Source organism: Pristiophorus japonicus, chromosome 7 (genome assembly GCF_044704955.1).
Source record: "Pristiophorus japonicus isolate sPriJap1 chromosome 7, sPriJap1.hap1, whole genome shotgun sequence".
Taxonomy (NCBI): domain Eukaryota; kingdom Metazoa; phylum Chordata; class Chondrichthyes; family Pristiophoridae; genus Pristiophorus; species Pristiophorus japonicus.
The window spans coordinates 146,353,766-146,497,944 of NC_091983.1; the positions used below are offsets into that span (position 1 = coordinate 146,353,766).

General features: G+C 45.3%; 1 protein-coding gene and 1 long non-coding RNA gene across 4 annotated transcripts; one reads left to right on the plus strand and one right to left on the minus strand.

Annotated features, from left to right (window-relative positions):
* The first annotated feature begins 56,971 nt into the window (after positions 1 to 56,971).
* On the plus strand, positions 56,972 to 116,124 carry LOC139267302 (glycoprotein endo-alpha-1,2-mannosidase-like). Of its 3 annotated transcripts, none has more exons than XM_070885391.1 (5): positions 56,972 to 57,044; positions 59,161 to 60,306; positions 68,617 to 68,726; positions 99,478 to 99,551; positions 114,372 to 116,124. In XM_070885391.1, exons 2-5 carry the CDS (start codon positions 59,754 to 59,756, stop codon positions 115,006 to 115,008), a joined length of 1,374 nt encoding a protein of 457 aa, XP_070741492.1. In that variant the 5' UTR covers positions 56,972 to 57,044; positions 59,161 to 59,753; the 3' UTR covers positions 115,009 to 116,124. The 3 variants fall into 3 exon arrangements, with proteins under 3 accessions (XP_070741492.1, XP_070741491.1, XP_070741494.1); XM_070885390.1 differs by lacking the exon at positions 56,972 to 57,044 and adding an exon at positions 57,196 to 57,266; XM_070885393.1 differs by lacking the exon at positions 56,972 to 57,044 and adding an exon at positions 58,518 to 58,746.
* Positions 84,809 to 90,785, minus strand: LOC139267301 (uncharacterized). The gene is made up of 2 exons (XR_011593880.1): positions 90,571 to 90,785; positions 84,809 to 86,615 (listed from the first exon to the last, which is right to left on the minus strand). It is a non-coding gene; the product is annotated as an uncharacterized lncRNA (long non-coding RNA).
* Positions 116,125 to 144,179: the final 28,055 nt, after the last annotated feature.

A 144,179-nucleotide genomic window follows, 5' to 3' on the forward strand; every position in this document is an offset into this window, starting at 1 on the left:
GCAAAGTCTCATGTCGCACGAGTGTTACCGCCTCCAAACGTGGTGGTCACCAATTTCTAGGCCTTTGACAATATTATTACTTCTTCCTCTATCAAGATACAAACTCAGCTGAAATTGGTATAGAAACTGGGCTGGATTTTCGACACTTTGGAGGCGCAGTTGCTCCTTAACAATCAATAGAAGCACACAAATGGACCTTATTGTTTGACTGGCATTTTTTTCGACAATAATTCGGGGGCAGATTTTTTACAGTGGATTTGAGGTGGCAGCCTCTACGACGCCATTTTAATCTATTTACTACCCAAAATCTTGTGCAATTCAGTTATAACTATACTAAAATTCACCTGTTTTGATATGAACTACATGTCAACATACCCTGACTAGCCATCGATGGATTTTTAAACATCACCTGTGAAGGCAAACAGGAAAAATTATTATAATCCTTAATAGATTTGTAAATTATCTTATTTAATGTAGACTATTAAATCATATGATTTTGCCTTTAGTTTTTTATCTTTGTAAGTCATTAAATTATATTTACATTTTAAATACATACCAATTGATATCACTGAATTATTGCAAATTATTCACATGAGATCATTTGCATTTTAACACTTGATTTATTAACATACACCAGAGAGAAAGTATATTCAGAAGCATTTTTATTTAACAAGAATCATCATTATCATAGGCTGTCCCTCAGGGTCGAGGATGACTTGCTTCCACAGTAAAAATGAGTACTCAGGTGACTGATAAACTCATTTTAAACGGTGGAAGATGCCTGCGCGTGAATTCTTTTAATGTGGGGTGGCCGCTGCACACCAGCCACCACACGGGCCTGACGGAGCAAGGTCTTGGTCCAGTGGCAAGGGGATCCAAGACGACTGGAGACCAGGCTCTGCCGCATGTACCAATACATACACACAAACTCAAACATACTCCTACTGTCCTCCTTACTTCCTCCTTCCCACAGGACCTCTCTTTACATAGAATTCATCATACGCAATGTTAACCTCATGACCTCACAGCCTCGCTATTGGCCCGTGCTGCACCTTCCCTTGGTCTTGTCCACACTGCTCCACCTCTGGGCTCCTCCGTGCCTGATCCATCCTCTCCTCTCCGCTTCCTGGCACTAATATAAAACAAATGTTACCTGCCATTTGTTAGCCTAAGTCTAGATGTTGCCCAGGTCCTGCTGTAGGCTGGCATGGATTGCTTCAATTTGGAGTTGTGAACGGAGCTGAGCGCATTCCTGCAAATACCATTCGTTGATGAAATTTGTTTAAATATGGAAATTAACATACAAATTGTTCAAACAGATGTTTAAAAAGGATGAAAACATTTTATGGGATTTTATTCCTCACTATGAAAAAGTGTGTATGATCTATTTAATCCTTACAGCACAAACAAAGCAATAATGTAAGATATAAATTGTAACTCTGGCTCCCGATTCTCTATCCTGCTCTATTATCTGATGCATTCAAATAGATTATTTTTTTTTTAAAACATCTTTATCATGAACTTTAATGCATAAGCTCAACTTTAGATTATTAATGTTTTATTTATAGCATGAATTGTTTAACAGTTACATTTTAGTGGTCCAGGTTGTTGGAGGAGGGATAAATGTGTGCATTGTTACTTATAATTTGCCTTTCAAATCAATAGGGTTTGTAACATTGAATGTCAGATGTCATAGATTTATTAAGCATACAATAATTAAATATACATTCAACAGCATTAATTACAACCAAACCTTGCGAGTTTTAGCTAGTGAATTCAAATATTTTACAGTCCAGAGCGGATTACAGGTTGATCAGACCTGAATTAAATTCTAAAGTAGCTGTTCCAACATCCACTTGTTATACCTTTTTCTCACCCCTTCTATGTGACAATTTGCATGTTTGGAGGAGGGTTTTTTAGCACTGATTTAAGGCCCTGAAATCCCGGTTTCTTCTTCCCGCGGGCGTTCGACTAAAAATAGAACAAAAGATGCGCACTTTCCTTTTGGTCGAATGCTCACCAGAGGCCACCTCTTCTTGCGCAATGGGGCGCGTACACGTTGGGACGTCTGTAGGAGTCACGTGAGCCTGGACACTCAATCACGGTAAAGTATTTTCTCATTCATAGTAATAGGTGTTTCGTAAGTCCAAAACGCCTATTGCTATGAATGCGAAATACCCCCAAACACCTAAACACTACATTAAAAGAAACACCTCACATAAATACATTTTAAAAATTAAAGTTGCTAGAAATGCTTTTGAAAAAAAAATTTGCGATTTAAAAAAATGTTTTAATTATGGTTTAAAATAAAATGATCTGAGTGGGCAGAGTTTTTAATATAAATATGTATTTTAAAATTTTATTTTGATATGTTTTTGATATGTTTTAAAACTCTTATGCTGGTAAAAGTAGGCTATGCACCTGCTTTTACCAGGCACAAGAGTTTTAAGGACATTCGCAGGGCAAGAGATGGGCAAATAGCCCAATCTCTGCAGTGTGTTGGATCTGTCAAGCCAGAAACTTGACAGATCGGAAAAGCTGGTTTTCGGCGCATTGCACATTGCGCGCTAAAAAACGGCTTTTGCGATGCGTGCCTGGGTCCGTACCCACTCCATACGGACCCGGGGAGCCAGGATTTCAGACTGATTATGTTCTGTCCTTGCAGCTGCAGATCTGTGTTACAATGATTGGCACGAGTGAAAGCAGCAGCCTTCGAAACATCTCTGTTTCCACCTCCTTTTACTTTCCAGGCTATAGGCTGTGATCTTTCTCAGGCAGATGCTTATCCAAAGTAAGGCTTCAAGGCCTCCCTTCTAATGAATGGACAAAGGGAGATTTTCTGCCCGTCCAGTGTTGGTGCTGCTGAAGCTTGTAACCCTTTCTTCCCATGTCTCGTATTAACTTATCTCATTAAGCAGGTAGTTACAACATTGGAATTGTTGTATACTTCTAACCATTTTAAGCTATTACAGTTTAAGGATCATGGCTTCCCTACTTAGCAAACAAAGGCTAAAAGCTAACGTTACTACAATATAAAGAAAAGTCTATAGCAGTATTACATCAGCACACTTTAAGTCAGTCTGATTAATCCTTTCCTTACACTGGCATAGAGCTTTGCATGATGGAGATAAAGTTCGTGAAGGTCCGTTTCCCTCTAACCCAAACAAAGCAACTCACACTGAGGGAGTTGAGGCTAAGAATTGCGGATCCCTACGCTGGAGGTTTCTGTGTTCTCATCCTCAAAATGACCAGTGTATGTTACGAGGCTGCTACTCTGAGTGCGATGATGCCTAACAGTTTCCTAAAGGTTGGAGATGGACCCCACTGTAAGATACAAGCCTCGGCCAGAGTCTGGACCCACAAAGATCAGTGAGGGGGAAATTAAAATTAAATTAAAACAGGCAGGAGGCCATGATCCACCTCTGTTTCTGGACAGAAAGGAACCCAACAGTCCCCCTCCCGGGACAGACCACTTCCACCCACATCTCCAGGATCTTTGGTTGGAGGGCACCACAGATGCATCCCCCCCATCATAGGCACAATAGCAGTATAACTGTCAAGATTACACCTTGTCGATTTTTAAGGCCGATATAATTATATAATATGAGCAACATGACAGGTTAAGGAATACATTGTCTGCTTTGCCTGTCTGTGGCACCTTCGTACTGCTGAGCATGTCTCCCCTTTGTTTTCACATTTTCTCTATTTCAGTCATTTTGTTGCACTTTAGTGGTCTTTTACTTCTGTGCACCTGTCTGCTATTTTAGGCTTCTGTCTGTGACATCTGGTTTGTTCTCTGTTGTTTTTGTCCAGCCAGTTTCACCTGTTTGGCGCTTCCTCCTCTTGTGCCCCCATGTGCATCTTCCCGCCAGTGCCTACCTGTGCACCCCTTTATCTCTTCCATTCTCTTGCTGGCAAGTCCTGCTCCCATTTCCTTCTGTTTCTCTGGTGTCTGCCTTTCTCACTGTTCCTGTAGTTGTCATGCTTGCCTCAGTGGAAGCACTCTTTCCTCTGAGTCAGAAGGTTGCGGGTTCAAGCATCATTCCTGTGACTTGAGCACATGATATACACTGGCACTTCAGTGCAATACTGATCGAGTCCTACATTGTTGGAGACGCAGGGGTGGAAATTCAGTGTCGCCTATTTAGTGGCGGTGACACCACCTGGTTGGGGATTTTACCGCCCGGCAGTAATTACCGCCGCTAACCGTGAAATTCAGTTTTGCCGCCTGAGGAGGGGATTGGAGCGGCAAATCAGATATTACACACCACTCTTGAGGCGCTAAATGGCGGTAAGTGGAGCGATAAAATCCGAGCGGTAATCAGTATTTGTAGCTGCGCAACAGACATACTAATGCCATTTGGATTCAATTGAGGTGGTAATATGACGTGGCACCATCTCATGCTTATCTACGCTGCCTGCGCACTCTTACTGAGAGGGGGAAGATGGCAGAGGCGACAGCATGTCAGCGTGCGCGCCGGTTCTCCGCCGCCGTGGATGCACTCCTGGATGCTGCGGAGAGGAGATGTGAATTGGTGCGGTCAGAGACTGGCAGGAGGCCGCAGACGTTCCGCAGATTGTGGAGGGAAGTTGCACAGAGTGGGCCCAAGTTTCGGGCCGCGCCTAGAACGGCGCAGCCCTGAACTGGACGGCCGTTTTTCGCGCCACAAAGTGTGCCTAAAAAAAACTTACAGATTCTCTGGCTCCCTGCTGGTCCTCTGGAGTCGGGCGCAGCGCAGCACAAGCTGTAGGGGCCTACAGTGGGCGCGCATGTGCAGTAGCTCCAGGCACCTAAAACTGTGTGGGAGGGGCCCGAAGCACGCAGCCCCTAGCCCTGGCCGAATGGCCTCACTGGGGCTGCGTGCATAAGGCTGCCTCCCACGCCCAACTCCTGCTTCCTCCCGACTCGACTCGACTCCCGCTTCCCCGCCCCCGGACTGGACCGGACCCGCGTTCCCCCACCCTCCCACCCAACCTGACCTCCCTCTCCCTCCCTCCCGTCCCACCCCCACCCGAACCGACCTCCCTCCCACCACCCCCCCGACCCGACCCGCGCTCCCGACAACCCCCCCCACCCCCCGGACCCGACCCGACCCAACCTGACCTCCCACCCTCCGCCCCCGACACGAACTGAACCGACCCGATCACGCTCCGGACCCCGGACCCCAGACCCGACCCGACCCAACGCCACCTACCTGTAAATCTGGTGCTGGGGACGGGCCCTGCCCGAAATCTTGGGCCCGGCCGGGCCCGGTGTTCAGCCTCCCTCCCCCTTCTCCTTTCCCCCCCTCTCCTTTCCACCCCCTTCCCCCCTTCTCCCCTTCTCCCTTCCCCCCTTCTCCCTTCCCCCCTTCTCCTTTCCCCCCTTCACCTTTCCACCCCTCTCCTTCCCCTTCTCCCCTTCTCTTTCCCCTTCTCCCCCCTTCCCTTTCCCCTTCTCCCCCCCTTTCCCCTTCTCCCCCCCTTTCCCCTTCCCCTTCTCCCCCTTCCCCTTCTCCTCCTCCCCTTCCCCTTCTCCTCCCCCCCTTCTCTCCCCTTCCCTCACCCTTCTCCCTCATCCCTCCCCTTTCTCCACCATCCCTCCCCCTTCCCTCCCTCCCTCCCCTCCCCCTGCCTCCCACCTCTCTCCCTCTACCTCCCTCCTCCCCCTCCCCTCGCTGTCAGAAACACAGACACTGACAGACAGAGAATGAGAGACACACACAGACAGACAGAGAGATAGAGACACTGACAGAGACACACTGAGGGGGGCATCCCAGCACACTGTTGGAGGGCTCCCGGTGCTGCAGTCGGTAAGTAGAAAATGTTTTATTTATTGATTTTTTTAGAAATTATTTCTTATTAATTTTTTTTGATTGATTTATTGGTTGGTTTATTGATGTTTTTATCATTTATTATTGATGGTGGCTCTTTATTTGTAAAATTGAAGTGTTTAATGTTTGTAAACTTCCCTTTAAACCCCCCCCCCACCATTCCCTACGCCTGATTTGTAACCTACGCCTGATTTTCTAAAGTGTCGACAAGGTTTTTTTCGAGCGTACAAAAATCTTCACTTACTCCATTCTAAGTTAGTTTGGAGTAAGTTTTCACTGCCGAAACTTTGAAAACAGGCGTAAGTGGCCGGACACGCCCCCTTTTGAAAACAATATTCTGTTCCAAAGTGAAATTGTTCTAACTGACTAGAACTGGAGCAAACTAAATGCCGAGAATTTGAATTTCTAAGATACTCCATTCGACACTAGTTGCTCCAAAAAATCAGGAGCAACTGAGGCCGAAACTAGGGCCCAGTGTGTCTGCAAGGAACATGATGCCCAGGCCAGCCACTCAGTGCAGGAAAAAGATCAACCACCTGACGCGGACCGTCAGGGTGATATCTTTTACATGAACCTTAGCGTGCCATGCTCTGAGCACAATGAATAGTGTGTGCAGTCTCTCCTCAATCAGTATGTGTAGGATCCCATGCTCTTCGTGGATGAGCACAGATGCAAAGTTTGTGTTTGCAGCCTCAGCCACACCCTGGCCTGCATGCGTAGTTAGACTTCCTGCTCCATTGTTAAGCCCCACCCCTGTTCTTGTTACCTCCTCAGTCTCCCGATGCGTGTGGAAGATGATAGCCTCACCTTAACTGTGAGGTGCTGGCCCCCAAATTTCAGCATTGCCACGCCTAATGCGCACAGCGATTCCGAGTGAAATTGACAGGTGAAGACTCCTATACAATAATATCTCAAGAACATAAGAACATAAAAATAGCAGCAGGAGTAGGCCATTTGGCCCCGCGAGTCTGCTCGCCATTTAATAAAATCATGGCTAATCTGATCTTGGGCTCAGCTCCACTTCCCTGCCTGCTCCCCATAACCCTTGACTCCATTATCACTCAAAAATGTGTTTATTTCCACCTTAAATATATTCAATGACCTAGCCTCTACAACTCTCTGGGGCAGAGAATTCCACAGATTTATGACCCTCTGAGAGAAGAAATTCCTCCGCATCTCAGTTCTAAATGGGCGACCATTTATTCTGAAACTATGCCCCCAGTTCTAGATTTCCCCGCGAGGGGAAACATCCTCTCTTCATCTACCTTGTTGAGCCCCCTCAGAATCTTATACGTTTCAATAAGATCACCTTTCATTCTTCTAAACTCTAATGAGTATAGGCCCAACCTGCTCAACCTTTCTTCATAAGTCAACCCCTTCATCTCAGGAATCAACCTAGTGAACCTTCTCTGAACTGTCTCCAATGCAAATATATCCTCCATAAATAAGGAGACCAAAACTGTACACAGTATTCCAGGTGTGGTCTCACTAATACCCTGTACAGTTGTAGCGGGACTTCCCTGCTTTTATATTCCATCCCGTTTGCAAGAAAGGCCGACATTCCATTTGCCTTCCTGATTACTTGTTGTACCTGCATACTAACATTTTGTGTTTCATGTACATCATCATCATAGGCAGTCCCTCGGAATCGAGAAAGACTTGCTTCCACTTTTAACAAGAGTTTTTAGGTGGCTGTACAGTCCAATACAAGAACCATAGTCTCTGTCACAGGTGGGCCAGATAGTCGTTGAGGGAAGGGGTGGGTGGGACTGGTTTGCCGCACGCCCTTTCCACAGGCTGCACTTGATTTCTGCATGCTCTCGGCGACAAGACTGGAGGTGCTCAGCGCCCTCCCGGATGCACTTCCTCCACTTAGAGCGGTCCCTGGCCAGGGACTCCCAGGTGTCAGTGGGGATGTTGCACTTTATCAGGGAGGCTTTGAGGGTGTCCTTGTAACGTTTCCACTGCCCACCTTTGGCTCGTTTGCCGTGAAGGAGTTCTGAGTAGAGCGCTTGCTTTGGGAGTCTCGTGTCTGGCATGCGAACTATGTGGCCTGCCCCAGTGGAGCTGATCAAGTGTGGTCAGTCCTTCAATGCTGGGGATGTTGGCCTGGTCGAGGACACTAACGTTGGTGCGTCTGTCCTCCCAGGGGATTTGTAGGATCTTGCAGAGACATCGTTGGTGGTATTTCTCCAGCGACTTGAGGTGTCTACTATACATGGTCCATGTTTCTGAGCCATACAGGAGGCCGCGTATTCCTACAGCCCTGTAGACCATGAGCTTGGTGACAGTTTTGAGGGCCTGGGGCTAGAACCTCCACTTTTGTGGTTATCGCCCAAGAATGGCTGATATTTCCGGCGTGGGCATTAAAAACGGGTTTTCAGATCGCCGGCTTCTCGCCCATTTTTAAAGAACCTAGTCTCCATTTTTTAAAATGGGCGTTACCGCGAATGATATAAAATGGGTGGTAGCGTTACATTTCTTTGACCTTCTGCCGGAAAGTGTGGCCGTCCTTAGCAACGGCATGGCAACACTCGATTCCCGCGATTCAGGAGGTCAAGGGTCATCATGACAGGCGCAGAAGAGGAGACAGAGAGAGAGGGAGCTCAGAGGGACTGAAGGTGTGGCTGGGTGTGGTGTGGCTGCTTTGGGAGGAAGCAGGGAGACTTTAGAGCTTCACAGCAAGCAGGCAAACAAAAATTAGCTGTTACCAGCCACATATTTGCCCGAATTTGGCCTATATTGGAGAGAGAGGAGGAGGCATCACAGCACGCTGTGGAGACTGATGCTGGAGAGAGCAGTGAGGTGGGAGAGGAGCACATTGGAAGTCGCAAAAGTGCCAGGAGGTTCATGGACAAGGCAAATGCCTCCCTCCTGCAGGAGGTCGAGTCACGCTGGGGTGATTTGACACAAGTAGGGCGTGGGAAGCCCACCCCAAAGGCTTACCAGCGGATATGGACTGAGATAGCAGAGGTGGTCTCGTTGGCGACCAACAAGGTTCGTGAGGGAAACCAATGCCACAAAGGATGGAATAACCTTGTGGGATCCGCAAGGATAAGTATTAAATAGATTTATATGTAATTATGTATTTATATAATTTGATTTGTAACAGTCATGAGTGACTATCATCAGATGTGAAGTCTTTCACTTTTACCGGGAATGTTTTACTCAAAGCCCGCGGTCACGGTGCACATCCTCAGGTAAAGAGTGATCATTTTTATAATAATCATGATTACATCTGTCGGTTATGTGTTGTATCAGTGTCTGTGACAGTACCGAGCAATGATATCACGCAATGATCTCATGCCATGTCGTCCTGTCACCTTTTACAGAAGAAGCTATCGACGATGAGGTCCGTGCAGAGGCGAACAGGTGGGGGGGGCCACCAGTCCCCAGCGACATCACTGAGATGGAGGAGCGGGTGCTCACACTCGTGGGGAAGCACCCCTGGACAGATACGGACACATCTGCAGACCCTGAAGTGATGCCACGTGAGTAAAGCTTACACCATTGTGTGATGTAAAGTCAATAGATGCCACACCCACTCATATCCAAACGATCATATGTAATAGATGATTTCTAAAATTGTCATAGAAATAATGATGGCCTAATGAAAATCATTGGAATGCAAATGAGTTGATGGTCATGAAATGTGATGTCCGCGATGATTTTGAGAGCGGTGGTGCTTTTATCATGCATATGCTGTGTGTAGTGCTGGACTCACCTTGTGACCCTAGCACCCCCTTCTCCTCTAATAACCTCATTTGTGTTTTGCAGCTCAGCCAGCAGCATGGTCCCAGGCAAGACCACAGAGGTCAGAAGGTGGGGGCGCAGGGCCCGACTCTCCGGATGATCTTACATCTGGTGCTGAGGAGCTCCAATTCTCGCACGTCAATCCGCTGGGTCTGTTCTCCACGGATGAGAACACGGACTTTGAGGAATCTGCATCGTCACGCTCCAGAAGCCATTCCACCCCAAGGCCATCGAGTGGTCTTCCGGTCATTCCTGCCACCACTCTGGAGGTACCGGCCCCAATCACCTCACCACAGGGCACCCCATTTGTCCCTATGATGGTGCCGACCCCACGGAGGCCTCGTGGACGCGGCAGGTCTGTTCCACGAGCGCCACATGACCAGCTCATCGAAGCATTGGGGGGCATATTCCGACAGCTGGCCACCATGACCGAGTACATTCCATGCATGGCGGAGTCCATGGATGCGATAGCCAGGAACACTGCTGCCCTAGGCCTGCTTCTGCATGAGAGAATGTTGCCCCCTCAGCAACCCCTGCTCCCATACCCATGCAACGACTGCATCTGCCTTCATCCCCTCAAATGAGCCACCGCCTGAGGAGCTCCTCGGCCAGGCGCCATAGAGCGAGGAGGGGAAGGGGTAGAGGTGGGGAGAAGAAGGGGAGGTGGGTAGGAAAGTGAGGTGCATGTCCGCAGGTGATGGCTGTGTTATATCTCCATCTGGGTGTATGCAATTTGTTATAATGTATGGGGGCTCTTGACCACCCTCCTGCTTTGCCTTTGTATTCTGTGTTGCTGGACATGTTGAACATCGAAACATAGAAACATAGAAAATAGGTGCAGGAGGAGGCCATTCGGCCCTTGGAGCCTGCACCACCATTCAATAAGATCATGGCTGATCATGCATTTCAAGTACTCCATTCCTGCTTTCTCTCCATACCCCTTGATCCCTTTAGCTGTAAGGGCCACAGCTAACTCCTTTTTGAATATATCTAACGAACTGGCCTCAACAACTTTCTGTGGTAGAAAATTCCACAGGTTCACAATTCTCTGAGTGAACAAGTTTTTTCTCATCTCATAGAAACATAGAAACCTAGAAAATAGGTGCAGGAGTAGGCCATTCGGCCCTTCGAGCCTGCACCGCCATTCAATGAGTTCATGGCTGAACATGCAACTTCAGTACCCCATTCCTGCTTTCTCGCCATATCCTTTGATCCCCCTAGTAGTAAGGACTTCATCTAACTCCTTTTTGAATATATTTAATGAATTGGCCTCAACAACTTTCTGTGGTAGAGAATTCCACAGGTTCACCACTCTCTGGGTCCTCATCTCGGTCCTAAATGGCTTACCCCTTATCCTTAGGCTCTGACCCCTGGTTCTGGACTTCCCCAACATTGGGAACATTCTTCCTGCATCTAACCTGTCTAAACCCATCAGAATTTTAAACGTTTCTATGAGGTCCCCTCTCATTCTTCTGAACTCCAGTGAATACAAGCCCAGTTGACCCAGTCTTTCTTGATATGTCAGTTCCGCCATCCCGGGAATCAGTCTGCTGAACCTTCGCTGCACTCCCTCAATAGCAAGAATGTCCTTCCTCAAGTTAGGAGACCAAAACTGTACACAATACTCCAGGTGTGGCCTCACCAAGGCCCTGTACAACTGCAGCAAGATCTCCCTGCTCCTATATTCAAATCCTCTCGCTATGAAGGCCAACATGCCATTTGCCTTCTTCACCACCTGCTGTACCTGCATGCCAACTTTCAATGACTGATGTACCATGACATCCAGGTCTTGTTCCACCTCCCCTTTTCCTAATATGTCACCATTCAGATAATATTCCACCTTCCTGTTTTTGTCACCAAAGTGGACAACCTCACATTTATCTACATTATACTGCATCTGTCATGCATTTGCCCACTCACCTAACCTATCCAAGTCACCCTGCAGCCTCTTAGCATCCTCCTCACAGCTCACACCGCCACCCAGCTTAGTGCCATCTGCAAACTTGGAGATATTACATTCTATTCCTTCGTCTAAATCATTCATGTATATTGTAAATAGCTGGGGTCCCAGCTCTGAACCTTGTGATACCCCACTAGTCACTGCCTGCCATTATGAAAAGGACCCGTTTATTCCTACTCTTTGCTTTCTGTCTGCCAACCATTTCTCTATCCACGTCAGTGCATTACCCCCAGTACCATGTGCTTTAATTTTGCACACTAATTTCTTGTGTGGGACCTTGTCAAAAGCCTATTGAAAGTCCAAATACACCACATCCACTGGTTCTCCTTTATCCACTCTACTAGTTACATCCTCAAAAAATTATAGAAGATTTGTCAAGCATGATTTCCCTTTCATAAATCCATGCTGACTTGGATCGATCCTGTCACTGCTTTCCAAATGCGTTGCTATTACATCTTTAATAATTGATTCCAACATTTTCCCCACCACCGATGTCAGGCTAACCAATCTATAATTCCCTGTTTTCTCTCTCCCCACTTTTTTAAAAAGTCTATAGAATGTTGGAAAATTCATCCACTATTTCTAGGGCCGTTTCCTTAAATACTCTGGGATGCAGACTATCAAGCCCTGGGGACTTATCGGCCATCAATCCCATCAATTTCCCAAACACAATTTCCTGACTAATAAGGATTTCCTTCAGTTCCTCCTTCTCGCTAGACGCTCGGTCCCCTAATATTTCCGGGAAGTTATTTGTGTCTTCCTTAGTGAAGACAGCACCAAAGTATTTGTTATATTGGTCTGCCATTTCTTTGTACCCCATCATAAATTCGCCTGATTCTGACTGCAAGGGTCCTACATTTGTCTTCACTAATCTTTTTCTCGGTCACATTTCTATCGCTTTTGCAGTCAGTTTTTATGTTCCCTGCAAGCTTACTCTCATACTGTAATTTTCCCCCTCCTAATTAAACCCTTTGTCCTTCTCTGCTGAATTCTAAATTTCTGCCAGTCCTCAGGTTTGCTGCTTTTTCTGGCCATTTGATTGATGCCAATGGTGGAAAAAGTCGGGTGTGGGTGGGGGTTGAGTGTTATTGGCTGTGATAGTTATGATTTCAGACCAATGTTGGTGTAAAAGTTTTGTTCTTGAACTTAACCTTGTTGCGCATTGTCTCAGATAGATGGACTGTAACACACTGGTGATTCCTTAACATGAAAGGGTTAAATACAATTTAATATCAATCAACGTAAACCTTTACTGGCACCAAGGTGATGGGCACTTTTGATGTCTGAGCTGCACACATGTAAGTGTTGTCACTCACATCAACACTCTTTCAGGAAAATCGTTCAGATATCAGCTCCTCACGTAAGAGTGCGATATTAAAAATGCCGGCCACACCACTGGCGTTCGTTCCGAACAGTTCCACTTTTTCTGGGTGTTTTTTTGGGCGAGCGATATTGTGGGCGATATGTGCGAGGTGGTGAAAGTGACAGTGGGTGATCTCCTGGACATTAGTTTCACCAGATGTGCTCTTCATGACAAAAAAAGTGGGCAGCGGTATTATTGAATCTTGGCATTAATTCTGTGCAGAAAGTAACGCTGGGCGATGTTACGGGCCATTCTGATGATTCCGCCCCAAAAAAGTGGGTGGCAGTAACACTTTTTCCCAGCGTTACGCACATAGGGAAGATAACGCTTGCAATAAGTTTCCTAAAAATGCCCGTTAGTTTCTATTTTGTGCCAAAAATGAGCGCCATATGGGCGTTATACGTCATTTCAGCGGTGAAATGGGCATTAAGTGGGCATTAAGTGGGCGTTAAGCATGTAAAAAATGTGGAGGTTCCAGCCCCATGTCTTTAAACACTTTTTCTGAGGCAGCTAAAGGCTGCACTGGCGCACTGGAGGCGGTGTTGGATCCCCATGTACAAGGACCCCCAGGTCCCTCTATACTACAGCATTTTGTAATCTCTCCCCGTTTTAATAATAATTTGTTTTTTTATTCTTCCTACCAAAGTGGATAACCTCACACTTTTTCACATTATACTCCATCTGCCAAATGTTGCCCATTCACTTAGCGTATCTATATCCCTTTGCAGATTCTTTGTGTCTTCCTTACAACTTGCTTTCCCACCCATCTTTGTATCAACAGAAAGCTTGGCTACCTTACACTCAGTCCCTTCATCCAAGTCATTAATATATATTGTAAATAGTTGAGGACCCAGCACCGATCCCTGTGGCACCTCACTAGTTACTGTTTGCCAACCGGAAAATGACCCATTTATCCCGCCTCTCTATTTTCTGTTAGTTAGCCAATCCGCTATCCATGCTAATATATTACCTCCAACCCCATGAGCTTTTATCTTGTGTAGTAACCTTTTATGTGGCACCTTATTGAATGCCTACTGGAAATCCAAATACACCACATTCACTGGTTTCCCTCTTATCCACCCTGCTTGTTACATCCTCAAAGAACTCCAGCAAATTTGTCAAACGTGATTTCCCTTTCATAAAACCATGCTGACTCTGCTTAACTGAATTATGCTTTTTCAAATGTCCTGCTACTGCTTCCTTAATAACAGACTCCAGCATTTTCCCAAAGACAGATGTTAGGCTAACTGGTCGATAGTTTCCTGCTTTTTGTCTGCCTCCTTTTTTAAATAGGGGCATTACATTTGCAGTTTTCCAATCTGCTGGGACCTCTCCAGAATCCAGGAAATGTTGGTAGATTACAACCAATGCATCGACAATCTTTGCAGCCACTTCTTTAAGACCCTAGGATGCAAGCTATCAGGTCCAGGGGACTTGTCCACCTTTAGTCCCATTAGTTTGCCGAGTACTTTTTCTTGAATGATAGTTTGAAGTTCCTCAGTCCCTGTTCTGTATGTAACTATGTAATACTTGCCACCAGAGGGCACGACTGTTGGAGTCCAAATGGTCACCGGCACACACGTGCAGGGCCAATATAAAAGGTTGGCTGCCATGTTGTTTAGGCACTCTGGAGTTGTAATAAAGAAGACTAAGATCACACTAAGTTTAGCTCACAGTACTCAGCATCCTGGAGTTCTTCTATACATAACAATTGGCGACGAGTAACAGAATACGAACCTTCACGCAACCATGGCTGCCGTTGGAATATTAGAGAGATTTGTAGAGGGTGATGATTGGGAAGCCTTAGTTGAGCGTCTCGACCAGTACTTCATGGCCAATGAGCTGGAAGGAGTCACTAACGCGGTCAAGCGCAGGGCAGTTCTTCTCACTGTCTGTGGCCCTAAAATATACGGCCTCATCAAGAATCTGTTTGCACCGACAAAACCAATGGAGAAGGAATACACAGAGTTGTGCACACTGGTTCGGGACCATCTCAAGCTGAAGGAGAGTATCCTCATAGCCGGGTATCGTTTTTACACGCACCATCACTCCGGGGGCCAGGACGCGGCGGACTATGTCGCCAACCTGAGACACCTCGTGGGACCTTGCGAGTTTGGAGCTGCGTTGGGGGAAATGCTGCGGAACTTTTTCATGCTCGGCATCAGCAACGAGATCATTCTTCGAAAGCTGCTGGCTGCTGAAAGCTTAAACCTGAGCAGGGCCATCGAGATCGCCCAGGCATGCATGGCCACAGACAATAACACCAAACAGATATCTTCTCAACATCAAAGCTCACCGGCAAGTACTGTGCATAAAATGAGACCTCTAGCAGGCCAAACTGCATATGTCAGGGCCTATATGTCTGCGGCTGCAAGACCTGTGATTTCTCAGAATCCGCCATCTGGGGTGAATGTGAATCCATTAGCACCGTGTTGGCGCTGCGGGGGTAATCATCGGGCCTATCAATGTCGATTCAAGCACTACATGTGCAAAGGCTGCACAACAATGGGGCACCTCCAGCAAATGTGCAAACATGCTGCGACACACCACGTGGCAGAGGATGATTGATCCAGCGTGGATCACACAGCACAGGCAACTCAACCCGAGGAAGAAGTATATGGGGTACATACCTTCACCTCCTATAATGCTGAAAGTCAAATTAAATGGCGTTCCAGTATCCATGGAGTTGGACACTGGTGCGAGTCAGTCAATAATGAGCCAGCTGGCTTCCGAAAAACTGTGGGGCAATAAGGCATAAAGGACCAAATTGAGCCCGATTAATGCAAAGCTGCGTACCTACACCAAAGAGCTCATACCAGTCATTGGAAGTGCGGCAGTGAAGGTATCATATGATGGAGCTGTGCATGACTTATCATTGTGGATCTTTCCAGGCAATGGCCTAGCGCTGTTCAGCAGAAGCTGGCTAGAAAAGATAAGATGGAATTGGAATGACATCAAAGCACTATCTTCAGTGGATGACGCCTCGTGTGCCCAAGTGCTGAGCAGGTTTCCCTCGCTATTCGAACCAAGCATCGGCAACTTCACAGGTGCCAAGGTACAGATCCATCTAGGCCCCGATGCATGGCCCATCCATCACAAGACTCGGGCAGTTCCGTACATGATGAGGGAGAAAGTCGAGATCGAACTGGACAGACTCCAACGCGAAGGAATCATATCGCCAGTCGAGTTCAACGAGTGGGCCAGTCCAATTGTTCCAGTGTTGAAAAGCGATGGCAAGGTCAGAATCTGCGGAGACTACAAGGCAACGATTAACCGAGTCTCACTACAGGACCAGTACCCGCTGCCCAAGGGGGATGAACTGTTCGCAACATTAGCCCGGGGGAAGTCGTTCACCAAGTTGGACCAAACCTCCGCCTACATGACACAGGAGCTGGCTGATTCTTCAAAAAGATTGACGTGCATCAACACACACAAAGGACTGTTTATATATCACAGATGCCCTATTGGAATTCGCTCGGCTGCAGCCATTTTCCAGAGAAACTTCGAGAGTTTGCTAAAATCTGTTCCGCGGACCGTTGTGTTTCAAGACGACATCCTGATCACCAGTCATGACACCATCGAACACCTACATAACCTGGAAGAGGTTCTCAGTCGCCTAGACAGAATGGGACTTAGGCTGAAATGCTGCAAGTGTGTTTTCCTGGTACCAGAATTTGGATTTTTGGGGCGAAACATTGCAGCAGACAACATCAGGCCCACGGACTCAAATACAGAGGCCATCAAGAATGCACCTAGACCACAGAATGTGACGGAGCTGCTTTCGTTCCTGGGACTGTAGGGGAGGACGAAAACTCCTCATTTTACCCAGATGGAAAAGAGCTGTGGGATCTGTCTGTGCTACAGCAGGAAAGTGTCCTGGAAGGAACAGGGAACCCAAAACCAGATGTGGATTGAAACCGAGATGGTGTGGCCTTGGCAGGGCAGTGATTGGACGGGGGAGGACACCGGAGAGCCAATGGTGGGACAGAGTCAGCCCGAAGCAAGGGACTCCAAGCCAATGGGAGTGCCCTTGCTCGAAAACTCGGGACTGACTCATCACCAATACCGGGCTATTGTCTCCCCCACGTTTACACTATGGAGGGATATTATGCAGGCCTGAAGAAATCTAGGGAACCCAAAACAAACCGAGGGCCTACACAATGGCTACAGGAGGCCCACACCCTGCCAACCCAATTAACACCTACTCAACCCTTGATTAGGTTAACATCAGGGATGGCCAGTGGAAAAACCCTGCAAAATCCAACAGCTGCATTTTTCAAAAATCACCAATGGGAAGGATTTATTTCAGCACAAAAGTCTGGCTGGATAACTGGATATAAGAAGGGGTTTCTGCCCCGACAAGTTGTTCCGTTCTCGTGTTCCAGCAAGCAGTCAGCCTTTCAACACAGAAGGAAGACCAGTGTCCGAAGACATCGAAGACAGAAGCAGCAAACCACCATCCCGAGACGGCATCAGTTCAGCCTCCTTTTGCTCCTGGAAACTGAACCTTTTCTTTTTTCCACAAGGATCTTCCCGAGAGCTGGACTTAGGTAAATCCACAGCAACAACAAGATGCAACAACAACCAAGTTTCCAAGAAAATCACAACCAAAAAAGTAACTTCAAGATCCTGAAGATAACAAAAAGAGAACCCCGAAACCGCGTTTTGACCTGGAAAGACTGTAAAGGCTGTGTGAGTATAATCTCTGGTCCCCAGAACTCCCAACTCAGTTAGGTCAGGCAGGTGGGAGGCTGGGCATTGCACTGCTGTTAAATTTGTGTAAAAATTTTCGTTGTGTCTGTTTAGGGGGATTGTTTTGATGATGTATTGCTGTTTGTTGAGATATACCTTGTCAAATAAATTGGAAGGTTAAAGTTCCTCTTGGAATCGCCTCGTCTCAGTTCTGTTGTATTACATCTCCTGATCGTGAGTCTTGTGTCAGAACAATGTAAGGGAAGCTAGGAGCGCCTCAAACACTCAACTGTGTGCCACAGGCTAGGGAAGAAAGGGGTTAGGAGTGTTTGACACTCACAGATGCCTCACAGGCTAGTCATAAGCTGTGGGGATGCACAAGTCTCAAAACCCCCTTCATAAGTTGTGGATACAGTTTCTCCAGGAGTGCTCTTGCAGCACTCAGGGTACCTCACAGGCCAGGCATAAGCTGTGAGGGCAGAAGCCCAGAGAGAGACACCCAAGGCACAACACTCCCCAGAACCCCTTACAGAACATGGTGACCGCAGCAGGACACAAGCAAACAGGGGATATTAATATAACAGATGAGGTGATAAGAGAGGAAACTAAAATGGAGGAGAGAATTTCTTCATACATTTTTGGCAAGGTGACCCTTACCAAACCTTGGGTGCAATTCCTCACACGGGCAGAGTGCCCAGTGGATATTGCTGCTCAGTGGACAGCAGGGATGGACCACAACCAGAAGGTGGAAAAGGTCATCTGGCTTATCTGCCTCACCCACCAAGTCCAAAAGCTCGACCAGTGGGTGAAGGACTTGGAACAGAGTCTTCAGAAATCAGAGGAGCACTCTGCTATCCGGGCTGTGGTTGGGGACAACCTGCTGGCCGAATTAGCTGAGGAGCAGCAAAGGAAGAGGCAGTTGGAGGAGACCTTCTGAAATAGCCGGGACTATCTTCCGTGTCCGATCACTGAGGCCAAGGGTAGTGAGGGGTCCCTCCAGGAACGGAACTCTCAGTACGCCTAGAAAATTAGGGAACTGGAGAATAAATTAAAAGACTTGCAGGCAGGTTATAAGGTTGCCAGTCGCAGTGAGTTTCAAAAGGCAGATCACGGTCCCTGCCAGGAGAGGATTAAAACTCTTACCCACGCTCTATCCCAGGCAAAGGGGATGGTTGCCCTGATAGGACCTGGAGGATCCACAGGGGACAAAGGAGAGTATTGGGGGGTAGAGGAGAATCCAAAGGCAAGGGACGCCCGACCACCTCCTGAGGCACCGGTGGTTTGTCCGGTGGGGTACCAGGAGGAGCGGGGCGCATAGGTAGTAGCATACCCAGGGCTGGGGCCAGGACCAATCTGTCCCGTTTGGCAGCAGGGATGTGGGGCGCCCGCCGAGGGTCAGTTAAGGGCGGGATCAGGCGACCAGGCAGTGTCTGCTGCACCGGTTATGGTGGGACAGCCGGAGGTGGAGGGACCAGCGCAGATAGATCCTAAACCGGGGCAGATGTGTCCGGTCAGGCAGCGCAAGTACGGTCCTCCACAGGTAGGTGGCCAAGGTCGGGGAGTGCTGGAGAGCGACTTTATTATTCCCCATGGAGTTCAATACCTCAGGGCCATGGTGGTCCCATTCGGCCAAACTCACTCGCACCGGGGACCCGTCTATCCCCTTCATGGAGGTGGTGCAGGCTGGGGAAATTAATGGGTGCGATGAGGAAGAGACAGCCAAGCTGCTGCTCTTCTCTCTGGACAGCAAATTGTACCAGGCCCTCCCGGCAGAATGCCGGAGAGGGCAGCGCACATTTGCTGAGGTCCAGAGGGCCGTCCTTGAGGCTATGGGCTTCGATGACAGCAGTCCTTTTGAACGGGTCGAAAGGACAAGGCAGTTTGCAGGGGAAACCCCGCAGGCATTTGTGGACAGGCTGTGGGTGGTATACCACGCAGCCTGTGGGGAGCTCCTTGACCGAGCGAATCTTTCTGTGGTGCAGACCGGCCGCTGGCTGAGGATGCTGGTGGCGAAATGCTTGCCCCGGCTCAAGGCCAGGGCAGAGCTGTGGTTTGATTCCCGGGACCCCAACCTCACCGAGGAAGCAGTGGTCAGGCAACTGGCACTGATCCAACGGAATGGAGGAGGGGAGGAGGGGAAAACCTCCAAAGGTCGGGTAAATGAAGTAAAACCCAACTTGATTCCCAAAAGGGAATGGCACCAGGAGGGTGGCTGCTCGTCTGATAAGGAGGGAGTGTGCTACGGGTGCGGGAAAGCTGGGCATTTTAAAAGGGATTGCAGAAGCCCAGCAAAGAAATATGGGGAGGGGAACTCCTTCAGGAGCCGCCCAGAGTGGGGGAGGTGGAGGGAGCTTCTCACCATCCCTTGACCAGATAGTAGCTGCAGTGAGGACAGCACTGGAGGGGACTGGGAAGGTAGCCACGGCAACAGGCAGGGAAGCACTAGAAACCCTCCCAGTACAGAGGCCATGACTAGTCCAGACACAGCCTGCATACCTGCTTCCAGCACCATAGTCCATTCGGAGGACCCTTCAACCTCACCTCTATCAAACGGGGTGCCGTATCAACTAGTTGGGTTCACAGGAAATGAGAAGGCTGGGTTTTTCTCAGTCCCGCTCGCAGTTTATTTAGGAGCACTCCAAACACAATGGAAGTGCGTCCTGAGCAGGTGGGAAAAGGGATTTTGGGGGCTGATTTCATCATCGCTCGCCAGATCCTAGTAGACTTGAGGAATCACGGCCTATGGGACACAGTGGACACGGGAGTAGAGGGAGAAGTCATGGTTATTGATAAGAAACAGAGAAAGGGGACTCTGTGTACCATGAAGCCAAAAGAGGGTTATGACCTGGAGGTTCTGGTCGGTAACACCCCGGCAGAGTACCGGGCCTATGTGCAAGCAAATCTTGCAGCATTTGCCACCCATAAAACACGATTGTGGGAGAGTCACAGGAGTGGAGGTTAGAATAGATGGGGATCCCATGTCCCGCCCGCAAAACATAGAAACATAGAAAATAGGTGCAGGAGTAGGCCATTCGGCCCTTCTAGCCTGCACCGCCATTCAATGAGTTCATGGCTGAACATTCAACTTCAGTACCCCATTCCTGCTTTCTCGCCATACCCCTTGATCCCCCGAGTAGTAAGGACCTCATCTAACTCCTTTTTGAATATATTTAGTGAATTGGCCTCAACAACTTTCTGTGGTAGAGAATTCCACAGGTTCACCACTCTCTAGGTGAAGAAGTTCCTCCGCATCTCGGTCCTAAATGGCTTACCCCTTATCCTTAGACTGTGACCTCTGGTTCTGGACTTCCCCAACATTGGGAACATTCTTCCTGCATCTAACCTGTCTAACCCCGTCAGAATTTTAAATGTTTCTATGAGGTCCCCTCTCATTCTCCTGAACTCCAGTGAATACAAGCCCAGTTGATCCAGTCTTTCTTGATAGGTCAGTCCCGCCATCCCGGGAATCAGTCTGGTGAACCTTTGCTGCACTCCCTCAATAGCAAGAATGTCCTTCCTCAGGTTAGGAGACCAAAAGCAGTATGGCTTTCCCCGAGAGGCAGAAGCAGAGTTGGAGACAGCTTTAAGCTCGCTTGTCAAGCAGGGTGTTTTGAGACCCATAGCCACCCATGTCAACTCCCCGCTTTGGCCGGTTAGGAAATCGGACAATTCTTGGAGGGCTACAGGGCTACTGTGGATTGCAGGGTGCTCAATAAAAACATCCCAGCTTGTGCAACCACGGTAGCGGCGGTTGCGGATCTGATAGGGGAAATCCCTGCATCCGCAACCACGTTCACAGTGTTGGACATATCCAATGGGTTCTGGTCAATCCCTGTACGGAGGGAAGACCAGTACAAGTTTGCCTTCACCTTCCGGGAACAGCAGTATAGATGGAGCTGCCTACCACAGGGCTTTCATAAAAGTCCCAGCATTTTTCACCAATGCATGGCGAACTGCTTAAAAGGCTTCAGCCAACCACACCAGCTGGTCCAGTATGTGGACGACCTGCTGCTGTTCACAGACAGCAGTGAGGAACACGGTCCACTGCTGGCCAAGCTGCTGGTCTTACTAAAGGAAGGGGATTTTAAAGTTAACCCCAAGAAAGCCCAGATCGGTCTTGGGGAAGTAAAATTCCTGGGCCTGACGATAAGGGCAGGAGAAAGGGCCATTGATGAGGCGAGAAGAAAGGCAGTGCAGGAACTCCCTGCCCCTACGAATGTGTCGAGGATAAGGTCTTTCCTGGGAATCACTGGCTACTGTAGGGACTTCATCGAAGACTATGCAGCCACTGCTGCCCCTCTGCTCAGACTCCTACACAAGTGGGTTGAGTGGGAGTGGGACGAGGGCTGTGAGGCAGCATTTGTCCATCTGAAGAGAGACCTGCAGGTAGCACCAGCCCTAGGGGCAATTGATGGGGGAGAGGAATTCTTCCTGGAGGTGGCAGCCAGTGGCGACAGCTTAAATGCAGTGTTGCTCCAGGAGCTAAACGGCCAACTGAGACCGTTGGTGTACTCCTCCAGAGTCCTCACGGAGGTAGAAAAGGGATACTCCAATTGTAAGAGGCACTTGCTTGCCACTCACTGGGCAGTAAAGAGAGCTCAGATCTTTACTGGAGTATCCCCCATTACACTCCTCACCCATCATACCCCGACGCAGATGTTGTTGGACAGGAGGATTAAGGACAGGACAGTGAGCAGTGCTAGGATCACTCGCTGGACCCTCCTCCTCTCCCAAATGGCATTAAAAGTCAAGGACCTCTGCGAGACCAGGCTCGCAGCAAATCTAATCTATCCAGGGCAGCCGCAAAGATGCTCTGTGGAGGGAGTATGGGACATCAGCTTTGGATTTTGGGCAGGGATATACCGCACAGGCCGCGAGATCTATGTTGGTGGTTCCAGTTCAGTGTCCGCGGGTACAAGACTCACGGGCTGCGGAGTTCAGGATCCCAAGGCAGGGATTGCCTTGGCTCTTAAACTCCCATGCACCCTGAGCGCCCAGCAGGCGGAACTCTCGGAAGTGATGTATGCGGTCGCACACCCCGAGGAATTCCCTACCCCATACATGATTTGCTCGGACAGCATGTTCACTGGCAATTCATGTACAGAATATCTGGTGATTTGGTCACGCTGGGGGTACACCTCTGCGGATGGGAAACCCCTTGTGACCAAACCCCTGCTAGAAAAGATCGTGGCTGCAGTGGGAGAAACCGGGGATGCGTATATCCATAAGGTGAAGGCCCACTCCAAAACTGAGCCACGGGGGGAAGATAACCCAGCAGACAGACCTGCTGGAAAAGGAAGGTGCTCGTACAGGTCACCTATGGGACCCATATGAGGCAGGCAGGATAGCAGCAGCAAGAAGCAAGCCAGGGACACAAGGGAGCGTAGGGGTGGCGGTGGCCCCGGACCTTAAAGTAGTCCAGATGCAGGATCCGGTCCTGAAGGCTGCCTTGGCTGCTATCAAAAAGGGGGAAAAGGCTGAGGGCCCATACAGTGCTGCAGATATTGCTGTGCGGGAAGGCGTCTTGTTTAAAGGGGACAAATGGGCAGTGCTGCCACAACACCGGAGGGAATTCCTTCAGCTGGCCCATGAGGGTCCAGGTGCAGGACACCCCAGGCCGGAGTCTACCTGGCAACGGGTAGAAAAGACAGGGTGGTGGCCAGGCCTCCGGGAAGACGTCCGCAATTTCTGTGTGGGCTGTCTGGTTTGCGCTGCAAACAACCCGGACCCCCAAAAAAGGAAGGTGTCCATGGGACACATCAGGTGGGTGGAGGGACCATGGCAGTCAATCCAGATCGACTACATTGGACCCCTACCAGCTGCCCAGGGAGGTTATAAATACTGCCTCGTCCTGGTGGATGTGTTTTCCAAGTGGGTGGAAGCCTTCCCTTGCCGAACAGCTACCGCAGTGGGGACTGCAAAAATCCTGGTGAGGGAGGTGTTCTCTCGGTGGGGTCTACCTCAAATCATGGAGTCCAACCGGGGAAACCACTTCACCAGCCAGGTAATGCAGGCCACCCTAAAGGTGCTGGGGATAAGAGCCAAATGGCATGTCGCCTTCAACCCTCAGTCCTCAGGCCCCATAGAACGCCTGAACCGGACCATAAAGGAAAGGCTGCGCAAAGAGATGGGAGACTCACCTAACAAGTGGGTGGAGTGTAGAGAGTCAGTGCGAGTGTCCTAATGTAGAGTCAGTGCGAGTGTCCTAATGTAGAGAGTCAGTGCGAGTGTCCTAATGCAGATTCAGTGCGAGTGACCTAATGTAGAGTCAGTGCGAGTGTCCTAATGTAGAGTCAGTGCGAGTGACCTAATGTAGAGTCAGTGCGAGTGTCCTAATGTAGAGTCAGTGCGAGTGTCCTAATGTAGAGTCAGTGCGAGTGTCCTAATGCAGATTCAGTGCGAGTGACCTAATGTAGAGTCAGTGCGAGTGTCCTAATGTAGAGTCAGTGCGAGTGACCTAATGTAGAGTCAGTGCGAGTGTCCTAATGTAGAGTCAGTGCGAGTGTCCTAATGTAGAGTCAGTGCGAGTGTCCTAATGTAGAGTCAGTGCGAGTGTCCTAATGGAGAGTCAGTGCGAGTATCCTAATGGAGAGTCAGTGCGAGTGTCCTAATGTGGAGAGTCTGTGCGAGTGTCCTAATGTAGAATCAATGTGGAGGTCTTACCGTTGGTCCTCATGGGAATCCGGGCCAGTCAGTCAAAGAGCACAGGGTACTCACCCCATGAGCTGATGACTGGCTGGATTATGAGAACCCCAGTGCATGTGTTGGCGCCGGTTCTCACCGAAGGGCAGCTTCGAGAGGTAAACCGGGACCGCTTCGTCAGGAATCTGTTCGAACAGCTTCAACAGATTCACTGGCATGCGGCCAACAACATGGGAAAACAGCACCCTAGCAATCGGCTGCTGCTGGAACCCCGCAGTCACCATGACTGGGAGGTGGGCGACCAGGTGATGGTGAGAAGCTTCGCCCGGGTCGGGGTATTTGAACCACTGTATATGGGACCATACAGCATAGTCGACAAGGCTAGCTCTATGGTCTATGCGGTTCAATTGTCTCCCCGAGTGAAGTGGTATCACATTAACCAGTGTAAGTTGTTTGACCCCAAAAGGGGTAACAAACAGAGAGGATGAGAAAGGGAAGGGAACCAGGCACTGGAGGAAGAACAGGCCCCAGTGGATGTGGAGGCTCCAGAGGAGGCAGCGGGCCCCGAAGCTCTACGGCCGGGGATGGTACACTGCTCCAGTAAGGCTATTCCACCACTGGGTAGGGGTTCCCAGCCCACAAACAGAAGTGGGGAGAAAGGCTCTACCACTAGCAAGGTCCAAAGGGAAGCTGAACCTCCCATGGTGGATCAGCTGGGGTTAGCCCAAGAGGTGGAGGAGATAGCGTTGCAGCCCATAACGTGGGACTCTGCACCGACTGTAAGAAGGAGTGCTAGAATGCCACGGCCCAGGGCGCTGTGGTCCCCTGTTTACTTAGCTCGCCGCCCCAGGCCGAGAAGGCAAAAGACAACAGGAAGGGTGCTCTGTTGCACCAGCAAGGGTCTCCCACCGATTATCCGGGGCTCGGGAGGGCCTTAGAGGGCAGCACCAGATCCATTAAGGTGGACTATACGAGCCCCTCAGCGGAGGGCATCATGGTCCCCAGGGTACGGTCAGCTGAGTGGTCGACGACGCCGGTACAGTGACAGGATGTAGCCTGGTCACCCGGAGACGGGTGGCAGTGTATATATTTTCCCTTCCTGTTTTGTTACTTTGTGTTGTGTGCATATGTGTTTAGGTAAGGCAGTGACTGTTGGGTACAGCATTTTTGTGTTTGGAACATGTTACACTGGCCGGGCCTGGAGAAGTCTCTTAAGGCAAGGCCATGTTCTTCTTGTCTTTCAGGTTTCAACACCTCCCTACTGGACGTTAGTGATGCTGGTATCGCTAAGGATCTGCACCGGGCACTGAGGGCACACCGAGCACTCCCTGGTTTTCGGATTCTCCGGGGGCAGAGTGCTGACAGTGACCAAAGGAGAAGGGACTCCAGCGGCGGATGGCCGGGTCACCTACTCCCACGAGGGGAGATGGCCTGGGTGATTGGGATCGAACTCCACCAAGTACGCCAACCACGAGGGCTTCACCTACGGAGAGGCGTCCATCCCCAGCCAGGAGATCACTGTGGTCACTTCCAGAGTGAGAGTGACAGAAGGCAGGAAGGTATGCCTAACTTGCCAAGGGGACATACCTCTGGGACGGTGGTGGTGGCTCAGAAAGCTCAAGAGGGACGTTTGATACCGACACTCAGACTGGGAACGTCTGGATAATGATACCTACCGAACCATCACGGGGTCATCTGGCGGGGTCACGGTGCGCTGGGAGAAATGGTGGGCGTATGACCAAGGGATTTAGTTGTGCATGTGGGGATCCACTCACGCGTGTTCACCGGGGGTCTCCATTGCTTTCTATTGGTGGTGGCAGGATGTCGGGGATGGGGTGGTATGGGATCGCAGCGGGGAGGCGTGTGTGACCCCCAATCCCCGGATACCAGTAAACGCCACCGAACTAGTCGTTCAGGAAAGGAAGCCCCCACCCACGGCCAAGCCCACCGTCCCACACGGGTGCCCAACAACAACCAGGGGGCCGGGGAATGGTTTAGTGTTGGTCCCCACCGAGAAACTACTTTATCAGGGGGTACACTACGCGGTGGCATCAATGGTGCTAAATCTGACAGAAGTCCGCCTACCTACGTGGTGTCTCCGGGAAACCGAGCTGTTGTACCAGGCTCTGCTGCGGGAGATGTTCCAGAAGTTCTACGAACTGGACTTCGGGGATGTCAGTGTGGCAGACCTGTATAAACAGTGGGATAGGGCCGAACCGGGCAGGCAGAGGCGAGGGACTTTAAATGACATTTTCACAGGCTTTAACACCGGGGGGTCTGCCATAAACAGTTTGGATAACGTATAGCTGGCCCTCCAGATGAATGGGTTGAAGAACCAGCTGCGCAAAATCCTGGGGGACGAGAATACCGTAGTGGGATCCGCACTCCACGAAGAGGTGGCAATGACGGTTCACTTAAAGGAGATTATTTCTCAATTGGAGGCACAGACCAGGGCTGTAAATGCTTTGATTCGGGAGGATAGAAACGCCTCCGATCAAGTCACCCAAAATGAGGTGTGTGTGCTCTATGGGGCCTGGTTGCTGGGAGAGGGATGGAGTAACCTCGAGGATCTGAGACAAGGACAGGTTCCCTCCTGGATCAGCAACCAGCACTTAGCAGCATTGCACCCTTATGATAATGTTTTGAGTCCTTGCCAACTTCGTGTTACGTCGGAAGCCTAACCGGTACCGGTGGACTGTGGAAAGTCAAATCATACCACCATGGGTGTGGGGTCAGGATGCCCGTGACGGGGGCATCCCCACGACCAGCACCCCTGTACCGAGTGGAGAATGTGGGAGTCACTCGTGGAGGGGTGCATGTTCAATTCCAAGAGGTCCCACCTTATATCACAATGTGGGAGCACACTGTGACAGGTACAGACCTCTCGGGTTGTCGGAGCAGGGGAGCACAGGTAATCCTGTGCCCTCAGCACTCGAACATTTTTGCAAGGCCTCAGTGCGGGTTCAGCCCTGCTGGGGCAGAGCCTATCAATTGCACAATGGAGGCAATGGCCCCTAACTACATGCCTCCACAGTTTGCATATGTAGAAGGTGGGACATATTGTGTCACCACAAGTGCCCAACAGTATGAACACGGACCGGGAAGGTGGTGTCCAATACCGTACAGCAGCTTTTGCTTTAATCCCAGGGCAGAGGTTCAAGTGGCACACACCAGAATCACACCCATCCCAAAACCTTCCACGATTCACCTCACGGTACAAAACAACCTCAGCCACCAACAACAATATGTCGCCCATTTTGGCTATCCCATTGCCTCGCTACCTGAGAAACTTACAGCCCTCCTCCAGGCAGTGGATTTGTCTCAAAAACATCTTTACACCATGGAGCAGAAAACTGAAATTCTAGCAGGGGAGCTTGCCCAGATTAAACCCCTAGCATGGTAGGATTTGGGGATACGGGCAGACATACCTGCGTGGATCTAGGTGGGATCGTACGCCTTGGTGATCAGCCAACTCCTGATTGTAGCATATCTGCTAGCTACAAGCTGTAAGCTCAGGAGAAAAGGAAAAAGAAATCAGTTCCTAAGGCTACCACACAGAGAGGAGAGCTGCTGCTAAACACTCAAGGCGTGTAAACAAAGCTTGACCGCAACACTCAGGCTGCCTGTTATTCCAAGGGATTACCGTGTTTTCATACATGGCCCCGGGGGAGTTTATAGGGCAGGTTTGTTTGTTTTGCGGTTAAGACTGAAATGACAATGTCTGGTTCATCAGAATGAGGCTCAATGGACAAATACTGCTGTAATCTTAGGCACATGTATATATTGCTGCTGTAAATATTGTAACCTGTTGGATTCTGTGTTCCGCACTGTGTTAAACAGGGATTACGATATATATGGACTGGGACAAGTTTAGAGTTAAACTGGGGAAAGTTGGGCAATTTGGGAGACCAGGGGTTTTCTGACCACTCTGAACTTTGACACACTCGAGTGGTGTCTGACTGTGTCAGATGGAGGATTATGTAGGGGAGGACGAAAACCCCTCATTTTACCCAGGTGGAAAAGAGCTGTGGGATCGGTCTGTGCTGCAATAATACAGCAGGCCAGTGTCCTGGAAGGAACAGAGAACCGAGAACCAGATGTGGATTGAAACCGAGATGGTGTGGCCTTGGCAGGGCAGTGATTGGATGGGGGAGGACACCGGAGGGCCAATGGTGGGACAGAGTCAGCCCGAAGCAAGGGACTCCAAGCCAATGGGAGTGCCCTTGTTCGAAAACTCGGGATTGACTCATCACCGATACCGGGCTATTGTCTCCCCCACGTTTACACTATGGAGGGATATTATGCAGGCCTTAAGAAAACTAGGAAACCCAAAACAAACCGAGGGCCTACACAATGGCTACAGGAGGCCCACACCCTGCCAACCCAATTAACACCTACTCAACCCTTGATTAGATTAATCTCAGGGATGGCCAGTGGAAAAACCCTGCAAAATCCAACAGCTGCATTTTTCAAAAATCACAAGCCCACCAATGGGAAGGATTTATTTCAGCACGAAAGTCTGGCTGGATAACTGGATATAAGAAGGGGTTTCTGCCCCGACAAGTTGTTCTGTTCTCGTGTTCCAGCAAGCAGTCAGCCTTTCAACACAGAAGGAAGACCAGTGTCCGAAGACACCGAAGACAGAAGAAGCAAACCACCATCCCGAGACGGCATCAGTTCAGCCTCCTTTCACTACTGGAGACTGAACCTTTTCTTTTTTCCACAAGGATCTTCCCGAGAGCTGGACTCAGGTAGATCCACAGCAACAACAAGATGCAACAACAACCAAGTTTCCAAGAAAATCACAACCGAAAAAGTAACTTCAAGATCCTGAAGATAACAAAAAGAGAACCCCGAAACCGTGTTTTGACCTGGAAAGACTGTAAAGGCTGTGTGAGTATAATCTCTGGTCCCAGAACTCCCAACTCAGTTAGGTCAGGCAGGTGGGAGGTTGGGCATTGCACTGCTGTTAAACTTGTGTAAAAATTTTCATTGTGTCTGTTTAGTGGGATTTAGGGAGATTGTTTTGTTGGTGTATTGCTGTTTGTTGAGATACACCTTGTCAAATAAATTGGAAGCTTAAAGTTCCTCTTGGAATCGTCTCGTCTCAGTTCTGTTGTATTACATCTCCTGATCGTGAGTCTTGTGTCAGAACAATGTAAGGGAAGCCAGGGGCGCCTCGAAAACGCTCAACTGTGTGCCACAGGCTAGGGAAGAAAGGGGTTAGGAGTGTTTGACACTCACAGGTGCCTCACAGGCTAGTCATAAGCTGTGGGGACGCACGAGTCTCAAAACCCGTTTCGTAAGCTGTGGACACAGTCTCTCCAGGAGTGCTCTAGCAGCAGTCAGGGTACATCACAGGCCGGGCATAAGCTTTGAGGGCAGAAGCCCAGAGTGAGACACCCAAGGCACAACACTCCCCAGAACCCCTTACAGGACTCCTCAACTATTTTGGTAACTTTCTACCCAGGTTAAGCATGTTGTTAGAGCCTTTGCACATGTTGCTACATAAGGGTGATGACTGGGTTTGGGGCAAATCTCAAGACACAGCCTTTGAGAAGGCCATGAACCTGCTATGTTCAAATAAGTTACTTGTACACTATGACCCATGTAAATGTTTAGTGCTAGCTTGTGACGCTTCATCGTACATGGTCGGCTGTGTGTTACAACAAACCGGTTGCATCCGCATCTAGAAGTCTGTCTAAGACTGAGAGAGCCTATAGTATGGTCGAGAAAGAGGCATTAGCATGTGTATACGGGGTTAAGAAAGTGCACCAATACCTATTTGAACTTCGGTTTGAGCTCGACACTGACCACAAGCCGCTCATTTCACTGTTTTCAGAGAGCAAAGGTATAAACACCAATGCTTTGTCCTGCATCCAAAGATGGACACTAACATTATCCGCTTATGACTATGTTATCCGCCACAGACCAGGCATTGAAAACTGTGCCAGTGCTCTCAGCCGGCTACCATTACCCACCACCGGGGTTGAAATGGCGCAGCCCACAGACTTGCTACTAGTCATGGATGCTTTTGAGAGCAAGGGGTCACCTGTCACGGCTCACGAGATCAGGACCTGGACCAGACAGGATCCTTAATCATTAATAAAGAGTTGCATCCTAAATGGGAACTGGTCGGGCGTTCCCAGGGAAATGCAAGATGAAATTAAACTGTTTCACCGACGCAAAGATGAAATGTCCATCCAGTCGGATTGTCTCTTACAGGGTAATCACGTGGTTTAGCCAAAAAGAGGCAGAGAAACATTTATACGCGACCTACACAGTACCCACCCAGGCATTGTCATGAAGAAGGCAATTGTCAGGTCGCATGTTTGGTGGCCCGGCATTGACTCGGACTTGGAGTCATGCGTGCATCAGTGCAACACTTGCTCGCAACTGAGCAATGCACCAAAGGAGTCTCCACTGAGTCTGTGGTCATGACCCTCCAAACCGTGGTACAGAATCCACGTAGATTTTGCCAGCTCCTTTCCAGGAAAGATGTTAGTAGTAGTCGTGGACACTTACTCCAAATGGATTGAGTGCATAATCATGTCATCCAGCACGTCCACAGCCACCATTGAAAGCCTCTGGGCCATGTTCGCCACCCATGGCTTGCCCGACGTCCTTGTCAGCGACAATGAACCGTGTTTCACCAGCTTGGAATACAACGAGTTTATGACCTGCAATGACATCAAGCATGTCAGGTCTGCTCCATTTAAGCCCGCATCTAATAGTCAAGCGGAGGGGGCAGTCCAAACAATCAAGCAGAGCATGAAATGCATGACGGACGGCTCCCTGAAGACCCGCTTGTCTCACTTTCTGCTCAGTTACCGGACGCGGCCCCACTCGCTCAACAGGGTTCCTCCGGCAGAATAGTTAATGAAGAGAGCCCTCAAAACCAGGCTCTCCTAGTCCACCCGGATCTTAATGATCACGTGGAAACCCGGCGACACCGGCAGAACATGTACCATGTTCGAGCGGCTTTGTCACATGACATTAATGTTAATGAACTTGTGTTTGTCCTGAATTACGGTCATGGTCCCAAGTGGGTTGCTGGCACTGTTTTAGAAAGATAGAAACATAGAAAATAGGTGCAGGAGTAGGCCATTCAGCCCTTCGAGCCTGCACCGCCATTCAATAAGATCATGGCTGATCATTTCCTCAGTACCCCTTTCCTGCTTCCTCTCCATACCCCTTGATCCCCTTAACCGTAAGGGCCATATCTAGCTCCCTCTTGAATATATCCAATGAACTGGCATCAACAACTCTCTGCGGCAGGGAATTCCACAGGTTAACAACTCTCTGAGTGAAGAAGTTTCTCCTCATCTCAGTCCTAAATGGCCTACCCCTTATCCTAAGCCTATGTCCCCTGGTTCTGGACTTTCCCAACATCAGGAACATTCTTCCCCCATCTAACCCGTCCAGTCCCGACAGAATCTTATACGTTTCTATGAGATCCCCTCTCATCCTTCTAAACTCCAGTGAATAAAGGCCCAGTTGATCCAGTCTCTCCTCATATGACAGCCCAGCCATCCCTGGAATCAGTCTGGTGAACCTTCGCTGCACTCCCTCAATAGCAAGAACGTCCTTCCTCAGATTAGGAGACCAAAACTGAACACAATATTCCAGGTGAGGCCTCACTAAGGCCCTGTACAACTGCAGTAAGATGTCACTGCTTCTATATTCAATTTCCCTAGCTATGAAGGCCAACATACCATTTGCCTTCTTCACCACATGCTGTACCTGCATGCCCACTTTCAGTGACTGATGAACCATGACACCCAGGTCTCGTTGCACCTCCCCTTTTCCTAATCTGCCACCATCCAGATAATATTCTGCCTTCGTGTTTTTGCCCCCAAAATGGATAACCTCACATTTATCCACATTATATTGCATCTGCCATGCATTTGCCCACTCACCTAACCTGTCCAAGTCACCCTGCAGCCTCTTAGCATTCTCCTCACAGCTCACACCGCCACCTAGTTTAGTATCATCCGCAAACTTGGAGATATTACACTCAATGCCTTTATCTAAATCGGTAATGTATATTGTAAAGAGCTGAGGTCCCAGCACTGAGCCCTGCGGCACTCCATTAGTCACTGCCTGCCATTCTGAAAATGACCCGCTTATCCCGACTCTCTGCTTCCTGTCTCCAACCAGTTCTCTATCCACGTCAGTACATTACCCTCAATACCATGCGCTTTGATTTTGCACACCAATCTCTTGTGCGGGACCTTGTCAAAACCCTTTTGAAAGTCCAAATACACAACACCACTGATTCTCCCTTGTCTACTCTACTAGTTACATCCTCAAAAAATTCCAGAAGGTTCGTCAAGCATGATTTCCCTTTCATAAATCCATGCTGACTTGGTCCAATCCTGTCACTGCTTTCCAAATGCGCTGCTATTTCATCCTTAATGATTGATTCCAACATTTTCCCCACTACTGATGTCAGGCTAACCAGTCTATAATTACCCATTTTCTCTCTCCCTCCTTTTTTAAAAAGTGGTGTTACATTAGCTACCCTCCAGTCCATAGTAACTGATCCAGAGTCAATAGACTGTTGGAAAATGATCACCAATGCATCCACTATTTCTAGGGCCACTTCCTTCAGCACTCTGGGATGCAGACTATCGGGCCCGGGGATTTATCGGCCTTCAATCCCATCAATTTCCCTAACACAATTTCCCGCCTCATAAGGATATCCTTCAGTTCCTCCTTCTCACTAGACCTACTGTCCCGTAGTACATTCGGAAGGTTATTTGTGTCTTCCTTCGTGAAGACAGAACCGAAGTATTTGTTCAATTGGTCTGCCATTTCTTTGTTCCCCATTATAAATTCATCTGAATTCGACTGCAAGGGACCTACGTTTGTCTTCATTAATCTTTTTCTCTTCACATATTTATAGAAGCTTTTGCAGTCAGTTTTTATGTTCCCTGCAAGATTCCTTTTGTACTCTATTTTCCCCCTCTTAATTAAACCCTTAGTCTTCCTCTCTTGAATTCTAAATTTCTCCCAGTCCTCAGGTTTGTTGTTTTTTTCTAGCCAAATTATATCCCTCTTCCTTGGCTTTAACACTATCCTTAATTTCCCTTGTTAGCCATGGTTGAGCCACCTTCCCCGTTTTATTTTTACTCCAGACAGGGATGTACAATTGCTGAAGTTCATCCATGTGATCTTTAAATGTTTGCCATTGCTTATCCACCGTCCTTTGCCAGTCTATTCTAGCCAATTCACGCCTCATACCGTCGAAGTTACCTTTCTTTAAGTTCAGGACCCTAGTTTCCGAATTAACTGTGTCACTCTCCATCTTAATAAAGAATTCTACAATATTATGGTCACTCTTCCCCAAGGGGCCTCGCACAACTAGATTGCTAATTAGTCCTTTCTCATTACACATCACCCAGTCTATGACGGCCAGCTCTCTAGTTGGTTCCTCGACATATTGGTCTAGAAAACCATCCCGAATACACTCCAGGAAATCCTCCTCCACCGCATTGCTGCCAGTTTGGTTGGCCCAATCAATATGTAGATTAAAGTCACCCATGATAACTGCTGTACCTTTATTGCACACATCCTTTATTTCTTGTTTGATGCTGTCCCCAACCTCACTTCTACTGTTTGGTGGTCTGTACACAACTCCCACTAGCGTTTTCTGTCCTTTGGAATTCCGCAGCTCCACTCATACCGATTCCACATCGTCCAGGCTAATGTCTCTCCTTACTATTGCATTAATTTCCTCTTTAACCAGCAACACCACCCCACCTCCTTTCCCTTTCAGTCTATCCTTCCTAAATGCTGAATACCCTTGGATGTTGAGTTCCCAGCCTTGGTCAACCTGGAGCCATGTCTCCGTGATGCCAATTACATCATACCCGTTAACTGCTATCTGCGCAGTTAATTCATAGAAACATAGAAACATAGAAAATAGGTGCAGGAGCAGGCCATTCAGCCCTTCTAGGCTGCACCGCCATTCAATGAGTTCATGGCTGAACATGAAACTTCAGTACCCACTTCCTGCTTTCACGCCATACCCCTTGATCCCCCGAGTAGTAAGGACTTCATCTAACTCCCTTTTGAATATATTTAGTGAATTGGCCTCAACTACTTCCTGTGGTAGAGAATTCCACAGGTTCACCACTCTCTGGGTGAAGAAGTTTCTCCTTATCTCGGTCCTAAATGGCTTACCCCTTATCCTTAGACTGTGACCCCTGGTTCTGGACTTCCCCAACATTGGGAACATTCTTCCTGCATCCAACCTGTCCAAACCCGTCAGAATTTTAAACGTTTCTATGAGGTCCCCTCTCATTCTTCTGAACTCCAGTGAATACAAGCCCAGTTGATCCAGTCTTTCTTGATAGGTCAGTCGCACCATCCCGGGAATCAGTCTGGTGAATCTTCGCTGCACTCCCTCAATAGCAAGTATGTCCTTCCTCAAGTTAGGAGACCAAAACTGTACACAATACTCCAGGTGTGGCCTCACCAAGGCCCTGTACAACTGTAGCAACACCTCCCTGCCCCTGTACTCAAATCCCCTCGCTATGAAGGCCAACATGCCATTTGCTTTCTTAACCGCCTGCTGTACCTGCATGCCAACCTTCAATGACTGATGTACCATGACACCCAGGTCTCGTTGCACCTTCCCTTTTCCTAATCTGTCACCATTCAGATAATAGTCTGTCTCTCTGTTTTTACCACCAAAATGGATAACCTCACATTTATCCACATTATACTTCATCTGCCACACATTTGCCCACTCACCTAACCTATCCAAGTCACTCTGTAGCCTTATAGCATCCTCCTCGCAGCTCACACTGCCACCCAACTTAGTGTCATCCGCAAATTTGGAGATACTACATTTAATCCCCTCGTCTAAATCATTAATGTACAATGTAAACAGCTGGGGCCCCAGCACAGAACCCTGCGGTACCCCACTAGTCACTGCCTGCCATTCCGAAAAGTACCCATTTACTCCTACTCTTTGCTTCCTGTCTGACAACCAGTTCTCAATCCACGTCAGCACACTACCCCCAATCCCATGTGCTTTAACTTTGCACATTAATCTCCTGTGTGGGACCTTGTCGAAAGCCTTCTGAAAGTCCAAATATACCACATCAACTGGTACTCCTTTGTCCACTTTATTGGAAACATCCTCAAAAAATTCCAGAAGATTTGTCAAGCATGATCTCCCTTTCACAAATCCATGCTGACTTGGACCTATCATGTCACCATTTTCCAAATGCGCTGCTATGACATCCTTAATAATTGATTCCATCATTTTACCCACTACTGAGGTCAGGCTGACCGGTCTATAATTCCCTGCTTTCTCTCTCCCTCCTTTTTTAAAAAGTGGGGTTACATTGGCTACCCTCCACTCGATAGGAACTGATCCAGAGTCAATGGAATGTTGGAAAATGACTGTCAATGCATCCGCTATTTCCAAGGCCACCTCCTTAAGTACTCTGGGATGCAGTCCATCAGGCCCTGGGGATTTATCGGCCTTCAATCCCATCAATTTCCCCAACACAATTTCCCGACTAATAAAGATTTCCCTCAGTTCCTCCTCCTTAATAGACCCTCTGACCACTTTTATATCCGGAAGGTTGTTTGTGTCCTCCTTAGTGAATACTGAACCAAAGTACTTGTTCAATTGGTCTGCCATTTCTTTGTTCCCCGTTATGACTTCCCCTGATTCTGACTGCAGGGGACCTACGTTTGTCTTTACTAACCTTTTTCTCTTTACATACCTATAGAAACTTTTGCAATCCGCCTTAATGTTCCCTGCAAGCTTCTTCTCGTACTCCATTTTCCCTGCCCTAATCAAACCCTTTGTCCTCCTCTGCTGAGTTCTAAATTTCTCCCAGTCCCCAGGTTCGCTGCTATTTCTGGCCAATTTGTATGCCATTTCCTTGGCTTTAATACTATCCCTGATTTCCCTAGATAGCCACGGTTGAGCCACCTTCCCTTTTTTATTTTTACGCCAGACAGGAATGTACAATTGTTGTAATTCATCCATGCGGTCTCTAAATGTCTGCCATTGCCCATCCACAGTCAACCCCTTAAGTATCATTAGCCAATCTATCTTAGCCAATTCATGCCTCATACCTTCAAAGTTACCCTTCTTTAAGTTCTGGACCATGGTCTCTGAATTAACTGTTTCATTCTCCATCCTAATGCAGAATTCCACCATATTATGGTCACTCTTCCCCAAGGGGCCTCGCACAATGAGATTGCTAATTAATCCTCTCTCATTACACAACACCCAGTCTAAGATGGCCTCCCCCCTAGTTGGTTCCTCGACATATTGGTCTAGAAAACCATCCCTTATGCATTCCAGGAAATCCTCCTCCACCGTATTGCTTCCAGTTTGGCTAGCCCAATCTATGTGCATATTAAAGTCACCCATTATAACTGCTGCACCTTTATTGCATGCACTCCTAATTTCCTGTTTGATGCCCTCCCCAACATCACTACTACTGTTTGGAGGTCTGTACACAACTCCCACTAACGATTTTTGCCTTTTAGTGTTCTGCAGCTCTACCCATATAGATTCCACATCATCCAAGCTAATGTCTTTCCTAACTATTGCATTAATCTCCTCTTTAACCAGCAATGCTACCCCACCTCCTTTTCCTTTTATTCTATCCTTCCTGAATGTTGAATACCCCTGGATGTTGAGTTCCCAGCCCTGATCATCCTGGAGCCACGTCTCCGTAATCCCAATCACATCATATTTATTAACATCTATTTGCACAGTTAATTCATCCACCTTATTGCGGATACTCCTTGCATTAAGACACAAAGCCTTCAGGCTTGCTTTTTTAACACCCTTTGTCCTTTTAGAATTTTGCTGTACAGTGGCCCTTTTTGTTCTTTGCCTTGGGTTTCTCTGCCCTCCACTTTTCCTCATCTCCTTTCTGTCTTTTGCTTTTGCCTCATTTTTGTCTCCCTCTGTCTCCCTGTATAGGTTCCCATCCCCCTGCAATTCGTCCACCTTATTCCGAATACTCCTCGCCTTGAGGCTGTTCACCCTCCCTTTTCATAATGTCCTGCACCCGCTCCGAGACATCCTTGACCCTTGCACCAGAGAGGCAACATACCATCCTGGAGTCTCGGTTGCGGCCGCAGAATCGTCTATCTATTCCCCTTACAATTGAATCCCCTATCACTATCGCTCTCCCACTCTTTTTCCTGCCCTCCTGTGCAGCAGAGCCAGCCACGGTGTCACGAATTTGGTTGCTGCTACTTCCCCCTGATGAGTCATCCCCTTAACAGTACTCAAAGTGGTGTATCTGTTTTGCAGGGGGATGACCGCAGTGGATCCCTGCACTACCTTCCTTGCACTACTCTTCCTGTTGGTCTTCCATTCCCTACCTGGCTGTGGACCCTTTACCTGCGGTAAGACCAACTCACTAAATGTGCTATTCACATCATTCTCAGCATCATGCATGCTCCAGAGTGAATCCACCCGCAGCTCCAGTTCCGCAACGCGGTCCGTCATGAGCTCGAGGCGGATACACTTCCAGCACATGTAGTCGGGCCAAGGAAAGGAATCGGGTGTTTATCATCAAACTGTTAAATGGCCAAATGTGCAGAAAGCATTTAGATCAGACCAAATTGCGATTTACTGACAACCAGGAACGACTTGAAGAGGACATCACCATCGACGATCCACCAACACACACCCAACCAGCAATCGACCTTGCTGTCAATCACGAGGATGAACCCACCATTCCTGACAGTCCGGTCAGACCAGCCGCTGTGCAGTGCAGCAATGGTCCGACCAACTCACGGATGCCAGGGTTTGAACTTAGATGATCAACCAGGGAACGAAGGGCTCCGGATCGCCTCAACTTGTAAATAATTGTACCGAAGACTTTGGATGGGAGTGATGTTATGTATGTAACTATGTAATACTTGCCACCAGAGGGCGCGACTGTTGGAGTCCTAATGGTCACCTGCACACACATGCAGGGCCAGTATAAAAGATTGGCTGCCATGTTGGTTAGGCACTCTGGAGTTGTAATAAAGAAGACTAAGGTCAAACTAAGTTTAGTTCACAGTACTCAGCCTCGTGTAGTTCTTCTAACATAACACTCCATATAGCTCCTTGATTATCCATTATTGGGATGTTTTTAGTGTCTTCTACCGTGAAGCCCAATACAAAATATTTGTTCAAAGTCTCCGCCATTTCCCTGTTCACCATTATTAATTCCCTCGTCTGATCCTCTAAGGGACCAAAGTTTACTTTAGCTACTCTCTTCCTTTTTAATTACCTGTAGAACCTCTGACTATCTGTTTTTATATTTCTTGCTAGTTGACTTTCATACTCTATCTTCCCTCTCTTTATTTTTTTTAAATCTATACAAGGCATGTCAGACAGACGGATGGAAGCACACCAACTCGGACGTTCTCTTTCTTCTTGCAGGTGAAGCTCATGCTGAAATGTCCCTCCAGAGCAGTCAAGGCATCGAAAATGCTGCTTCAGAACCCCAATGGTTTACTCTGTTATGGTTCTAGTTGCAGTGTGGCTGTGTTTATAGTACTGCTCAGCAGGGGTGGTGGGATTGCGGAGGGGAGTCATCAGCCAGGTGGTAGACCATATCCTTTGTCACTGATCAGCCAGCCACACCCTTCATGCGGTGGCTGGAACAGTCGTGACATACTGCTCTCCCACAGGATGAAGGAATCGTGGCAGCTGCCAGGATAGTGGGCAGTCACAGCGAGGATCATCTGCCTGTGGTTGCACACTAACCGGACATTGAGGGAGTGGTAGCCCTTGCGATTGTGAAACACCTCTCCATTTTGGAATGGAGCCTGCAATACCACATGCATGGAATCAATGGGTCAAGGAACCATGGGGAAGGCCACCATCCTGGCGAAGCGACAGGAACGCTGATCCTGTTTCTCCCTCGACATGCTGATCTTTATGTAGACCATTCATCAGTTGTAGAGAGTGTCCGTCACCTGGCGAAAGCAGCAATGTACTGAAAACTGCGAGATATTGCATGTATCGCCTACAGGAGCCTGGAATGACACGGTAGCATAGAAGTTGAGCGCGACTGTCACTTTCACTGGCACTGACAATAAGGTCCTGGTGCTGATATCAGCTTCGAGTTCTGTGTGCAGGATATGGCAGAGCTCCGTGACCACCTCCTTGCGGAACCGTAGCCTTCTTATGCACTGTTCCTCGGACATATCAAGGTACGAAGAATGCGAATGGTAAACCCTCAGCGGGGTAAGGCCTCATGTCCCAATGTCAGTGGTTTCTCCTCATGCATGACCCACATTGGCCATATCCAGTCTGTGTAACCGGCGCCTTCGAAGTAGTCGCCGCAGCATGACATGGTGTGCAAACACTGCCCCCATTAAGTTGCCAAAGGTAAGAGCGAGATGCTACTCGGCAATGGATCCGAAATGGAACTCTTCAATGGTGCCGAAATGTTAGTCATCAAGGTAAGTACTCACCAGCCACAGCACGGCAACACTTAAGCGCTCTGCTAGGAGAATACGTAGCACACACCACAACCTGTGTCCCGGTTGCTACTCTCTTTATATACCGTCCCGGCATCGCAAATGTGAGTTTTCAACGGCAACTTTTTGTGGTGAGTTCCCCGCCACCCCGTAAGTGAGATGCAAAAACCGAAGATCACGTTACCGGCGCTAGCTAGACGTTGCATGCGTATGGATGCCATGATTTCCCTGGCAGTAGTAGGCGAGGTGGTACTTCTTTGCGCTACTGCAAAAACTCAACTGAAGTTTCCGGCAGGCGGTGACACCGGCAAGCACTGGCGCGAAGCCGTTTGCACCGAGGTTCCACTTCACTGGGGTGCTATCAGCTGGTGGTAACCACTGAATTTCGGCCCCACAGTCTTTCGATTGAGACATTAAACCGAGGCCCCATTTACCCTCTCAGGTGGAGGGATTTAAGCCATACTTCTTGAAGAATGTAATGATTATAGTGGTTTTAAAGGAGATGGGAGTGGTGACAGGTGAGACACTAAGCATGGTCGGGAGAAAGTGGTTGCAAATGGATTCGGATTTGCGTGGAGATTAGGGCGTTCTAGTGCATGGATCTCTAAAGGTTTATGAGCAATGCTGTAAAGCAAAGTCAATAGTCATCATAGGCAGTCCCTCGAAATCGAGGAAGACTTACTTCCACACTAAAAGTGAATTCTTAGGTGACTGAACAGTCCAATATGGGAATTACAGTCTCTGTCACAGGTGGGACAGACAGTCGTTGAAGGAAAGGGTGGGTGGGGAGTCTGGTTTACCGCACACTCCTACCACTGCCTTCGCTTGCTTTCTGCATGCTCTCGGCGACGAGACTTGAGGTGCTCAGTGTCTTCCCGTATGCTCTTCCTCCACTTAGAGTGGTCTTTGGCAAGAGACTCCCAGGTGCCTGTGGGGTTGTTGTATTTTATCAAGGAGGCTTTGACGTGTCCTTGAAACATTTCCTCTGCCCACCTGGAGCTCACTTGCCATGTAGGAGTTCCGAGTAGAGCGCTTGCTTTGGGAGTCTTGTGTCAGGCATGCGAACAATGTGGCCCGCCCAAAGGAGCTGGTCGAGTGCTTCGATGCTGGGAATGTTTCCATATTTAAACAAATTTCATCAACGAATGGTATTTGCAGGAATGCGCTCAGCTGCATCCACAACTTCAAATTGAAGCAGTCCATTCCAGCCTACAGCAAGACCTGGGCAACATCTAGACTTAGGCTAACAAATGGCAGGTAACATTTGTTTTATATTAGTGCCAGGAAGCGGAGAGGAGAGGACGGATGAGGCACGGAGGAGCCCAGAGGTGGAGCAGTGTGGACAAGACCAAGGGAAGGTGCAGCACAGGTCAATAGCGAGGCTGTGAGGTTGTGAGGTTAACATTGCGTACTATGAATTCCACGTAGAGAGAGGTCCTGTGGGAAGGAGGAAGGAAGGAGGACAGTAGGAGTATGTTTGAGTTTGTGTGTATGTATTGGTACATGCGGCAGAGCCTGGTCACCAGCCGTCTTGGACCCTCTTGCCACTGGACCAAGACCTTGCTCCGTCAGGCCGTGTGGTGGCTGGTGTGCAGCGGCCACCCCACATTAAAAGAATTCACGCACACGCATCTTCCATCATTTAAAATGAGTTTATCAGTCACCTGAGTACTCATTTTTACTGTGGAAGCAAGTCATCCTCGACCCCGAGGGACTGCCTATGATAATGATGATGTTGGTCTGATCGAGGATGGTGCGTCTGTCCTCCCAGGGGATTTGCAAGATCTTGCGGAGACATCGTTGGTGGTATTTCTCCAGCGATTTGAGGTATCTACTGTATATGGTCCATGTCTCTGAGCCATACAGGAGGGCAGGTATCACTACAGTCCTGTAGACCATAAGCTTGGTGCCAGATTTGAGGGCCTGATCTTCAAACATTCTCTTCCTCGGGCAGCCGAAGGCTGCGCTAGCGCACTGGTGGCGGTGTTGAACCTCGTCGTCAGATGTCTGCCCTTGCTGATAATTGGCTCCCGAGGTATGGAAAGTGGTCCACATTGTCCAAGGCCGTGCCGTGGATCTTGATGACTGGGAGGCAGTGCTGTGTGGCGGGGTCAGGTTGGTGGAGGACCTTTGTCTTATGGATGTTTAGTGTAAGGCCCATGCTTTCGTGCGCCTCGATGAAGATGTTGACTATGACTTGGAGATCAGCCTCTGAATGTGCTCAGACAGCTGCAAGGGTGTATTTATAGGACAATTTACCATACGACTCAGTTTGAGTGCTATGTCCTGTTTTGGTAGACAGAGAATCACCTGCAACGGTTTCTCTTCCTGCTCCTGCACTGTTATCTGGTGCCCCCCAAGGATCTATCCTTGGCCCCCTTCTATTTCTCATTTACATGCTGCCCCTCAGCAACATCATCCGAAAACACAGTGTCAGTTTCCACATGTACGCTGACAATACCCAGCTCTGCCTCACCACCACCTCCCTCGATGCCGCCACTGTATCTAAATTGTCAGACTGCTTGTCCAACATCCAATACCGGATGAACAGAAATTTCCTCTAACGAACTATTGGGAAAATCAAAGTCAGTGGGGGAGAAATTCGGTCATGCCTCATTTGGGGCAGTAACCCAGGCGGAGCGGTAATCTTAGCACCTTGAAAATGTTTACGACTCCACCCAGAAATTTATCAGAATCGGTCGAAGATCTGACAGATGTAAATCAGCCGTTACGCACTACAGCTGGAGGGGACATAACAAAAGTTTGGTCAGTAAATTTGTCGGACCCATTGCGCATGTGCTGAACTGAGATTCAGATCCTGGGAAAAGCCGAGTCTTAAAAGCGCAGCATGGTAATGCACCCATTAAAGTTTTTGATACGTCCTTACTACACAGTATAAATGCACACAAGGCCCATGCTTGAGAGAAGGTCAGTCTGTGACCTGTCCTTTATTCCTTAGCACTCAAGTGATGAAGGTGGGTGGAGCTTCCCCTTTTATACCTGAAGGTCCAGGTTAGGAGTGTCTCCCACCTAGTGGTCAGTGTTCTCACGGTGTACAACTTAGGTCAGTTTATACATGGGTTACAATGCTGGTTGAATACATGACATCACCTCCCTCCCCAAAGTCTTATTGGGATCACAGGTTGAGCCTCTCTGGTGGTTTACGCTCCCTTGTAGAGCGCCTGAGTTGGGGCTCCGGTTGTTGGGCGCTGGCCTGAGTGTTTGCTGTTTGCAGTGCCTCAGGCCTGTCCGGACTGCCCACAGTGACTGGGCTCTCCTCCCTTTGGTTCCGGTGTTCGGTCACCTGTGGTGGAGTGAACTCTATATCGTGTTCTTCCTCTGCTTCTTCTATGGGGTTGCTGAACCTCCTTTTTGTTTGATCCACATGTTTGCGGCAGATTTGTCCATTGGTAAGTTTAACTACCAGAATCCTATTTCCCTCTTTGGCAACCACAGTGCCTGCGAGCCATTTGGGCCCTGCAGCGTAGTTGAGGACAAAAACAGGATCATTTACATCAATACATCGCGCCCTCGCATTCCTGTCATGGTAGTAAAATTGTAACTGGCGCCTGCTCTCGACAATTTCTTTCATGGTGGGGTGTATAAGGGATAATCGGGTTTTGAGCGTCCTTTTCATTAGTAGCTCTGCGGGTGGAACCCCTGTGAGCGAGTGTGGTCGGGATCTATAGGCCAACAGGAGGCGTGATAAGCGGGTTTGTAGGGAACCCCCTTGGAATCTGAGCATCCCCTGTTTGATTATCTGCACTGCTCGTTCTGCCTGGCCGTTTGAGGCCGGCTTGAACGGTGCCGTTCTAACATGGTTAATTCCATTGCCTGCCATGAAGTCCTGGAATTCAGTGCTTGTGAAGCACGGGCCATTGTCGCTGACCAAGATGTGCGGTAGACCGTGGGCGGCGAACATTGCCCGTAGACTTTCTACCGTGGCAGAGGATGTGCTTGAATTTAAAATGTCACACTCGATCCATTTGGAGTAGGCGTCTACCATAACCAAAAACATTTTCCCCATGAAAGCACCTGCGTAGTCCACATGGATGCGTGACCAAGGCTTGGCGGGCCATGGCCAGGGGCTAAGGGGGGCTTCCCTGGGCGCATGGCCCAGCTAGGCACACGTGTTGCACCTGCGAACACAAAGTTCCAGATCTGCATCTATCCCTGGCCACCAACCGTGTGACCTGGCAATTGTCTTCATCGTGACAATGCCCGGGTGCCCATTGTGGAGTTCTCTGATGAACACCTCTCTGCCCATCTGGGGCATGACTACGCGGTTTCCCCACAGTAGGCAATCGGCCTGAATCGAGAGTTCATCCTTGTGCCTGTGAAATGGTTTAAATTTCTCAGGGCATGCCCTGTACGTGGCTGCCCAGTCCCCATTCAGGACACATTTCTTGACTAGAGACAATAGCGGGTCTCTATTTGTCCAGACTTTAATCTGACGGGCTGTCACGGGTGAGCCTTCGCTTCCGAAAGCTTCAACAGCCATGACCATCTCAGCAGCATGCTCGGTAGCCCCCACAGTGGTGGCTAGTTGGAGCCTGCTGAGTGCATCGGCGCAGTTTTCGGTGCCCGGTCTGTGCCGAATTGTGTAGTCATAGGCAGCTAACGTGAGTGCCCACCTCTGTATGTGGGCCGATGCGTTTGCATTTATGGCCTTGTTGTCAGCCAAAAGGGACGTTAGGGGTTTGTGATCTGTCTCCAGCTCAAATTTCCTGCCAAACAGGTACTGGTGCATTTTTTTTACCGCATATACACATGCGAGCGCCTCCTTTTCTACCATTCCGTAGCCCCTTTCTGCCTGGGACAGACTCCTTGAGGCATAAGCTACCGGCTGTAACTGACCCTTGGCATTGACATGCTGCAACACACACCCGACACCATAGGACGATGCATCGCACGTTAACACAAGTTTCTTACATGGGTCATATAGCGTTAACAGATTGTTGGAACATAACAAATTACGTGCTCTATTAAAAGCCCTTTCCTGGCTGTCCCCCCAGACCCATTCGCGACCTTTGCGTAAGAGCACATGTAGCGGCTCTAGCAGCGTGCTCAATTTGGGAAGAAAGTTACCAAAATAGTTCAGGAGCCCCAGGAACGAACGCAGCTCCGTCGTGTTATGGGGTCTGGGTGCTCTCTGGATCGCTTCCGTCTTGGATGCAGTAGGGCTGATCCCGTCTGCTGCTACCCTCATCCCCAGGAATTCTACCTCTGGAGCTAGGAAGACGCACTTTGCCTTTTTCAGTCGCATTCCTACCCGGTCCAGTCTGCATAGCACCTCCTCCAGGTTGTGGAGGTGTTCTTCAGTATCGTAACCCGTAATGAGGATGTCGTCCTGAAAAACCACCATCCCTGGAATCGACTTGAGGAGGCTTTCCATATTTCGTTGGAAGATCGCTCGGGGCCGAGCGAATCCCGAACGGACATCTGTTGTACTCAAACAACCCCTTGTGTGTCGTGATGGTGGTCAGCTTCTTCGACTCACTCGCCAGCTCCTGGGTCATGTAAGCTGAGGTCAGGTCCAATTTTGAAAAGAGTTTGCCACCGGATAGCGTCGCAAAGAGGTCCTCCGCTCTCGGTAGCGGGTACTGGTCTTGGAGTGACACCCGATTGATGGTGGCCTTGTAATCGCCACATATCCTGACCGACCCTTCTGCCTTGAGCACCGGCACAATCGGGCTCACCCAGTCACTGAATTTGACTGGCGAGATGATCCCTTCCCTCAACTGGTGGTCCAATTCGCCTTCTATCTTTTCCCGCATCACGTACAGCACCGCTCTGGCCTTGTGGTGTTCTGGTCTGGCGTCCGGGCTTATGTGAATCATTACCTTGGCCCCTATGAAAGTGCCAATACCGGGTTGAAATAATGAGTCAAATTTGTTCAGGACCTGCGAGCATGATACTCACTCCACAGAGGAAATTGCATTGACATCGCCCCATTTCCAGTTCATGACAGCAAGCCAACTCCTCCCCAGTAGTGCGGGACCGTCCCCTGGGACAATCCAGAGTGGCAACCTGTTCTCCGAATCTTTGTGGGTCACGACTACCGTGGCGCTGGCTAGCACCGGAATGATCTGCTTTGTGTAAGTCCGTAGCTGTGCGTCAATCGGCGATAATTTTAGCATCCTGGCCTTGGATGCCCACAACTTTTCGAACTGTTTGATACCCATCAGGGACTGGCTGGCACCCGTGTCTAACTCCATTGATACTGGGATGCCATTGAGGAGCACTTTCATCATTATCGGTGGCGTCCTGGTGTATGAACTGTATACGTGCTCCACATGAACTCGCTGAACTTCAGCTTCCAGCGATTTCCCCCAGTGTCCATTTCTGCAATTTCTGCAGGTATTTTGCTCATCTCTGCAAACTCCGGCTGAATATATGCCTCCACGCCTCCAGCATGAGTTGCGGTTTGAAACAAAAGGTCCGTTGCCAGTCGATCATCCCTGACTGCCCCTGTTATTGTCCTTGAGTGCACCATTAACAGGTGTTGATGGCCCCATTACTGGCCGCATTGTCCCTTGCAATGGCGTGAATCGCTGTTCAGCTTGCCATTGTCTCTGTCGAACTCCCCCTCTGGGTTCGACTACATGTTGGGGTATGCCTGACTGCCCTTGTCTGCCTGCAGAACTGTGTGCTGCTTTAACAATGTTGAATCTCTGTCCCAACCATTCCTTAACACAGTACCTCTCGTATGTTCTGCTAGTGGCCATGCTCGCGTGGTTTAAATCCCAGTTTCTTGTCGCCATTGATACGTCCTTACTACACAGTATAAATGCACACGAGGCCCATGCTTGAGAGAAGGTCAGTCTGTGACCTGTCCTTTATTCCTTAGCACTCAAGTGATGAAGGTGGGTGGAGCTTCCCCTTTTATACCTGAAGGTCCAGGTTAGGAGTGTCTCCCACCTAGTGGTCAGTGTTCTCACGGTGTACAACTTAGGTCAGTTTATACATGGGTTACAATGCTGGTTGAATACATGACAGTTTTCAAAATCACTTTTTCTCAAGCTGAACTCTTATTTGTCTGCTGCTGAAAACTGTGTACAGTTTTGGTCTCCTTATTTAAGGAGGGATATACTTGCATTGGAGGCAGTTCAGAGAAGGTTGACTAGGTTGATTCCTGAGATGAAGGGGTTGTCTTATGAAGAAAGGTTGAGCAGATTGGGCCCATACTCATTGGAGTTTAGAAGAATGAGAGGTGATCTTATCGAAACGTATAAAATTATGAGAGGGCTTTACAGGGTAAATGCAGAGAGGATATTTCCTCTCGTGTGGGAATCTAGAACTAGGGGGCATCATTTCAAAATAAGGGGTCGCCCATTTAAAATGGAGATGAGGAGGAATTTCTTCTCTCAGTGAGTCATGAATCTTTGGAATTCTCTACCCCAGAGAGCTGTGGAGGCTAGGTCATTGAATATATTTAAGGTGGAGATAGATTTTTGAACGATAAGGGAGTCAAGGGTTATGGGGAGCGGGAAAGGAAGTGGAGTTGAGGCCAAGATCAGATCAGCCATGATCTTATTGAATGGCAGAGCAGGCTCGAGGGGCCAAATGGCCTACTCCTGCTCCTATTTCTTCTGTTCTTATGTTCACACATCGTGCTCTGTGTAAACGTTGCACTGACTATGACCTCCGAGGGAAGCGCTTCCTCATCCCTTTAAGTAGCCACCAGTTAACAACTCTGCAAGACTGTACCGACTGTTTTTCCAGACGTTGTTCTTGGTGGTCGCTAAATGAGGCGGCTGCATCTAATTTACCGACCGGGGCACAAGCGTGGACGTTGCACCAGGACTGACATCAGGATCGCACTGATCGTCGGCAGCCAGGCGCTACTGGTTTGCTCCCCCGGTGAACCTGTAATGAATTTTCGGTAGGGACGCTAAAACCTGTGCTCCCGGTCGGTGACCTCTTACGGTCCCATTAACGCCCCCTCTAGCCACTAACTGAGGCGTCAGACAACTGAAAATCCAGCCCATTGTCTTCGGTCCCCACCACAAACTCCGTTCTGTAACCACCGACCCTATCCCTATCCCTAGAAAATGTTTGAGGCCGAACAAGACTGTCCACAACCTTGGTGTCATATTTGACTCCGAGATGAGCTTCTGAACACATATCCGTGCCATCAATAAGACTATTTTCACCTCCGGAACATTGCCCGACTCCACCCCTGCCTCTGCTCATCTGCTGCTGAAACCCTTATCCTTGCCTATGTTACCTCTAGACTTGACTATTTAAACGCAATCCTGGATGGCCTCTCACGTTCTACCCTCTGTAAACTTGAGGTCATCCAAAACTCTGCTGCCCATGTCCTAACTTGGATCAAGTCCCATTCACCCGTCAACCCTGCGCTCGCTGACGTACATTGGCTCTTGGTTAAGAAACGCCTCAATTTTCATAATTTATTCATTGTTTTCAAATCCTTCTATGGCCTTTCCCCTCTCTATCTTTGAAATCTTCTACTGCCCACAATCCCCCAAGATGTCTGCCCTCCTCTAATTCTGGCATCTTGAGCATCCCTGATTTTAATCGCTCCACCATTGGTGGCCGTGCCTTCAGCTGCCAAGGCCCTAAGTTCTGGAATAAACTCCCTAAACCTCTCTGCCTCTCTTTCCTCCTTAAGACTCTCCTTCAAAGAATCTACCTTTTTGATCGAGCTTTTGCTCATCTGCCCTAATATCTCCTTATGTGGCTCAGTGTCAAATTTTGTTTTATAATGCTCCTGTGAAGTACCTTGGGGTGTTTTACTATGTTAAAGATGCCATTTAAATACACGCAGTTGTTGATATAGAGATACTGGGTATGTACAAATTGGAAGGAAGTGACAAGTGGTGTCCCAAAAGGATCTGTACTGGGACCTTATCTATTCACTGGCTTAGATAACACTACAGACAGCCATGTATGCAAGTTTGCCGATGGCACAAAGATTGATGGTACAGTAAATAATGTACATAAGAACATAAGAAATAGGAACAGGAGCAGGCCGATTGCCCCTTGAGCCTGCTCTGCCATTAAATAAGATCAGGGCTGATCTGATCATGGACTCGGCTCCACTTCCCTGCCCACTCCCCATAACTCCTTATCCTCTTATCGTTTAAGAAATTGTCTATTTCTGTCTTAAATTTATTCAATGTCCCAGCTTCCACAGCTCTCTGAAGCAGCGAATTCCACAGATTTACAACCCGCTGAGAGAAGAAGTTTCTCCTCATCTCTGTTTTAAATGGGTGGCCCCTTATTCTAAGATCATGCCCTCTAGTTCTAGTCTCCTCCATCAGTGGAAACATCCTCTCTACATCCACCTTGTCAAGCCCTCTCATAATCTTATATGCTTCGATAAGATCACCTCTCATTCTTCTGAATTCCAATGAGTAGAGGCCCAACCTACTCAACCATTCCTCATAAGTCAACCCCCTCATCCCCGGAATCAACCTAGTGAACTTTCTCTGAACTGCCTCCAAAGCAAGTATATCCTTTATTAAATATGGAAACCAAAACTGCATGCAGTATTCCAGGTATATAGCCTTATATAGCTGTCGCAAGATTTCCCTGCTTTTATACCCCATCCCTTTTGCAATAAAGGCCAAGATACCATTGGCTTTCCTGATCACTTGCTGTACCTGCATACTATCCTTTTGTGTTTCATGCACAAGTACCCCCAGGTCCTGCGGCACTTTGCAATCCTTCTCCATTTAAATAATAACTTGCTCTTTGATTTTTTTTCTGCCAAAGTGCATGACCTCACACTTTCCAACATTATACTCCATCTGCCAAATGTTTGCCCACTCACTTAGCCTATCTATGTCATGCTGTAGATTTTTTGTGTCCTCCTCACACATTGCTTTTCCTCCCATCTTTGTATCGTCAGCAAATTGGCTCCGTACACTCAGTCCCTTCTTACAAGTCGTTAATACAGATTGTAAATAGTAAATGTAATACACCACATCCACTGGTTCCCCCTTATCCACCTGTTCGTTACATCCTCAAAGAACTCCAGCAAATTTGTCAAACATGACTTCCTCTTCATAAATCCATGCTGACTCTGCCTGACCGAATTTTGCTTTTCCAAGTGTCCTGCTACTACTTCTTTAATAATGGACTCCAACATTTTCCCAACCACAGATGCTAACTGGTCTGTAGTTTCCTGCTTTTTGTCTGCCTCCTTTTTGAAATAGGTGTGTTACATTTGCAGTTTTCCAAATTGCTGGGACCTGCCCAGAATCCAGGTAATTTTGATAAATTACAATCAATGCATCCACTATCCCTGCCGCTACTTCTCTTAAGACCCTAGGATGCAAGCCATCAGGTCCAGAGGATTTATCTGCCTTTAGTCCCATTATCTTACTGAGTACCACCTCCTTAGTGATTGTGATTGTGTTAAGTTCCTCCCCCCCCATAGCCCCTAGACTATCCATTGTCGGAATATTGTTAGTGTCCTCTACCGTAAAGACTGATACAAAATATTTGTTCAGAGTTTCTGCCATCTCCATGTTCCCCATTACTAATTACCCGGTCTCGTCCTCTAAGGGACCAACATTTACTTTAGCCATCCTTTTCCTTTTTATATACCGATAGGAACACTTGCTATCTGTTTTTATATTTTGTGCTCGTTTACTTTCATAGTCTATCTTCCCTTCTTAATCATTTTTTTTAGTCATTCTTTGCTGACTTTTAAAAGCTTCCCAATCTTCGGTCCCCCCATTCATTTTGGCCATTTTGTATGCCCTTGTTTTTAAGTGGATACCTACCGTCCTTTATTTCTTTAGTTAGCCACGGATGGCTATCTTTTCTCTTACACCCTTTCCTCCTCACTGGAATATATTTTTCTTGAGAGTTGTGAAATATCTCCTTAAATGTACACCACTGCTCATCAACCGTCCTGCACTTTAATCTATTTTCCCAGTCCACTTTACCCAACTCAGCCCTCATACCTTCATAGTCTCCTTTATTTAAGCTTAGTACGCTGGTTAGAGATCCAACTTTCTCACCCTCCATCTAAATTTGAAATTCAATCACGCTATGATCACTCATTCTGAGGGGACCCTTTACTAGGAGATTGTTTATTAATCCTGTCTCATTACACAGGACCAGATCTAAGATAGCCTGCCCCCTGGTTGGTTCCGTTACATACTGCTCAAGGAACCCATCCTTTACGCACTCTATGAACTCCTCCTCAAGGCTACCCTGACCAATTTGATTTGTCCAATCAATATGGAGGCTGAAATCACCCATGATTATTGCTGTTCTCTTTTTACAAGCCCCCACTATTTCCTGGATAATGCTCCAACCAACAGAGTTGCTACTGGTAGGGGGCCTATAGACTACGCCCACCAGTAACTTTTTCCCCTTATTGTTCCTTTTCTCCACCCAAATGTAGACGAGAGCATAAAATTATAAAGAGACATTGATATATTAAGTTAATGGATAAAACTGTGGCAGATGGATTTCAACTCAGGTAACTCCGCAGTCATCCATTTTGGACCAAAAAATAATAGATCCGAGTATTTTTTAAATTGTTAAAAGCTGGGAACATTGACGGCCCACAGAGATTTAGGGGCCCATGTGCACAGATCACTGAAATGTAGTGATCAGGCACAAAATATAATAAAAATGATTAATGGAAAGTTAGCCTTTAAAGCCACAGGGCTAAAATATGAAGGAGAGGAAGTCTTGCTACAACTATGCAGAGCCCTGGTTAGACCACATCTGGAATACTGTGTTCAGTTCTGGGCACTGCAGCTCAGAAAAGATATATTGACCTTGGAAGCAGTGCAGTGCAAATTCACCAGATTACCAAGGCTCCAAGGGTTAAATTATGAGGAGAGATTACATAAACTAGACTTGTATTTGCTGGAATATAGAAGGTTAAAGGATGATTTGTTTGAGATTTTTAGGTTTTTGAAAGGAATAGATAGAGTAGACAGAGATAAATGTTTCCACTGGTGGGAGTCTAGGACAAGGAGACATAGCCTTAAAATCAGAGCAAGGCCATTCAGGAGAGAAGTTAGGAAACACTCCTTCACACAAAGGGTGGTAGCTCTGTGGAACACTCTCCCACAAAAAGCAGTAGATGCTAGCTTAATTAAGAATTTTAAATCTGAGATCAATAAAATTTTGGTGCCCAAGGGTATTAAGGGATCTAGGGCTGGATTTTCCTTTTAAATCGCCTCCGCCCGATCCTTAGCGGTGTTCCGGCGATTGCATCTTTTTCAACCGCGGAATGCTGCTGGTGTGCGCTCCCGCGATTTTCGGGTGCTCCCTGTCGGCGGTGGCGAAGCGGTGCGGGGGCGAAGTGCAGCGTGCGCTATGCGGCAGAGGAGACCTATTGACTCGGGAATTTTCTGCTCCCAAGTTGTGCACACGTGCACGGCTTTCAATCTCCACCCCACTGAGAGGCACCGACGACAGGCCAGACACTGCCAGCCAGAGAGATTGCTGCTGTAGGGGGGGATGGGAGGGGACAGATCACTGTGGGTGGGGGGGCGGGGAGGGAGGGAATGAGATCGCTGTGGGGGGGGGGCGGAAGAGAGTGAGATCGCTGTGGGGGGGGGGGGGTAAAGAGTGAGATCGCAATGGGGGGGGGGGAAGAGAGAGTGAGATCACTGTGGAGTGGGGGGAAGAGAGTGAGATCGCTTTGGAGGGGGGGAAGAAAGTGAGATCGCTGTGGCAGGGCAGGGGGGGCGGGGGGGAGGGGAGAGAGTGAGATCGCTGTGGAGGGGGGAAGAGAGTGAGATCGCTCTGGGTGGGCGGAGAGATCGTTGTTGGGGGGGGGGGAGGAGAGTGAGATCGCTGGGGGGGTGGGGGAAGAGATCGCTGTGGGGGCGGGGAAGAGAGATTGCTGTGGGGGTTGGGGGGGGAAGAGTGAAATAATGAGATCGCTGTGGGGGGGTGAGAGAGATTGACATGGGGGGTTAGAGATTGCTGTGTGGCGGGGGGGGGGGATAAGACCACTGTAGGGGGTGAAACAGACTGGGAGGTGAGATAGACTGGGGGGGGGCGGAGAGACTGGGAGGAAGAGACTGGGGGAGGAGAGACTGCGAGGGGGGATGGTGGGGGAGAGAAACTGGGGGTTGAGAGAGACTGGGGGGTGTGAGAGACTGGGGGGCGAGAGAGACTGGGTGGTGAGAGAGACTTGGGGGGGAAGGAGAGATTGGGGGGGTGGAGAGGAGAGACTGGGGAAGGAGGAGAGACTGGGGGGAGGAGAGACAGGGTGAGAGAGACTGGGGGGTGAGAGAGACTGGAGGGTTAGAGAGACTGGGGGGTGAGAGAGACTTGGGGGGGGAAGGAGAGACTGCGGGGGGGTGGAGAGTAGAGACTGGGGAAGGAGGAGAGACTGGGGGGAGGAGAGACAGGGGTGAGAGAGACTGGGGGATGAGAGAGACGGGAGGGTTAGAGAGACTGGGGGATGAGAGAGACTGGAGGGTGAGAGAGACTTGGGGAGGGGGAGAGAAACTGCGGGGGGGGAAGAGACTGGGGGGAGAGAGAGAGACTAGCGGGGGAGAGACTGGGGGCGGGGGGAAGAGACTGGGGTGGGAAGAGACTGGAGTGGGGGAGGGTGGATAGACAGGGGCTGAGTGAGGCTAGTGAGTGAGACTTAAGGAGTAAATAAGGCTTTATTAGACCATTTATATTATTGCCTAACACTAGAAAATACTACAATCCATTTAAAAATACATCAAACTGTGGAAAACTATAAAGATCTGTGTAATATCAAACAAACCTGTCGATCTGTGTCCATACTGCCCACTTAAGATCCAATTAAGATCTAGTAAGACCTGCTTTTTCAGGACGGTATTAAGATCCGGTGGTAAACGGATCTTAATGATAAACTTCCATTTTGGGCGGTAATATATGGGCGGATAGTATTGAATACCGCCCGGCGGTAATGACTGTGGAATTTACCGCCGGGCAGTATCTGGGCAGTAAATGTGTTTTTTTCGACGAAACTTGTATTCCTGGGCGGTAAATGGGCGATTTGAGAGGAAACTCTACCCCGTGGCATCAACTTGGGTACAGAGAGTTAGGATACAGATCAGCTATGATCTTGTTGAATGACGGAACTTGAGGGGCTGAATGGCCTACTCCAGTTCCTTTATTCTGTCCTCTTGAGCATCCCTGATTATAACTGCTCAACCATTAGTGGCCGTGCCTTCAGCTGCCTGGTCCCTAAACACTGGAATTCCTTCCCTAAACTTCTCCGCCTCTCTGCCTTTTTCTCCTTTAAGACACTCCTTGAAACCTATCTCTTTGATCTGCTGTAATTTCTTCTTATATGGCTCGGTGTCAAATTTGTTTTCTCTCCTGTGAAGCACCTTGTTTTACGACATTAAAGGCACAATATAAATACAAACTGTTGTTGTTGTATCTGGATCAGTTCCTATGGAGTGGAGGGTAGCCAATGTAACCCCACTTTTTAAAAAAGGGAGATAGAAAACAGGGAATTATAGACCGGTCAGCCTGACATCGGTAGTGCGTAAAATGATGGAATCAATTATTAAGGATGTCATAGCAGTGCATTTGGAAAGAGGTGATATGATAGGTCCAAGTCAGCATGGATTTGTGAAAGGGAAATCATGCTTGACAAATCTTCTGGAATTTTTTGAGGATGTTTCCAGTAGAGTGGACAAGGGAGAACCAGTTGATGTGGTATATTTGGACTTTCAGAAGGCTTTCGACAAGGTCCCACACAAGAGATTAATGTGCAAAGTTAAAGCACATGGGATTGGGGGTAGTGTGCTGACATGGATTGAGAACTGGTTGTCAGACAGGAAGCAAAGAGTAGGAGTAAATGGGGACTTTTCAGAATGGCAGGCAGTGACTAGTGGGGTACCGCAAGGTTCTGTGCTGGGGCCCCAGCTGTTTACACTGTACATTAACTACTTTAGACGAGGGGATTAAGTGTAGTATCTTCAAATTTGCGGATGACACTAAGTTGGGTGCCAGTGTGAGCTGCGAGGAGGATGCTATGAGGCTGCAGAGTGACTTGGATAGGTTAGGTGAGTGGGCAAATGCATGGCAGATGAAGTATAATGTGGATAAATGTGAGGTTATCCACTTTGGTGGTAAAAACAGAGAAACAGACTATTATCTGAATGGTGACAGATTCGGAAAAGGGGAGGTGCAGAGACCTGGGTGTCATGGTACATCAGTCATTGAAGGTTGGAATGCAGGTACAGCAGGCGGTTAAGAAAGCAAATGGCATGTTGGCCTTCATAGCGAGGGGATTTGAGTACAGGGGCAGGGAGGTGTTGCTACAGTTGTACAGGGCCTTGGTGAGGCCACACCTGGAGTATTGTGTACAGTTTTGGTCTCCTAACCTGAGGAAGGACATTCTTGCTATTGAGGGAATGCAGCGAAGGTTCACCAGACTGATTCCCGGGATGGCGGGACTGACCTATCAAGAAAGACTGGATCAACTGGGCTTGTATTCACTGGAGTTCAGAAGAATGAGAGGGAACCTCATAGAAACGTTTAAAATTATGATGGGGTTAGACAGGTTAGATGCAGGAAGAATGTTCCCAATGTTGGGGAAGCCCAGAACCAGGGGACACAGTCTAAGGATAAGGGGTAAGCCATTTAGGACCGAGATGAGGAGGAATTTCTTCACCCAGAGAGTGGTGAACCTGTGGAATTCTCTACCACAGAAAGATGTTGAGGCCAGTTCACTGAATATATTCAAAAAGGAGTTAGATGAAGTCCTTACTACTAGGGGGATCAAGGGGTATGGTGAGAAAGCAGGAATGGGGTACTGAAGTTGCATGTTCAGCCATGAACTTATTGAATGGCGGTGCAGGCTAGAAGGGCCGAATGGCCTACTCCTGCACCTATTTTCTATGTTTCTTTGTTTCTATGTTTCTTCCCATAGATTGACAGGAGGGAGGTTAAAAAAAATAAAGGGGAATTAAAAAAGGGTGAAGTGGAGGGGAGAACGTGAACTAGAAGAGAAACACAGTTGAGGGAGGAGAGAAGATACCAAAGAGGAGGTTGGAGAAGGGGAAGGAGAAACTTTTTGACAGTGATCAGTGATGTGCTTAATCATTACTGGCTAAGCGGTCCCTGGCCTGCGAGCACCAGCGGAGCTGGCTGGGTTTGCGGAAGGAGCAGCACGTGCTGGAGCATGAGAGCAACGGCAGTGAAGAGGGACGTCACCAAGATCCAGGTTGGTGATTGGAGCGTGGGCAAGTACTGCAGTAGCAGCGAGGTCGGGGTGAAGGAGCGGCGAGAGATTGTAGAGGGACGTGATCGGGCCCAGGAGAGGTGTGAATTTGGGGTTCAAGAGAGGCGCGGGCCCAGGGGCAGCACGGGCCAGCCCACACTGCGATATGTGTGCGCACTAGGTCGTGCAGCAAAGCAGGTCGCCAGTCGTCTTGGTTAACCCTTGCTACTGGACCAAGACCTAGTTCTGTCAAGCCCGTGTGGTGGCTGGTGTGCAACGGTCACCACATGTTAAAAACATCCACGCACAGGCATCTTTCACCCTCCGAGATTTAGTTTGGGACCTGGAAACTCTTTTTGGAGTTCACCTGCAAAACATAAAACATTAAACGGTGCCACCCGACCTGGGTGACACTCCAGACATTTACAAGGCCCTTTTTTTTCCCCCCCTTTTTTTTTTGTGTTTTTCTTTTTTTTTTGTTTTTTTTTTTGGGCACTAAAATCACAATTTTTCCCCAGTGCCCCCTATAAAAGGGAAGGGGACACTAAAAGCACCGGCAATTAAAACAAATTAACTTTAAAACGTAAAATCAAATTAAAATTTGGTTGCCGGGCGTGATGATGCACTCCAGTCCCTCCGGTGCCCACCTCTCGTGGGACCTGGAATATTAGGTCCTTCATTGAAACACGTGTGAACTTTTTGACGTGGGAACCTCCTCGATTGGAGGAACCGCCTATGATGATGGTGCGTAATCATAGGGTGTTGAGTCGGTGTGTGCATGTGACAGTAGCCAATGGCAGAAGCCGCGCAATTTGCAACAGATCCCGCCCAGATCTGGAGCACAAACAGAAACCTGGATTGCGGAACTCGGAATGCACACACTAAGATATCTTTGCAAAACCAGGAGCTGGATTCCAGCCAAACAACCAAAAAGAGGCAAGGTCTGCATTCTGTATTGTGTTTGGGCCACTTCCCGCCACTCCCAGATCCGATTGTTCTCACTGAAGGGGATGCACGAGCCGCCCGCCAGGCGATGATCGACAGACCTCGGAGCCCCGCGCGCAGCGCCAGCTGCAACCCAGCTGACGTTTGACGCCAGTTCCGGTGAACAGGCACGTGAGCCGGATGTTTGCAGCGCGAGGCCGGCGCTGCTGTTCCGCGGTCACACCGGTAATGGAGGAGGTGAGAGAGGGGTCAGGGCCCGGGGGCGGGGGGCCGAAGGCCGGGATTTACTCGCCGCAGCAGCACCCCCTCCTCGCTCTCTCGCACCCCTGACGTGCTGTGACTGACGGGGTTTGCTATTCTCTGCAGAGGTGGCAGCATCAAGGGGTCGGGCTGCTCGCCAGGAGTGAGACTTGCTGCAGATCCCAGCCAGCTGCAGGCGTGCACTGTTTACACTTACAGGTTAACACAAGTCAGCTTCTGGCTAGCTTTCATCAGAAAGGGTCATCGACCTGAAACGTTACCTCTGTTTCTCTCTCTACAGGTGCTGCCCGACCTGCTCCCAGTATTTCAGATTGCCAGCATCCGCAGTATTTTGATTTTTGTTCTTCCCAATTTTCTCTTGTTCCTCTTTTTTTTTACAGGCACATTCAGAGAGTTTTCTTCTAAATAAGTCACCAGAGAGACTGCGTGTGTGCCTTTTGTTGGTTGGGTGGGGGTTAGAGGTACTATAATACATTTTCAGTGTTTATTCGTCTCTTGAGGCCAGACAAAGTTGCACTGGAGTCCTGTGATTCTGTGCAAGGTCCATGTTGCCTGACTGCAATGGTTTTGTCACCAAATCAAAAGTGATTCTTAAATTGCCTAAAATTTCCAAAAGTGCAGTGGGAACTGAGTGGCCCAGACTTGCAAAACGTTAGCCATTAGGAAGGCTTTGTTGGTTTGAAAAATATAATCCTATTTTTCTGACCATCACCCTGTTTTTTTAAGACTTCCACAAATATGAAGAATTTGAATCTGAAAGTTTTTGTTCTACACAGTATTTAAAGAACAGATCTCTCATTTAAGGTAGCATTTTTTATAGGCGGGTGATAATATTGTGGAACAAATTACCAGACGAGATAGTGGAAGAACTTTCTGTCAATATTTTTTTTAAAGGACTGGATGAATTCCGATTAGGAAAGGGGATACTTGGCTATTAGTTTCAGAATTATAGTTAGGAGGTTTGGAAGGGAGCAATGATTGTCTTCCCAAAACATTGTATATAAATATTTAAATAATTGCAGCCTATGCCACTCTTGATTACTGTCATTCTGAATATTTGCCCAGTGAAAGTTATGATTTCTGAGGAGCAATAGAGGGAAGTTTTTATTTTACAATAGAATAAAGTAATTTTTGGATTGAAACTTTTTGTTTCAACACTGCTATAGCTTAAGAGAATCATTGGGTTTACTTTTGTTTGTGTCAAAATAATGTCACTGCTAGTAAATTTAACTTTTTCTTCCTCATCAACTCTTCAATTTTTCTCTCCTGCAGACATTGACTCTGTGGGTATAGATCTATGGGTGCTATTGCTGTGGCAACAGTACAGGCACTTAAGTTGATTCCAATGCCCCTTGACTAAGCATGGGGAAATAGAAGCTGCTCTTGATTCGAACTGCATATGTGTCAGGCATGAATAGGATTGGGCTTGTCGGGGATACATTCCATGATCAAATAACTTAGCAACACTTACAGTCAAGGCTGACCGATGAATAATAGCCACTTGTGTGACTGGTATCAGGTAACAATACCCTAACAAAGAGCTAATGTCTTCAGGAGGGGAAGAAAGAAAAATTGGTGAGATGAAAAACATTGTCTCCCTCAAGCAGCATATGGACTGTAGTACATTGAACAATCAGCTCAATACCTATTTATAATGGAAATCCTTGTCAACTAAAATGTGAGTACATTTATTGTACTGCAAAGTTTATTTTTGTATTTAAAATTATTGAGGCTGGGAAATATTGGGAACATTTTTTTATGATAAATCCTATGGCACAGACCTGTGACCACTGACTGAGACCAGTATTTTTCCTTGAATCCTGAAAAGATATTTTGACCTTTGCTTTGTGGGGGTGGGTTTAAACTAATGTGGTGGGGAAGGGGCACCAGGATGATGCATTAGAAGGGAGATACAAGCAAGGTGCACAGAGACAAACATTTGACATTGTCCTTCTCTCTTGGTGCTCACAGCTGGCTATGTTCAAATTTTAGTACAACTTAACTGCATTCAACAACTGAACAAATATATGCATGGTGTTTAAGTGCTGGCTGGCAGAAAAAATGAAATTAAAACTATTTTTCTTTATTTCAGGCTATACTTCCATGTACAAATTAACAAATTGCATCTGCAAAAAAGGTGGTTTTAAACCTGATGTGATCTCAAGTTTCCACATCTAGGTGCTATCATCTCCATTCACAAAATGAAGCATCAAGAGCTGTCCAACACACAATCTGTATCGATTGTAATAAAGGAGGATTTTTGAAAATGTAACTGATTATTCCAATGATTAGAACTGCATTGCAACTGATGATTGGAAAGGAATCTGTTCAATAACTAGGACTTCAGGTAATACACAACAATGAGAAAAACAATTGCTACAGTTTGAATTTCTGTCTTTCTGAAAAGCATATTTGTCTCAAATTCAATAAGGAGCATCAATAAATCTTGTAGATATGCAGAAATGGAAAGATGATTTTTAATGTGGCCATCAAAAAGGCATAGACTTGCTGTCTTCTAAAACAACTACTAACGTGCCTGCTCTAAGAACTGTATATACTGTAATAATAATATGCCCAGCTATAAAAGTGAGGCCTAAAATCATTGGACTGTGAGACTTTCAAGAGGTAGTTGATTTCTTATGCTGTACTCGTGGATATAGTCAACATCTTTTGGAGCATGTCATCATGGCTAGATTCCGCAGAAAAATGTGGATCACTTTGCTGCTTTTTCTTTTATTTGTTTTTGGTGTCATGATGGGCTTGAAGACCCTGAGACCTGAAGGAGCTGGGTTTGGAGATGGTGTAGGACTGGAATTATTGCCACAACTTCACCATCGAGCTGCTGCTGGTGAGCACGAAGCAGGTCTCCACAATATTGAAAAGTCAGCGGAAGGTGGAACTCCTCCTCGTGATTCAAAACTGAATGGACATCGTAGCGTGACGAAAAATACACCCATGTCTGGTGCAAAACTTGACCATTTTCCTTCAGTGAATTATGATTTGCATGCATTTTATTACACATGGTATGGCAATCAACAGTTTGATGGTAAATATATACACTGGAATCACCCACTGGTTCCCCACTGGGATCCTAAAATAGCAAGCAGTTATCCCAAAGGAAGGCACATTCCTCCTGAAGACATTGGTGCCAGTTTCTATCCTGAACTAGGAGCTTATAGTTCCAGGGATCCTGCAGTTCTCAATGCACACATGAAACAACTCCAAGCAGCTGCAATAGGTAACATGATTATTAACCCAATGTTGTTGAGTGTAATTTAACCTGTTTGGTAGAATTATTATTTCTCTTTCTCCACCCCGCGCCCCCTCTTTCTCTTTCTCCCCCCCCCCCCCCATTTTGAAATGTAAATATGTATGTCAACAGTAGCTGAAAGATTAAGATTCATTATACTTCTAACAGTGCGACCATAAATAATCGAATAATGATTCACAACCCTAATGAAGATAATCTGATGGGTCAGCCTAGGTTTAAAAAAACTATTGGTTGCACATGAGTAAAAGATACCTGTAATTGAAAAGCTGCCAAAATTTACTCTTTATTTTCTTTCATGTAAAAATTAAGTGAGTTTAATTTTTTGTTCACAGTCAAACTCCATTGAATTTGACACAAATACTAGAAAGTATGATATTTGAGAGGAAAAGTACAGGCATGAATGTCTGTATCTTCTCAAATATTCTACTGATGGCCAATTAGATAAAGGTACCACTCAGCAATGGATTGAGCTGCAAAGATTGCAAACTGCTCCCGTTAGACTATCTGTACTTGGTCAACTGATTTCAGTTGTGGCATTATGGTTGGGCTCAGCAACTTGGGAATAAAGAGAAGAAAAGTCAGCTTTGGTTCCTGCTCCTGATTGTCAGGCTAAAAGTTCAAGATCAGTAAGGATAGTTTCATGTTTGCTGTGAACCTTCAGCTCCTATGATCAAATAGCAGACACTCCTTATGAAGGTTCACACAAGTTATAGCCACTTGGATGGGTTAACAAAGGGTGATGTGAGCCCATGGAATCGCACCCCAAGCAAAGAGTTCACACCTTAAGGAAAGAAGAGGAATGACCTATGTTTAAAACAATATTCTGCCATGCTGGGTACAGTTTCAGAGGAGTGCTCATAGCCTTCTTGAAGTGACCTTTCTTCATGTGTGCACCTAGATGGTGAGTATTGGCCAGCTCTGACCATGAATGGCATCACAGCTGAGCATAATGTCTATACAAGTGCAATTTCCAACAGGGGTGGGGGGGGGGCGGGGTCACTGGACAGTGATATGAAGGAGGAACCAGTGAGCTAATTGTTCCTTTCTGCAGCCCAGGTGAAATAAGACTTTGATCAACATACTCAGCACAAACTGGGCATCACACCTGAGACCTTTTGGTTTGTATAACTTTAGAAAAATATATATTTATTTTCCCTTCAGTTTTTTCCCTTTTTTTTTGTTGACTCCCTTAGTCTGTGAGTGCTGAGGCTGATTATAGTGCTCCAACTGCTGCCTTGGCTTAGATCATCTAGCTGTACAGATCAGGGATTCCATCTGAGATTTTTCTGGTTTCTATGACTTGACTACTTTTTGGACAAATTCACTGTGGTACCCAAAGCACTAGTTGAACAGGTACAGAAAATAATCAAAAGGCTAATGGAATGCTGGCCTTATTATCTAGAGGACTAGAATACAAGGGGATAGAAGTTATGCTTCCACTATACAAAGTCCTGGTTAGAGCACACCTGGAATACTGTGAGCAGTTCTGGATACCATACCTTAGGAAGGATATATTGGCCTTGGAGGGAGTGCAGCGTAGATTTACCAGAATGATACCCAGACTCTAGGGGTTAAATTATGAGGAGAGATTACATATTAGGGTTGTATTCCCTGGAATTTAGACGGTTAAGGGGTGATTTGATCAAAGTTTTCAAGATATTAAAGGGTATATAGAGAGAAACTATTTCTGCTGGTTGGTGAGTCTAGTAGAACTAGGAGCATAGTCTAAAAATTAGAGCCAGACTTTTCAGGAGTGAAATTAGGAAACACTTCTACACACAGAGTGGTAGAAATTTGAAACTCGCTTCCATATTGGTTCTGGGTCAGTTATTAATTTTAAATCTGAGATTAATATATTTTTGTTAACCAAAGTAGTAAGGGATATGGGCCAAAAGTGGGTAGATGTAATTAAGAAACAGATCAGCCAGGATCTCCTTGAATAGTGCAACAGGCTCTAGGGGCTAAATGGCCTACCCCTGTTCCTAAATTCCTGTGTTCCAAGGGAATACAAGCCAAGTTTATGGAACCTGTCCTTATAATTTGACCCTCTATGGTCTGGTATCATTTTGGTGAATTTGCATTTCATCCCCTGCAAGTCCACCATCTCCTTCTTGAGTTATGTGCCCAAACATTAACGCAGTACTTCAGATGGGGACTGACGAGGCTCTATAGGAAGCATAACTTCCTCCCTTTTGTATTCCAGACCCCTGGAGATAAAAGCCATCATTCCATTAGCCTTTTTGATTGCTATATGATATTTTACTTACTTTAATTTTATTGAGTCCCTATCCCTGATTCAATAGGTTTCCTTGGGATTGCCGACATGTTATCCTCTTCCTCTACTACAAATACTGAAGCAAAATAATTAATCAAGTCTGCCATTTCCTTCCTATTACTATTACTATTATTATTAATATCACTGGTATCTGTTTCCAGGGGGCCAACATTGCTCCTGACCACCCTCTTTTTCCTAATAATGTAAAAAATGTTGTTATCCTTTGCAAGTTTCTTTTCATACACTCTTTTGTAGCTCTTACTATCTGTTTTGTGGCCCTTTGATGTTCTTTGTATCTCTCCTATTCTAACTAATTTTATCAGATGCTTAAAAAATACTAAACTCGCCAGTATAGTATATACCCAAGTATATAGATACTTAACCTATATACTTGCTTTAAACCCCTCGGATTCTGCTGCTCATATGATGTCACACTTTGAATTTTTCCCCACCTCTGCTTTGGTTTGTGCGCTGCTGCACTGCCTCTGCTGGCGGGTTCCCGCTCTGTGTTTAAATGCTCCCCTCTCCCGATGTGCTCTGTTGCACTGCCCACGTATAGAAGATTGAGGGGTGATCTTACTGAGTTGTTTAGAATATTAAGATAGGGTAGATACAGAGTAACTATTTCCACCCTGAAATCGTGAACAAGGGAATATAATCTTAAAATTAGAGCTAGGCCATTCAAGAGCTCAATTAAGAAGCACTCTTTCACACAAAGGGTAATAGAAATCTGGAACTCTTTCCCTCAAAAGACTGGATGTTAGAATAATTGGAGCTTTCAAGACCGATGCATAGATTTTGGTTAGGTAAGGGTATAAAGGGATAAGGAGCAAAGGCAGATAAATGGAGTTGAGGTGTAGATCAGCTGTGATCTAATAGAAACATAGAAACCTAGAAAATAGGTGCAGGAGTAGGCCATTCGGCCCTTCTAGCCTGCACTGCCATTCAATGAGTTCATGGCTGAACATGCAACTTCAGTACCCCATTCCTGCTTTCTCGCCATACCCCTTGATCCCCCGAGTAGTAAGGACTTCATCTAACTCCTTTTTGAATATATTTAGTGAATTGGCCTCAACTACTTTCTGTGGTAGAGAATTCCACAGGTTCACCACTCTCTGGGTGAAGAAGTTTCTCCTCATCTCGGTCCTAAATGGCTTACCCCTTATCCTTAGACTGTGACCCCTGGTTCTGGACTTCCCCAACATTGGGAACATTCTTCCTGCATCTAACCTGTCTAAACCCATCAGAATTTTAAAAGTTTCTATGAGGTCCCCTCTCATTCTTCTGAACTCCAGTGAATACAAGCCCAGTTGATCCAGTCTTTCTTGATAGGTCAGTCCCGCCATCCCGGGAATCAGTCTGGTGAACCTTCGCTGCGCTCCCTCAATAGCAAGAATGTCCTTCCTCAGGTTAGGAGACCAAAACTGTACACAATATTCCAGGTGTGGCCTCACCAAGGCCCTGTACAATTGTAGCAACACCTCCCTGCCCCTGTACTCAAATCCCCTCGCTATGAAGGCCAACATGCCATTTGCTTTCTTAACCGCCTGCTGCACCTGCATGCCAACCTTCAATGACTGATGTACCATGACACCTAAGTCTCTTTGCACCTCCCCTTTTCCTAATCTGTCACCATTCAGGTAATAGTCTGTCTCTCTTTTTACCACCAAAGTCGATAACCTCACATTTATCCACATTATACTTCATCTGCCATGCATTTGCCCACTCACCTAACCTATCCAAGTCGCTCTGCAGCCTCATAGCATCCTCCTCGCAGCTCACACTGCCACCCAACTTAGTGTCATTGGCAAATTTGGAGATACTACATTTAATCCCCTCGTCTAAAGTAGTTAATGTACAGTGTAAACAGCTGGGGCCCCAGCACAGAACCTTGTGGTACCCCACTAGTCACTGCCTGCCATTCTGAAAAGTTCCCATTTACTCCTACTCTTTGCTTCCTGTCTGACAACCAGTTCTCACTCCATGTCAGCACACTGCCCCCAATCCCATGTGCTTTAACTTTGCACATTAATCTCTTGTGTGGGACCTTGTCGAAAGCCTTCTGAATGGCAGAGCAGGTTTGAGGTGCTGAATGGCCTACTCCTGTTCCTTATGTTCCTAAAAGAGAATGCTTTAAAAGTATTGCAGCGATGGGGGAAGTAGTGTAACCATTACACTGTCAAATGTATTCAAGAGTGTAGGGCACGAGAACATCATAAGGTTCCACCAATTACTTTTCTCAGTTTTTGTAAGTCAGCCAAGGTTACACCAGTTCACTCTCCAGCATTGTTCTTGAACTACTGCCAATTTCTACAATCTACTCTCTTCTGTTTTTGATTAAAAAATATCAAATTATTCTGTAGTGTGAACTAATCTATTTAAATAAATTTGAATTAAGTGTATTCAAATTAAGCAACTTTGAATTAAGAGTTGACCGTCAGCCACAGAATGATATTCTGTTTGATATGATGGACTCTTGGATATCTAGGTTCTTGAAGCTATTCAAAGGTGGTGATGAAGAGCACCTTCACTTGAGTAAGGGAGAAGCTATAAATGAAAAATGTCCAGTTAAGAATCTCATTGTTGCTCCTTTTATGATTATTCACTGTAAACTTCCAGTCTTTGTAAATTGTCAGTAAAGCTAGTCAAATACTTGATGTATTTTGATATTTATTCCAAGTGGAACAGGCTAAACTTGGTTGAGATAATGTTTACCTTCAAAGAAGCATGGATGCAATGTAGAAGATTCAGAGAAAAATAGCCAGACTGACTTGGAGTTGTAGGTAATAAGGAGGGAACTTGGAGAGAGATGAGCTTATTTTCATTATTAATAATAATAACCTTTATTTATATAGCGCCTTTAATGTAGTAAAACTTCACAACAGTGTTACAAGACAAAACACATAAATTTGACACCGAGCCACAAAAGAAGAAATTAAGCCAGATAACCAAAAGCTTGTTTAAAGAGGAAGGTTTTAAGGAGTGTCTTAAAGGAAGAATGAGGTGGAGAGGTTGAGGGAGGGATTCCAGAACTTGAGGCCCAAATAGCTGAAGGCACTGCCACCGATGGTTGAGCAGTTATAATGAGGGATGTTCAAGAGGCCAGAATTTTAGGGGTGCAGACATTTTATGTCTGAAAAAGATTACAGATATAGGGATGGGCAAGGCCATGGAGTGATTTGTAAACAAGGATGAGAACTTTGAAATTGAGTAGTCGTCTAATTGGGAGCCAATGTAGGTCAGAAAGCATAGGGGTGATAGATGATCCTGACTTATTGCAAGTTAGTACACGGGCTGCTGAGTTTTGGATGACATCAAGTTTATGTAGTGTAGAATGTGGAAGGCCGGCCAGGAGTGAGTTGGAATAGTCAAGTCTAAAGGTTGACAAAGGCATAGATGAGGGTTTCAGCAGCAGAAGAGCTGAGGCAGGCACAGAGGTGGAAAAATGCATTTTTAGTTATGCTGCAGATATGTAGTTGGAAACTAATTTCAGGGTCAAATATGACACCTAGGGTGTTCACCTTCAGATTGATGCTAGGGGGAGGGATGGTCAGTAGTTAGGGAATGCAGTTTGTAATGGGTCCAAAGATAATGGTTTCAGTCTTCCCAAGTTTTAATTGGAGAAAATTTCTGCTCGTCCGGTACTGGATGTCGGACAAGTAATCTGACAATTTAGATACCAATCTGGTCGAGAGAAGTGGTGGAATGGTGTCGTCTATACATGTGGAAACTGACTCTGAGTTTTCGGATGATATCTCTAAGGGGCAGCATATAGATGAGAAATAAGAGAGGGCCAAGAACAGATCCTTGGGGGACACCAGAGGTAACGATGCGGGAGTGGAAGAGAAGCCATTGCAGGAGATTTTCTGGCTACGATTAGATAGATAAGAATAGAACCAGGCGAGTGCAGTCCCACCTAGCTGGACGTTGGTGGCGAGACATTGGAAGAGGATGGAGTGGTCAATTGTGTCAAAGGCTGCAGACAGGTCCAGAAGGACGAGGAGGAATAGATGACCTTTGTCATACTCACAAAGGACTTATTTGTGACTTTGATGAGAGCCGTTTCGGTACTATGGCAGGGGCGAAAACCAGATTGCAGGGATTCAAAGATTGAATTCATGGAAAGATGGTCATGGATTTGGAAGGCGACAAAACATTCAAGTACTTTGGACAGGAAAGGGAGGATAGAGATGGGGGTGATAGCTAGCAAGCAAAGTGGGGTCAAGGGTTGTTTTTTTGAGGAGAAGGGTGATGACAGCAGATTTGAAGGAGAGGGGACCTGAGGAGAGAGAACCATTAACCATGTTGGCTAACATGGGAGCTAAAAAAGGAAGTCGGCAGTTTATTGGGAATAAGGTCAAGAGAGCAGGAAGTGGGTCGCATGGACAAGATGAGTTTGGACAGATCAAGAGGGAAGAGCAAAGAGAAATTAGAGAAAGATGCGTTTAGAGCTAGGGCAGGTGGGAGCCTCAGATGAAGTTTGGCCCTGTGGGCTGGGTGAAGGAAGGGAACTTGCAGAGGCAGCTGATCAAATGGTCTCAATCTTGGAGACAAAGCAATCCATGAGGTCCTCACATTTGTTGGTGAGTGTGGTGAAGACAAGGGTTTAAGGAGACGGTTAGCAGCAGAGAATAGTAGCTGGGGGTTATTTTTGCAATTCAGAATGATCCTGGAATAGTGAGCAGCTTTTGTAGACAAGAGTAGGACCCGATAATGCTTTATTTAGTCGAGCCAGATCTGACTGTGAATGGTTAAACCAGTTGGCCGCCACTACCGTTCAAGTCTGCGCCCTTTTGACTTGAGGGAACGAAGATGAGGCTGTACCAGGGGGAATGGCCGGGGTGAGAGAGAGTAATGGTTTTAATAGGGACTAGGGCATCAAAGGTGGTGGTGAGGGTGTGGTTGAGCAGATTGTTAGAGAAAAGATGATTGCCATGCAGACATGTTTCAGTTTTTTAAATGCTGGTGCATAGATGATATAAAGGCCCTTTCTAGCAAGGAAATGGAGCTTTATTATGCTGAATCTATGGCCTAAAATGCTTTTGGGATTACTGGCATGCAATAATAAGTGCAATGTTATTCAAGCTCTGGAACTCCATCCCTAAACCTCTCCGCCTCTCTACCTCTCTTTCCACCTTTAAGAAGTTATCAGATTTTTCTGGTGTGTTGATACCAATTTAAACAAAATAAAAATCACACTTGACTGATGCACTTTAAAGTTGTGCCAGCAACTTTTTTGCGTGATAATCTTGCACCTCAAGTTACTTCTCCGTTCCCTGCTATAGGCTTGTAACCACCTTAATGTTATATTGTTCAAAATGTTATCTCTAGACCTAATCCAAGTTATATATGAATGAAAGGATAAAATCTATAATTTTACTATTGGAAACATAGCATGAACATTTCGCACACCAACCATTATCGTAGTGACGATACTGAAGTGTTTTTAAAAAATTAGCAGCTATTGTTGTACTAGATGATGATGAGATACCAGGCATTATTGTTTAGGAGGTTTTTTAACAGCAGGGATGTGATATGGCACAATTAGCCAATAGTTTTAACCAAATGATTTTGCACATGGATACACCTAATGTAGGTTTTAGATTGAAGAAGTCCTATTATGTCCAGTAAATGGTTGGATGTTGTTATTGCAGAATAAATGTATTACAACATTAGAGCCACTCATCGATCAAATGTCTTGTGGGACCCAACACATTTTCTAGTTCTGTGCTTCATTTTATTTTAAGATATTGGGTTATTTGTGTTACATGATTATGTTCTGTATAAATTATTAAAATCTCTGAAATGGTTTGCGTTGTCATAGTATATCAAAAAGAAGTGCTTGATTGCGCTTAATGGAAATAAGTTAATGCTATACCATTGGATCTAGTGAATTGAACCATGCATAGAATTACTTAGTGTACCAATATTCTGGAATGTGTTGGCGCTGATGATATACTATTACGACTAACAATATTTTTCTGTTCATTGCAACTATGTAGGTGTGTTAGCCCTGTCCTGGTATCCACCTGGATTGTCAGATGAGAATGGTGAACCCACAGAAGATCTAGTACCAGTCATACTGGAAGCTGCACATAAATATCAATTAAAGGTATTTTTACAAATGACGTTTCTAGTGGTAGGAATAAACACTTTTACTTCTCAACTTTCTGTATCCATTGACATCATACAAAGCTAACTGTTGTAGTGAATTCAGAAGAAAGCTGAACCACCATATTCTGCAGATGAGCACTGTCTGTGTGCAAATTGGCTGCCGTGCCTGGCTACAAAACAATGACGACATTTCAAAAGCAATTCATTGGCTTTGAATCGCTTTGGGACATCCTGAGAACATGCATTACACTGTGCAAATGCAAGGTTTCATTTAGATAATATATATGTAATATAAACCCAACAAAAACCTTGCATTTATATATTGTCTTTGTAGATAAACATCCTAAAGCAGTTCAGAGGTATGAGGAAAACAGATGCAGAAACAAACAAGATTAGGAGATGTGACCCAAAGCTAGGTGTTTTTTAGTTGCAGGGAGCTGAGGGGGGTGAATTATGGAGAGTGGAACATAAGTGACTGAAGATGAGGCTGCTGGTGGTGGGAGGAAGGGAAGTGAAGATGCCCAAGAGAGCTGAATCAGCAATGGTGAGTTTAAGGTCTGGCAGGATGGGGTTTGTAGGCTGGAACAGGTTCCAGAGATAGGGAGGAGTGAGGCCATGGAGTCATTTAAGCACCTGGATAAAAAATGTAAAATTACGGTGTTTGGGGGTGGGGGTGGGGGGGGGGGGGGGGGGCGGGGCGGTGTAGGGGAACCAAGAGCCAATGTAGGTCAGCACGAATGGGAGTAATAGATGAGTGGAACAAGAATAGAATACAAGCAGCAGTTTTGGATGAACTTAAGTTGATGGAAGGTCTAACGGAGAGGGCAATGTTACAGTGATGGAAATGGGCAGAATTTGTGATGAAACAGACACTGGGTCAGGAACTCGGCCTGGGATCAAAACAGTATGGTTCACCCCAAGATGGTGGCTGTGAAGGAGAACGGAGTAATTGGCGAAGGAATAGAGTTTTTGCTGGGTATGGGAGCAAAGACAGTGGCTTCGGTCTTCCCAATGTTCAACTGGAGAAGCAGCCTGACTACAGAGATGGTCAAGAGAAGTGGCAAAAAGCTAGACTTGGGTATTATCTGTGTATTTGTGGAAGATGATCCCATGTATGTAGATGAGGAAGAGAAGGGAGGCCAAAGATAGATTCTTGGGCATTCTGACGGTGATACTGTGTGGATAGAAGAGAACCCATTGGTAGAGTTGCTCTGGCTACATTTGGGTAGGTAAGAGCGGATCCAAGTGAAGCAAGACAATAGATGACAGTCATCGGTGGAGAGTGATGTGTTTTAACTTTGTCGAATGCTGCTGTGAAAAAAAGACTTGCATTTATGTAGCACCTTTAACAACCACCAGACATCTTAAAGTGCTTTACAGCCAATGATTTTGGAGTGCATTCACTGTTGTAATGTGGGAAACACAGCAGCCAATTTGTGTACAGCAAGCTCCCACAACAGCAATGTGATAATGGCCAGATAATTTGTTTTTGTTATATTGATTGAGGGATAAATATTTGCCAGGACACCGGATATAACTCCCCTGCTCTTTTTCGAAATAGTGCCATACTTTATGTCCACCTGAGAGAGCAGACGGGGTCTCAGTTTAACGTCTCATCCGAAAGACGGCACCTCCGACAGTGCAGCACTCCCTCAGCACTGCACAGAAGTGTCAGCCTAGATGTATGTGCTCAGGTTTCTGGAATGGTACTTGAACCTCACAAACTTCTGACTCGGAGGCGAGTGCGACCCACTGAGCCACAGCTGACATGTTGAGAGGATAAAGCATCGCAACCACGAGAATGTCGTTTGTGACTTTGAGTTATTGTTTTGATGTTGTGGGAGGGGTGAAAGCTGGATTAGAGGGTTTCAAACAGGAGATCATGGGAGAAATAGGCACAGAACTGGGAGGAAACAACAGGTTGAAGGATGTTACAGTGGAAAGGGAGGTTGGAGTGGCAATTAGCAAGGACAGAGGGGTTTTTTGAAGTCCTTAATGTTAGCTACTCTTTCCCCATAGCCCCACAAATTTTTCCTTTTCAAGTATACAATTCATTTTTGAAAATTCCAGATCATAATAACTAGCTAATATATCATCCTCCTCTCCTCTGGTTCTTTTGCCAATTACATTTAAATCTGTGCCCTCTGGTTATCGGACTCCTGCTCGTGGAAACAGTTTCTCCTTATCTAATGCATCAAAACCCTTCATAATTTTGAATACCTTAAATCTCCTCCAAACCTTCCTTGCTCTAATAAGAAAAATCTTTTTTGTACTTGGACTGACTTAAAGTATGTGGCAGATAGCTGCTTTTTTGCAAACCTTAATAGTAGGTGACATTTTATACAGAAAATATTAGATTCTTGGGAACGATTACAAGGTAGTAATATAATCTGAGGGATTCATACAACATCATAAACCACAGGAGTGACGTTCGAGCAATTTACAACTGTTATCTGGACCTTGAGATTAGATTGCTGCCAAGAATTTGTTTACTCTAGGGAATTTATAGTGAAGTATGTTGAGTGATTTTTATTTAGCTTGTGACTTATTTTTATACTGATGAGAACAATCGAGCACAAAAATCATACTTGTCCCATCCCTCTAGTCTTCTAACTCTCTCAGCCTAGCATCCAACTGAATGTTGTGTTCTTCATTTTTTTTTGTCTTGATGACCTTTCCTGGCTGACTATTCTAAACATTGTTAGCCTTTGAGTAAAAATATTCTTTATGTACTTTTAAGCTTACTTTTCACAAATTTAAATTTGTCTTCTCTCCTGTAAGTCTAAAGTAATACTGTATATACTTGTCCATAAAATTTTCTCCCCACCCCACAACTGCTAGCGCATGCTTACTCTTTCAAAGTGTAAGAATGGGTGTAAGGCGACCAAATGCTACACTCAAAGGCGTTTGAACATTTTTATGTTGGTACAGCGATTGGTTCTTTTTGTGATGCTTGGTTGTACCTTGCATTTCTTTTAATGTGACATTATTTATTTTTAAAGGTCCTTTTATAAACACATTAATTGACTCAAATGTCCAGTTACATAAGAACATAAGAAATAGGAGCAGGAGTGGGCCAGACAGCCCCTCGAGCCTGCTCCGCCATTTAATACGATCTTGGCTGATCCGATCATGGTCTCGGGTCCACTTCCGTGCCCGCTCCCCATAACCCCTTATTCCCTTATCGGTTAAGAAACTGTCTATCTCTGTCTTAAATTTATTCAATGTCCCAGCTTCCACAGCGAATTCCACAGATTTACAACCCTCTGAGAAAATAAATTTTTCCTCATTTCAGTTTTAAATGGGCGGCCCCTTAATCTATGGTTATGCCCCATAGTTCTAGTCTTCTCCCATCAGTGGAAGCATTCTCTCTGCATTCACCTTGTCAAACCCCCTCATAATCTCATGTGTTTCGATAAGATCACCTCTCAATCTTCTGAATTCCAATGAGTAGAGGCCCAACCCACTCGACCTTTCCTTATAGATCAACCCCCTCATCTCCGGAAGCAACCTAGTGAACCTTCTCTGAACTGTCTCCAAAGCAAGTATATCTTTTCGTAAATATGGAAACCAAAACTGCACACAGTATTCCAGGTGTGGCCTCACCAATACCCTGTACAACTGTAGCAAGACTTCACTGCTTTTATAATCCATCCCCTTTGCAATAAAGGCCAAGATTCCATTGGCTTTCCTGATCACTTGCTATACCTGCATACTAACCTTTTGTGCTTCAGCGCAACTACCCCCAGGTCCCATTGTACTGCAGCACTTTGCAATCTTTCTCCATATAAATAATAATTTGCTCTTTGATTTTTTTTTTCTGCCAAACTTTCCAACATTATACTCCATCTGCCAAATTTTTGCCCACTCACTTAGCCTGTCTATGTCCTTTTGCAGATTTATTTGTGTCCTCTTCACACATTGCTTTCCCTCCCATCTTTGTATCGTCAGCAAACTTGGTTACGTTACACTCGGCCCCTTTTTCCAAGTTGTTAATATAGATTGTAAATAGTTGGGGTCCCAGCACTGATCCCTGTGGCACCCCACTAGTTACTGATTGCCAAACCGAGAATTAACCATTTATCCCGACTCTGTTTTCTGTTCATTAGCCAATCCTCTATCCATGCTAATATATTACCCCCAACCCTGTGAACTTTTATCTTGTGCAGTAACCTTTTATGTGGCACCTTGTCAAGTGCCTTCTGGAAGTCTAAATACACCACATCCACTGGTTCTCCTTCATCTACCCTGTTCATTACATCCTCAAAGAACTCCAGCACATTTGTCAAACATGACTTTCCCTTCATAAATCCATGTTGACTCTGCCTGACCGAATTATGCTTTTCCAAATATCCTGTTACTACTTCTTTAATAATGGACTCCAACATTTTCCCAACCACAGATGTTAGGCTAACTGGTCTATAATTTCCCATTTTTTGACTGCCTCCTTTTTTTAAATAGGGGCGTTACATTTGCAGTTTTCCAATCTGCTGGGACGTCTCCAGAATCCAGGGAATTTTGGTAAATTACAACCAGTGCATCCACTATCCCTGCTGGTACTTCTCTTAAGACCCTAGGATGCAAGCCATCAGGCCCAGAGGATTTATCTGCCTTTAGTCCCATTATCTTACTGAGTACCAGCTCCTTAGTGATTGTGTTAAGTTCCTGCACCCCCCCCGCATAGTCCCTAGACTATCTATTGTCGGAATATTGTTAGTGTCCTCTAATATAAAGACTGATACAAAATATTTGTTCAGAGTTTCTGCCATCTCCATGTTCCCCATTATTAATTCCCCAGTCTCATCCTCTAATTGTCCAATATTTACTTTGACCACTCTTTTCCTTTTTATATACCTATAGAAACTCTTGCCATCTGTTTTTATATTTTGTGTTAGTTTACTTTCATTGTCTATCTTCCCTTTCTTAATCATTTTTTTAGTCATTCTTTGCTAGCTTTTAAAAGCTTCCCAATTTTCTGTCCTCCCACTAATTTTGGCCACTTTGTATGCCCTTTTTTAAAAATTGGATTCCGTCCTTTATTTCTTTAGTTAGCTGCGGATGGCTCTCTTTCCTCTTGCACCCTTTCCTCCTCACTGGAATATATTTTTCTTGAGTTGTGAAATATCTGCTTAAATGTACACCTGTTCATCCACCGTCCAGTTGATTTGTCTTTTTGGCAATCAGCATGTTTTGCTTAACGAAGTGGTTTGATTTGTTGGATTTTTTTGCCAGTGGGTCATTTAAAACCAAATGCAAAACTATTAATTAAATAGATTTTCTAAGTGCTAAAGTTTTGAGAGAGCACCTCATTGTTAAACCTGTCGCACAATCTTCCCTACATTCTTGTGGTTTGTCCAATTTTTAAAGAGTGCAGGGTTCCTTGAGCCCAACTGACATAGAAACATAGAAAATAGGTGCAGGAGTAGGCCATTTCGCCCTTCGAGTCTGCACCACCATTCAATATGATCATGACTGATCATGCAACTTCAGTACCCCATTCCTGCTTTCTCTCCATACCCCTTGATCCCTTTAGCCATAAAGGTCACATCTAACTCCCTTTTGAATATATCTAATGAACTGGCCTCAACAACTTTCTGTGGTAGAGAATTCCATAGGTTCACAATTCTCTGAGTGAAGAAGTTTCTCCTCATCTCGGTCCTAAATGGCTTACCCCCTTACCCTTAGACTGTGTCCCCTGGTTCTGGACTTCCCCCAACATCAGGAACATTCTTCCTGCATCTAACCTGTCCAATCCCATCAGAATTTTATATGTTTCTGAGAGATCCACTCTCATTCATCTAAATTCCAGTGAATATATGCCTAGTCGATCCAGTCTGTCTTCATATGTCAGTCCTGCCATCCCGGGAATCAGTCTGGTGAACCTTCGCTGCACTCCCTCAATAGCAAGAACGTCCTTCCTCAGATTAGGAGACCAAAACTGTACACTATATTCAAGGTATGGCCTCACCAAGACCCTGTACAACTGCAGTAAGATCTCCCTGCTCCTATACTCAAATCCTATCGCTATGAAGGCCAACATGCCATTTGCCGCCTTCACCGCCTGCTATACCTGCATGCCAACTTTCAATGACTGATGTACCATGACACCCAGGTCTCGTTGCACCTCCCCTTTTACTAATCTGTCCACTAGCGTTTTCTGCCCTTTGGTATTCTGTAGCTCCACCCATATAGATTCCACATCATCCAAGCTAATGTCCTTCCTTACTATTGCATTAATTTCCTCTTTAACCAACAATGCCACCCCACCTCCTTTTACTTCCTGTCTATCCTTCCTGAATATTGAATACCCCTGTATGTTGAGTTCCCAGCCTTTGTTACCCTGGTGCCATGTCTCCGTAATCCCAGTTACATCATATCCGTTAACAGCTATCTACGCAGTTAATTCATCCACCTTATTACGAATGCTCCTTGCATTTAGACTCGGAACCTTCAGGCCATGCGTGCCACCTTGACCTGAATAACTTAGCTGAGACATTGCAGTTTATACTGTTTTATCGTCCCCAGAATTGCTGACAAAATGTTGTCAAGCAGAAGGCAAAGACATCAAGCACAATAGTTGGTAGTAAACAAAGTCCTGCAATTGTAGAAACATTTAAAATTTGGATCTGGCATACAGAAGTCCTAGGAGAAACTCTGTAGGGGGGGAGAAAGAAAAGCAAAAAAGATTTCAGGCTAACGAGCTAGAAATGCGAAGCAGTACAATGAAATATATTGAATTTCTCATGCGTTGAACCTGATTGTGGTGCAATCGAGAGTCAAAACAGGAGAAAAACAACCTGGAGTACATTGGATGTAACCTCTTCTATAGGAACTTGCATGTTTCCATTTTTCTGGTTTTGTAGATAACCTTACCTATGATGCATAAAAATGGTTTGAAGGTGCTCTAAAACTATACAATTGTACCAAAAGCTCATGCATTCCGATAGTTTTTTTTCTCCGATTATGACCTACCTACATTCTTTTGAGAATGGGCCAAACTGGAACCTTTGTAACCTGTTCAGGGATCCAACTTTGTCGACAACGCTGACAGTTCTGTGCACAGGATCATTTTTCAAATTCAGAATATCAGGTAGCCATGGAGTACTAATGCAGATGCAAGGTAAAAAGTTACCTATTTTCTCCATTTTCAGAGTTGATACACTAAAGAATAAGTACTAGTCAATTTTCTGTGGGGGAGAGAGAGAGAGAGAGAGAGAGAGAGAGAGAGAGAGAGATGCTAAGGAAACAGAATTCCCATCAATAGGGGTAGGTGATTGAGACATGGGATAGCAGACCATTGGGTGAAGAAAAATACAGCCATGGGAGAGGGTATTATCCTGGTTGGTAAATATAGTTTGGAGCAGGGTTACTGTAAAAGGTGAAATGAAACACAGTAATGGTAGTCTGTAAGGGGCAACAGCAGCAAGTGGGGAATTTGGGGCAGAGGAGGGATTGGCAACCAGCAGGTGGGTTGGAACAGAAAATGCAGCCAGCGGGAAGGATAGGGTTAGAAGGGAAGATGCAACACGCAGTGAGTGAATTGGAATTTAAGCCTGCTGTGGGTATGGGAGAGAATAAATGCAATCCACGACGTACTACTCTGGGGAAGTGGGGGTGGCCTGCTTATTCGTTGGTGGGGGGGAAGCTTCTGGTTTCATTTCCAATTTTACTTTGCCATCAATTTGCTCATACTGGAACTTCCATTGGTGCCTCAGAGATTATTGATATTTACTGACTACTTGGACTGACTGTCTTCCAGCCATCATCCGCCAAGGATTTTTTGAGGGTGTTCAGTTTCTGTCTCTTGTTCATTTTCTGGAGTGGACTACAGGAGGATATTAACCTACTGGTTGGGTGGGCAGAAGAATGAAAAATGGAATTTAATTCGGAGAGGTGTGAGGTAATGCACTTGGGGAGGGCTAATAAGGAAAGGGTATACACATTAAATGGTCGGCCACTTAGAAGTGCAGATGAACAAAAGGATCTTGGAGTGCTTGTCCACAGATCCTCCTCGAAAGTAGCAGGCCAGGTGGATAAGATGGTTAAAAAGACATACGGAATGCTTGCCTTTATTGGCTGAGGCATAGAATACAAGAGCAGAGAGGTTATGTTTAAATTGTATAATATACTGGTTAGGCCACAGCTGGAATACTGTGTGCAGTTCTGGTTGCCGTATTATAGGAAGGATGTGATTGCACTGGAGAGGGTACAGAGGAAATTTACAAGGATGCTAACAATGAGGATAGATTGGATAGGCTGGGTTTGTTCTCCTTGTAACAGAGGAGGCTGAGAGGATACCTCATTGAGGTGTGTAAAATTCTGAGGGGCCTGAATATAGTGGATAGCAAGGGCCCATTTCCCTTGATGGGTCAATTACGAGGGGGCATAGGTTTAAGGTGGTTGGTGGAAGGTTTAGAGGGGAAGTTTCTTCACGCAGATGGTTGTGGGGGTCTGGAACTCACTGCCTGGAAAGGTGGTAGAGGCAGAAACCCTCACCACATTTAAAAGGTGCTTGGATGGGCACTTGAAGTGCCGTAACCTGCAGGGTTACGGATCGAGAGCTGGTAAGTGGGATTAGACTGGATAACCTCTTGTTGGCTGGCGCAAATATGATAAGTATTTCAGGGAATGTAATATGGCCAGAGTTTCTCCTGGACTAGTTTCGATCGCCTGGATGGGTCGGAGAGGTATCCAATTAAAAACAAAGTGGCCAAAACTAGTGGGAGGACAGAAGACTGGGGAGCTTTTAAAAGCCAGCAAAGAATGACTAAAAAAATGATAAAGAAATGGAAGATAGACTATGAAAGTAAACTAGCACAAAATATAAAAACAGATAGCAAGAGTTTCTATAGGTATATAAAAAGGAAAAGAGTGGCTAAAGTAAATGTTGGTCCCTTAGAGGACGAGACCGGGGAATTAGTAATGGGGAACATGGAGATGGCAGAAACTATTTTGTATCAGTCTTTACGGTAGAGGATACTAACAATGGGCCCAAAATTCCACATGGACTTTTTTGGCACAGTTGAAGAGCTACGTCCGATTTTTTTTTTTAAGTGGCCCAACTGCACCAAAAAACAGAGAAAGATTGCAAAGTGCTGCAATACACCGGGACCTGGGGGTACTTGTGCATGAAACACAAAAGGATAGTATGCAGGTACAGCAAGTGATCAGGAAGGGCAACGGAATCTTGGCCTTTATTGCAAAGGGGATGGAGTATAAAAGCAAGGAAGTCTTGAAGCAGTTATACAGAGTATTGGTGAGGCCACACCTAGAATGCTGTATACAGTTTTGGTTTCCATATTTAGAAAAGGATATACTTACTTTGGAGGCAGTTCAGAGAAGGTTCACCAGGTTGATTCCAGAGATGAGGGGGTTGACTTATGAAGAAAGGTTGGGCCTCTACTCATTTGAATTCAGAAGAATGAGAGGTGATCTTATCGAAACGTATAAGATTATGAGGGGGCTTGACCAGGTGGATGCAGAGAGGATGTTTCCACTGATGGGGGATACTTGAACTTAAGGGGCATAATCTTAGAATTTGGGCCGCCCTTTAAAAACTGAGATGAAGAGAAATTTCTTCTGAGGGTTGTAAATCTGTGGAATTCGCTGCCTCATAGAGAGCTGTGGAAGCTGGGTCATTGAATAAATTTAAGACCGATACAGTTTCCGAACTGATAAGGGGTTATGGGGGGGGCAGGGAAGTGGACCTGTGTCCATGATTAGATCAGCCATGATCGTATCAAATGGCGGAGCAGGCTCGAGGGGTCGTATGGCCTACTCCTGCTCCTATTTCTTATGTTTCCCAGGTTTTTTTTCTCCCCCTCCCCAATTGGCCTGGGTTTGAATCTTTTTTTGCACCTCCTAGGAGATCGCATGGCTCCGGGTGTGGTGTAGTGTAAAATGTTGCGATACATGGGGTATCGCAGTTGTGGTGGGTGGACAGGTTGGGCCAGATGCTCTTTACCTGTCAGTTTATATGTAACCTTCAGGGTTGTTGACCGAGGGCCGTGTGGCTCTCTGTCGGCCAGCGTGGACACGATGGGCTCAAATGGCCGCCTCCTGCGCTGTAAATTTCTATGTTTCTATTTTTCTTGGAAGTTCAAACCAGTTACTCTATTCACGATTGAGACTTCAAAGTTTCCAAATTGATTTTCCAATTTGGAATAATCATGAAACAATCTTTGAAGTATATATGTCTGGAGCTGGTTCAACTCGACTTAGATTCCAGTTGCTCGGCTGAAAGTATTGGAACAAATTGATTTGAATGCAGTTATGCAAAAAAAAATTCACTAATTAAGAGAGATATTTCCTGAGGTGGAATTGTTTTCAGATTACGTTTAATGGAAAATTCTATGTGCATCTTGCCATCAGTAATAATTCTGATCAGTAACAATTCTTTTCCCTTGAGACTTTGTGAGTGGACTTGGAATGATATTGGAGAAGATTCAGCTGTTCTTTTATTCCCTGTGTTGCAACCTACTTTGGTCTGAGTGCAGATGTCTCCATTTGTAACTCTAAAGACTTTGACCAGCTTCTGATAGAATTAATGTACTTGAGGAAACAACACAGAAGTATTAAAGAAGCAACGCTAATGCCAGATAACTCGAGCAATTTTAAATAAATGAATAATGATCAGTTAGAATTAATTGCTTATTATTTTCAAAGCAGCAGTATCTCTGCAAAACATACAAAGTGGAAAATACAACCAACCATTTGTCAGCAACCATTGCCCTTGCACTAATTTCTGGAAGGTTGATTTTTAAATTTATGTTACTGTTATTAAACACAGTCTCTGAAATTTCTGGCTTATAAACATAAATAGCAGCCATTTCGGAGTACTAACAATGTGGGCAAGAGAAATTATTCTGTTACAGTATTTATAAAGATACAATTTTTCCATGAATGAAACTATTGAAAACAGTTTTTTAACAAATTGCAACAGGTTCCTATATTTCAGATATAGATTTCTGGAATGACTGTAAAGAGAATTTTAGTTTGGAAATCAGAAAAGCATGTTGAGATTTTTAAAACAAAAACTGGTGACTGTTTCCATCTAGTGGAAGACAGTAGGACAGCATTACAGAAAAAAAGCCAGACTTCAAAGCAGATTTATGTATCCTGAGCTGCTTGAAACAAACTAATTTTACATTATAGCATCTAAGCTAGATGCATTATCCCTGGAGGTTACACCTAAGGTATTACTTATTTGGAGCTATTCAAAGACTTATCAATTCAGACACTGAATAAATAACACTGCTGGCCTTGTAAATTGAATGAATGTTTTTGTTTTCATTTAAATACAAATATTGGTATTTTTAGTGTGATGCTGTATTTGACCTATGACGACTTCTGAGAAATCGTGTACCCTGTATTTAATCTGGATTGATATGACTCAAACTTTTCAACAACAGATATTTATGGTATTCGGGGAGATGAGATTGTGGTTGGGAGAGAGATCACTGGTGGTGCCAGGAGGAAACACTACTGGCCCATAAGCAGTGCTGTAAAGGCATTTACCTTATGGATCCAGCCCTTCTCACTGTCTTATACTTGCCGGGTTTTGTGAGTCCCAGGAAACCCAGTCGGCTGTGGTTAAAAGGGGAAACACTGTTAAAATGGCACACAGCCTTCTTTAAAAGGTTTCAACACCCGACCACTCAGAGGATTGGCCACCCGAACGTCATCCCGCCTGCGTTAATGACCGGTTTTTAGTGGGTTCCTATTTCGGATATGTAACTGTTTAACCTCCCACCCAAACCAAATCTACATGTTTTTTCTTGTTAAAATTACCCCTTTGTAACTATGAAACCTGTATCTATCTAAAAGGATATAGACACGTCATCATTTTAAACTAATATTAATATAAGAATAAGAATTAGGAACAGGAGTAGGCCATCTAGCCCCTCGAGCCTGCTCCGCCATTCAACAAGATCATGGCTGATCTGGCCGTGGACTCAGCTCCACTTACCCGCCCGCTCCCCATAACCCTTAATTCCCTTATTGGTTAAAAATCTACCTATCTGTGATTTGAATACATTCAATGAGCTAGCCTCAACTGCTTCCTTGGGCAGAGAATTCCACAGATTCACAACCCTCTGGGAGAAGAAATTCCTTCTCAACTCAGTTTTAAATTGGCTCCCCCGTATTTTGAGGCTGTGCCCCCTAGTTCTAGTCTCCCCGATCAGTGGAAACAACCTCTCTGCCTCTATCCTATCTATCCCTTTCATTATTATAAATGTTTCTATAAGATCACCCCTCATCCTTCTGAACTCCAACGAGTAAAGACCCAGTCTACTCAATGTATCATCATAAGGTAACCCCCTCATCTCTGGAATCAGCCTAGTGAATCGCCTCTGCACCCCCTCCAAAGCTAGTATATCCTTCCTTAAGTAAGGTGACCAAAACTGCACGCAGTACTCCAGGTGCGGCCTCACCGATACCCTGTACAGTTGCAGCAGGATCTCCTTGCTTTTGTACTCCATCCCTCTCGCAATGAAAGCCAACATTCCATTCGCCTTCCTGATTATCTGCTGCACCTGCAAACTAACTTTTTGGGATCCATGCACAAGGACCCCCAGGTCCTTCTGCAACGCAGCATGTTGTAATTTCTCCCCATTCAAATAATATTCCCTTTTACTGTTTATTTTTCCAAGGTGGATGACCTCACATTTTCCGACATTGTATTCCATTTGCCAACCCTTAGCCCATTCGCTTAACCTATCTAAATCTCTCTGCAGCCTCTCTCTGTCCTCGACACAACCTGCTTTCCCACTAATCTTTGTGTCATCTGAAAATTTTGTTACACTACACTCTGTCCCCTCTTCCAGGTCATCTATGTATATTGTAAACAGTTGTGGTCCCAGCATCGATCCCTGTGGCACACCACTAACCACCGATTTCCAACCCGAAAAGGACCCATTTATCCCGACTCTCTGCTTTCTGCCAGCCAGCCAATTCTCTATCCATGCTAATACATTTCCTCTGACTCCACGTACCTTTATCTTCTGCAGTAATCTTTTGTGTGGCACCTTATCGAATGCCTTTTGGAAATCTAAATACACCACATCTATTGGTACACCTCTATCCACCATGCTCGTTATATCCTCAAAGAATTTCAGTAAATTAGTTGCACATGATTTCCCCTTCATGAATCCATGTTGCGTCTGCTTGATTGCACTATTTCTATCTAGATGTCCCGCTATTTCTTTCTTAATGATAGCTTCAAGCATTTTCCCCACTACAGATGTTAAACTAACCGGCCGATAGTTACCTGCCTTTTGTCTGCCCCCTTTTTTAAACAGAGGCGTTACATTAGCTGCTTTCTAATCCGATGGTACCTCCCCAGAGTTCAGAGAATTTTGGTAGATTATAACGAATGCATCTGCTATCACTTCCGCCATCTCTTTTAATACCCTGGGACGCATTTCATCAGGACCAGAGGACTTGTCTACCTTGAGTCCCATTAGCCTGTCCAGCACTACCTCCCTAGTGATAGTGATTGTCTCAAGGTCCTCCCTTCCCACATTCCCGTGACCAGCAATTTTTGGCATGGTTTTTGTGTCTTCCACTGTGAAGACTGAAGCAAAATAAATGTTTACGGTCTCAGCCATTTCCATATTTCCCATTATTAAATCCCCCTTCTCATCTTCTAAGGGACCAACATTTACTTTAGTCACTCTTTTCCGTTTTATATATCGGTAAAAGCTTTTACAATCTGTTTTTATGTTTTGCGCAAGTTTACTTTCGTAATCTATCTTTCCTTTCTTTATTGCTTTCTTAGTCATTCTTTGCTGTTGTTTAAAATTTTCCCAATCTTCTAGTTTCCCACTAACCTTGGCCACCTTATACGCATTGGTTTTTAATTTGATACTCTCCTTTATTTCCTTGGTTATCCACGGCTGGTTATTCCTTCTCTTACCGCCCTTCTTTTTCACTGGAATATATTTTTGTTGAGCACTATGAAAGAGCTCCTTAAAAGTCCAACTGTTCCTCAATTGTGCCATCGTTTAATCTGTGTTCCCAGTCTACTTTAGCCAATTCTGCCCTCATCCCACTGTAGTCCCCTTTGTTTAAGCATAGTACGCTCGTTTGAGACACTACTTCCTCACCCTCAATCTGTATTACAAATTCAACCATACTGTGATCACTCATTCCAAGAGGATCTTTTACTAGGAGATCGTTTATTATTCCTGTCTCATTACACAGGACCAGATGTAAGATTGCTTGCTCCCTTGTAGGTTCTGTAACATACTGTTCTAAGAAACAATCCCGTATGCATTCTATGAATTCCTCCTCGAGGCTATCCCGTGCGATTTGATTTGACCAATCGATATGTAGGTTAAAATCCCCCATGATTACTGCCGTTCCTTATTCACATGCCTCCATTATTCCCCTGATTATTGTCCGCCCCACCGTGAAGCTATTATTTGGGGGCCTATAAACTACGCCCACCAGTGACTTTTTCCCCCTTACTATCTCTAATCTCCACCCACAATGATTCAACGTTTTGTTCATTAGAGCCAATATCGTCTCTACAACTGCCCTGATATCATCCTTCATTAACAGAGCTACCCCAAGTCCCTTCCCCTCTTGTCTATCTTTCCGAATTGTCAGATACCCCTGTATGTTTAATTCCCAGTCTTGGCCACCCTGCAACCATGTTTCAGTAATGGCCACCAAATCATTTGTAATGATTTGCGCCATCAACTCATTTACTTTGTTTCGAATGCTGCGTGCGTTTAGGTAGAGTGTTTTAATACTAGTTTTTAAACCATGATTTTTAATTTTGACCCCTCCTGCAGCCCCTTTATATTCATACATATTGTCCCTTCCTATCACCTTATGGTTTACACTTATCCCAGTGCCACTCTGCTCTGTTGCCTCCTGTCTTTTGCATTCTTTCTTGGGGTTCTGTTCATCTGAGTTCTCACCCACCCTAACTAGCTCAGAGCCCTCTCCTGGGTTCCCATCCCCTTGTCAAGCTAGTTTAAAGCCCTACTATCAAAACCACCCGCGAGCACATTGGTCCGGTCTCTGTTGAGGTGTAACATGTCCGTCTTGTACATGTCCCACCTACCCCAGAAGCAGTCCCAATTGTTCAGGAAACTAAAGCCCTTCCTCCTCCACCAATGGGAGAGTGGAGAGCATCAGTTCCAACTGTCACAGGAGAGAGAGAGTGAAGAGCACCTTAAATTGAGTTTGTTTATTTAAAGGGCACATATATACTATAAAAAGTAATACAAGCAGGTTTGCTTTGATTTTGTTTTGGTCTGTAATCCTATTCACATGCATCTGTCTGTCCTTCAATGATTAGATTTTGGAAAAGGACTCATTCTCCTACTACAAATGCCATGTATTGGCAGGCACTCTGGATGTTGTCATATTTATCATGCTAACTTTCTCGACTATTGGATTTTAGTCATGTTTTATGTTGATTTTTTTTTTTGTTTGTTTCCCCCCCTTACTACTTCAGCTTACTAATATAATTACATCCCAACACTGCTATAATCACCAGGCTGATAAAAATCAGTCTTTTACATAGGATATACAACACAGATACAGGCCGTTCAGCCTAACCAGTCCATGCCGGTGTTTATGCTCCACTCGAGCCTTCTCCCATCATTCCTCATCTAAATCTATCTGCATAACCCTCTATGCTTGTCTAGCCTTCCCTTAAATGCATCTATACTATTCGCTTCAACCACTCACTGGTAGTGAGTTCCACATTCTCACCACTCTTTGGGTAAAGAATTTTCTTCTGAATTCCCTATTGGATTTCTTGGTGATTATTTTATATTGATGGCCTCTAGTTATGCTCTTCCCCACAAGTGGAAACATTCTGTGTCCACTTTATCAAAATCTTTCATAATTTTAAAGACCTCCATTAGGTCACCCCTCAGCCTTTTTTCAAGAGAGAAGAGATCCATCCAGCCTGGTCATCCTTTCCTGAAATGTATCGCATTTCTAGTATCATCTCAGCATCCTCTCCAGTGCCTCTATCCTTTTTATGATATGGAGACCAGAACTGTTGTTAAGTCCTAGTTCGGGTGGTCAGCTGCATTCGACAACAATCGAGTCAGATACCTTCAATCTTTACGTCTTTATTGAATCAGCTTCGGACCTGTTACCAAACTGCCAGCACAGAGTCTACAGATTCCGGGGCAGGCAGACAAAAGGTCTGCCTATCCTTACAGACGCATCCTTTTTATTCTTACAAACTAGAGGAGGTATGGGCCGCTTCATCAATCACAGTGTGTTACTAGGGCTTCATGAATTGACAGCCTGTTTATCTTTAGAACACTTTGTGCTTTTACAAGCGGAATAGCCCAGCTTAATCACACGAAGCAAATGTGTTCCTTATCAAGTCATGGCCATAAACCCTTGTTTATCAGTGATGGTCACACAAGCTACTTTATCCCCTACTTTCTCACGGGAAACCAATTCTGTCTTTTCTTATTTTCTTATTGATTCGTAGAACCATTTTATTAACCCTTTCATGATTCTTCCACATACATTCACATTCCCTCCTGTTATCATTCCATGATAACTTCTCATTTATATGTTTACTCTCAATTTTGTGCACAGCCCGGTACTCCCTGCCTCAACGTGCTGGCCAGTCACGTGGTTTCAGGAGTCCCAGTTGCTTAGATCAAATTATGCCCCATGTTATTGCTAAGATCAATTGTATCCCGACCAGTATGTGTGAAATTATACGAATCCAAGGATGGATGTTCACATTTATTCCCCAATCCCAGACCTTTCTCCACCAACTCTGACTTTGTAAGTCTACATCGATATCTTTTTCCAGTACTTTGATTTTAGTTTGCAGTTGGTGGTAGAGCTTTACGGATTGACCCACTCTGAGCCTCAATTCTCGTAATACTTCGGTTAGATGTGGGATAGGGACCTGCTCTGGCTCGTCATAATCCTGCAAATGATCATGGAGCTGATCGGTTACATCAATAACTTCAGGCTTCCGGCGCCTAACCTGGGTGATGTGCGCTTGCCCGATCGCGACAGGTCGTAGTGGTGTAAAGCAAAAGTTTGGCTGTGGTATAGGGCACTGCAGGTCATTTGGGTCCCTTGTCTTACTTCTACACAGGTATCCACACTCTGGTAAGAGGTGATGCCCGTGTTTGAGTCGTGAAGACAGGAATAATTGGACTGCTTTGTGAGACAAATCTGGTTAACGGGCACATCCACTTTTGCGCACCCGAATCCTGTACCATTCCAACACTGTGGGTACCCATCCTTCCCAGACCCTGTGGTGTTTAGGCAGGTGGCTGGGGTGCCTCAGCCATCGGAATATGTGAAGGTAAGGTTTTCGGCGGGCGGGGTATCATTGTATCCTCGTATGTAAAGACTGGGATCCATAACCGGGGTTGGGGTAAACAATTCAGTGACCAACATAACAGGGTAGCATACAACCGACTCTGGCGCGAATAAGATCTTATGAGTCCTCAGGAATATATTATGATCGTTCCCCAGTTGCCCTTGCACGTTCCTTTTCCTCCTTTGCCCTGTTACTGATTCCAGGGATTGGTCCTTTGAATCAACTAAATCATCTTCAGGTTGATCAGGGCAAACAAAGTCCATCTCACATTCCCTGAACCGGCATGGCAAATTCCATCGGTCTTTGCCCTGTAGAGTCACCTGTCGATCAACCTGTGAGAGTATACCCGTACGGGATTTTATTTTAGTCATGGTCCATGATTCGAGATCGTCTGGTGTCCTGGTTCCACATTGTACGATATCTCCCGTACAAAGGCGGAGAATTTGCTCTCGTGAGCCATCGGTTGGGCAGCTGAGTAGTCGTCCCCCTGTTTTTGTTACTGTTATCAGCAGGATCACGACTCCTAGCAGCAGGGTTCCGTGCATTCTTTCAATCCTGAAAGACAAAAGGGCTTGCAAACCGTCATGTTACTATCGTGGCTACCAAGGACTCATGTTATGCCTAAATACCTAAAAGCAGGACAAGCAATCATATGATAATTAGATTAATTAAAATGATGGCTTAAAATTACGGCTAAAACGGTTACGGAACGACGGGAACGAACGTATTATGGCACTTCAATTATTAGTCCAGGTCTATCTCCACTCCACCTGATTACTGCCGGTAATCAATTTGCAATGATGCATGTGCACCCACGCGTCTCTACCTTCCGCCTTTACAGCGGTGGGGGTGGTGAGTAAGACCTGAAATGGACCATCCCATCGGGGCTGGAGATGATGTCGCGTCCAATTTTTGATAAGGACGAAGGATCCGGGCTCGAAAGGGGATGATCCGTGAGAAGAGGGACGGTCATCATAAGCGGCGCGAACCTGTGAATGAGAGGCTCGCAATGCCTTAGTTAGGGCTAACACATAGGTAGTCATCTCCTCAGTCATGTGATGAAAGTAAACGGCAACTGGAGAATGGTGGTCCCAAGGGGTGCAAAGAGGTCTGCCGTACACGTTCTCGGCCGGGGTGAGGCGTGTCGTCCCTGCGGGGGTGGAGCGAATCTGAAAAAGAGCTACAGGTAACAATTTTAACCAAGTCGACCCTGTTTGAGAGGTTAGTTTAGCTAACTTGGTTTTGGTTCGCTCGACCAGACCCGCCGCCTGGGGGGATAGGCACAGTGGAGTTGTTGATGTATCCCTAACTGTTGGCACAATTCCTTGTTTACAGCTGCAATAAAATGGGGTCCGTTATCTGAACTAAGACGACCGGGAACCCTGAAGCGAGGGATAACTTCCTTCAGCAATATCTTAACAACAGTACAGGCTCTATTATCCGTAGTAGGATAAGCTTCAATCCATTTACTAAAAACATCAACAATAACCAACACATATTTATAACACTGACAGCGTGGCAATTCTATATAGTCCATCTGCAAAGTCTCGAAGGGTCCGGCTGGCAAGGGTGTTTTACCTAATTAACATGGTGCTCCCCTTCCAGGATTATGGCGTTGGCAGGTAAGGCAACGAGAAATAATATTCTGCGCAAACATTTGGAGGCTAGGATGCCACCATGTCTGGAGGAGCAGGTCACTAGTGGCTTTTGCTCCACAATGCGTGGCGTAATGAACACATTCAATTACCCAAAGGGCCAATTCATCGGACATACAAGTTTGACCAGCGGGTGTGATCCACAACGCGGAGGCAGTATCATATTTACAATTAAGATCGTTCCAAAGTTGTTTTTGTATAGCAGGAGCGTCCTCCTGTCGGCGAAGTACCTCTTTGATGGTTGGCATTGGCTTTTCAGGGGCCGACAAGCTCGGTTTAGAGCTGGACGTCTGCCTCATCATTCGGGGCACAACAATCTGCTGACTCCTTGCAGCACACTTAGCCGCCTCGTCAGCAAGGCGATTTCCGATGTCGATTGGAGAGAAACCGGCAGTATGAGCGGAACATTTAATAACAGCGATTTGTCGAGGGAGCAGAAGAGCAAGTAATAGGTCAGACACAAGCACTTGGTTCGAGATTAGCGTATCGGTTGAAGTTAGGAATCCTCGGTTTTTCCAGAGCTGGCCGAAGTCGTGGACAACCCCAAAGGCGTAACGGGAGTCAGTGTAGATATTGACTCGGAGATCCTCTCCTAAGATACACGCACGGGTGAGGGCAAAAAGTTCTGTTTGCTGAGCGGAAAGGGGGACCTGGAAGGCTCCAGACTCGAGAGTCGTTCCTTCTTTGTTGATGGAGGAACTGCCATCAGTGAACATAACGAGATCAGGGTTTAACAGAGGGGTATCTGAAAGGTCGGAGCGAGGGCTCGTGTCCTTGAGGACTGAGTGCAGACAGTCATGATCCGGCTTAACAACATATTCTGTCTTTACTTTAGTCAGCAGTGAATCCTTTAGCTCAACCGTCGGACCGTCCTTCCAAAAAGCTTTTACTGCTCGGGACATTGCCTGAGTTGTGGCGTCACACCAGTCAAGATTATTGGTCCTTATTGCAGTAGCAACTGTTCCAGGAAGGCAGTTCATTAACATAGAACAAAACTGAGGAGAGGGCTGTCCCCTAGAAAACACCTGGTCTCCTGACTGGGTTCCATATACTTCCTTAAATCTCTCTTAAAAATTCCTCGACTGTCTCGTCCTTCTTTGATTTCATGTCCAAGACTTTGGTAATATCGACAGGTTTTCGCAGAACTACGTGTACAGCATCCAGAAGCATCGTCTCTCTGTTCTCGTTATTCGCGTACGCTACTTCTAAGGCATCGTGAGTTTGATATCCTAAGGCTTCCTTAAATCTGGTCCATTCAGAACCAGTAAGTACCTGTTGTACCAGAGACCAAATGTCCCTTGAGTCTGCTTGATAGACTCTAAAGGTTTGTGACAAAAATTCAATGAACCGTTGAGGACAGGTATTTTTATTCGGGGCACTGGTTAATATGGACATAAGTTCATGAGGTTTCCAAGGTAACCACAATTGTATCATAGCAGGGGGCTGCACATCCGGGCCTCCATCCTCAATAGGCGCTGCTGGTGCCAACGCACGAGGGTTAGGGACAGTTCTGACGGGCAGCTGTTTCGGCGCGCATTTCTTCAGGGGTCTTGGTGTCTCCCTGTCATTGTCCCCTTCAACATCGTCAACCCATCCCGACTCTGAATCTGTCCCAGTATCTGACCCTGACACTATCGCATCATCCTCATCCGTAGGGGTTGATTTCCCCTTTTTCCCTTTACCACTACGTCGTTGATTTCTTTCAAGCTGTTGTAATTTCCTTATTTCCTGTTCAAGTTGACGCCGTCTTTGAACCTGGCTTCTAATCCCCTCTGCAACGGATCGACAGAAAACCTCATCATCAAACTTAGTTCCCCAAGACTGTCGTTCTATATTAGACACATTGTCTAAACTGGGATAAATGAGTGTTGCAGCAGCAGTGGCGCCCGGTGTTGGGACATTAGGACCGGGGTAAGGGGGTGGTAGAACTCTGTTCGTCTGTAAATTTGGCACCGGCACATTTACTGCCACAGCCGCGTCAGCCAAGGCATTAACATCGGGTTGTGCCGTCGGACGAGGCGGGGAGCCCCTGGAGTCATATTCCAATTATCCCATTCATCGTCATCGTCAGCCCCTTGCATGCCAAGACCAGCCATTGAACTACATAGTTCAGTTAAAGATTCCTTGTTTGTTCTATTTCTCTTTTCCTGTGCACATTCCTTTCTTTAAATTTCCAATGACTTGGGGATTCCCGCATCGGTTAATTCCTGCCTTGAGAGCATTCTCCTGCCAACTCGCCAGAATATTCTTATCTTTTTCATCCTGACAATGTTGGCTCCAAATTTCAATCAATTTCTTACTCTTTTTCCCGATTCCCCTTTTCCAAATTAATTCTTGGGCGCGTTTAATTGTTTCTAAATCACTTGAACCCCCTAATGGCCATATGTCTGAACCTAATTTCTGATTCAAACCTCCCGACAATTGTCTGAGTTGCTCGTTTTTATCTGGGTGTTTATTACCCATGATAAAACTTATCTTAACCTAGGTATTCAACGTTTTGACGGACTCATTAAGTGAGACAATTTCAAATCAGTTATCTTTTAACCCACCACCGTGGTGTGCACCCACAACTTCCTTTTCTCTTTATTCCTTTTCTGTATTCCTTTTCTCTCTATTCCTTACTGTTTTAACGTTTGACGGACTACTTGTGGTAGACAATTTCCAGATCAACCTACACCTTCGTCATTTTAACGGACCACCATCGTGGACAATTCCAAATCTATTTTTTCCTGGGGTAATCTGACAACTGACCACGGGCGATCCCGTCAACAATTAATTGAACAGTGGTGAAAAATCCGAGACCAGAACTTACGACAGGAGGAAAACAAAGTGGCAATTTAACTAAATATACTCACTTTGGGGCCCATTTCCTCTGCCGCGTCCCGTCTGTAGGATATCAATGATTCAGCCGCTTCCAATCGAGAGTTTTTGGGATCCCACTTCTGACACCAAATGTTAAGTCCTAGTTCGGGTGGTCAGCTGCATTTGACAACAATCGAGTCAGATACCTTCAATCTTTACGTCTTTATTGAAGCAACTTCGGACCTGTTACCAAACCGCCAGCACAGAGTCTACAGATTCCGGGGCAGGCAGACAAAAGGTCTGCCTATTCTTACAGACGCATCCTTTTTATTCTTACAAACTAGAGGAGGTATGGCCCGCTTCATCAATCACAGTGTGTTACTAGGGCTTCATGAATTGACAGCCTGTTTATCTTTAGAACACTTTGTGCTTTTACGAGCGGAATAGCCCAGCTTAATCACACGAAGCAAATGTGTTCCTTATCAAGTCATGGCCATAAACCCTTGTTTATCAGTGATGGTCACACAAGCTACTTTATCCCCTACTTTTTCACGGGAAACCAATTCTGTCTTTTCTTATTTTCTTATTGATTCGTAGAACCATTTTATTAACCCTTTCATGATTCTTCCACATACATTCACACTGTAGGCAGTACTCTTAAGTGTGATCTAACCAAAGTTCGATACGGGTTTAGCATAACTTCCCTACTTTTCAATTGTCTGGGGCCAAGTTTCGGCCTGAGTTTCTCCTGTTTTTTTTGGAGCAACTGATTTAGAATGGAGTACCTTAGAAATTTGAATTCTCGGCATTTAGTTTGCTCCAGTTCTAGTCAGTTAGAACAGTTTCACTTTGGAACAGAATTGTTTTTTCAAAAGGGGGCGTATCCGGCCACTTACGCCTGTTTTCAAAGTTTAGGCAGTGAAAACTTACTCCAAACTAACTTAGAATGGAGTAAGTGAAGATTTTTGTACGTTCGAAAAAACCTTGTCTACACTTTAGAAAATTAGGCGTAGGTTACAAATTAGGTGTAGGGAATGTGGCGGGGGGGGGGGCGGTTTAAAGGGAAGTTTACAAACATTAAACACTTCAGTTTTACAAATAAAGAGCCATCATCAATAATAAATGATAAATACATCAATAAATCAACCAATAAATCAATTTAAAAAAAATAATTAAAAATTTAAAAAATCAATAAATAAAACATTTTCTACTTACCGACTGCAGCACCGGGAGCCCTCCAACAGCATGCTGGGACGCCCCCCCCCCCAGTGTGTCTCTGTCAGTGTCTCTATCTCTCTGTCTGTCTGTGTGCGTGTCTCTCACGCTCTGTCTGTCAGTGTCTGGCGGGGGGGGTGGGTCGTGGAGGTCTGGGGTGGGGGGGGGTTCGCGGAGGTCTGGGGGGGGCCGGAGAATAGGTAAGTTTTTTTTTTTAGGCGCATTTTGTGGCGCAAAAAACGGGCATCCAGGTCCAGGCTGGCACCCTCCAAGTAATAAGTGACTTCCCTATTCTTCCTACCAAAATGTAATACCTCACATTTATCTGTGTTGAACTTCATTTGTCAATTATATGCCCATTCTGCAAGTTTATTAAATGACCTCCTGTAATTTGTTGTAGTCCTCCTCCATATTGACTGTCTCGTCGCCCCCGCCCCTCCAAGTTTGGTATCACCCGCAAGTTTAGAAATTGTGCTTTTGATTCCAAAGTCTAAATCGTTAATATATATTGTGAATAAGTGGTTCCAGCACTGATCCTTGTGGAACACCATTACTCACCCTCTGCCATTCTGAATTGCTACCTTTTGCCCCTAATCTCTGCTTTCTGTCTTGAAGCCAGCTAGCTATCCATTCTGCTACTTGTCCCTACTCTGCATTCTCTGACCTTGTTCATCAGTCTATTATGGGGTACCATATCAAAGGCCTTTTGAAAATCTAGATGTTACATCTACTGCATTACCATTGTCTACTCTCGCTGTTATTTTTCAAAAAATTCAATGAGGTTGGTCAAGCAAGGCTTTTCCCTTTTGAAATCCATGCTGACTATTCATTATTATATTTTTGATTTCTAGATATTCATCTATTTTCTCCTTTAGTAGGGATTCCATTATTTTTCCTACCACCAATGTTAAGCTGACTGGTCTATAATTCATTGGACATGATCTATCCCAGTTTTTAAATATAGGTATTGGATATTAGCTATCCGCCAGTCCTCTGGCAATATACCGTTTTCTAACTAATTATTAAATATGTGTAGTAATGCCTCTGCTTCCACCTCTAATATCGCCCGTATCCGCCCTTGCCTCAGTTCATCCGCTGTTGAAGCCCTCATCCATGCCTTTGTTACCTCTAGACTTGACTATTCCAATGCACTTCTGGCTGGCCTCTTTCATTCTACCCTACGTAAACTAGAGGTGATCCAAAACTCGGCACCTGTGTCCTAACTCTCACCAAGTCCCGCTCACCCATCATCCCTGTGCTCGCTGACCTGCATTGGCTCCCGGTTGAGCAGCGCCTTGATTTCAAAATTCTCACCCTTGTTTTCAAATCCCTCCACGGCCTTGCCCCTCTCTATCGCTGTAATCTTCTCCAGCCCCACAACCCCCTGAGATGTCTGCAATCCTCTAATTCTGCTCTCTTGAACATCCCTGATTATAATCACTCTACCATTGGCGGCCGTGCCTTCTGTTGCCTAGGCCCTAAGCTCTGGAATTCGCTGCCTAAACCTCTCCGCCTCTCTACACCCCTTTCCTCCTTCAAGATGCACTTTAAAACCTACTTCTTTGACCAAGCTTTTGGTCACCTGCCCTAATTTCTGTGTCATTTTTTAATCTCATAATACACCTGTGAAGCACCTTGGGATGTTTCACCATGTTAGTTGTTGTTGCTATCTCTTCCCAAGATTCTTTTAAAATGTGTGAATGCAATCCATCCGGACCAGTGGTATTAACCTCTTATCCTGAGTTTGATTAGTTTATTTCATATATCCCCTCTTTATTATAAATTCACTTATCTTGTTACTAATCTAATTATCCAATGTCATGTCCACCTGGTCAATCTCCATGAAGCAAAATAATTATTTAATATTTCTGCCATATCTCTATAGTTACCTGTGGTATAATCCTGCCTTTCCCTTAATGGCCCTAATTCCCATCCAAGCTTCCTTTTTTTTATTGATGTGCCTGTAAAATAATTTACTATTTTATTTTATATTCCTTGATAATTTAATTTCATAGTTCCTCTTTGCGTTCCTAATTGATTTTTTGCCTTTTTTCCTAACCTTTTCATATTCTCCCTTATCATGCACTCCCCTACTGTCTATGTAGTTAATGTATAAGAACATAAGAAATAGGAGCAGGAGTAGGCCATTTGGCCCCTCGAGCCTGCTCCACCATTCAACAAGATCATGGCTGATCTGATCCTGGCCTCAACTCCACTTCCCCGCCCACTCCCCATAACCCTTTACTCCCTTTTCATACAAAAATCTCATTCTCCACCTTAAATATATTCAAAGACCCAGCCTCCACAGCTCCCTGGGGTAGAGAAATACAAAGGTTTGCAACTCTCAGAAGAAATTCCTCCACATTTCTGTTTTAAATGGGTGACCCCTTATTCTGAAACTATGCCCCCTAGTTCTAGATTCCCCCATGAGGGGAAACATCCTCTCTGCATCTACCTAGTCAAATCCCCTCAGAATTTTATATTTCAATAAGATCACCTCTCATTCTTCTAAACTCCAATGAACATAGGCCCAACCTACTCAACCTTTCTTCATATGACAAGCCCTTCATCTCAGGAATCAACCTCGTGAACCTTCTCTGAACTGCCTCCAATGCAAGTATATCCTTCCTTAAATAAAACTGTATTCAATACTCTAGGTGTGATCTTCATCAGGAGCAAGTTATTATTTAAATGAAGAAAGATTGCAAAGTACCGCAGTACAGCGGGACCTGGAGGTACTTGTGCATGAAACGCAAAAGGATATTATGCAGGTACAGCAAGTGATCAGGAAGGCCATTGGTATCTTGGCCTTTATTGCAAAGGGGATGGAATATAAAAGCAGGGAAGTCTTGCTACAGCTATATAAGGTATTGGTGAGGCCACACCTGAAATACTGCGTGCAGTTTTGGTTTCCATATTTACAAAAGTGGGTTGTAAATCTATGGAATTCGCTGCCTCAGAGCTGTGGAAGCTGGGACATTGAATAAATTTAAGACAGAAATAGACAGTTTCATAAACGATAAGGAGTTATTGGGAGCTGGTGGGGAAGTGGAGCTGAGTCTACTTAATTTGTTTTGGAGGCAGTTCAGAGAAGGTTCACTAGGTTGATTCCGGGGATGATGGGGTTGACTTAAGAGGAAAGGTTGAGTAGGTTGGGCCTCTACTCATTGCAATTCAGAAGAATGAGAGGTGATCTTATTGAAACGTATAAGATTATGAGGGGGTTAGAAAAGGTGGATGTAGAGAGGATGTTTCCACTGATGGGGGAGACTAGAACTAGAGGGCATGATCTTAGAATAAGGGGCCACCCATTTAAAACAGAGATGAGGAGAAATTTCTTCTCAGCGGGTTGTAAATCTGGAATTTGCTGCCTCTGAGCTGTGGAAGCTGGGACATTGAATAAATTTAAGACAGAAATAGACAGTTTCTTAAACGATAAGGGGTTATGGGGAATGGGCAGGGAACTAGAGCTGAGTCCATGATCAGATTAGCCATGATATTGAATGGCGGAGCAGGCTCAAGGGGCTGTATGGCCTACTCCTCTTCCTATTTCTTATGTTCTTATGTCTTACCAATGCACTGTACAGTTGGAGCAGGACTTCCCTACTTTTATGCTCCATTCCCCTTGCAATAAAGGCCAGCTTTCCTGATTACTTGCTGTACCTGCATGCTAACATTTTGCATTTCATGTACAAGAACCCCTAGATCCCTCAGTACCAATTGTAATCGCTCCCCATTTAAATAATAATTTGCTTCTTTATTTCTCCTACCAAAGTGGATAACCTTGCGTTTTCCCTCATTATAGTCCATCTGCCAAATTTTTGCTCACTCACTGAGCTTATCTCTATCCCTTTATAGATTATTTGCGTCCTCACAACTTGCTTTCCCACATATCTTTGTATCATCAGCAAATTTGGCTGTGTTACGCTCGGTCCCTTCATCCAAGTCATTAATACAAATTGTAAATAGTTGAGACCCCAGCACTGATCCCTGTGGCACCCCACTAGTTACAGTTTGCCAACCTGAAAATGACCCATTTATCCCAACTCTCTTCTGTTAAGTTAGCCAATCCTCTAACCACGCTAATATATTACCCCCAACCCCATGAGTTGTTACCTTGTGCAGTAACCTTTTGTGTGGCACCGTAGCGAATGCTTTCTGGAAATACAAATATACGACATTAACTGGTTCTGCTTTATCCAATCTGCTCGTTACATTTTCAAAGAACTCCAGCAAATTTTTGTCAAACATGATTTCCCTTTCATAAAACCATGCTGACTCTGCTTGACTGCATTATGATTTTCTAAATGTCCTGCTACTATTTCCTTAATGATGGATTGCAGCATTTTCCCAATGACAGATGTTAGGCTAACTGGTCTATTGTTTCCTACTTTCTGGCTCCCTCCTTTTTTAAATAGTGGTGTTACATTTTTGGTTTTCCAGTCCGCTGGGACCTCTCAGAATTCAGGGAATTTTGGTAGATTACAATCAATGCATCCACTATCTCTGCAGCCACTTCTTTAAGACCCTAAGATGCATGCCATCAGGTCCAGGGCACTTGTTCACCTTTTGTCTCAATAGTTTGCCTAGTACTTTATCTCTAGTGATAGTGACTTTATTATGACCCCCCCCCCCCTGCAATAGCTCCTTGATTATCAATTATTGGGATGTTTTTAGTGTCCTCTACCGTGAAGACCAATACAAAATATTTGTTCAAAGTCTCTGCAATTTCACTATTAATTAATTCCCCAATCTCATCCTCTAAGGGATCAATGTTTACTTTAGCTACCAATGTTTACTTTAGCTACTCGTTTCCTTTTTATATACCTGTAGAAGCTCTTGCTGTCTGTTTTTATATTTTTTGCTAGTTACTGTCATATGCTATCTTCTCTGTCTTTATCATTTTTTTTAGTTGTCCTCAGCTGGTATCTAAAAATTTCCCAATCCTCTGGCCTTCCACTGTCCTTCACAACATTGTATGCCTTTGTTTTCAATTTGATGCCAGCCTTTACTTCCTTAGTTAACCAGGGATGGTTCATCCTTCTCTTAGCATCTTTATTTCTCACTGGAATACATCTTTGCTGAGAGTTATGAAATATCTCTTTAAATGTTTGCCACTGCGTTTCTATTGTCTTGCCTTTTAATATATTTTCCCAGTCCACTTTAACCAACTCTGCCTTCATATCTTTGTAATTACCTTTATTTAAGTTCAGGACACTAGTTTCAGACCTAGCTTTCTCACCCTCAAACAAGGCTGTGGAGGGATTTGAAATTCTACCATGTTCTGATCACTTGTCCCAAGAGTATGCTTCTTTCCTTGACCTCAATTGTCCTTATGGCTTTTTTCATCTATGGAGTCTCATTAGTGTTTAGTTTATTCTTTCCTTTTAGCGGAATATATTTTTCCTGCACTCCACGCCGTTTTAAATGTTTCCCATTGCTGTTCTTCATCGTTTTTTGACAATATTGTTGCCCATTTTATTTTCACAGGTTCTATTTTCAGCTACTCAAAATCAACTTTTCTCCAATCTATTATCCTGGTTATCTTCATCCTTCTCAGTTATCATCATAAAGTGTTGTATATTATGGTCACTATTGCCTAGCTGATCCTTACTTTTACTTCTCTTATCTGCTCTGGTTCATTCCCCATTACTAGCTCTAATAGCGAATCCTCCCTTGTTGGGTTTTTTACATATTGGGTTAGAAAGGAGTCTTGTAAACATTGTAGGAACTCCATTCCCTTATCCCCTTTACCTACCTCTTCTGTCCAATTAATATCAGGGTAGTTGAAATTCTCCATGATTATTCTATGTTTTTTTTACTAATTTCCTTAATTTTTCAGCATATTTCTTCCTCCACCTCCCTTCCACTATTAGGTGCTCTGTAGACTAATCTATTAGTGTGATTGATCCTTTATTGTCTTTTATCTCTATTCATATGGATTCTATTTTTGTCTTGCTGATAGCTGCATCACTTTTTTCTACTGCCATTATATTATCCCTAATAAGTACAGCTACTCCACCTTCCCTTTTTCCCCCTCCATCTTTTCTAAATATGTTATACCCTGCAATGTTCAATTTTTCAGTCCTGATTTTTCTGTAGCCATGTCTCAGTAATCCCTACTGTGTCTGGTTCCTCGTAATGCATGCTTGCCTCCAGCTTCTCTGTTGTATTACGGACACTCTGTGCATTGCTGTAGAGACAGTTTAACTCATTTTTAATAGGATTTCTTCTCGCTTTATGTTTAACAATCTTTTTATACTCCTGTTCTATAACTCTATTTATTCCCTTGCCATCAGTGTCTTCCCTTACGTTATTCTTTCCTATCCTCCGTTCCTGTTTTGTTTATATTTAGGCTGGTTGTGTTTCTTGTAGATCCCTCCTCCATCTTACTAGTTTAAAGCCTTTGCCACCTCCCTATTTACCCTTTCTGCTAGGATACGGGTCATCCCGGTTTAGGTGGAGCCCGTCCCATCGGTACAGTTCTTTCCTGTCCTCGAACTGGTGCCTGTGTCCCATGAAAAGGAACCCCTCTTTCCCACACCAGCCCTTTAGCTAAGTGTTAATTCTCCTGATCTGTCTGCTTCTATGCCAATTTGCATGTGGCTTGCACAATAATCGAAAGATTATTACTCTCAAGGTCCTGCTTTTTAATTTAGAGCCTAACTCCTTATACTGTTTCAGCAGAACCACCTCCCCGTTCTTGCCTGTCGTTTGTTCCAGCGTGGGCCACGACATATGGATTTACCCTCTCCCTTTCCATGTTCCTCTCCAGTCGCCGTGAGATATTTCTTACCTTGGCATCGGGTAGGCAACACATCCTTTTGGGATTCTCGTTCTTGGCTATAACTCTGAGCCGGAGAGATTCAAGATGGAGCTATCTCCTGCAGACGTATTTGCTTGGGACAGTTTCGCTGTCCACAAACTCCCACATACTGCAGTCCAGACACACAACCTCCTCTGCCATATCTTAGTGTAGCCTATTTTATTTACTTAATTAGTTAGTCTTTATTCAGTGATTACTTATAGTTATATTAATTAATTTAACTCGTTAAGCTACAAGTTTAATGCAGTACTTTCTGGTTTCCCGAACCTAGTTTAAACCACAGTCCTAGGTTAGTATGAGAAGAGAGAAAAAAAACCTTAATATTCAGCAAACAATCACCTACCTGTTATCCTTGTTTTTTTGAAATTGTCAAAGGATCCACTGCCACTGATGCCTCGTCCAATTAGGTCCTTCCCCCTCTTTTCCGAATTCCCACTCTTTCCAAATTCCCAAATAAAACACCCCAGTTAAGACACTCTGCAGATCACTCTGAATCTTGGCTTTAGTAACACAAAAATCCATTAAAATTTGCCCAGTTTGTAATTGTTGTAATATGGAACGTTTTTCCTCATTAAGTGCTATAATATCTATTGCATTTTGAATTCCTGTATTCAGCTGTTGAAGTGCATTGGCAATTATTCATTTTGTGTGTAATTACCCATTTTGATCATCAACATTCACTGATCATTCTTCATGAGACTGCCAAGAATAGTATAGCAATCATTGTGTTTTAGAATTGAATAATACAAATCCAAAATAACTGCAGGATAAGTTAGAAATCATTCTTATCCTAGGGGGCTTTTAAAGAATTTCACTTCAGAAGTTGAATACTGCTGCATGATGATGTAGATATATAATTATCCTGAAATGAAGACTGCCTGTGCCTCTAATAATTGTGATCTTTTATTTATTTTCAAAGGTCACCTTCCACATTGAGCCATATGAAGGGAGAGAAAACAGTTTGTACAGTAATTTGAAATACATAATCGACAAGTGAGCTTTTTTTTAATAATTGGTATAGGATTTTTCAAGTGTCAGTGCTGATTACTGTAATGTTTACACATCTCTTCTATCTGTTTAAAAAATATATATAATGAATATGCCTTTTTGGAACACAAAGCACAGTATGACAATATTTTAAATCAAATATTTTATTAAGTTTTCCATTTTAATTTGCACTGAACAACCTGGAGGTACCTTAACACTGATTTACTGTGTTTTGGCATATGGAAAAATTACCTAGTAAATGTAAGTCACTTACAACCACACTTTCAAATGGCCAACTGCCCATCCTTTGACCTTGCATTCACCACAATACTTCTGCAGCTTACGATCAGCTCAACCACTCCCTCACCTCTCCCTTTGATGCTCATGTCCCCGGTAAAACATTTACTGTCTCCCATTCTGACCATTTTCATAACATAAGAAATAGGAGCAGGAGTAAGCCATTCGGTCCCTCGAGCCTGCTCCACCATTCAATAAGATCACGGCTGATCTTCAACCTTAGTGCAGGAAAGTGAAGTTATCTCCATATCCCTTGATTCCCTAAATATCCAAAAGTCTATCGATCTCTGCCTTTAATATACTCCACAGCCCTCTGGGGTAAAGAATTCCAAAGATTCACCACCCTCTGAGTGAAGAAATTTCCCCTCATTTTAGTCCTAAATGACAGTCTCAGAATATGGGGTCAATGTCCCCTGGCTCTAGGCTCCCCAGCCAAATGAAACATCCTCCCTGCATCTACCCTGTCAAACCGTGTAAGAATTTTGTATGTTTCAATGAGATCACCTCTCATTCTTCTAAACTCTAGAGAATATAGGCCTAGTCCACTCAATCTCTCCTCATGGGACAATCCCCCCATCCCAGGAATCAGTCTGGTGAACCTTCGTCTCACTCCCTCCAGAGTAAGTATATCCTTCCTTAGGTAAGGAGACTAAAACTGTACACAATACTCCAGGTGCGGTCTCACCAGGGCCCTTTTTAATTGCAGTATGACATCTTTACTGTTGTACTCAAATCTTCTTGTAATAAAGGTCAACATACCAATTGCTTTCTGTACCTGCATGTTAACTTTCAGTGATTCCAGGTCCCTCTGAACACCAACATTTCCCAATTTCTCACCATTTAAAAAAAAAAATACTCTGCTTTTCTATTTTTCCTCTCAAACTTCACATTTCTCCACATTGGGGAGGGTTTTTAACATAAAAATGTATGATTAAATTTAATTTTTATATGTTTTAAAACTCTTACGCTGTACACCTGCTTTTTCCAGGCGTAAAAGTTTGAAGGACATTCGCTGGGTATGAGTTGGGCAAATAGCCCAATCTCTCCCGCTCAAATGTCCTTTTCCCGGGGATGAGGAGGATCTGTCCAGAGAAATCTTGACCGATCGGAATAGCCGGTTTTCAGTGCATGAACATCGCGCCCCAAAAACCGGCTTTTGCGAGGCCTCGCCAAGTCCATGCGCACTTCGTATGGACCCGGCGTGGCCAGAATTTTTGCCACATTATATTCCATTTGCCATGTTCTTGCCCACTCACTTAGCCTGTCTATATCCCCTTGAAACCTCTTTACATCCTTCACACAATTTATATTCTCATCCTAGCTTTGTCTCGTCAGCAAACTTGGATATATTACATTTTGTCCCCTCATCCAAATCATTGATACAGATTGTGAATAGCTTTGTATTGCTCCCATCTTCACTCCCTTCATCCTCCAATCTGGCTGGACCAATAGCCATCCATCATCTGATCTGGCTGGAATACATCAGACACTATCTGGCCTTGCTCTCCTTTGTCAAAACTACACAATACTTCAGGATCATCCTGAAGAGCTAAGAAAATTCCTGGCTTTTTCCACTACCTTAAACCCCTCTTCCCTGCCCCTTCCACCCTTGCCTCCAACAAGTGCGTAGAGCTCATGGACTTTGTCACTAATATTGTGACTTCCCCCTTTTCTCCTTGCCCACCAAGTCAAACTTTACTCCAGTCTCCCCTTGTCCCCTCTCTGAACTCATCTTATTCATGAGACTCATCTCTTGCTCCCATGAACCCATTCCCACTAAAGTGCTAACCACCCAACTTCCCTTCCTGTCTTCCTTGGTACTTGGCATTGTATATGGTTCTCTCTCATGAGGAACTGTCTTTTCAATACTGTCATCGTCGCCCCCTCACCAAAAAATCAACCTCAACCCCTCTGTCTGATTCAGGTGTATCTGATGGTTCTTCGTTGATTCTAGCCTTTGATATTGTCAATTGTATGCAGCTATAAAAGTATGTGACTTTTAGAATAGACAAGTGTAATTTGTTATTTCCCTCACCTTTGGCTCTTGGCATTTATCAAACCTACTGCTATGTGCCTGCCTGGTTTTAAGGACAGCTCTATAGCTGAGACATTCAGTGCAAAGATTCCAGCAGCGCTGTTTTTCTTTCTGATCAGATCAGGGACCTTTAAAATGGGGAATGTATTCAGTGATATTTTAATGACTCGGCTGCTCCTTCTCTCCACTCCACAATTGTTGTAAGGTTCAAGTGAAGCTGCAAAAATTGCCACATACTTACAAGGAATTGATGAGAAGCAGGCACTGTGATGCAACACGTTGATTCTCCCAAAACATTTTTCTGCAGTATGATAAAACCAGAGTTGGTGCTCACATTTCCCCGTATGGGAAGCTACAGACAGCAGCGCATTCATCAGAAGGCGGCCAAGAAGGCTAGATGCTGCTCTACAGGGAGGAGGAGGAAGAAGTCAATGCACAAGTCATCCCAAGATATATATTTCATGTATTAGTCCAACGATGGCACTGCAGAGACTCCCTCTCTTCCTCCTTCCTCTCCTTCACTCCCTCGCTCTCTCTCCCACTCTCGTCCTCCCTCTCTCTCCCACTCTCGTCCTCCCTCTCTCGCCCACTCTCGTCCTCCCTCTCTCGCCCACTCTCGTCCTCCCTCTCTCGCCCACTCTCGTCCTCCCTCTCTCGCCCACTCTCGTCCTCCCTCTCTCGCCCACTCTCGTCCTCCCTCTCTCGCCCACTCTCGTCCTCCCTCTCTCGCCCACTCTCGTCCTCCCTCTCTCGCCCACTCTCGTCCTCCCTCTCTCGCCCACTCTCGTCCTCCCTCTCTCGCCCACTCTCGTCCTCCCTCTCTCGCCCACTCTCGTCCTCCCTCTCTCGCCCACTCTCGTCCTCCCTCTCTCGCCCACTCTCGTCCTCCCTCTCTCGCCCACTCTCGTCCTCCCTCTCTCGCCCACTCTCGTCCTCCCTCTCTCGCCCACTCTCGTCCTCCCTCTCTCGCCCACTCTCGTCCTCCCTCTCTCGCCCACTCTCGTCCTCCCTCTCTCGCCCACTCTCGTCCTCCCTCTCTCGCCCACTCTCGTCCTCCCTCTCTCGCCCACTCTCGTCCTCCCTCTCTCGCCCACTCTCGTCCTCCCTCTCTCGCCCACTCTCGTCCTCCCTCTCTCGCCCACTCTCGTCCTCCCTCTCTCGCCCACTCTCGTCCTCCCTCTCTCGCCCACTCTCGTCCTCCCTCTCTCGCCCACTCTCGTCCTCCCTCTCTCGCCCACTCTCGTCCTCCCTCTCTCGCCCACTCTCGTCCTCCCTCTCTCGCCCACTCTCGTCCTCCCTCTCTCGCCCACTCTCGTCCTCCCTCTCTCGCCCACTCTCGTCCTCCCTCTCTCGCCCACTCTCGTCCTCCCTCTCTCGCCCACTCTCGTCCTCCCTCTCTCGCCCACTCTCGTCCTCCCTCTCTCGCCCACTCTCGTCCTCCCTCTCTCGCCCACTCTCGTCCTCCCTCTCTCGCCCACTCTCGTCCTCCCTCTCTCGCCCACTCTCGTCCTCCCTCTCTCGCCCACTCTCGTCCTCCCTCTCTCGCCCACTCTCGTCCTCCCTCTCTCGCCCACTCTCGTCCTCCCTCTCTCGCCCACTCTCGTCCTCCCTCTCTCGCCCACTCTCGTCCTCCCTCTCTCGCCCACTCTCGTCCTCCCTCTCTCGCCCACTCTCGTCCTCCCTCTCTCGCCCACTCTCGTCCTCCCTCTCTCGCCCACTCTCGTCCTCCCTCTCTCGCCCACTCTCGTCCTCCCTCTCTCGCCCACTCTCGTCCTCCCTCTCTCGCCCACTCTCGCCCTCCCTCTCTCGCCCACTCTCGCCCTCCCTCTCTCGCCCACTCTCGCCCTCCCTCTCCCTCTCTCGCCCACTCTCGCCCTCCCTCTCCCTCTCTCGCCCACTCTCGCCCTCCCTCTCCCTCTCTCGCCCACTCTCGCCCTCCCTCTCTCACTCTCGTCCTCCCTCTCCCTCCCTCGCCCACTCTCGTCCTCCCTCTCCCTCCCTCGCACACTCTCGTCCTCCCTCTCCCACTCTCGCCCTCCCTCTCCCTCTCTCGCACACTCTCGTCCTCCCTCTCCCTCTACCGCCCACTCTCGTCCTCCCTCTCCCTCTCTCGCACACTCTCGTCCTCTCTCGCACACTCTCGTCCTCCCTCTCCCTCTACCGCCCACTCCCGTCCTCCCTCTCTCGCCCACTCCCGTCCTCCCTCTCTCGCCCACTCCCGTCCTCCCTCTCTCGCCCACTCCCGTCCTCCCTCTCCCTCTCTCGCCCACTCTCGCCCTCCCTCTCCCTCTCTCGCCCACTCTCGCCCTCCCTCTCCCTCTCTCGCCCACTCTCGCCCTCCCTCTCCCTCTCTCGCCCACTCTCGCCCTCCCTCTCCCTCTCTCGCCCACTCTCGCCCTCCCTCTCCCTCTCTCGCCCACTCTCGCCCTCCCTCTCCCTCTCTCGCCCACTCTCGCCCTCCCTCTCCCTCTCTCGCCCACTCTCGCCCTCCCTCTCCCTCTCTCGCCCACTCTCGCCCTCCCTCTCCCTCTCTCGCCCACTCTCGTCCTCCCTCTCTCGCCCACTCTCGCCCTCCCTCTCCCACTCTCGCACACTCTCGTCCTCCCTCTCCCTCTCTCGCCCACTCTCGCCCACTCTCGCCCACTCTCGCCCTCCCTCTCCCTCTCTCGCCCACTCTCGCCCTCCCTCTCCCTCTCTCGCACACTCTCGTCCTCCCCCTCCCTCTCTCGCACACTCTCGTCCTCCCCCTCCCTCTCTCGCCCACTCTCGTCCTCCCTCTCCCTCTACCGCCCACTCGCGTCCTCCCTCTCCCTCTACCGCCCACTCTCGTCCTCCCTCTCCCTCTCCCGCCCACTCTCGTCCTCCCTCTCCCTCTCCCGCCCACTCTCGTCCTCCCTCTCCCTCTCCCGCCCACTCTCATCCTCCCTCTCCCTCTCCCGCCCACTCTCGTCCTCCCTCTCCCGCCGCCGGCCCCCCTTAGTATCGGAAAAAATTCTGATGGACAGGATAAATCATCAGTTAGAAAGACACAGATTAGTCAAGGACAGTAGGCATGGATTTGTTCAGGGAATGTCGTGTCTGACTAACTTGATTGAATTTTTTGAGGAGGTAACCATGAGGGTCAATGAGGGTATTACATTTGATGTAGTCTATATGAATTTTAGCAAGGCTTTCGATAAGTTCTCACATGGCAGACTGGTCATGGAAGTAAAAGCCCATGGGGTCCAAGGCAAAGTGGCAAGTTGGATTCAAAATTGGCTGTGGCAGGAAACAAAGGGTAATGATCAATGTGTATTTTTGTGACTGGAAGGCTGTTTCCAGTGGGGTTCTGCAGGGCTCAGTACTAGGCCCCTTATTTTTTGTGGTATCTATCAATGATTTAGATTTGAATACAGGGAGTATGATTAAGAAGTTTGCAGATGGTTGGGATACAGCCATTTACACTGCTTTCAAATTGAGTAAAGTAAAATCTCGTGCACAAGTACTTGCATGCCTATCTCTGACTGCTGGAGAATATTGTAAAGTTGGAAAATAGCTATGCAGAAAAAGTTATTCTTTCTGCAATAAGAAACTTTAAAAGCACTTCAGATCACTTTTAAAAGCTCTGCTTTGCACTGATTGCAGTTAGAGTGTAAATAATGCACAGCATTAATACATAGTTGTTTGAGACCAACTTTTCAGGTGATCTTGCACCACCAGAAGATTTCTGAATTGATGCAGATTCGGTAATTACTTTTGGGTGCAAAATCAACAAAATAACTTCATTTGCTGCACAATTCAAAATGTAAGATTTTCTGCATTTGTTTTTTCTCCTCACCAATTATATTTCTGTGGGCTCAGCTAGTTATTTTTCATTATTGAGCCTGGAAAATTAGTTAGTGAGCTATGTATTCAGTGGACATTCAAGTTGAGCCTAAACCTGTTCTTTCCTTCCATCCATACATTCACACTTCCAGCAGGGTTTGCTGGATAGTGCTTTTTAAAAAAAAATGCAAACATGGCCATTTTATTTCTCTCTTTCCCCCTGCCCCCCCCAATAATCCTGGGTGTTTAGGCCAACTGCACTGCCCAGACAGCATCCTGATTGAGAGCAGTTATCTCAGACCAGACTGGAAATCGAGTGGTTAGTGAAAGGTGGTTGTTATTTCTCTTCCACCACCCCCTTAGAATCATAGGAAGATCATCATCATCGCCAGTCCCTCAGAGTCGAGGATGAATTGCTTCCACATTAAAAATTAGATCTCCAGTGACTGAAGAGTCCAATGCGGGACCTACAGTCTCTCACAGGTGGGGCAGACGGTAGTTGACAGAACAGATGGGTGCGGGGGGGGATCTGGGTTGCTGTGTGCTGCCTGCGTTTGGCTTCAGCTTGCTGTCTGCGAAGAGACTAGAGGTGTTCAGCGCCTTCCCAGATGCTTTTCCTCCACTTTGGGCGGTCTTGGGCCAGGGATGCCCTGGGGTGGAGTGGTGGGGTGGGGGGGGAGAATGCTACATTTTTTTCAAGGAGGCTTTGAGGGTGTCCTTGAAGTATTTCCTCTGCCCACCTGGGGCTTGCTGATCGAGTGTAGTCAATGCTTCGATGCTGGGGATGTTGGCCTGAGTGAGAACACTGACGTTGGTGTACCTATCCTGCTAGTGGATTTGCAGGATCTTGCGGAGGTAGTGTTGGTGGTACTTCTCCAGTGTTTTGAGGTGCCTGCTGTCCATGTCTCTGAGCCATATAGGAGGGTGGGTATCATCACTGCTTTGTCGACCATGAGCTTCGTGCCGGGTTTGAAGTCCTGGTCTTCAAACACTCTCTTCCTCAGGCAACCGAAGGCTGCGCTGGCGCACTGAAGGCGGTGTTGGACCTCATCCTCGATGTCTGCCCTTGCTGACAATAAGCACCTGAGGTATGGAAAATGGTCCACGTTGTCCAAGGCCTCGTCGTGGATTTTGATAACCGGGGGACAGTGCTGTGAGCTGGGGCAAGTTGGTAGAGGACCTTTGTCTTACGGATGTTTAGTGTAAGGCCCATGCTCTCGTATGCCTCGGTGAAGGTGTTGACGATGGCTTGGAGTTCGGCCTCAAAGTGTGCACAGACGCAAGCATCGTCTGTGTACTGTAATTCAATGATGGAGGATGGAACGATCTTGAATCTGGCCTCGAGGCAGCGGAGGTTGAATAGATTCCCATTTGTCCTGTAATTTAGTTCCACTCCAGTGGGGAACTTGCTGAGGGTGAGGTGGAGCATTTCAGCAAGGAAGAGCAATAGTGAGATGACACAACCTTGCTTGACCCCGGTCCAAACGTGTAATGGGTCTGTGATGGATTGGTTCGTCAGGATCGCAGTTTGCATGTCATCGTGGAGCAGGCGGAGGATGGTGACAAACTTTTGAGGGCAGCCGAAACTGAGGAGGACACTCCATAATCCCTCACGGTTGACAGTGTCGAAGGCTTTTATGAGGTCAAAGAAGGCCATGTACAAGGGTTGGTGCTGTTCCCTGCATTTCTCTTGTATCTGCCGCGCAGTGAAGATCATGTCCATTGTGCCCCTTAGTGGGCGGAATCCTCATTGTGACTCTGGGAGGACTTTCCCGGTGGTCAACAGCAGGGAGATTCCTCTGTTGTTACCACAGTCGGACTTGTCACCTTTCTTGCAGATGGTCACGATTACAGTGTCTCCGAAATCTACTGGCATGATCTCCTCCTTCCAGATAAGAGAGATGAGGTCATGAATCTGCGCCAGAAATGCTTCTCAGCCATGTTTTAGTGCTTCGGCGGGGAATCCATCTGCTCTTGATGACTTGTTCTTCAGTTGTCAGATGGCCTTTTCAACCTCATGCCGGGCTGGGGTTGTGCTGAGATGGTGGCGGATGGCATGCTGTGGGACGGAGTCGAGGACACTCATGTCGAAGACAGAGTCTCTGTTAAGGAAATTCTCAAAGTGCTCCTTCCAGCAGGCACTGAATGCCCCTCTGTCCTTGATGAGCAGCTCTCTGTTCTTGGCCAGCAGTGGGGTAGGGCCTTGGGTGCTTGGACCGCAGGTCGTCTTGACTGCGCTGAAGAATCCTTGTACGTCGTGGTTGTCGGCTAGCTGCTGGATTTCTTGAGCTTTCTCCACCCACCATCTGTTCTTTAGGTTGCGGGTTTTCTGTTGGACCTCAGCCTTCAGATGTCTGTAGGGCTGCTTTCTTGCCCTCGAGTTGTGTTGCTGCTTCCAGTCCAAGAATGCCTTGCGCTTGCGGCATATTAGCTCCTGGATCTCCTCGTCGAACCGGTGTTTCCTGGTCGATGACTGAGCATCTCTTCGCAGGTACTACTTACGGAGCCTTGAGGGCAGACCAAGCACTGGGAGTCATCAGGTTGGTAGTGAAGCACTGGTGAATAGGGCTTTCTTAGTGGGATCTTTGAATGCCCCGGTGTTGATTTTCTTGTGACATTGTTTCTGTTGCTGTTGCTGATTTGAGGCAATGTTGATGGTGATGACAACGAATTAGGCAGTGGTCCGTCCAGCAGTCGTCAGTTCCTGCCATGGTGCAGGTGATGCGCACGTCTTTGCAGTCCCTTGCTCGGACGATGACGTAGTCCAACAGATGCCAGTGCTTGGTGCGAGGGTGTTATCATGAGGCTTTATATTTGTCCTTCTGACAGAACGGGGTATTGGTTATGATGAGGCCGTGTTCTAAGCATTTCGTCATGAGGAGGGTGCTGTTGGAGTTGACTTTGCCTACCCCCTCTCTGCCGATCACACCTCCCCAGAGGTCAGTGTCCTTTTTGACTCTGGCGTTGAAGTCGCCAAAGAGGATCAGCTTATTGTCCTTTGGAACTCGGGACAGGGATTGTTCGAGGCTGGAAGTAGAATTCCTCTTTGGTCTCATCTGTAGCTTCCAGTGTTGGGGCGTATGCACTGAAGACTGTGGCGCACTGGTTCCAGGCTTTAGGGTGAGCCGAAGAGTCATGAGGAGTTTGTTTATCCCGTAAGGGGAGTCTCTGAGAAGGCCCACTAGCTCGTTTTTACGGCGAAGCTTACCTCATGGAGGCGGCATTCTACTTCTACTTTTTCCAGAAGAAGCTGTAGCCATCACCTTGTTCTTTGAGCTGGGCTTCCCCTGTCTGCCGGGTCTCGCTTAGGGCGTCGATCTCTATGTCGAAGTGCTTGAATTCCCAGACAACGATAGTGGTGTGGCGTTGGGGTCCCTTTCATACAACCATGCTGACTCTGCTTGACTGTATTATGCTTCTCGAAATTTCCTGCTACCGCTTCCATAATAATGGACTCCAGCATTTTTTCCAATCCACTGTGACCTCTCTAGAATCCAGGGAATTTTGGTAGATTACAACCAATGCATCCACTATCTCTGCAGCCACTTCTCAAGACCCTAGGATGCAAGCCGTCCAGTCCAAGGGACTTGTCCACCTTTAGTCCCATTATTTTACCAAGTACTTTTGCTGGTCATGGGAATGTGGGAAGGGAGGACCTTGAGTTAATCACTATCACTAGGTGGGTAGTACTGGACAGGCTAATGGGACTCAAGGTAGACAAGTCCCCTGGTTCTGATGAAATGCATCCCAGGGTATTAAAAGAGATGGCGGAAGTTATAGCAGATGCATTCGTTATAATCTACCAAAATTCTCTGGACTCTGGAGAGGTACCAGCGGATTGGAAAGCAGCTAATGTAACGCCTCTGTTTAAAAAAAGGGGGCCGACAAAAGGCAGGTAACTATAGGCCGGTTAGTTTAACATCTGTAGTGGGGAAAATGCTTGAAGCTATCATTAAGGAAGAAATAGCGGGACATCTAGATAGGAATAGTGCAATCAAGCAGACGCAACATGGATTCATGAAGGGGAAATCATGTTTAACTAATTTACTGGAATTCTTTGAGGATATAACGATCATGGTGGATAGAGGTGTACCGATGGATGTGGGTGTATTTAGATTTCCAAAAGGTATTCAATAAGGTGCCACACAAAAGGTTACTGCAGAAGATAAAGGTATGCGGAGTCAGAGGAAATGTATTAGCATGGATAGAGAATTGGCTGGCTAACAGAAAGCAGAGAGTCGGGATAAATGGGTCCTTTTCGGGTTGGAAATCGGTGGTTAGTGGTGTGCCACAGGGATAGGTGCTGGGACCAAAACTGTTTACAATATACATAGATGACCTGGAAGAGGGGACAGAGTGTCGTGTAACAAAAATTGCAGATGACACAAAGATTAGTGGGAAAGCGGGTTGTGTAGAGGACACCGAGAGGCTGCAAAGAGATTTAGATAGGTTAAGCGAATGGGCTAATATTTGGCAGATGGAATACAATGTTGGAAAATGTGATGTCATCCACCTTGGGGGAAAAAAAACAGTAAAAGGGAATATTATTTGAATGAGGAGAAATTACAACATGCTGCGGTGCAGAGGGACCTGGGGGTCCTTGTGCATGAATCCCAAAAAGTTAGTTTGCAGGTGCAGCAGGTAATCAGGAAGGCGAATGGAATGTTGGCCTTCATTGTGAGAGGGATGGAGTACAAAAGCAGGGAGGTCCTGCTGCAACTGTACAGGGTATTGATGAGGCCGCACCTGGAGTACTGCGTGCAGTTTTGGTTACCTTACTTAAGGAAGGATATACTAGCTTTGGAGGGGGTACAGAGACGATTCACTAGGCTGATTCCGGAGATGAGGGGGTTACCTTATGATGATAGATTGAGTAGACTGGGTCTTTACTCGTTGGAGTTCAGAAGGATGAGGGGTGATCTTATAGAAACATTTATAATAATGAAAGGGATAGACAAGATAGAGGCAGAGAGGTTGTTTCCACTGGTAGGGGAGACTAGAACTAGGGGGCACAGCCTCAAAATCCGGGGGAGCCAATTTAAAACCGAGTTAAGAAGGAATTTCTTCTCCCAGAGGGTTGTTAATCCAAGCCCAAGGAAGAAGTTGAGGCTAGCTCATTGAATGTATTCAAATCACACATAGATAGATTTTTAACCAATAAGGGAATTAAGGGTTATGGGGAGCGGGCGGATAAGTGGAGCTGAGTCCACGGCCAGATCAGTCATGATCTTGTTGAATGGCGGAGCAGGCTCGAGGGGCTAGATGGCCTACTCCTGTTCCTAAATTCTTATGTTCTTTAGTGTTAGTGATTGTTTTAAGTTCCTCCCTCCCTATAGCCCCTTGATTATCCATTATTGGGATATTTTTAGTATCTTCTACCATGAAGACCGATACAAAATATTTGTTCAAAGTCTTTGCCATTTCCCTGTTTCCCATTATTAATTCCCCAGTCTCATCGTTTAAGAGACCAATATTTACTCTAGCCACTCTTTTTATGTACCCGTAGAAAGTCTTACTATCTGTTTTTATATTTTGTGCTAGTTTACTCTCATAATCTATCTTCCCTCTCATTTTTAGTCACTCTTTGCTGTTTTATTTTTAAAGTTTCCCAATCCTATGGCTTCCCACTAATCTTGGCCACTTTGTATGCCATTGTTTTCAATTTGATACCATCCTTTATGTCCTTAGTTAGTCACTGATGGTTCTCCCTTCTCTTAAAGCCTTTTCTTCTAACTGGAATATATTTTTGTTGAGAATTATGAAATATCTCCTTAAATGTCTGCCACTGCTTATCAACCATCTTGCACTTTAATCTATTTTCCCAGTCCACTTTAGCCAACTCTGCCTTCATGCATGAGAACATAAGAAATAGGAGCATGAGTAGGCGCAACAAGACCTGGGTATCATGGTACATCAGCCATTGAAAGTTGGCATACAGGTACAGCAGGCGGTGAAGAAGGCAAATGGTATGTTGGCCTTTATAGCTAGGAGATTTGAGTATAGGAGCAGGGAGGTCTTACTGCAGTTGCACAGGGCCTTGGTGAGGCCTCACCTGGAATATTGTGTTCAGTTTTGGTCTCCTAATCTGAGGAAGGACGTTCTTGCTATTGAGGGAGTGCAGCGAAGGTTCACCAGACTGATTCCCGGGATGGCTGGACTGACATGAGGAGAGACTGGATCAACTGGGCCTTTATACATTGGAGTTTAGAAGGATGAGAGGGGATCTCATAGAAACATATAAGATTCTGACGGGGCGGGACAGGTTAGATGCGGGTACAATGTTCCCGATGTTGGGAAAGTCCAGAACCAGGGGATACAGTCTTCGGATAAGGGGTAGGCCATTTAGGACTGAGATGAAGAGAAACTTCATCACTCAGAGTTGTTAACCTGTGGAATTCCCTGCCGCAGAGAGTTGTAGATGCCAGTTCATTGGATGTAGTCAACCCCCTCATCTCTGGAATCAACCTAGTGACCCTTCTCTGAACAACCTCCAATGTAAGTATAACTTTCCTTAAATACGAGATCAAAACTATGCAGTACTCCAGGTGTAGCCTCACCAATACCCTGTACAGTTGTAGCAAGACTTCTCTGCTTTTATACTCTCTTCCCCTTGCAATAAAGGCCAACATTCCATTTGGCTTCCTGATTACTTGCTGTACCTGCATATTAACTTTCTGTGTTTCATGCACAAGGACCCTCAGGTCTCTCTGTGCTGCAGCACTTTGCAATTTTTCTCCATTGAAATTATAATTTGCTTTTCTGTTATTTCTGCCAAAGTGGATAACCTCACATTTTCCCATATTATACTCCATCTACCAAATTTTTGCCTGCCTATATCCCTTTGCAGATTTTTTGTGTCCTCCTCACAATTTGCTTTCCCACCCATCTTTGTATCATCACACTTGGCTACATTACACTCGGTCCCTTTATCCAAGTCATTAATATAGATTGTAAATAGTTGAGGACTCAACATCGATCCCTGCGGCACCCCATTAGTCACTGTTTGCCAACTGGAAAATTACCCATTTATCCTGACTCTATTTTCTGTTAGCCAATCCTCTATCCACACTAATATATTACCCCCAACCCCGTGAGCTTTTATCTTGTGCAGTAACCTCTTATGTGGCACCTTTATCGAATGCCTTCTGGAAATCCAAAATAAACCACATCCACTGGTTCCCCCTTATCCAAAGTCATCCACCTTTATAGTCTCCTTTATTTAAGCTCAGGACACTGGTTTAAGATCCAACTTTCTCACCCTCCAACTGAATTTGAAATTTAACCATGCTATGATTCCTCTTTACTAGAAGATCATTTATTAATCCTGTCTCTTTGCACAGTACCAGATCTAAGATAGCCTGCTCCCTGGTTGGTTACGCAATGTACTGATCAAGGAAATCATCCCGGATACACTCTATGAATTCTTCCTCAAGGCTACCTTGGCCGATTTGATTTGTCCAATCAATATGAAGATTAAAATCGCTCATGGTTATTGCCGTTCCTTTTTTTTTACAAGCCTCCATTATTTCTTGATTTATATTCCGTCCAACCATGTAGCTACTGTTAGGGGTACTATAGACTATGCCCGCAAGTGACTTCTCCGTTCGAATACCCGACACGAGACTCCCTAAGCTAGTACTCTACTCGGAACTTCTACACGGCAAGCAAGCCCCAGGTGGGCAGAGGAAACGCTTCGAGGACAACCTGAAACACTTCATCAAGGAGGCTAACATCCCCACCGGCACCTGGGAATCTCTGGCCCAAGACCGCCCAAAGTGGAGGAAGAGCATCCAGGAGGGCGCTGAGCACCTTGAGTTTCATCGCCGAGACCATGCAGAAACCAAGCGCAAACAACGGAAGGAGCATGCGGCAAACCAGGCTCCCCACCCACTCTTTCCTTCAACCACTATCTGCCCCACCTGTTAGAAACTGTAATTCCATATTGGACTGTACAGCCACCTGAGAACTCACTTTTAGAGTGGAAGCGAATCTTCCTTGATTTCGAGGGACTGCCTATGATGATTTCCTATCTCCACCCAAACTAATGCAACATCTTGATCTTCTGAGCCAATATCATTTCACACTACTGCACTGTGGTAGAGCTACCCCACCTCCTTTTCCTTTCTTTCTGTCCTTACAAATTGTCAAAAACTCCTGAATATTCAGTTCTCAGCCTTGGTCACCTTGCAACCACGTCTCTGTAATTTATATCTATTTGTGCCATTAACTCATATATTTTATTACAAATGCTGTTACGAATTCTCACTGTTTACTACTTTTCTGAGTTTTGTATCCTCTGCAAACTTTGAAATGATGCCCTGTATACCCAGTCCAGGTCAAACATAAATAAAAAAGAGCAGTGCTCTTAATACCGACCCCTGAGGGATTCCACTGTAAACTTCCCTCCAGTCTGAAAAACAACCATTCACCATTACTCTCTGCTTTCTGTCCCTCAGCCAATTTTGTGTCCACGCTGTCACTACCCCTTTAATCCCATCAATTGGTTATTTGCAGAACCAGTTTGTTAGTAAATTTTTCATGACTAAATTTAATCTTTAAATTGCAAATTGACGTGTGTATTGGAGTATTATTTTAATTGAATGTTGCTGAAGTTTGATACTCTAATCATGGTAAAATCATGCTGTGAATAATACTGGTATGTTTTCTTCTTTCATTTCCTCTCTTTACAGGTATGGATCCCACCCTGCTTTTTACAGGTACAAGACTAGCACAGGAAGAACCCTTCCAATGTTCTACATTTATGACTCATACTTAACAAGCCCAGGGTCTTGGGCCAACCTTTTCTCTGTATCTGGATCGCACTCTCTTCGAAACACTCAATATGATGCACTGTTCATTGCCCTAATTGTAGAAGAAAAACATAAAAATGAAATTCTTCAGGCTGGATTTGATGGAATGTATACATACTTTGCAACAAATGGATTCTCCCATGGTTCTTCCCATCACAACTGGCAAGCAATAAAAGATTTCTGTGATAGTAATAACCTTATGTTTATCCCAAGTGTAGGACCAGGCTATATAGACACTAGCATAAGGGCTTGGAACAACCACAATACTAGGAACCGAGTCAATGGCAAGTATTATGAGACTGCTTTAAGTACTGCCCTTCTGGTGCGCCCAGAAATAGTCACTATAACTTCCTTTAATGAGTGGCATGAAGGAACTCAGATTGAAAAAGCTGTACCCAAGAAGTCAAGTCAGTTAGTTTATCTGGACTATCTGCCTCACAAGCCAGATTTCTACCTAGAGCTAACTCGTAAATGGGCAGAAAAGTTTCGCAGAGAGAAAGAACAGTGGTTAATGTGACTGTTTTGAGCCTTACTTGAGAAAGGGAATCAAATAATTTTGAGGTATGGCATCAACCTTTACAAGTGAATAGTTATTTTGGGGGGGTGGGGAGGAGGAACTTTCTTTACTTGTATTTTAGCAATGTTGGGTGTCTCGGGTCTTCCAAAAACAAAGTCCTCTAATCAATGGCTATAAAATGAATTGCAGTATTGGGTTAGAAGACACTGTACACAGAAAATGACATTATGAAACTTCGGGTTGTTTTTCTTCTGTTGAAACTGGTAACTTATTCTTAGTTTTTTGGGTGCTGGTAGCCCTCCTTTGTCTTGTCCAAGTTACCATTCTTTATATGTGGCTCTAACTTAATCTTTGCAGGCAGTTCATCCATTGGGAGCATTATGCAGATCCCATTCCTATCATCACGTGTGCATGCGTGTGTGGTGAGTGATCATGACTCGTCATGTTGGCTGATTGGTTCCCTCCCAAATCCACAGACGCTGAGAGCAATTGTAGCACCACAGCAGAATCCAGGTATCTTAATGTGGGACCTTCCTGTACTATATATGGCTCACTGCTGCAACATGCTGAATTTACCAACTGAGCTATCAGCAGCAGCTACTTATCAACTTACTCGAGTGATAAACCTTTAACTTCTTGACCGCTGTTAGACTACATACGTTCAAATATATTCAGTGTTCTATCAGTTGCATAACTAAGATTGGAAAATGTCAGGATGTATTTTCTGGGGTGGTAGGTGATGGGTCAGACACAATTCCATTGAACTTTGGAGGTTCCTTCTCCCCATCTGTTTTTTGTTGTTTACAATCCAGCGAATGCTGCAGAATGTTTATATTGTGCTATGTGCACATTATTAAAAACAAGTTTGTCTTAAGTTTCTGTAGCATCCGCACTGCAATGAAGCTCTTCTAGGAGCTTCACAAGAATAGATCAAGTGGCGGTGAAACTTAGTCACTGGCATCCGCGCATAAACCTGAAAAATTCTTCACATTTCTTGGGACTTTTTTCAAATTAGAGAAAGTATCAAATATTTGATTTTCATTATTTAAAGTTCCTATACTATACATACACAATATAGTAAAACATTTTAATTGGTAGATTTGCCAAACATGTATTCCAGAGTTTAACACTGAATTATTTCTTGTTTTTGTTTCTTTTACTGCACCTGTGGATTTCATTTTTTTAATAATTAAGTCGTGAATGACTTGTTTCTTCTATTGCGCCTGTGGTATTCCAGAGTTTAACACTTGAATTATTTCTTGTTTTTGTTTCTTTTACTGCACCTGTAGATTTATTTTTTTTAAATTGTTGATTAGTGAATGACTATCAGATTGTCAACTGAATGTTTCATAATGTTTTTTTATTTAATGATAACAGAATTTTTAATTTTAATGTCTGTTGAAATGGGACAACTGTACTTGACCCTGACTGGCCCTGCATTAGCACACTGTAACTGCATGGTGTCTAAGTAAGGGTTCCAACTACATAACTTAAGAACCAATTCTTTACCAGTGCTGCTATAACACTTGTGCTGTTAGGGCTATAAATAAAATTCAGTTGGTACACAGGATTAACAGTTTCTATTAGTTAGTGGGAACCATTTTCTTAAGTACCAATCTTGAGAACCACATTTTGAATATGCACTGGTAAGTATTCCTCTGAAGATAAATTTGGAATTACACCTCTGCCAGGGTTGACAGACTTTAATTGTATTTGAGTGTACTAGAACAGTATTTTGTGCTTTCTTTACTAGTTTAATTCAGAAATCATGTTGACCAGTGTGGAAATGTAATTAACCATTTTTGTTTTGATCAGAACCATTTAAGGTTTCAATTTTTTAAACTTGCACTACCTGTATAATCTACTTTTGGTGAATGTGTCCAGCATCTTATGATTTTTATCGAGAAATTCTAACTATTAGACTGTTCTTGTTTCTTTTTAACTTTTTTTTTCCCACAGGGTTACCCTATGATTTTGATTTTGAGATTTGTCCGTTGTGGCTGCGCGCTACATTGTCCTGTTTAAATCTTTCACTGCAGGTAATGAGCCACCTCAAGATATTCCCAACTTTCTCTTGGGGTCACATTAATTGCTTCTCCACAATGGTATAGGAAAAGTAGAAATCAGTAATAAAATAATTCACACAGTTTCTAGCTACTGCCTTAAGGGGTAATTCTATTAATCTACACTACCAGTGGAGACCCTTACCTAGACATATCAGTCTTTACGGTAGCATAATAGTTACAGAAACATAGAAAATAGGTGCAGGAGTAGGCCATTCGGCCCTTTGAGCCTGCACCGCCATTCAATGAGTTCATGGCTGAACATGCAACTTCAGTACCCCATTCCTGCTTTCTCGCCATACCCCTTGATCTCCCTAGTAGTAAGGACTATATCTAACTCCTTTTTGAATATATTTAGTGAATTGGCCTCAACAACTTTCTTTGGCAGAGAATTCCACAGGTTCACCACTCTGGGTGAAGAAGTTTCTCCTCATCTCGGTCCTAAATGGCTTACCCCTTATCCTTAGACTGTGACCCCTGGTTCTGGACTTCCTCAACATTGGGAACATTCTTCCTGCATCTAACCTGTCAAAACCCATCAGAATTTTAAACGTTTCTATGAGATCCCCTCTCATTCTTCTGAACTCCAGTGAATACAAGCCCAGTTGATCCAGTCTGTCTTGATATGTCAGTCCCGCCATCCCGGGAATCAGTCTGGTGAACCTTTGCTGCACTCCCTCAATAGCAAGAATGTAATTCCTCAAGTTAGGAGACCAAAACTGTACACAGTACTCCAGGTGTGGCCTCATCCAGGCCCTGTACAACTGTAGTAACACCTCTCTGCCCCTGGACTCAAATCCCCTTGCTATGAAGGCCAACATGCCATTTGCTTTCTTAACCGCCTGCTGTACCTGCATGCCAACCTTCAATGACTGATATACCCTGACACCCAGGTCTCGTTGCACCTCCCCTTTTCCTAATCTGTCACCATTCAGATAATAGTCTGTCTCTGCTTTTACCACCAAAGTGTATAACCTCACATTTATCCACATTATACTTCATCTGCTATGCATTTGCCCACTCACCTAACCTATCCAAGTCACTCTGCAGCCACATAGCATCCTCCTCACAGCTCACACTGCCACCCAACTTAGTGTCATCCGCAAATTTGGAGATACTACATTTAATCCCCTCGTCTAAATCATTAATGTACAATGTAAACAGCTGGGACCCCAGCACAGAACCTTGCGGTACCCCACTAGTCACTGCCTGCCATTCTGAAAAGTACCCATTTACTCCTACTCTTTGCTTCCTGTCTGCCAACCAGTTCTCAATCCACGTCAGCACACTACCCCCAATCCCATGTGCTTTAACTTTGCACATTAATCTCTTGTGTGGGACCTTGTCGAAAGCCTTCTGAAAGTCCAAATACACATCAACTGGTTCTCCCTTGTCCACTCTACTGGAAACATCCTCAAAAAATTCCAGAAGATTTGTCAAGCATGATTTCCCTTTCACAAATCCATGCTGACTTGGACCTATCATGGCACTCTTTCCAAATGCGCTGCTGTAACATCCTTAATAATTGATTCCATCATTTTACCCACTACTGATGTCAGGCTGTGTTTTCTCCCTTTTTTAAAAAAAAAAGTGGGGTTACATTGGCTACCCTCCACTCCATAGGAACGATCCAGAGTCTATGGAATGTTGGAAAATGACTGTCAAAGCATCTGCTATTTCCAAGGCCATCTCCTTAAGTACTCTGGGATGCAGTCCATCAGGCCCTGGGGATTTATCGGCCTTCAATCCCATCAATTTCCCCAACACAATTTCCCGACTAATAAGGATTTCCCTCAGTTCCTCCTCCTTACTAGACCATCTGACCCCTTTTATATCCGGAAGGTTGTTTATGTCCTCCTTAGTGAATACCAAACCAAAGTACTTGTTCAATTGGTCTGCCATTTCTTTGTTCCCCATTATGACTTCCCCTGATTCTGACTGCAGGGGAGTTACGTTTGTCTTTACTAACCTTTTTCTCTTTACATATCTATAGAAACTTTTGCAGTCCGTCTTAATGTTCCCTGCAAGCTTCCTCTCGTACTCTATTTTCCCTGCCCTAATCAAACCCTTTGTCCTCCTCTGCTGAGTTCTGAATTTCTCCCAGTCCCCGGGTTCACTGCTATTTCTGGCCAATTTGTATGCTACTTCCTTGGCTTTAATACTATCCCTGATTTCCCTTGATAGCCACGGTTGAGCCACCTTCCCTTTTTTATTTTTACGCCAGACAGGGATGTACAATTGTTGTAGTTCATCCATGCGGTCTCTAAATGTCTGCCATTGCCCATCCACAGTCAACCCCTTAAGTATCATTCGCCAATCTATCCTGGCCAATTCACGCCTCATACCTTCAAAGTTACCCCCCTTTAAGTTCTGGACCATGGTCTCTGAATTAACTGTTTCATTCTCCATTCTAATGTAGAATTCCACCATATTATGGTCACTCTTACCCAAGGGGCCTCGCACAACGAGATTGTTAATTAATCCTCTCTCATTACACAACACCCAGTCTAAGATGGCCTCCCCCCTAGTTGGTTCCTCAACATATTGGTCTAGAAAACCATCCCTTATGCACTCCAGGAAATCCTCCTCCACTGTATTGCTTCTAGTTTGGTTAGCCCAATCTATATGCATATTAAAGTCACCCATGATAACTGCTGCACCTTTATTGCATGCACCCCTAATTTCCTATTTGATGCCCTCCCCAACATCACTACTACTGTTTGGAGGTCTGTACACAACTCCCACTAACATTTTTTGCCCTTTGGTGTTCTGCAGCTCTACCCATATAGATTCCACATCATCCAAGCTATAATGTCCTTCCTAACTATTGCATTAATCTCCTCTTTAACCAGCAATGCTACCCCACCTCCTTTTCCTTTTATTCTATCCTTCCTGAAGGTTGAATACCCATGGATGTTGAGTTCCTAGCCCTGATCATCCTGGAGCCACGTCTCTGTAATCCCTATCTGTTAACATCTATTTGCACAGTTAATTCATCCATCTTATTACGGATACTCCTTGCATTAAGACACGAAGCCTTCAGGCTTGTTTTTTTAACACCCTTTGTCCTTTTAGAACTATGATGTAGTGTGGCCCTTTTTGTTTCTTGCCTTTGTTTACTCGGCCTTCCACTATTGCTTTTTACCTTTCTACCATCTGTTTCTGACTCCATATTACTTCACCCTATCTCGCTGCATAGGTTCCCATCCCCCTGCTATATTAGTTTAAACACTCCTGAACTGCATTAGCAAATGTTACCCCTAGGACATCAGTTCCAGTCCTGCCCAAGTGCAGACCGTCCCTTTTGTACAGGTCCCACTTCCCCCAGAACTAGTTCCAATGTCCCAGGAATTTGAATCCCTCCCTCTTGCACCACTCCTCAATCCACGTATTTATTCTAACTATCCTGCTCCCTCTACTTTGATTAGCACGTTAGCAATCCAGAGATTACTACCTTTGAGGTCCTACTTTTAAATTTAACTCCTAGGTCCCTAAATTCAGCTTGTAGGACCTCTTCCCGCTTCTTACCTATATTGGTACCTATATGTACCACAACAACTGGCTGTTCACCCTCCCTCTCCAGAATGCTCTGCAGCCGCTCCGAGACATCCTTGACCCTTGCACCAGGGAGGCAACATACCATCCTGGAGTCTCGGTTGCGGCCGCAGAAACTCTTATCTATTCCCCTTACAATAGAGTCCCCTATCACTATAGCTCTCCCACTCTTTTTCCCACCCTTCTGTGCAGCAGAGCCACCCACGGTGCCATGAACCTGGCTGCTGGTGCCTTCTCCTGGTAAGTCATCTCCCCCAACAGTATCCAAAACGGTATATCTGTTTTGGAGGGAGATGGCCGCAGGGGACTCCTGCACTACCTTCCTGCTCTTGCCTTGTCTCTTGGTCACCCATTCACTATCTGTCCTAACCCTTACCTGCGGTGTGACCAACTCACTAAATGTGCTATCCACAACATTCTCAGCATCGCGCTTGCTCCAGAGTGAGTCCATCCGCAGCTCTAGTGCCGTCATGTGGTCTGTCAGGAGCTGCAGCTGGACACACTTCCCACACACATAGTAGTCAGGGATACTGGAAGCGTCCCTGACTTCCCACATAGCACAGGAGGAGCATTACACGGGTCTGAACTCTCCTGCCATGACTTAACCCTTAAATTAATTTACTTACTAAAATGTACTTAACCACCAAACAGCTACTTATTGGTTGGCTGCCAATTAAACCCATCTAAAAGTCAGTCTAAAAGAGCGTTATACTTGCCAGTCGAACAGCCAACCACTTACCAGCTTGGCTGTGACGTCACCCCTCGATTTCACACCCCTCTATCTTTGTCTGCAATTGGTTGGGCTGGTCTCTGGGCCTCTGTCTTCTACTCTCGCACTCCTTATCAGCTGCTCTAGTGTCAGCACTGGTAGGAAAAACAAGACAAAACAGCACCAGGCACCCCCATTTGCCCGAATTCACCCAATTACCAAACTCACAAATGCCACTCTATGCTGTTGCACTCCGTGCTCTGCACGAGCTGCCTCTTTTTAAACTGTATCCAGGTCAGATAACTCACTACTGGTCAGTCGTTTACAGAACTGGTTTTAACTAGCTGCTAATTGCCTCCTACTGGAGAGTTACCTTGTTTTTCTCTGCCTAAACCTGAAAGATTCCCAACTATTTAACTTTTCCCCTTTAAATTAAACTGCTACTTAGAAGCTACTGGCAATTGCCACTAACATTTTACTCCAGCCTCCAAATGGTTTAAAGAGAATAACCCTTAAAACTCACCCACTTACCAAACTCACAAATGCCACTCTGTACTGTTGCACTCCGTGCTACTGGACTAGTAATCCAGAGGACTATATGAATAATCCATAGACAGTTCAAATCTCACCAGGGCAGTTTCAGAATTTAAATTTAGTTTAAAAAATCTGGAACTAAACTGCTGGTATCAGTAAAAGTGACCATGAATCTGTTGGATTTTTGTAGAAACCCAATTAATTCACTCATGTCCTTTAGAGAAAGAAACTTACCTAGCCTGGCCTGTGTGTGACTCCAGTCCCATCAATATGGTTGACTCTTAACTGCATTCTGAAATTACTACATGTCTCAGGGTCAAGAAGAAGGTCCCCCACCACCACCTCGGGGAAATTAGGAATGTGCAATAAATTGCCAACCTTGCCAGCAATGCCCACATTCAGAGAATCAATTTTTGAAAAAAATTGGGCGTGTGCTAAAAATTTCCGATGAGGGAGGGGTTCCATGTCAGCTGTGTACTCACAAATCAATTCTGAGTACAGCTTTTATATCTTTGTTTTTTACAGATGTAATTGTAGACCAAATTTCTGACGTGATTTGTGTGTGTGTTTATTTTTTGGGTGAGCAGGGGTGATTGGAGGGGAAAAGAACTGGTGCCTGTCTTTTTATTTTAAATTCAAAGCAAAGAACTTGCAAAGAAATCTGGGATTGGACCATAGTTGTAAATTCTTGTGTACCAATTCAAATTAAACGAACTAGATAGATTTTGCTGCTTCCCATTTTTCCCTTCCCTAAGCTCTTCCTTTCATGGCACCAAAAGGTATTTCCACAGGCACCAGAAATGTTTTGGCACCTTATTCAAATGGGCTTTCTTCTAGACTATTGGCAGGCTACTTGTCCATTGGGTGAGCAATCATAGCCTTGTCTGATTCTATCATGAATTGATGTCTGTCCACATGTACACTCTGCAAAAGTGAGAGCAGAAACCCTAGCTGACTGTTTTTCCTCCTGTCTCTCTTTTGCTAGTTCAGGGCTACTTAGGCTAGTTGTACTAATCCCAATAATGCCATAACTGAAATCAGCTAACTCAGTACAGACCAAATACAAAAGCAAAATACTGCAAATGCTGGAATCTGAAATGAACAAGGTAAAAGAGACGCTGACATTTTCAGCATTTTCTATTTTTATTTCAGTACAGATCAATATGGTTTGAACCTAGGACCTTTCTATGTGGTATAGTTACCATTGAGCCATCAGGGGAGTGAGCTGTTTTTATTCCTCAAATAGCAACACTGATCCTGAATTAAATCATTATTCCAGGGTGCACCCTACTTTGTCTTTCTGAATTGATGATGTTGTAATGCTTTTATGTGATGAGCATAAACATTCTTTAGTTGGCAGAATATTTTTCAATCAAATGGTGTATACTTGTTTTAACCACTTGCATATCCTGTCTTTAAAACAACATTGTACATTAGGAAGCCCAATGGCATTGTATTTTTGAATAGTGCAAATGGTTGCTTTTAGTGGTAGATTTGTTTTGATGAAAATCATAAACTGCTTGTAGCAAAGCACTGGGCATGCAGAGATGAGTACAAATACAACCAGAGCTATTACTGGATACAGTACCATACATCGCTTTAAATTAAGCCAATGTATTCATTAAAAAAAAACATTTTTTTCAGCTTTAGTTTTCAAAACCTAAATTAAAGACTAAATGCCAGTTTTTGCAGTCTACAGTGTGCAAAAGCTCAAAGTGGAGAGCAAAACTTGTAAGAAAATTAAAATAATCTACCAATAAAATAGAAAAGAACATACACTGACCATTTGTAATTGGAGTTCAGCTATATTATTTTGAATCTTATGTTGGCTGAGTAAAAGCGGAGGCTGTATTTTTAACTATTCTGTGTAATTTTAATTTAGATAAAGACAATCGCAGAACAATACACACTTGGCATGAATCTTTGCTTAGCTTAATTCTGGAGTATATCTTGAACATTGCAGTTACTACAGTATGCTTAATTTTGCATAACCATGTCACCTTAGGTTCTAATCAGTATTAAAAGATAGAATTTGTGTTCTTTTTCTAATTGTTTTAAATATAAAGTGCAATGTGTGAAATACTAATGTAACATATGGGAAGGAAGCAGAACTCCAAGTATTACACTTCAGTTTTAACATACCAAAGTAACTTTATAAACGACTGTGTATAAATACAAGTGGCTCATTTCTGCAATATTACTTGCAACTTTCATGAATTTACATTGTCACAATATTCTTGGATAATACCACGTTATTTATGAAGAGATCAAAATGGATATTGGCAACAGCGCTATGTCTGATTGACACTTCTTTAAATGTTGGTTGGGGCTTTACTTGGCCTTTATTTCCAATGGAAGAAAATTCCAATATGAGTGAGGTAAATGCCAGTGAAGAATTACTTGACCCAAAGGAACTTCACTTTCAAGCAAAGATTGTTTTTTCATTTAATCAAGTTTTCAGAGCAGAATTGATCTCCCAGTCTCATATTTAACATTACATTTTAATCATATTAAAAGTCCTAATTCTATTGTTTTGCTTGTGACTGACCTACCTGTATAAAGTGAGACTAATCGACAAGTTGCAAAATAAAGATTGTACTATGTTTATAATGCATGAACCTGTAAAATTCAACAAAATAAAAATTCTACCACTGTAGTTTGAGCTTTAATATTGTTTCCCTGTCATTTAAGAACTTGTTAGTCAGTCTATTAGTTTTGTAAAGTATTACATGCTTTGTGATGCTTTATTATAACAGACGCAGGAGTTTTTCAAGACCGTGACACCTCCATTTCAGCATTGCTCCCGGCGGTTTATGATGACATCTCAAACCGCAATTATCTTTGATTCATTTTTTATTAAATAATACACGCTGTTTAAAAAAAGATGTACTTTAGAGCTTTTTAGTTGAACAGTGCGACCAATTTGTAATATACTTAAATTAGGATTTTATTGCAGTTTCAATTATGAATTTTAATACCATTGGGAGTATTAACTACTGTATAAAATATTTGCTGTCATAGGTGTGTTTTACCTATTTTTGTAGTTCATAAAATTATGGTATTGTGTGCAGGGTTATAAATTAAATATTCAACATTATCCAACACTAACATATATCTTGAGGTATTGCTCATATACTGAGGAACAAAGGCTTTGGAATCAGTAGGGTCAGAGGTAAGAACCAGTGAGCAAGCAGTAAAGAAAGTGAATTGTAATGATGACTGAAAGGGAATACCAATAATGTTTTCTAATGTATCTAATTCACAGTTTGTGCCATGAAAAACATGAAAGGGAAGTTTCCTTTTTTTCCCTCAAATTGGTTTAGTGTTTCTATTGTGAAAAGCCACCAATGTGAATGAGACTGACAAAAATTGAAACTTGACAGAGATATACCTTCATTCTTTTCAATTTGCAAATACAAAATAGTTGTTTACTGTCCTCTCAATCACATGACAAGATTGTGTAGCATTGACTTGACAGCCTTTAATGCCCTTCAATGCCATTCATACTATACTTCAAATTGTTAAGTCACTTTTTTGGGGGAAAGTACTTTTTGTTTTTAAATACAGATTTTGAGATATTTTTTCTGATGTCTTTAAACCACTTAAAGTAGAGGATTCGCGAAAGTAGAAAATTTATCAGTTCAGTTAGTCATCCTCACTTTGAGGGACTGCCTATAATAGTCCTTGGAGCTATGTATGGATCTGCTGAATGGCAGTAAACCCTGACCCTTTGGTTGAGTTTTCTACTCATTATATTAATGTACAATAATAGTGGTGTAAATTTGTAGTAAAGTGATATGGAGCTACTGAATATTACTGCCACTGAGTTGGATCACATTGTCATGACCTAAACAAGCACAGAGAGCTACTGCACAGCTGTTGGGGGGAAGAGAGAGAGAAACAAGCTTGCATTTGTGTGTGGCCCATGTAATCAGGGTATGAGTAAAATGCTTTGCTTGTGCTGATCAGGTTTGCTGTCAAAATAACAGCGAGGGTAATGGCATGTGTCGTTATTTCGCGTAAATGGTACAGCAACCTCGAGAGAGGCAGATGCGCAGTTAAATCGGATAGTGAAAAGTTGCTGTATGAGTTATGTACTCCACTGTCTGCTTCACCATTGGAATGCATTGAGCGATGTGATGCTGTATTTCTGTAGCAGATACGAACTAAGACATCTTATTTCAAGTCTTAAATACCTTTTAATGATGTAATAGGTTGATTGGCAGCAATTAACACTTATTTGGCACTGAAAATTTACTATTACAAGTGTGGAGTCTTATTCAGGTATTAATCAAATTTATTAATTACTTTTCCTTTTTCTCTCTCAAACCAATCTTTCTCATTATTTCTCTTTCTGTACCTAATTTGACATTGATTCACCCATTCTAATTCATCATCATGGGCAGTCCCTTGAAATTGAGGAAGACTTGCTTCCACTCAAATGAGTTCTCAGGTGGCTGTACAGTCCAATGTGGGAATTACAGTCTCTAACAGGTGCAGTAAACAGTGGCTGAAGGAAAGGGTGGGTGGGGAGCCTGGTTTGCCGCACGCTTCTTCCGCTATCTGTGCTTGATTTCTGCATGCTCTTCCTCCACTTCAGGCGGTCTTGGGCCAGGGATTCTCAGCTGCCCGTGGGGATGTTACACTTTATTAAGGAGGCTTTGAGGGTGTGCTTGAAGTGGTTCCTCTGCCCACCTGGGCCTCACTTGCCGTGTAGCAGTTTCAAGTAGAGCACTTGCTTAGGGAGTCTACTATCGGCAAGAGCGGGCATGGATGACGAGGTCCAACACTGCCAGCACAGCCTTTAGCCGCCTGAGGAAGAGTGTTTAAAGACCAGGACCTCCAATCTGGCACCAAGTATGGTCTACAGGGCAGTAGTGATACCTGTCCTTTAAGGCTCAGAGACGTGGATTATATACAACAGACACCTCAAAGCGCTGGAGAAGTACCACCAGAGCTGCCTCCGCAACTTCAAAATCGTTCAATCTGGTTAAGGAGATACACAGTTGGCTTTCCTTGTTCACTCAGGTCCCTTGCAGTGAACAGGCTTCTCTTGCAGTGACATAATTAGCTCGCACTTTCAGCAGCGCAAAACATTTTAAAGCCTAAATAGAAACATAGAAATTTACAGCGCAGAAGGAGGTCATTCTGGTCCATTGTGTCTGCGCCAGCCCACAAAGAGCCACATGGCCCTTGGTCAGCAGCCTTAAAGGTTACATATAAACCTATGAACAATGACGGAAAGGCAAAGAGCACCCAGCCCAACCAATCTGCCTCACCACAACTGCCACACCCCTTATACTAAAACATTCTACACTCCATCACAACCGGAGCCAAGTGATCTCCTGGGAGAGGCAAAAACCTAGGCCAATTTAGGGAGAAATAAATCTGGGAAAAATTATCTCTGACCCATCCAGGCAATCGAAACTAGTCCAGGAGATCACCCTGGCCGTATTCGATTCCCTACAGTAGTTACCATTATATCTGCTTCGTCCAACAAAAGATCATCCAGTCTAATCCCAATTACCAGCTCTAGGTCCGTAACCCTACAGGTTACTGCACTTTAAGTGCCCATCCAACCATCTCTTAAAAGTGGTGAAGGTTTCTGCATCCACCACTCTTCCAGGCAGCGAGTTCCAGATCCCCACAACCCTCTGTGTAAAGAAGCCTCCCCCCACCTCAAATCCCCTCTAAATCTTCCACCAACCACCTTAAAACTATGCCCATTTGTAATAGACCCCTCATCAATGGATATAGACCCTTACTATCCACTATGTCCAGGCACCTCAATATTTTGTATACCTCAATGAGGTCTCTCAACCTCCTCCGTTCCAATGAGAACAAACCCAGCCTATTCAATCTGTCCTCATAACTAAGATTCTCCATTCCAGGCAGCATCCTAGTAAATCTCCTCTGCACTTTCTCTAGTGCAATCACGTCCTTCCTATAACATGGCGACCAGAACTGCATGCAGTACTCCAGTTATGGCCTAACCAAAGTATTATACAATTTAAGCATAACCTCCCTTCTCTTACATTCTATGCCTTGGCCAATAAAGGCAAGCATTCCGTATGCCTTCTTAACCACCTTATCCACCTGGCCTGCTACTTTCAGGGATCTGTGGACAAGCACTCCAAGGTCCCTTTGTTCATCTACACTTTTAAGTGGTCTACCGCTTAATGTGTATACCTTTTCCTTATTAACCCTCCCAAAGTGCATCACCTCACACTTCTCTGAATTAAATTCCATTTGCCACTGCTCTGTGCCTGCAGCCCATGACTTTCCTCTTCATTATCAACCACACAGCCAATTTTAGTGTCGTTCACAAACTTCTTTATCATACTCCCTATATTCAAATCTAAATAATTGATATATACTACAAAAAGCAAGGGTCCCAGTACTGAGTCCTGCAGAACCCCACTGGAAACATCCAGTCACAAAAACATCCATCAAGCATCACCCTTTGCTTCCTACCTCCAAGCCAATTTTGGATCGAACTTGACACTTTACCCTGTATCCCATGGGCTTCAACCTTCATGACCAGTCTACCATGTGGGATCTTATTAAAAGCTTTGCTAAAGTCCATACATACTACATCGTATGCACTATCCTCATCAACCCTCTTGGTTACCTCCTCAAAAAAATCAATCGGGTTAGTCAGACACGATCTTCACTTCACAAATCCTTGCTGACTGTCCCTAATTAATCCTTGCCTTTTCAAATGCAGATTTATCCTGTCTTTCAGGATTTTTTCCAATAATTTTCCCACCACTGAGGTTAGACTGACAGGCCTGTAAATACTAGGCCTATCCCTTTCTCCCTTCTTAAACAAGGGTACTACATTAGCAGTCCTCCAATCCTCCGGCACCATGCCCAGATCCAAAGAGGACTGGAAAATGATGACCAAGGCCTCTGCTATTTCCTCTTTTACTTCGCTCAACAGTCTGGGATACATTTCATCTGGGCCTGCGATCTTATCTACTTTCAAGGCTGCCAAACCCCTTAATACTTCCTATCTCACTATATTTATTTCACCCAGAATATCACACTCCTCCTTGATTGCAGTATTTGCATTGCCCCTTTGTGAAAACAGATGCAAAATATTCATTAAGAATCCTCCTAACAACTTCCGCCTCCACACAAAGATTACCCTCAAGGTCTCTAATAGGCCCTGCCCTTTCTTTAGTTACCCTCTTACTCTTAATATATTTTTTGAACATCTTGGGGTTTTCCTTAAATTTACTGGCCAAGAATCTCTCATGCTCTCTCAGCATTCCTAATATCCTTTTTAATTTTGTCTCTTAACTTTCTATATTCTTCTAAAGATTCTATAGTATTTAGCCATTGATATATGACATGAGCGTCCCTTTTTTTCTTAATCCAGGCGGCTCTAGAATAATTTTTCCCAGCCTTTTTCTTTAAGGGCACATGTTTGGCCTGAGCCTTCCGGATCTCCTCCTTAAATGCCTCCCACAGTTCCGACACTGATTTACCCACAAGTAGCTGTTTCCAGTCCACCATGGCCAAATCACTCTTTAACTTAGCAAAATTAGCTCTTCCCCAATTTGGAACTTTTATTCCAGGCCTATTCTTGTCCTTATCCATAATCAACTTGAATCTGACTGAATTATGGCCACTGGCACCCAAGTGCTCTCCCACTAATACCCCTTCAACCTGCCCAGCTTCATTCCTCAAAGCTTAAATCCAAGACCGCCCGCTCTCGTGTTGGGCTTGCTACATACTGACTAAAAAAGTTCTCTTGAATACATTTCAAGACTTACGCACCCTCTATACCCTACACACTAAATTTGTCACAATCAATATTTGGCTAGTTAAAATCCCCTACAATTACTATGGTTTTTGGACTTCACAGCAATTTGCCTACATATTTGTTCCTCGATCTCCCTCCTACTGTTTGGGGGTCTATAATACATGCCCAACAGTGTGATCACCCCTTTTTTATTTTTCAATTCGACCCATATGACCTCATTTGATGATCCTTCTAACATACCATCCCTCCTCACCGCTGTAATATTTTCTTTAATCAGTACCGCAATCCCCCCCTCCCTTTTTACTCCCCTCTCTTTCTTGTCTAAAAATCCTGTAGCCAGGAATATTGATCTGTACAACCTGCCCCTCTTTCAGCCATGTTTCTGTAATGGCTATAATGTCATACTCCCAAGTGTCTACCTGTGTTCTTAGCTCATCCACCTTATTCGCTATACTCCTTGCATTAAAGTGTATACTATTCAGCACAAGAAGACCTCCTTGCTTACTACATACTAAACCCTGTTTCCTCTGTCTTACAGATTCGCTTTCTAGATTCTTGCTATCCAATTTCAGCTTTACTTCCCTTTTGAATTCATTCTCAGGTTCCCATCACCCTGCCAAGCTAGTTTAAGCTTTTTCCAACAGCACTAGCAAAACTCCCTTTGGGGATATTGGTCCCGGCGCTGTTGAGGTGCAACCCGTCCGGTTTGTACAGGTCCCATTTCCCTCAGAAGCGGTCCCAATGCCTCGAATTTAAAGCCCTCCCTCCTACACCAACTTTCCAGCCATGTGTTCATCCTCTCTATCCTTCTATTCTTAAACTCACTAGCACGTGGCACCGGTAGTAACTCAGAGATTACTACCTTTGAGATCCGATGCTTTAATTTTCTTCCTAGCTCCCTGAATTCTTCCTGTAGGAGCTGATCCATTATTTTACCTATGTCGTTGGTCAAGTTATGGACTACGACCTCTAGCTGTTTACCCTCTCACCCCCCCAGGATGCCCTGTGTCCGCTCTGTGACATCCTTGACCCTGTCACCAGGGAGACACAAAACCATTCGGGAGTCATGTCTACGGCTGCAGAATTGCCTGTCTGTTCCCCTAACTATAGAATCCCCTATCACGAGGGCTCTTTTGTTCTTCGCCCCTCCCTCTGTACAGCTGAGCCACCCATGGTGCCTTGGAATTGGCTCTGGCTGTACTTCCCAGAGGCACCATCGTCCTTATCGATACTCAGAAGTGAATATTGGTTTGAAAGTGAGATGGACTCACGGGGGGACTCCTGCACTACCTGCCTAGCATTCTTACTGTGGCTGGTGGTCACCCACTTCCCCTCTACCTGCACGCCTTTAAGTTGTGGGGTGACCACCTCCTGAAACGTGCTATCTACGTAGCTCTCAGCCTCGTGGATGCACCGTATTGACTCCACCCGCTGCTCCAGCTCCGAAACGTGAAGCTCGGGCAATTGAAGCTGGAGACACCTACTGCACACATGGTTGTCTAGGCTGCGCGAAGCATCCAGACTTCCCACATGCCACAGGATGTACACTCCACGGGACTGAGCTACACTGCCATCCTTCTAGTTAGCCTTATCTAGTTTAAAATCTACTTAAAAAAAAATAGAGAAAAGCGAGCTACTTACTAACTCACCTCACCGACCTCAGTGGCCTCCCGAACTTACCGACCTCTGTGGCCTCCCGACCTCTCGGCCTCCGAGCTCCCAACCTAAAAGAAAGAGAAAAGAGGGCTACTTACCAACTCACCTCACCGACCTCCGAAGCCTCCGAACTCCAGACTCGCCGACCTCCCGACTCGCCGACCTCAGGGCCTTACCGATTCACCGACCTCCCGACCCACCGACCTCGGGGCCTTACCGACTCGCCGACCTCTCGACTCACCGACCTCAGGGCCTTACCGATTCACAGACCTCCTGACCCGCCGACCTCGGGGCCTTACCGACTCGCCGACCTCTCGACCCGCCGACCTCAGGCCCTTACTGACTCACCGACCTCCCGACTCACGGACCTTCCGACTCGTCAGAATCGAAATCCTCACCGACCTTCAGGCCTCCTGCTCCCGAGATCTCCTGACCTCTCGACATCTCGGAACTCCCGAACTCACAAACTCACGGCCTCCTAGAGTCATATAAATGTACATGGGAAAGCCTAAATAACAGCCAGTTATGTTTGAAAACTTCAGATTAAGCTGTTTACCTTTTGATTTAAACTATTATTTCTTCCGGAAATTTTGTGGGAAATTGCACTCCACTTCCATTGAGGGGTGGTAAGACCAATTCTGCGGCGGGAGCAGGACTTCTACGCTGGGGGCTAAAATTCCCTGCTCCAGAAGGTTACCGCTCCCAAGATGGGAGCCTGTGCAGGGAGGCAGAGGGAAGTTGAGGGGAGACGGGTGCGGGGGATGGAGGGGAGAGTGGTGGAGGTGGAGGGCGGGGGACAGGAGGGGCCACATTGCAGCGGAGGTCTGGGGGGGCGGGCCTGGGGGCTCTGTGCCTCGGTGCGGGGAGTGTTCAGAGTGGGGTGGACGGGTTGACTGCGCAGATGGCGATTGGTGGATGTGGTGTGGTTGGCGTCGCGGGGGCATGGCTCCGGGGTGGCCGGGGCTGGGGGCTCAACATCCGGGGGTGTTCGGCATTTGGGAAGGATTCTGATGGGACGGGGCGGGTTGGGTGCGGGGGGAATGTTCCCGGTGTTGGGTGGGTCCGGAGCCGGGGGTAGGGCATGCTCTTGGGATGAGGGTGGGCTGTTTGGGGCTGGGATTGGGAGAGACTTCTTCACTCGGGGAGTTGTTGGCCTGTGGGGTTCCCTGCCGCGGAGAGTTGTTGATGCCAGTTCATTGGATGTGTTCGGGAGGGAGTTGGATGTGGTCCTTGCGGTTGGGGGGTGTGAGGGGGAGGTGCTGGGGTGGGTGATCAGCCATGATCTTGTTGAATGGCGGTGCAGGCTCGAAGGGCCAAATGGCCTACTCCTGCACCTAGTTTCTATGTTTCTATGTTTCCAGCTATCTACAACTTCAGTTGTTAAATCTTGTGTTTGTGTGCATATGGTGTATGTATCCTCCGAGTCTCAATGTATAGCTTGTATTCTTAGGTCGACAGTACGGGACTATAAGACACATATGTGTGAATCAATCATTGCTCCTAATTGACTAGAAGAATGGATTGGTGAGATATTGAACTCCGGCTCAGTCTGCCAGGTCCTTGATTTAATTGACATGTACACTAAGAATGTGATTTGGATAGTTTTGCAGTTTGGCCCAAAAAATAAAAATAAACTAACAGGAGGAATGTTAACCTAAAAAGTGGGTGGGTTGTGGATGTAGTTAAAATGTAAAAAATGGTATTCCCGACCTGAATCCAACTCCAACCCACCCACTTCCGGTTTTGACTGGGGCGGGCAGCCAACACGCTTCCAGGAGGTGGAATGTCAATTTAAATATGGAAGCCTCTTTTTTACCTTCATTTTGTTTTTAACTGCGTATGTGCGGGTTTAGCACTATTTGTAAAACCCGGCAATTACAGCAAGGTGGGGGATTGCTGGATCTAGGAGGTAAGTGCCTTTTTCCCTATCTTCTGAATCCAGGGTCCCTATCTAACCCAGCCAGTCACGAATCTCTGATTTTCTCTTCACCGCCCTGATCTTCTCAACACTCCCCCCACCCCCTCCAAATCCTTTAAACTGTATGGTCCCCAATCTCTGGATGACCCCCTACTGCCATCCTTTTAAAGGCCAGGCTTGACCCCCGATCTCTCCCTCCTCTGTGCGGCCTAGTGCCACAAGCCTACCTGCCAGTAGCTAGCCAGCCTCTCAATCTGTTGGCTGTGGGTGGGAAACTGAGGCCACGCATGCAAATCAGGGCCTGTGGGAAACCTGGGTTTTTCAACTGCCACCAACCCACCCTCCTTAAAATCCAGATTGATACAGATTTAGAGTGATAGTTACTCACTACAAAAGATCTTGCATATATTTTAGCCAGAAAGTGAAAGTAGATTTTTTTTGTATTCAATAATGTACTGAAATATAATTGTTCGGATCATTGGCAAGGACTTTATTTTGGCATTTGCAAGTAACATTTGCTTGCAATACTGATTAGCAAAATGCAAGTGAATTTTGTCTGATTTTACTGACCAGCTAGTATTCCAATCAAGCCTCATGAATGCAACATTTTGTAAATTAATCTAAAACAGCAAATCTGATCCCTACCACAGTTACAGACTGGTTTAGTGGTGGAGTTCATAATAAAGTTGCAGTATACTGCTTGCTTTTATTAATGCCTCTTGTTATGAAGTTTAAATGTAATTTACAATATTATCAACTTGTGTATTAAAACATAAATTGTTTCATTAATGATTAATAAAGTAATATAGAATTTATTGATTTCTTTCCATCAATTGTTTTCAGAACCCCCTTGTGTAAGCTTAAATCTGATCCAATGGAATAAAAACTGCCTTAATAAACCTTGTTTTCACACTTGTAGTCTATTATTGATAAACATTCTTGCACTGCACTCTCAATTTTGTCAATCAATTTTTGTTGCACTGGGAATGAGCAGCTTCAGTGATTGTTGATGAAAAACATATTGCTTCCGTGGGTTGGTGAACGGAGAAAATACAAGGTCACAAAGTTGAAAAGTTTAATGAAAACCTTTTATTCCTTTAAATTGTTTTTGTATCCCCATTTGTCTTCATAATAGTTGCAACTTGACAGAACAACATTTTGAACTAATACTGGAAATATTGTGACTGTAGGAATCAAATACTTAGCTACACCAAGTCCTGAAGATGGAGCACATGTCTAGGGAAATATTCAATGTCTTGGAAACTTTAACCCTTTTTTCAGTATGGAAAGAGGATTTCAACATCAAAATAAGTGACTGTCAAGTGCGCTTGGTATACTGTCAGTGGTATTTTGTTCTTTGGGTTATGACACTTCCATCATCAGAACTGTGTAGGAGATTGGTTTTTCAGATGTATAACTGCAGCAGATTGGCAGGGCAGAAGGTTGTTGTAAATGCAGCATGTGGGAGTTGGTGGAGACCAACGAGATCCCGAGCAAATACATCTGCTGTAAGTGCCTGCAGCTCAAGAAACTTCGGCTCAGTGTTGCTAAGCTGGAGTCCGAGCTACAGACATTGCGATGCATCAGGGAGGGGGGAGAGTTACCTGGAGACTTTGTTCCAGGAGGCAGTCACACCCCTTAGGTTAAATAATACTTTAGAGTTGGTCAAGGACAGGAGGGTGTGATTGCAAGTCAGGAAGATATGGAGACCCAGGATATAGTGATGGAGGCGCCTCAGCCCTTGACCTTGTCCAACAGGTACAAGGTACTTGCTACCTGTATGGATGAGAACAAGGTCTGCAGGGAGAATGAGCAAACTGACCGTGGTACAAGAGGCCATTAAAGTGGGGGTTGTAAAATGGAATGTGGTAGTGGTAGGGGACAGTATAGTTCAGGATAGATACTGTTCTTTGCAGCCACAACACGAAGTACTGAAGGCTGTGTTGCCTGCTCGGTGCCGGGGTTAAGGATATCTTCTCATGGCTGGAGGTGAACTTGGAGTGGGAGGGGGAGGATCCAGTTGTCGTAGTCCATGTAGGTATTAATGATATAGGTAAAACTAAGAACTAAGAGGTTCTGCTGAGGGAGTTTGGGGAGCTAGGGTCTAAATTAATAAGCAGAACCTCAAAGGTAATAATCTCTGGATTGTTACCGGAGCCATGTGCAAATTGGCATAGGGACAAACAGATTGAGGTTTAAATATGTGGCTCAAAGAGTGATGTGGGAAGAAGGTGTTTCAATTCATGGGGCCAATCCTACGGAAAGAGGGAACTGTTACTTTGGGACGGGCTCCACTTAAACCGGGCTTGGACCAGTGTCCTGACGAATTGAAAAACACAGGCTGTAGATAGGGCTTTAAATTAAAAAGGTGGGGGGAAGGAGCAGATGAGGGGAAATTTAGTAATCAAAAGAGAAAAGTCAAGGAAATAGAACAGTGCAGTGAACGGGGTAAAAATAAGCAGTGTGGGACAGGAAGGGACAGGGTTTAAAGGTAATAGTGCAATAAGGTCAAAGCAGGGAATACTGTTTAAAATGTTCAAATTAAACTCCCTTTATCTGAATGCACGAGGTATCTGTAACAAGATAGATGGATTAGTGGCACAGATAGAGATAAATGACTTTGATATAATAGCCATTTCAGAGACATGGTTGCAAAGTGACCAAGATTTGGAAATTAAATATTCTAGGGTGCTTGACATTACAAAAAGATAGGCAAGAGGTGGAGTAGCCCTGATAATTAAGGATGACTTGAGGATTGCAGCGAGAAAGGATCTTGGCTTGGAAGATCAGGAAGTAGAATCAGCATGGGTGGCGATAAGGGGAAGAAAACAGTGATGGAAGTAGTTTATATGCCCCCTAACAGTAGCTATACCATAGGACAGAGTATTAATCAAGCCATAATAGGAGCTTGTAACAAAAGTAATGAAATAATTATGGGGGACTTTAATCTTCATATAGATTAGGCAAATCAAATTGGCAAGAGTAGTTTGGAGGACGAGTTCATAGAATGCATTTGAGACCGTTTCCTAGAACAATATGTCATGGAACCAACCAGGGAACAGGCTATTTTAGATCTAGTTTTGTGTAATGAGACAAGGTTAATTAGTAAACTTATAGTAAAGGATCCTCTAGGGAAGAGTGATCATATGATAGAATTTCATATTAAATTTGAGAATGACATTCTTAAAAACTAGAGTCTTAAACTTAAATAAAGCCACTTATTTAGGTATGAGGGGCAAGTTGGCTAAGGAAGATTGGGAAACTAGATTAAGAGGTATGATGGTAGATAAGCAGTAGAAAACATTTAAATAAATATTCCAATATTCTCAATGAATATACATTCCATTGAGAGATAAAAAAAATCCACAGGAAAAGTGATCCAATCGTGGCTAACTAAAGAAGTTAAGGATAGTATTGGATTAAAAGAGGCTTATAATGTTGTAAAGAATAGCCGTAAGCCTGATTGGGAAAGCTTTCGAAACTAGCAAAGGATGATCAAACAATGGATTAAAAGGGAGAAAATAGAATGAGAGGAAATTAGCAAGAAATACAAGAACAGGTTTTAAGTGCTTCTATGTCAAAAGAAAGAGAGCAGCAAAAGCAGGCTGAGACAGGATAACTTGTATTGGGGAACAAGGAAATGGAAGTGACCTTAAATAATTATTTTGAATCTGTCTTCCCAGTAGAAGACACAAAATGTACTCCAAAAATAGTGGGGAACCAAGAGGCTAATGAGAGTGAGAAATTTTAAGTAATTAAAATCAATAGAGAAAAAGTACTTGGGAAACTAATGGGACTAAAAGCCAACAAATCCCCTGGACCTGATGGACGAAATCCTGGGGTTCTAAACAAGGTGGCTGCAGAGATAATGGATGCATTGGTTGTGATCTTCCAAAATTCCCTAGATTCTAGAATTGGAAAGTAGCTAATGTAACACCGCTATTCAAGAAAGGAGGGTGCAAGAAAACGGGGAACTACAGACCAGTTAGCCTGACATCAGTTATTGAGAAAATGCTGGAATCCATTATTAAGGAAGTGGTAACAGAAAATCATAATATGATTAGGCAAAATCAACATGGTTTTATGAAAGGGAAATCATGTTTGACAAATTTATTAGAGTTTTTTGAGGATATAACAAATGGTATATCCTCACTAAGGAAGACACGAATAACCTCCCGAAAATACTAGAGGACCAAGGGTCTAGCGAGAAGGGGGAACTGAGGGAAATCCTTATTAGTCAGGAAATGGTGTTAGGGACATTGAAAGGACTGAAGGCCCATAAATCCCCAGGGCCTGATAGTTTGCATCCCAGAGTACTTAAGGAAGTGGCCCTAGAAATAGTAGATGCATTGGTGATCATTTTCCAACATTCCATGGACTCTGGGTCAGTTCCTATGGATTGGAGGGTAGCTAATGTAACCCCACTTTTTACAAAAGGAGGGAGAGAGAAAACAGGGAATTATAGACCGGTTAGCCTGACATCGGTGGTGGGGAAATGCTGGAATTATTTATTAAAGATGTAAAAGCAGCGCATTTGGAAAGCAGTGACAGGATCGGTCCAAGTCAGCATGGATTTATGAAAGGGAAATCATGCTTGACAAATCTTCTAGATATTTTTGAGGATGTAACTAGCAGAGTGGATAAGGGAGAACCAGTAGATGTGGTGTATTTAGACTTTCAAAAGGCTTTTGACAAGGTCCCACACAAGAGATTAGTGTGCAAAATTAAAGCACATGGTATTGGGGGTAATGTATTGACATGGTTAGAGAACTGGTTGGCAGACAGGAAGCAAAGAGTAGGAATAAACGGGTCCTTTTCATAATGGCAGGCAGTGACTAGTGGGGTGCCGCAGGGTTCAGTGCTGGGACCCCAGCTATTTACAATATACATTAATGATTTAGACGAAGGAATAGAATGTAAGATCTCCAAATTTTCAGATGACACTAAGCTGGGTGGCAGTGCGAGCTGCGAGGAGGATGATTGGAGCCTGCAGAGGGACTTGGACAGGTTAGGTGAATGGGCAAATGCATGGCAGATGCAGTATAATGTGGATAAGTGTGAGGTTATCCACTTTGGTGGCAAAAACAGGAAGGCAGATTATTATCTGAATGGTGACAGATTAGTAAAAGGGGAGGTGCAACAAGACCTGAGTGTCATGGTACATCAGTCATTGACGGTAGGCATGCAGGTACAGCAGGCAGTAAAGAAAGCAAATGGCATGCTGGCCTTCATAGCGAAGGGATTTGAGTATAGGAGCAGGGACATTTTACTGCAGTTGTACAGGGCCTTGGTGAGACCACACCTTGAGTATTGTGTGCAGTTTTGGTCTCCTAATCTGAGGAAGGATATTCTTGCTTTTGAAGGAGTGCAGCGAAGGTTCACCAGACTGATGCCCAAGATGGCAGGACCGACATATGAAGAAAGACTGGATCGATTAGGCTTATATTCACTGGAATGTGGAAGGATGAGAGGGGATCTCATAGAAACATCTAAAATTCTGATGGGATTGGACAGGTTAGATGTAGGAAGAATGTTCCCGATATTGCGAAAGTCCAGAACCAGGGGTCACAGTCTAAGGATAAGGGGTAAGCCATTTAGGACTGAGATGAGGAGAAACTTCTTCACTCGGAGAATTGTGAACCTGTGGAATTCTCTACCGCAGAAAGTTGTTGGGGCCAGTTCATTAGATATATTCAAAAGGGAGTTAGATGTGGCCTTTACGGCTAAAAGGATCAAAGGGTATGGAGAGAAAGCAGGAATGGGGTATTGAAGTTGCATGATCAGCCATGATCATATTGAATGGTGGTGCAGGCTCGAAGGACCGAATGGCCTACTCCTGCACCTACTTTCCATGTTTCTATGGTAGATTAAGGGGAACCAGTGGATATACTGTAGTATATTTGGATTTCCAAATTGCATTCGATAAGGTGCCACATAAAAGGTTCTTACACAAGGTAAGGGCTCATGGGATTAGTGGTAATGTAATAGCGTGGATAGAGGATTGGTTAATGGACAGAAAGCAAAATGTTGGGATAAATGGGTCATTTTCAAATTGGCAGGCTGTGGGGTGCCGCTAGGGTCAGTGTTTGGGCCTTAGCTATTTACAATCCATATTAGTGACTTTGATGAAGAGACAGAGTGTAATGTATCCAAATTTGCTGATGATATAAAGCTAGGTGGGAAAGTAAGTTGTGAGGAGGATATAAAGAACCTGCAAAAGGTGAAAGACAGGTTAAGTGAGTGGGCAATAAGGTGGCAGATGGAGTGTAATGTGGGGAAATGTGTGGTTATTCACTTTGGTCAGAAGAATAGAAACACAGAATCTTTTTTAAATGGTGAGAAACTATTAAATGTTGGTGTTCAGAGAGATTTAGGTGTCCTCGTACAGAAAACAATTAGGAAGGCAAATGGCATTTGGCCTTTATTACTGAGGGGTTAGAGTATAAGAATAAGGAAGTCTTGCTACAATTGTACAGGGCTTTGGTGTGACACACCTGGAGTACTGTGTATTGTTTTGGTCTTCTTATCTAAGGAAGGATATACTTGCCTTAGAGGTGGTTCAACAAAGGTTCACTGGATTGAGCACCGTGGTGGCCCCAATCTGCGAGAGAACATCAGCGGCAGGTCGGGACCATAAAAGGAGCGGTGAGTGGTGGCCATAGGTAGTGTGGTGGGCCCGACCTGCGAGAGACTATCAGCGACAGGTCGGGGCCATAAAAGGAGCAGTGAGCGGCAGCCAGGGGCAGTGTGGCAGTGTGCCACTACAAGGTACAGCGCGCGCTGGTGCAGGAGGGCAACGGCAGTGAAGAGGGACGTCATCAAGGTCTAGGTCGGTGATTGGAGCATGGGCAGGTACAGCAGGAGCGGCGAGTTCAGGGCGAAGGAGCGGCGAGAGATTGTAGAGGGACGTGATCGGGGTGCAGGAGAGGCTCCAGTTCAAGGCCAGAAGAGGCGTGGACCCAGGGGCAGCATGGGCCAGCCCACACTGCAATATGTTTGCGCACTAGGTCCGTGCAGCAGAGCTGGTCTCTAGTCGTCTTGGTTAATCCTTGCCACTGGACCAAGACCTACCTCTGTCAAGCCCGTGTGGTGGCTGCTGTGCAACGGCCACCACACGTTAAAAAAATCCACGCACAGGCATCTTCCACCCTATACTATGTAGTTCAGGATCTGGAATATTAGGTCCTTCACTGAAACACCTGTGAACTCATCCTTTTTTGGCATGGAAGCAAGTCATCCTGGTTTCGAGGGACTGCCTATAATGATGATGGATTGATTCCTGGGATGAGAGGGTTGTTCTATGAGGAGAGATTGAGTAGATTAGGCCGACACTCTTTGGAATTTAGAAGAATGAGAGGAGATCTCATTGAAACGTAAGATTCTGAGGGGGATTGACAGGATAGATGCTAAAAGATGGTTTACCATGGCTGGAGAGTCCACAACAAGGGGGCATAGTCTCAGGATAAGGGGTTGGACTTTTAAGACTGAGACGAGGAGGAACTTCTTCACTCAGGGTTGTGAATCTTTGGAATTCTCTGCCCCAAAGGGCCGTGGATGCTCCATCATTGAGTACATTCAAACTTGAGATAGATAGATAGATATTTGGACTCTAGGAGAATCAAGGGATTACGGGGATAGGGCAGGAAGTGGTGTTGAGGTCATAGATCACCCATGAGCTTATTGAATGGTGGAGCAGGCTTGAAGGGGCCATATGGCCTAAAACTGCTCCCAATTCTTATGTTCTTATTGCAAGTTCATCATCTGAAGAGCATTTATTACTTTATTTGAACTCTGCTTCACATGCTTTTATGTAAAGTATTTGCATGCAGTAATTCTGTATTAAGGGCCCTTATTGCTGAGATTGCAAGCAATATCAAAAGGATGCAATTTAAAAGGAATATTCATCCACCTTATTCGTAATAAGTTGGACGAATTAACTGCACAGATAGCAGTTAATGGATATGATGTAATTGGCATCACGGAGACATGGTTCCAGGCTGACCAAGGCTGGGAACTCAACATCCAGGGGTATTCAACATTCAGGCAGGATAGACAGAAAGGAAAAGGAGGTGTGGTAGCGTTGCTGGTTAAAGAGGAAATTAATGCTATAGTAAGGAAGGACATTACCTTGGATGATGTGGAATCAGTATGGGTGGAGCTACGGAATACCAAAGGGCAGTAAACGCTTGTGGGAGTTGTGTACAGATCACCAAACAGTAGTAGTGAGGTTGGGGACAGCGTCAAACAAGAAATTAGGGATGCGTGCAATAAAGATACAGCAGTTATCATGGGCAACTTTAATCTACATATTGATTGGGCTAACCAAACTGGTAGCAATGTGGTGGAGGAGGATTTCCAGGAGTGTATTAGGGATGGTTTTCTAGACCAATATTTCGAGGAACCAACTAGAGGGCTGGCCATCCTAGATTGGATGATGTGTAATGAGAAAGGACTAATTAGCAATCTTGTTGTGTGAGGCCCCTTGGGGAAGAGTGACCATAATATGGTAGTATTCCTTATTAAGATGGAGAGTGACACAGTTAATTCAGAGACTAGGGTCCTAAACTTAAGGAAAGGTAACTTCGATAGTATGAGGTGTGAATTGGCTAGAATAGACTGGCGAGTGATACTTAAAGGGTTGACGGTGGATAGGCAATGGCAAACATTCAAAGATCACATGGATGAACTTCAACAATTGTACGTCCCTGTCTAGAGTAAAAATAAAACGGGGAAGGGGCTCAACCGTGGCTAACAAGGGAAATTAAGGCTGGTGTTAAATCCAAGGAAGAGGCATACAAAATGGCCAAAAAAAGCAGCAAACCTGAGGACTGGGAGAATTTTATAATACAGCAGAGGAGGACAAAGGGTTTAATTAGGAGGGGGAAAATAGAGTATGAGAGGAAGCTTGCTGGGAATATAAAAACTGACTGCAAAAGCCTCTATTGATACGTGAAGAGAAAAAGATTAGTGAAGACAAACGTAGGTCCCTTGCAGTCAGATTCAGGTGAATTTATAATGGGGAACAAAGAAATGGCGGACCAGTTAAACAAATACTTTGGTTCTGTCTTCACGAAGGAAGACACAAATAAACTTCCGGAAATACTAGGGGACCAAGGATCGACTGAGAAGCAGGAACTGAAGGAAATCCTTATTAGGCGGGAAATTGTGTTAGGGAAATTGATGGGATTGAAGGCCGATAAATCCACGGGGCCTGATAGTCTGCATCCCAGAATACTTAAGGAAGTAGCCCTAGAAATAGTGGATGCATTGGTGATCATTTTCCAACAGTCTATCAACTCTGGATCAGTTCCTATGGACTGGACGGTAGCTAAGGTAACACCACTTTTTAAAAAAGGAGGGAGAGAGAAAACGGGTAAATATAGATAGGTTAGCCTGACATCAGTAGTGGGGAAAATGTTGGAATAAATTATTAAAGGTGAAATAGCAGCGCATTTAAAAAGCAGTGATGGGATTAGCCCAAGTCAGCATGGATTTATGAAAGGGAAATCATGCTTGACAAATCTTCTAGAATTTTTTGAGGATGTAACTAGTAGAGTGGACAAGGGAGAACCAGTGGATGTGGTGTATTTGGACTTTCAAAAGGCTTTTGACAAGGTCCCACACAAGAGATTGGTGTGCAAAATTAAAGCACATGGTATTGGGGGTAATGTACTGACATGGATCGAGAACTGATTGGCAGACAGGAAGCAGAGAGTCGGGATAAACGGGTCCTTTTCAGAATGGCAGGCCATGACTATGGGGTGCCGCAGGGCTCAGTGCTAGGACCCCAGCTATTTACAATATATATTAATGATTTAGATGAAGGAATTGAGTGTAATATCTCCAAGTTTGCAGATGATACTAAGCTGGGTGTTGGTGTGAGCTGTGAGGAGAATGCTAAGAGGCTGCAGGGTGACTTGGACAGGTTAGGTGAGTGGGCAAATACCTGGCAGATGCAGTATAATGTGGATATATGTGAGGTTATCCACTTTGGTGGCAAAAGCACAAAGGCAGAATATTATCTGAATGGCGACAGATTAGGAAAAGAGGAGGTGCAACGAGACCTGGGTGTCATGGTACATCAGTTATTCAAAGTTGACATGTAGGTACAGCAGGCGATCAAGAAGGCAAATGGTATGTTGGCCTTCATAGCTAGACGATTTGAGTATAGGAGTAGGGAGGTTTTACTGCAGTTGTACAGGGCCTTAGTGAGGCCTCACCTGGAATATTGTGTTCACTTTTGGTCTCCTAACCTGAGGAAGGACGTTCTTGCTATTGAGGGAGTGCAGCGAAGGTTCACCAGACTGATTCCCGGGATGGCAGGACTGACATATGAGGAAAGATTGGATCGACTGAGCCTGTATTCACTGGAGTTTAGAAGGATGAGAGAGGATCTCATAGAAACATAAAATTCTGACATGACTGGGCAGGTTAGATGCAGGGAGAATGTTCCCAATGTTGGGGAAGTCCAGAACCAGGGGACATAGTCTAAGGATAAGGGATAAGCCATTTAGGACTGAGATGAGGAGAAACTTCTTCACTCAGAGAGTTGTTAACCTGTGGAATTCTCTACCGCAGAGAGTTGTTGCTGCCAGTTCATTGGATATATTCAAGAGGGAGTTAGATATGGCCCTTACGGCTAAAGGGATCAAGGGGTATGGAGAGAAAGCAGGAAAGGGATACTGAGGGAATGATCAGCCATGATCTTACTGAATGGTGGTGCAGGCTTGAAGGGCCGAATGGCCTACTCCTGCACCTATTTTCTATGTTTCTATGAATGCCTTGATGTTGTTCAAGCAGCAGTGACCGATTGAACATACAAATCTCTAGTTTTGTTCTCTTACCTTTTAACAGCCAATTCTTTGCTAATTTAGCTCACTTTCTGGTGAGAGTTGGCATTTTATTAGTGGCTGAAAACCGACTGGTGAAGTAAGGAAGGGAGGATAATCATTCATGTTTTAATGA

What these genes read in the sequence shown, in the direction of transcription:
- LOC139267302 (XM_070885391.1), top strand. Translation starts at nt 59,754, where the DNA reads ATGGCTAGATTCCGCAGAAAAATGTGGATCACTTTGCTGCTTTTTCTT. An exon ending in ACTCCAAGCAGCTGCAATAG is followed by an intron (nt 60,307 to 68,616) that starts GTAACATGATTA and finishes GCAACTATGTAG; the next exon opens with GTGTGTTAGCCCTGTCCTGG. An exon ending in TTGAAATACATAATCGACAA is followed by an intron (nt 99,552 to 114,371) that starts GTGAGCTTTTTT and finishes CTCTCTTTACAG; the next exon opens with GTATGGATCCCACCCTGCTT.